Raw genomic sequence first — 144,179 nt, 5'->3', positions numbered from 1 at the left:
ACATGCATCAACAAAGGAGCAGTGCCAAGTGTGCGCCTGCGTCCCATAAGTAAAGGGCCGGCTGGCTTGTCCTCCATTAAAGGGTGCTGTAATCCCCAAAGTACACTCCAAACAAAATAAAAAAATATATTCTGTGTTTGTGAATTGTGTGCACTGTGGCTGCACGTGCATCAACAAAGGAGCAGCGCCAAGTGTGCGCCTGTGTCCCATAGGGAAAGGGCAAGCTGGCTTGTCCGTTAAAGGGTGCTGTAACCCCCAAAGTACACTCCAAACATAAAAAATGTATATTTTCTGTGTTTGTGAATTGTGTGCACTGTGGCTGCACGTGCATCAACAAAGGAGCAGTGCCAAGCATGCGCCTGTGTCCCATAAGTAAAAGGCCAGCTGGCTTGTCCATTAAAGGGTGCTGTAACCCCCAAAGTACACTCCAAACAAAATAAAAAAATATTTTCTGTGTTTGTGAATTGTGTGCACTGTGGCTGCACATGCATCAACAAAGGAGCAGTGCCAAGCATGCGCCTGTGTCCCATAAGTAAAGGGCCGGCTGGCTTGTCCTCCATTAAAGGGTGCTGTAATCCCCAAAGTACACTCCAAACAAAATAAAAAAATATATTCTGTGTTTGTGAATTGTGTGCACTGTGGCTGCACGTGCATCAACAAAGGAGCAGCGCCAAGTGTGCGCCTGTGTCCCATAAGTAAAGGGCAAGCTGGCTTGTCTGTTAAAGGGTGCTGTAACCCCCAAAGTACACTCCAAACAAAAAAAATATATATTTTCTGTGTTTGTGAATTGTGTGCACTGTGGCTGCACGTGCATCAACAAAGGAGCAGTGCCAAGCATGCGCCTGTGTCCAATAAGTAAAAGGCCAGCTGGCTTGTCCGTTAAAGGGTGCTGTAACCCCCAAAGTACACTGCAAACAAAATAAAAAAATATTTTCTGTGTTTGTGAATTGTGTGCACTGTGGCTGCACGTGCATCAACAAAGGAGCAGCGCCAAGTGTGCGCCTGTGTCCCATAAGTAAAGGGCCGGCTGGCTTGTCCGTTAAAGGTTGCTGTAACCCCCAAAGGGCACTCCAAACAAAAAAAATATATATTTTCTGTGTTTGTGAATTGTGTGCACTGTGGCTGCATGTGCATCAACATAGGAGCAGCGCCAAGCGTGCGCCTGTGTTCCATAAGTAAAGGGCCGGCTGGCTCATTTCTTAAAGGGTGGTGTAACCCCCAAAGTGCACTAGTCTGCAACAAATATAAAAAATTATTTTCTGTGTTTGTGTGCGCCTTAGCCACACGTATATATCAATATAACATAAATGGAGGACCAAACTTTCTCCGATAAAAATAAAATAGGGAAAGATCAAGAACCACTTCCTCCTAGTGCTGTTGCTGCTCCTGGGAGTTGTTCATCATCCCAGAGAGGAAGTAGGAACACCACTACTTTTACTAAACAATTGACCCGCCAACAGTCCTTAGCGAGTAGGATGAAGTACGACAGCAGTCATCCTGAAGCAAAACATATAACTGAGGCCTTGACTGCTATGTTGGTGTTAGACGTGCGTCCGGTGTCCGCCATTAGTGCAGTGGGATTTAGACAATTGATGGAGGTAGTGTGTCCCCGGTTCCAAATCCCATCTAGATTCCACCTGCATCCTCAAAGCAGCAGCAACAAGCGTGCATCTGTCTGTCAAAGGGTGGTGTAACCCTCAAAGTGCGCTCCACAAACAATAAATAAATTCTTCTTTTTTTTTCTGTCTTTGTGAATTGTGTGGGCTGTAGCCGCACCTGCATCCTCAAAGCAGCAGCGACAAGCGTGCATCTGTCTGTTAAAGGGTGGTGTAACCCTCAAAGTGCGCTCCACAAACAATAAAAAAATTATTCTTTTTTTTCTGTCTTTGTGAGTTGTGTGGGCTGTAGCCGCACCTGCATCCTCAAAGCAGCAGCGACAAGCGTGCGTCTGTCTGTTAAAGAGTGGTGTAACCCTCAAAGTGCGCTCCACAAAGAATAAAAAATTCTTTTTTTTCTGTCTTTGTGAATTGTGTGCACTGTAGCTGCACGTGCATCTACAAAGGAGCAGCGCCAAGCGTGCGCCTGTGTCATAAGTCAAGGGCCAGTTTGGACATCTGGTCCGGACTGAAGGACGTGCCAACAATTTCTGAGAAGTCTACTGTCACTGCATATAATACTGTCCTCAAAGCAGCAGCGACAAGCGTGCGTCTGTCTGTTAAAGTGTGGTGTTACCCCCAAAGTGCGCTCCAACAAAATAATCTTCTTTTTTTCTGTGTTTCTGTGTGAAATGTATGCGCAGTAGCCGCACCTGCATCCACAAAGCAGCAGCGACAAGCGTGCATCTGTTTGTTAAAGGGTAGTGTAACCCTCAAAGTGCGCTCAACAAAAAATAAAAAAAATCTTCTTTTTTTTTCTGTCTTTGTGAATTGTATGGGCTGTAGCCGCACCTGCATCCTCAAAGCAGCAGCGACAAGCATGCATCTGTCTGTTAAAGGATTACATCGGTGACAGCATCCAAGTAGGCATGTCAGACAGTCCGTACCTGTACTGGCAGGAAAAAGAGGCAATTTGGAGGCCCCTGTACAAACTGGCTCTATTTTACCTGAGTTGCCCCCCCCCCCTCCAGTGTGTACTCCGAAAGAGTGTTTAGTGCAGCCGGGAACCTTGTCAGCGAAAGGCGTAGGAGGTTGCTTCCACAAAATGTGGAGAAGATGATGTTCATAAATTGAATTATCAACTCTTCCAGGGAGACCAGCCTCCAGAACGTACAGAGGGACCTGTGGTTGTGGATTCCAGCGGGGACGAATTAATACTCTGTGAGGATAAGGATGTACACAACACTGAAGAGGGTGAGGAATCGGTGGATGAGGAGGATGAGAACGACATCTTGCCTCCGTAGAGCCAGTTTGTGCAGGGACAGATTAATTGCCAGCTTATTTTGTGGGGGCCCAAACGAACCAATCATTTCAGCCACAGTCGTGTGGCAGACCCTGGCTCTGAAATGATTGGTTTGTTAAAGTGTGCATGTCCTGTTTATACAACATAAGGGTGGGTGGGAGGGCCCAAGGACAATTCCATCTTGCACCTCTAATTTTTCTTTGCATTATGTACTGTTTGGGGCCTAGTTTTTCAAACTGCCATCCTGTCTGCCACTGCAGTGTCACTCCTAGATGGACCATGTGTTTGTGCCGCCCACTCGTGTCGCTTAGCATAGTCATCCAGCTACCTCGGTGCAACCTTTTGGACATAAAAACACTATTGTGAGGTGTGAGGTGTTCAGAATAGACTGGAAATGAGTGGAAATTAAGGTTATTGAGGTTAATAATAGCATAGGAGCAGAAAAACCCACAAATTCTGTGATTTTAGCTGTTTTTATGCTTTTAAAAAAAAAAATACAGATCCAAAACACAAAACCCAGAACCCAAAACAAGGAAGGGTGGTTTTGGCAAAACCAATCCAGATATAAAACATGAAGAAAGATCCAGATCCAAAACCAAAACACGAAAAGTGGCCGGTGCACACCCCTATTTATAATAAATAATCAGTATTGAATGTTTGACTCCTGGCATTTCTCATATGTACCACAGCAGATCACTGCCAGTGCTGTTTGATCTTTGCCTTATTCTCAGACCAAGATACTGTAGAAGCAAATTTATATGGGTGAAATTGCTTTAGACATGTCTATTAGATTCCAAGATTTCTGTATTAGCAGTGGTAACAAGGCGCACATTATGGTTAAAATCATGGAATGCGGATTCTGAAACAGACATTTTTGAAAGTCTTCCCTTTTGAAAGGAAGCATTTATTTGGTTTAGAATTGTATAAGGCAATTTTAGAGGCCACTGGTGGTAACATTTATTTTTTTTACCCATTGGTAATTCTTCTAAACCTAAATTTTGTTACTTTCATTCACCCTTTAAACATGGCCAGTCATCCACAGCTTTCTGGACCAAGGGACAGAGAGGGATAGAGGACAACAGATTGTGATGAGTAGGAAAAAGCCCAGGAAATGTTAGGCATCTAGTTTCCAGGCTAAGAAGGGCATTCACCCAGAGATGTCTTTGGTGGGTGCCCATCTTCTGTCATTCAGGGACCAGTAGAGAAGGCATTATTCCAACCACTGGTTGACAGGTATTATAGACAGAGGTTATATCCTTAGTTTTTTGGGTCCTCCATTAAAATCATATTTTTTCACAAAATTACCAAGAGAAGAAAATGAAATGTGTCTGGTCATAAGCTGGATACACATAAGGAAGTCCTATCTGACTATTGGTATGTGCATACACACTTTTGTTGGCCTGATGTGTTGTGCCTGACATCACAACTGGGCTGGCATTTACATGTGCCCACCCAATTGTGATGTCAGTCACTGGCGGCCTGTGCAGCAAATATATGGGCGATCGTCTGACCACCTGTACACACAGCACTATGTGCAGATATATCTGTCATTGGCTGTGCTGCACAGCCGACATGATATGTATGTGAATAATGTCTTTCAGAGACATATCAACTGCACACACGATATATCAGCCGTTCAATTCAACAGCCAATATGTTGGCCAGTGTGTACCCAGCATAAGACTAGTCAAAAGGCCAAATGTAATAGGGTGAGAGTTTAGAAAATGTGAGAGTATAGCAGTAAACTCTCACACTGTTTAAGCTCACCCAATGTAATAGAGTCAGAGAACATGCAAACTTGCATGTTTTTAGACTCAAAAAACTCTCACAATCTAAACACTCATCCAGATATTTTTCCATTTTGAAGATAAAACTCAACCAATTTGAGAGTTTACTGCTAAACCCTAAAATGTTCTAAACTCTCACCCTATTACATTTGGCCCAATAACTGTCCTTCTGGTTTCAGGAGTAATTGTTCTGGTACACACTTTTGAAAGACTACTTCAGTCGATACACGTTAAGTGTGGAGGATTTACACATTACCTTAACTTGGAGGAGGAACCTGTGGATTAGTGGATTAGTGGTGAGATACAGACTAAAGAACTTCTACTACTGTACATACTTTCTTCTTTCATTTTCTGGTAGGCATGTTTGGAAGTTATTGTTCAAGCTAGAACATGCTGAATCTTTGTTTATCCATTGTGAGAGCATTTTTTAAGTGTATAAAATTTTTGTTGTTTTGATTACTTTTTACTTCCATTTCCCAAGTATTGATAAGGTAAAAAGAGCCATTCCTTTGAAGTGAATGAAGGAACTTATACATTCATTACAAGAACCAATACTGGGCTCATTTGTTCATGATTTCTATTAAGGGCAATTGATTTTGGGTGTCTGGTGGTGACATCTTTCATCCTCTATTATATGATTATATGTATCTTTACAGAGATTATGGCAGTCATGGCAGGTCTTCTAAGATCTTTTGGAGTAGAATTGCTCCTTATTTGGATGATCTGCTTTTCAAAGTAGTTTCAGAACAGTCTCTTCAATGTTTTCTAAGGGCTGTGGAATTGGCAGAAGTCCATCATGATTCCCAGTCAATGCATTGTTTATAGGCCTTGTTTTTAATACTCAATAAGGAAGAGTCTTTTTGTCGATAGAACAGATCAGAGATATTCAAAGATTAGTTCAAAAGATCCTCAATGTCAAATTACATCGGTTCTCAAGTGTGTGACGCTACTTGGAAAGATTATGTTCTCATTCAAAGCAGTCCTGTATGCAAAAATGCATTCTCAATAATTCAGTTAAACATTCCAAGAAGTTGGTCTCCTTCCAACAATTGAGTCTCAGCACAATATTTAGTTTGTGTTGGAATTCTACATTTCTGCACCTATTTTTGGATTATAGTGTATTTGGTTCTGACCTGGAGCTTTAAATGACTTGGAGCTGTAATTCTCTTGCCTCAGATTTATAGTATGGTTCTCTGAAGTTTAAGACTGGCTGCACTTAATGTAACCTTGCACAGTCTGGAACAGCTCATAGGGTAATGCTTGATGACGTCTCCAGTTATTTGACTTGCACCCTTAATTGACTGCCTCTACTTTCATTGAAAAGATTATATAAAAGCAGTTGTAGCTGCAGAGTGCTGAGAGGTTTTACAACCTGTCTGTTTATTTGATCTGCTTTCAAGTTCCCCTGATCTCTCCTCTCTTGGTGATACCGGGCAGAGCAGCCCAACACCAGAGATGCTGCGCTAATTCTGCTCTCTCCCTCTATCATATATTTCTGCAATGCAACTCCATGGTCTTCTCCCCCAACTGCAGTGCTGCCTGTGGGGTCGGACTTAGGCTCTGACAGTCCTCCTCTAGCTGGTGTCGGATACTGCACTGAGCCGCTCCCTGGACCTGTCGGGTATATATGGATGGGCACCGCCATCCTCCTCAATGACTGACAGAGATTCTGTCAGTCTAATGTGGCAGCTGAATAGCATCAGCAATGCAGCACATACAAGTCACACGGACAAGTCTCTATTCATCAGGTACCTGACTCTCCTCCTCTATCAGCCATTACCTCAGGCCAACTTCCAACTTTCCTTGCCTCAGTTATATTTATATCTCCTCCTCTTCCATGGAAACCTTCAAATCACCTCAAAGCTAGTTGCTTAATGGACACTCCCACATTAACCTCCTCACTGCCATCTAAATCCTACTGTGTGGGGCTACTGGTAAAATGTAGAAGGCTGACGACTGCTGTCAGTTACACTTATAGTGCCCTTATTAGTTATTAATACTGCTTTAACACTAAAATACATATATTCATAAATAATTAGTTACAACATTTGTTTTACACATAAAAATCACCACCACCAAAAGAGGGTTACAATATAATCGGCTGGAAGGTTTTTGGAATTAGGGGCTTCATCTTGCAAGCCTCCATCTTTAGAGATACATGAAGATAGGGCAGTATTACGCACAGAAACATCTTTTCAACCTAAGGTGGTGCTAGCTTTTCATCTTGATCAGGAAATTATAATACTAGATTTAGAAAAGGCAGATTTAGAAAGTAAGAGAATAGATCAAGGTCAGTTGTCTATTAGCTATGGTGAGGACAGTTAGTATAGGTTAGACTGACAGTTTCCATTGAGATGTTAAGAAAAGAGTCTGGCCAGCATCTAAGCAGACAAAAGCAACAGTAGATGTATTAGAACCACGATTCAGCAAACATATCAAGGAGCTGAACGGCCAGTTCCAGTCCAGATTTTGTCTCATTCTACTCCCTTGGTTGGGAATTCATGGCTGGCACAGCGCATAGTTTATACAAAGCAGTTATGTAGAGAAGCTACATGGTGCTCAGTTAATATATTCACCAAATTTTACATATTTCATTATTTTGATTCCATGGATGCTTCATTTGGATATAATGTATTACATTCTGCTAAGGCTGAACCTAGCCTTCCCTAGGGGTATCTTTGGAACATCCCTATGGTCAGTAGTGACCCTTAGATGGATGATAGAGAAAATAATATTTTTGGTAGCTACCATTAAATCTCTTTCTCCAAGTCCATCTATGGTTCACTGCGATCTCTCCCTATTGTTGTTTGTAGGTGTGGTTGGTATGGCTTGTGTCCTTACCTATCTGCAGATGTATGCTGTGTTGCTTTAATGTGGATGGTGGAAGTTGTATCACTGCCATCCACTTGTTATTTAGGTAGTGCCTCTGCAGCCATTGTTCATCATGACTGCAGCAAGTAAAGTCACACTGTAGCTATCCAGTGGTCATTTGCAAACACACCACTTTATTTGATGTTAGATATCTTGCTGTGATGGCACAAGGTCTCCAACACATAGAGCCACTGGTTTACAATGATACCATCACAGGTACATGGTTTAAGTTCAAGATTGAATGGTATATAAATAAAAAATGGTACAGTTATAAACCGTGCTCAGTCTAGATCACAGGTTCTCAAACTCGGTACTCAGGACCCCAAACAGTGCATGTTTTCCATGTGTACTCACAGAATCGCAAATGACATAATTAGCTCCACCTGTGGATCTTTTAAAATGTGTCAGTGAGTAAACATTACACATGTACACTTGCTGGGTGACCTGGAAAACGTGAACTGTGTGGAGTTCTGAGGACTGAGCTTGAGAACCAATGATCTAGATGGTGCTGAAGCTGTAGGCAAAACAGAAACATTTGTCTATTTGGAGGAGGAGGTTCAAGATGATCCAGATACTCTAATAATATGTTTGAGGAGACACCATCATTGGGGTGTTTTAAGTTTAATCTGGGGAAGGGGTTGGAGATGAGTAGCTTTATACTAGAAAAATGTAACCACCTAAGTGCTAGCTCCTAAGCCCTTATTATACTTTATGCTCAGCAGTGTCCCCCAGATACTGTAGACTCGGTGAAAGAAATGTAATGGTACAGTAGGTGCCAAAAATCTTATTATTTTCCCTTTGAACACGAGACCAGCTTTTCCTCACATACAATATTGGGAAAGTCCCCAATCATTATACCCACAGCACCTCATAGGACGTTTTTCACTTCTGAAAAATAAATCTACTGTATTTAGTGAGGTTCATGTGATTGCAGAAACAGGGAAATGACTGAGAGTGCAACTAATTATAATCAAGGTTGGCACAATATTATATTTACACTACAATGTTTTTAAAAAACAATTGTCACTGTACAAAAGTTTTTCCAGATCTGTTGCATTTCAGATTTTGCTACTACTTTCAGGAAAAAAGAAAACAGCCATTTATTTGGGGACTTTCCAGCTACAGAATTAGGAAGTGATCTGCAGTGCATAGTATCTTGCGCAATTCCAAACAGAGTATTTGTTCATATGTTTATGGAAATAAACACAGAATGGAAAAGTGGTAAAGTTTATTCAGTTTTTTTTTCAAGCACGTATATATTTTTTAAAAACAATCAGCACCTTCTCTGACATTTTCACAAAAAAACTGTCTATTGTTTCATAGTGCAATGGATTTTCAAGAGAGAGAGAGAGAGAGAGAGAGAGAGATCACATAGCAGAATAATTTGACAGTAGCAATCCCAGCTTTAATTTCTGCATAATGCGTATTTGGAATTACAGTGCAAAATAATATTCCATTAATTGTGGAAATAAAGAAAACAAACATTTAATATTGTACCTCAGGAATGCATATCGTACCTCCCAGCATTCTTAAGTTCAATATCAGAACACACGTGCACACGAAAAGGGGGCATGGCCTCGTGGTGAAAGGGGCTTAGCTTTGTGGTGAAGGGGGCATGGCCTCATGACCAGGGGCACCGGGAGGGGGGAGAGCGGATGCTAATTACCAATGCCGCCCCCCCACGTTACTGTGTGCTGTGCTGCAGTGGGAGACTGATCGCTGCTGCTGAGAAGTAGCACAGCAGTCTCCTCTGCCTGAGGGGGGGTGATCACACTGATCACTCCCCCCTGGATTTGCGCCGGGCTGAGGGGCTCACAGCGATCCCCTCCCCAGCGAACAGCTCCGCTTCCACGCCCCCTTCCCCCGGGCCTGGGCTGGCTCTCTATGCCCCTGCTCATGGTGAAGGCTGAATGGCTTTGTGGTATGTCCCCATTTTTATCATGAGCTCTGCACTCCCAGAGATGCTGGGCTGACCCCAGGCTCTCCCCTCACAGTGAAGAGATGCTGTACGCAAGTACCCGGCATCTATTCACCCGCTGCTCTGCTATGCAACTCCCCAACTCCCCCCCACAGCAGAATAATGCGACCCTGAATATTGGAACTGTCCCACCTGAAGTGGAACAATTGGTAGGTATAGGAATTTCTACGAGAGAGTCTGTTCTGCCATACAACTTGATTTTCGGAGCAATTTTGCTGACATGACTTCAAGAAATGAAATATATAGACTCAGAACCAGGTGCGCTGACAAATCAAACTGATATCCTCTTGAAAAAAACAGCAGCTCACAAAGCAGGTTCTGCACCTGCTAAAATAAGACAATATAAAAAAAATGGGAGCGCTAGTGAGATCACTGTGATCTATATTAAACATTTACTACAAGACAATGAATTAACCACAAATCTATAATGCACACAACTGATGGATATAACAGGGACAAAAAGAGATGCAACAAAAGGACTACTTGACGGCATTTTCCTGTAAATGTCCTCAATCTACATAACAGATAGTTCTACTGTATAATCTTCTATTTATAATATGTATTTGTTGTGGCAGCGGCAATGAGATATGTAGGTAGCAAACAAATAATGGAGTGTAAAAAGTCACCTCTGTAATACTGCCGGTATTCACATTTGTATTTGGTCAGACTGATACCTGATTTCAAGCCGGGATCCATTCCAGATGGGGACCGAGCATGGCACTGGTGTGGCTGATTCCTAGAAGGGCAGAGAGAGCCGTAACCATGCGGCTGACGGTGAACTTTTCTCTGACTGTGCAGGCTGGAGGTCTCCGTGTGTGGCTTTATCTTTTATGGCAGGGCTGTGTTTAGCGTTCTCTGTCTGCTGGTGCTCCGAGGAGGTGAAACACAGTGTCTATATGCGACAGCCGTGTCTAGTGTGCTCTATCTGCTAATGCTCCCCAAATGCTACAAACTTCCAAAGAATGGAATTAAAGTGTCCGTGTTCTGAAGAATGAGCTTTCAGAGGCACCAGTGATTATTTTCAAAAAAGCAGATAATTTAAGACGGAAATTAGTGGCCAGTCATTTTAAAACTGGAGTTGATAAGAACAAAACTGATACTTTGTCCTGGGCTTCCAAACCTTTAGGATGCTATAGATGTAATCATGGAAGATGCACTACATGTAAACATATAGTGAATCCAAAGGATAGTTTCTGTTCAGATAAATCTGGGGACATTTTAAAATTAGTTCCTTTGTCAACTGTGAATCTGATTTTGTTATTTATGTGTTATCCTGTCCCTGTTCATCCAATACGTGGGACGCACCACCTGCAAATTTTAGTTGATGTTTTTAGAATATTGACAAAATATTACGGGTGTGCACCGGCCACTGTTCGTGTTTTGTGTTTTGGTTTTGGATCTGGATCTTTCTTCGTGTTTTGGATCTGGATTGGTTTTGCCAAAACCACCCTTCCTTGTTTTGGGTTCTGGGTTTTGTGTTTTGGATCTGTATTTTTTTTTTTAAAAAAGCATAAAAACAGCTGAAATTACAGAATTTGTGGGTTTTTCTGCTCCTATGCTATTATTAACCTCAATAACCTTAATTTCCACTCATTTCCAGTCTATTCTGAACACCTCACACCTCACAATAGTGTTTTTATGTCCAAAAGGTTGCACCGAGGTAGCTGGATGACTATGCTAAGCGATACGAGTGGGTGGCACAAACACGTGGCCCATCTAGGAGTGGCACTGCAGTGGCAGACAGGATGGCAGTTTGAAAAACTAGGCCCCAAACTGTACATAATGCAAATGCAAAGAAAAAAAAGAGGTGCAAGATGGAATTGTCCTTGGGCCCTCCCACCCACCCTTATGTTGTATAAACGGGACATGCACACTTTAACAAACCAATCATTTCAGTGCCAGGGTCTGCCACATGACTGTGGCTGAAATGATTGGTTCGTTTGGGCCCCCACAAAACAAGCTGGCAATTAATCAGTCCCTGCACAAACTGGCTCTACAGAGGCAAGATGTCGTCCTCATCCTCCTCATCCACCGATTCCTCACCCTCTTCAGTGTTGTGTACATCCTCATCCTCACAGAGAATTAACTCGTCCCCGCTGGAATCCACCACCACAGGTCTCTCTGTACGTTGTGGAGGCTGGTCTCCCTGGAAGAGTTGATAATTATTTTTTATGAACATCATCTTCTCCACATTTTGTGGAAGCAACCTCCTACGCCTTTCGCTGACAAGGTTCCTGGTTGCACTAAACACTCTTTCGGAGTACACACTGGAGGGGGGGCAACTCAGGTAAGATAGAGCCAGTTTGTACAGGGGCCTCCAAATTGCCTCTTTTTCCTGCCAGTACAGGTATGGACTGTCTGACATGCCTTCTTGGATGCTGTCACCAATGTAATCCTCCACCATTCTGTCAATGGTGACAGTATCATATGCAGTGACAGTAGACATGCCAGAAATTGTTGCCAGGTCCTTCAGTCCAGACCAGATGTCCAAACTTGGTCCTGCCTGCCCTGCATCACCACCAGCGGGTTGCTTAGGATACCTAAGTTTTTTCCTGGCAGCCCCAAGTTGCTGGAGAAAATGAAGAAGGAGCTGTTGACGTGTCACGTTCTGCTTCAGCTGAAAGTGTTTTCACCAGCAGGTCTTTGCACCTCTGCAGGCTTGTGTCGGCCGGAAAGAGAGACACCACATAGGCTTTAAACCTAGGATCGAGCACGGCGGCCAAAATGTAGTGGTCTGATTTCAACAGATTGACCACCCTGGAATCCTGGCAAAGCGAATGAAGGGCTTCATCCACAAGTCCCACATGCCAAGCGGAATCGCTCTGTCTTAGCTCCTCCTTCACTTTCTCCAGCTGCTTCTGCAAAAGCCTGATGAGGGGAATGACCTGACTCAAGCTGGCAGTGTCTGAACTGACTTCATGTGTGGCAAGTTCGAAGGGCTGGAGAACCTTGCACAACACGGAAATCATTCTCCACTGTGCTTGAGTCAGGTGCGATGTATAGGCTTGAATGGCCTTTTGCTGCTCCTCCATCCTCTGAAGCATATAGAGGGTTGAGTTCCACCGCATCACAACCTCTTGCTTCAGGTGATGGCGGGCAGGTTCAAGAGTGTTTGCTGGCGCTCCAGTCTTCGGCACGTAGTCGCTGAATGGCGACAGTGGCCAGAAATTTTTCGGTCTCCTGCATGCCCCTGTCGCTTTTCAGAAAATTCTGCACCACCAAGTTTATTGTGTGAGCAAAACATGGGAAATGCTGGAATTTGCCCAGATGTAATGCCCGCATAATATTGGTGGCGTTGTCAGATATCACAAATCCCCAGGAGAGTCTAAGTGGGGTAAGCCACTGGGCGTTGATTTCCCTCAGTTTCTCTAAGAGGTTGTTGGCGGTGTGCCTCTTACTGAAACCAGTGATACACAGCGTAGCCTGCCTTGGAACAAGTTGGCGTTTCTGAGATGCTGCTACTGGTGACGCTGCTGCTGTTGCTGCGTAAGGTGATACATCTACCCAGTGGGCTGTCACAGTCATATAGTCCTTAATCTGCCCTGTTCCACTTGTCCACATGTCCGTGGTTAAGTGGACATTGGGTACAACGGCATTTTTCAGGACACTGAGGACACTTTTTCTGACGTTTCTGTACAGTCTCGGTATCGCCTGCCTAGTGAAGTGAAATCTAGACGGGATTTGTAACCGGGGACACACTACCTCCATCAATTGTCTAAATCCCACTGCACTAATGGCGGATACCGGACGCACATCTAACACCAACATAGCAGTCAAGGCATCAGGTTTACGTTTTGCTTCAGGATGACTGCTGTCTAACTTCATCCTCCTCGCTAAGGACTGTTGGAGGGTCAGTTGTTTAGTAAAAGTAGTGGTGTTCCTACTTCCTCTCTGGGATGATGAACGACTCCCAGCAGCAGCAACAGCAGCAGCGGCAGCAGGAGGCGTAGCAATGCGGGATCCTCCGGAGGAATCCCGGATAGGAGAGTCAGTCATGCCAGTGACATTGCCTGCAGGACTACTTCCGATCCTGACTAAGGAGGAAATTGACGAGGAGGGAGTTGACGGTGTGGTTTGCAGGCGCTTGGATACAACAGGACAACGGGATTTAGGTGTCCCTGGACTGCTTACGGTCTTAGCCAAAGTTTCTGAACTTGACAGTAACTTTTTATAAACGCGCTGCAGGTGCCGTATAAGGGAGGATGTTCCTAGGTGGTTAACGTCCCTACCCCTACTTATTTCACCTTTGCATATGGTACATATGGCAAGACAGTTGTTGTCCGGATTTGGATAGAAATATTGCCAGACCAAAGAGGTGGAATGTTTGGTCTTCTGCCCAGGCATGACCGTGATGGGCTTTTTCATCCCACAGACAACAACTGTCTCCCCCGGAGCCTGATTTAAACAAACCACATTACCATCAGAATCCTCCTCGCCAACTTCCTCCTCAGCGCCAGCTACACCGGTATCCTCATCCTGTTGTACTTCAACAGTGACATCTTCAATTTGCATATCAGCAAGTGGACTGTGGGTGCTCCTTTCAGCACTTGCAGGGGGCGTGCAAATGGTGGAAAGAGCCACCTCTTCCCATCCAGTGCTGGAAAGGTCAGGTATCACAACCACCACCACACTTGGACTCTCCTTGGGGATTTGTGATATCTTCTTAGAAAGCACAGTTCTTCACTGTGCTTTTGCCAGCTTAACTCGTATGATTTTTTTAGTGGGAGGAGGGCTTCCATCATCATGTGAAGCTGAACCACTAGTCATGAACATTGGGAAAGACCTTAGCCATTCCTTGCCACTCTGTGTCGTAAATGGCATATTGGCAAGTTTAGGATTCTCTTCAGATGATTTAAATGTTTTTTTCAAGGTCATTTTCCTGAACTTTGTCATTTGGGATTGTATGTGCCCTCTATTATGACATTGGGCATCGGCCTTGGCAGACGACGTTGATGGCATGTTATCGTCTATGTCATGACTAGTGTCAGCAGCTTCAGCACTAGGAGGAAGTGGTTCTTGATCTTTCCCTATTTTATTTTTATTGGAGAAAGTTTGGTCCTCCATTTATGTTATATTGATATATACGTGCGGCTAAGGCGCACACAAACACAGAAAATAATTTTTTATTTTTGTTGGAGACTAGTGCACTTTGTGGGTTACACCACCCTTTAAGAAATGAGCCAGCCGACCTTTTACTTATGGGACTCAGGCGCACGCTTGGCGCTGCTCCTTTGTTGATGCACGTGCAGCCACAGTGCACACAATTCACAAACACAGAAAATATTTTTTTATTTTGTTTGGAGTGCCCTTTGGGGGTTACAGCACCATTTAACGGACAAGCCAGCCGGCCTTTTACTTATGGGACACAGGTGCACGCTTGGCGCTGCTCCTTTGTTGATGCACGTGCAGCCACAGTGCACACAATTCACAAACACAGAAATTTTTTTTTAATTTTGTTTGGAGTGCCCTTTGGGAGTTACAGCACCCTTTAGCGGTCAATCCAGCCGGCCCTTTATTTATGGGACACAGGCGCACGCTTGGCAATACTTTGTTGATGCACGTGCAGCTACTGCGCACACAATTCACAAACAAAAAAATATATTTTTTTATTTTGTTTGGAGTGTACTTTGGGGGTTACAGCACCCTGTAACGGACAAGCCAGCTGGCCTTTTAATTATGGGACACAGGCGCACGCTTGGCGCTGCTCTTTTGTTGATGCACGTGCAGCCACAGTGTACACAATTCACAAACACAGAATATATTTTTTTTTTTTGGGGGGGGGAGCACCCCTGATGGACAGAGCACCCCCTGGACAACACTACAGCACCCCTTTAGTACTGGGACAGTGCACAGGACTTTGGAGTGGACACAGCCCCTTTGGACAACTGACTGCACAACACTGTCCAGCCAGCCCCTATGGACTTTGAAGGAGTGGACACAGCCCCTATGGATAACAGCAGCACAGCGCAGCACAGCACAGCACAACACTACACTGCACTACACTACACTACACAGCCCAGCCAGCCCTAACTCCCACACTCCCTCTTCACTGTCCACAGCCGAGTGAGAAAATGGCGCCGACGCGGGTACCTTATATAGGATCCAAAACCCGCGAGACCCGGAAGGCGGGATGATGAAGTTTTGCCTCGATTTCAGATCCGAGTCAGGTGGGAAAAGTCGAGCCTGACTCGGATCGGCCTCTGATCGGGGGGGCTCGGGGGGTTCGGATTTCAGAAATCCGAACCCGCTCACCCCTACAAAATATTGTCAATTGTTTCACAAAACACAGTGTATCACGTCACTTTGTACAAACCCATGGAGCCAATCCAGATGTTTTGAGATCGACTATTATAGAACGAATTCCCATCTCGCCCCCGGGGGGGGGGGCATAGGTTCATATAATTATGCATCAGGGAATCCTATTGGATTCATGTTTTACATACACTATTCCCTGATGGTTTAAATGAAACAATAGAGCTTGATTTCTAAACATCTTATTATATAATCTGTTAAAGAAAAGTGTTACTTCTTTTATTTGACAGTATGTCCGATTTATTACTATATGGTAAAGATCTAAAAAGATGTTTATCAACTTGGAAAAAAAAATAGATCTTTTTTTCCTTTACATATACATTTTTGGGCTTCTCCTTAATTATAGTGGCATTAATGTTTTAGTATTTTTTAGTATATGTTTCTTTATCACCATGCTGATAATGATTTATAATCCTATGCTACTTGTGTATGGTTTAAATTTACCCACTGCACATTGTCACGATTATGAATTATAATTTATATATGTATGTTTTATAGAACCTTTATTGATTTATTATGGATCTTCATAGTGATTATATTAGCAAGATATCAATTTAAAAATACAAACGGTTAAATTCATGAACTTAATTTGTTAATTATGAGGGTTATACTGTATAACCCACACTAACCACAATGAAGATTAGTCACCTACTGATGAAACTGTGAACACCACAACTCCGAAGAAATGCGTCAAGGCTTCTATATTTTGCACATGGACACTTTATTTCCATTCTTTGGAAGTTTCTAGCATTTGGGGAGCATTAGCAGTTAGAGCACACTAGATGCGGCTCTCGCATATGGACACTCTGTATCACCTCCTCGGAGCACCAGCAGACAGAGCACGCTAAACACAGCCCTGCCATAAAAGATAAAGCCACACACGGAGACAGGGCCACACATAGGGGGCCCCCACACACTGTCCCCGGCACCCGGCCACATACCCAGATGAACATTTTTTTTCTTTTGATGGAGCAGACTTCCACGGCCCGTGATTAAGCCCCGCCCCCTGCAATTGGCTCCATCCTTTTTCAATGATCCGCGAATAGCGATGATTTCTGCTGCTGCTTCCTCTGAAACCAGGAGAGGTAAGCAGCACTGTATATGTGTGTGTGTGTGCATGTATACATGTATATGTATGTATGCATGTATATATATATATATATATATATATATCTCCATCCAAACCCAGCATGGAATGCTGCTGTATGCTCTCTCTATATATATATATATATATATTAGGGGTGAGCGGGTTCGGATTTCTGAAATCCGAACCCCCCCGAGCCCCCCCGATCCGAGTCCGATCCGAGTCAGGCTCGACTTTTCCCGCCTGACTCGGATCTGAAATCGAGGCAAAACGTCATCATCCCGCCTTCCGAGTCTCGCGGGTTTTGGATCCTATATAAGGTACCCGCGTCGGCGCCATTTTCTCACTCGGCTGTGGACAGTGAAGAGGGAGGGTGGGAGTTAGGGCTGTGTAGTGTAGTGTAGTGTAGTGCTGCTGTTGTCCACTACTTCAAAGTCCATAGGGGCTGGCTGTGTTGTGCTGCTGTTGTTAATAGGGGCTGTGTCCACTACTTCAAAGTCCATAGGGGCTGGCTGGACTGTGTTGTGCAGTCAGTTCTCCATAGGGGCTGTGTCCACTCCAAAGTCCTGTGCAGTGTCCCAGTCCTAAAGGAGTGCTGTAGTGTTGTCCAGGGGGTGCTCTGTCCATCAGGGGTGCTCCCCCCAAGTGCTAAAAAAATAATATATTTTCTGTGTTTGTGAATTGTGTGCGCAGTAGCCGCACGTGCATCAACAAAGTAGTGCCAAGCGTGCGCCTGTGTCATAAGTAAAGGGCCGGCTGGCTTGACCGTTAAAGGGTGCTGTAACCCCCGAAAGTACACTCCAGTCCAAACCAAAAAAAAATTATTTTCTGTGTTTGTGAATTGTGTGCGCAGTAGCCGCACGTGCATCAACAAAGTAGTGCCAAGCGTGCGCCTGTGTCATAAGTAAAGGGCCGGCTGGCTTGACTGTTAAGGGTGCTGTAACCCCCGAAAGTACACTCCAGTCCAAACCAAAAAAAAAATTATTTTCTGTGTTTGTGAATTGTGTGCGCAGTAGCCGCACGTGCATCAACAAAGTAGTGCCAAGCGTGCGCCTGTGTCATAAGTAAAGGGCCGGCTGGCTTGACCGTTAAGGGTGCTGTAACCCCCGAAAGTACACTCCAGTCCAAACCCAAAAAAAAATTATTTTCTGTGTTTGTGAATTGTGTGCGCAGTAGCCGCACGTGCATCAACAAAGTAGTGCCAAGCGTGCGCCTGTGTCATAAGTAAAGGGCCGGCTGGCTTGACCGTTAAGGGTGCTGTAACCCCCGAAAGTACACTCCAGTCCAAACCAAAAAAAAATTATTTTCTGTGTTTGTGAATTGTGTGCGCAGTAGCCGCACGTGCATCAACAAAGTAGTGCCAAGCGTGCGCCTGTGTCATAAGTAAAGGGCCGGCTGGCTTGACCGTTAAAGGGTGCTGTAACCCCCGAAAGTACACTCCAGTCCAAACCCCAAAAAAATTATTTTCTGTGTTTGTGAATTGTGTGCGCAGTAGCCGCACGTGCATCAACAAAGTAGTGCCAAGCGTGCGCCTGTGTCATAAGTAAAGGGCCGGCTGGCTTGACCGTTAAAGGGTGCTGTAACCCCCGAAAGTACACTCCAGTCCAAACCAAAAAAAAATTATTTTCTGTGTTTGTGAATTGTGTGCGCAGTAGCCGCACGTGCATCAACAAAGTAGTGCCAAGCGTGCGCCTGTGTCATAAGTAAAGGGCCGGCTGGCTTGACCGTTAAGGGTGCTGTAACCCCCGAAAGTACACTCCAGTCCAAACCAAAAAAAAATTATTTTCTGTGTTTGTGAATTGTGTGCGCAGTAGCCGCACGTGCATCAACAAAGTAGTGCCAAGCGTGCGCCTGTGTCATAAGTAAAGGGCCGGCTGGCTTGACCGTTAAGGGTGCTGTAACCCCCGAAAGTACACTCCAGTCCAAACCAAAAAAAAATTATTTTCTGTGTTTGTGAATTGTGTGCGCAGTAGCCGCACGTGCATCAAAAAAAGTAGTGCCAAGAGTGCGCCTGTGTCATAAGTAAAGGGCCGGCTGGCTTGACCGTTAAAGGGTGCTGTAACCCCCGAAAGTACACTCCAGTCCAAACCCCAAAAAAATTATTTTCTGTGTTTGTGAATTGTGTGCGCAGTAGCCGCACGTGCATCAACAAAGTAGTGCCAAGCGTGCGCCTGTGTCATAAGTAAAGGGCCGGCTGGCTTGACCGTTAAAGGGTGCTGTAACCCCCTAAGTACACTCCAGTCCAAACCAAAAAAAAAATTATTTTCTGTGTTTGTGAATTGTGTGCGCAGTAGCCGCACGTGCATCAACAAAGTAGTGCCAAGCGTGCGCCTGTGTCATAAGTAAAGGGCCGGCTGGCTTGACCGTTAAAGGGTGCTGTAACCCCCGAAAGTACACTCCAGTCCAAACCAAAAAAAAATTATTTTCTGTGTTTGTGAATTGTGTGCGCAGTAGCCGCACGTGCATCAACAAAGTAGTGCCAAGCGTGCGCCTGTGTCATAAGTAAAGGGCCGGCTGGCTTGACCGTTAAAGGGTGCTGTAACCCCCGAAAGTACACTCCAGTCCAAACCAAAAAAAAATAATTTTCTGTGTTTGTGAATTGTGTGCGCAGTAGCCGCACGTGCATCAACAAAGTAGTGCCAAGCGTGCGCCCGTGTCATAAGTAAAGGGCCGGCTGGCTTGACCGTTAAAGGGTGCTGTAACCCCCGAAAGTACACTCCAGTCCAAACCAAAAAAAAATTATTTTCTGTGTTTGTGAATTGTGTGCGCAGTAGCCGCACGTGCATCAACAAAGTAGTGCCAAGCGTGCGCCTGTGTCATAAGTAAAGGGCCGGCTGGCTTGACCGTTAAAGGGTGCTGTAACCCCCGAAAGTACACTCCAGTCCAAACCAAAAAAAAATTATTTTCTGTGTTTGTGAATTGTGTGCGCAGTAGCCGCACGTGCATCAACAAAGTAGTGCCAAGCGTGCGCCTGTGTCATAAGTAAAGGGCCGGCTGGCTTGACCGTTAAGGGTGCTGTAACCCCCGAAAGTACACTCCAGTCCAAACCAAAAAAAAATTATTTTCTGTGTTTGTGAATTGTGTGCGCAGTAGCCGCACGTGCATCAACAAAGTAGTGCCAAGAGTGCGCCTGTGTCATAAGTAAAGGGCCGGCTGGCTTGACCATTAAAGGGTGCTGTAACCCACAAAGTACACTCCAGTCCAAACCAAAAAAAAAATTATTTTCTGTGTTTAGCCGCACGTATATATCAAATCGATATAACATAAATGGAGGACCAAACTTTCTCCGATAAAAATAAAATAGAGAAAGATCAAGAACCACTTCCTCCTAGTGCTGAAGCTGCTGCCACTAGTCATGACATAGACGATAACATGCCATCAACGTCGTCTGCCAAGGCCGATGCCCAATGTCATAGTAGAGGGCACATACAATCCCAAATGGCAAAGTTCAGGAAAATGACCTTGAAAAAGACATTTAAATCAGCTGAAGAGAAACGTAAACTTGCCAATATGCCATTTACGACACGGAGTGGCAAGGAACGGCTAAGGTCGATCCCTAGTATGTTCATGACTAGTGGTTCAGCTTCACATGACGATGGAAGCCCTCCTCCCACTAAAAAAATCAAAAGAGTTAAGCTGGCAAAAGCACAGCGAAGAACTGTGCTTTCTAAGAAGATATCACAAATCCCCAAGGAGAGTCCAAGTGTGGTGGTGGTTGCGATGCCTGACCTTCCCAGCACTGGACGGGAAGAGGTGGCTCTTTCCACCATTTGCACGCCCCCTGCAAGTGCTGAAAGGAGCACCCACAGTCCACTTGCTGATATGCAAATTGAAGATGTCACTGTTGAAGTACAACAGGATGAGGATACTGGTGTAGCTGGCGCTGAGGAGGAAGTTGGCGAGGAGGATTCTGATGGTGATGTGGTTTGTTTAAATCAGGCTCCGGGGGAGACAGTTGTTGTCCGTGGGATGAAAAAGCCCATCACGGTCATGCCTGGGCAGAAGACCAAACATTCCACCTCTTTGGTCTGGCAATATTTCTATCCAAATCCGGACAACAACTGTCTTGCCATATGTACCATATGTAAAGGTGAAATAAGTAGGGGTAGGGACGTCAACCACCTAGGAACATCCTCCCTTATACGGCACCTGCAGCGCGTTCATAAAAAGTTACTGTCAAGTTCAGAAACTTTGGCTAAGACCGTAAGCAGTCCAGGGACACCTAAATCCCGTTGTCCTGTTGTATCCAAGCGCCTGCAAACCACACCATCAACTCCCTCCTCGTCAATTTCCTCCTTAGTCAGGATCGGAAGTAGTCCTGCAGGCCATGTCACTGGCATGACTGACTCTCCTATCCGGGATTCCTCTGGAGGATCCTGCATTGCTACGCCTACTGCTGCCGCTGCTGCTGTTGCTGCTGCTGGGAGTCGTTCATCATCCCAGAGAGGAAGTAGGAACACCACTACTTTTACTAAACAATTGACCCTCCAACAGTCCTTAGCGAGGAGGATGAAGTACGACAGCAGTCATCCTGAAGCAAAACGTATAACTGAGGCCTTGACTGCTATGTTGGTGTTAGACGTGCGTCCGGTATCCGCCATTAGTGCAGTGGGATTTAGACAATTGATGGAGGTAGTGTGTCCCCGGTTCCAAATCCCGTCTAGATTCCACTTCACTAGGCAGGCGATACCGAGACTGTACAGAAACGTCAGAAAAAGTGTCCTCAGTGTCCTGAAAAATGCCGTTGTACACAATGTCCACTTAACCACGGACATGTGGACAAGTGGAACAGGGCAGACTAAGGACTATATGACTGTGACAGCCCACTGGGTAGATGTATCACCTTACGCAGCAACAGCAGCAGCGTCACCAGTAGCAGCATCTCAGAAACGCCAGCTCGTTACAAGGCAGGCTACGCTGTGTATCACCGGTTTCAGTAAGAGGCACACCGCCGACAACCTCTTAGAGAAACTGAGGGAAATCATCGCCCAGTGGCTTACCCCACTTAGACTCTCCTGGGGATTTGTGATATCTGACAACGCCACCAATATTGTGCGGGCATTACATCTGGGCAAATTCCAGCACGTCCCATGTTTTGCTCACACAATAAACTTGGTGGTGCAGAATTTTCTGAAAAGCGACAGGGGCGTGCAGGAGACGCTTTGGGTGGCCCGAAAAATTTCTGGCCACTTTCGCCATTCAGCGACTGCGTGCCGAAGACTGGAGCGCCAGCAAACACTCTTGAACCTGCCCCGCCATCACCTGAAGCAAGAGGTTGTGACGCGGTGGAACTCAACCCTCTATATGCTTCAGAGGATGGAGGAGCAGCAAAAGGCCATACAAGCCTATACATCCACCTATGACATAGGCAAAGGAGGGGGTATGCACCTGACTCAAGCGCAGTGGAGAATGATTTCCGTGTTGTGCAAGGTTCTCCAGCCCTTCGAACTTGCCACACGTGAAGTCAGTTCAGACACAGCCAGCTTGAGTCAGGTCATTCCCCTCATCAGGCTTTTGCAGAAGCAGCTGGAGAAAGTGAAGGAGGAGCTAAGACGGAGCGATTCCGCTCGGCATGTGGGACTTGTGGATGAAGCCCTTCATTCGCTTTGCCAGGATTCCAGGGTGGTCAATCTGTTGAAATCAGACCACTACATTTTGGCCACCGTGCTTGATCCTAGGTTTAAAGCCTATGTGGTGTCTCTCTTTCCGGCCGACACAAGCCTGCAGAGGTGCAAAGACCTGCTGGTGAACACACTGTCAGCTGAAGCGGAACGTGACACGTCAACGGCTCCTTCTTCATTTTCTCCCGCAACTGGGGCTGCCAGGAAAAAACTTAGGTATCCTAAGCAACCCGCTGGCGGTGATGCAGGGCAGGCAGGACCAAGTTTGGACATCTGGTCTGGACTGAAGGACCTGGCAACAATTTCTGACATGTCTACTGTCACTGCATATGATACTGTCACCATTGACAGAATGGTGGAGGATTACATCGGTGACAGCATCCAAGTAGGCATGTCAGACAGTCCATACCTGTACTGGCAGGAAAAAGAGGCAATTTGGAGGCCCCTGTACAAGCTGGCTCTATTTTACCTGAGTTGCCCCCCCTCCAGTGTGTACTCCGAAAGAGTGTTTAGTGCAGCCGGGAACCTTGTCAGCGAAAGGCGTAGGAGGTTGCTTCCACAGAATGTGGAGAAGATGATGTTCATCAAAATGAATTATCAGCTCTTCCAGGGAGACCAGCCTCCAGAAGGTACAGAGGGACCTGTGGTGGTGGATTCAAGTGGGGACGAGTTAATACTTTGTGAGGATGAGGATGTACACACTGAAGAGGGTGAGGAATCGGTGGATGAGGAGGATGAGGATGACATCTTGCCTCCGTAGAGCCAGTTTGTGCAGGGACACATTAATTTCCAGCTTGTTTTGTGGGGGCCCAAACGAACCAATCATTTCAGCCACAGTTGTGTGGCAGACCCTGGCGCTGAAATGATTGATTTGTTAAAGTGTGCATGTCCTGTTTATACAACATAAGGGTGGGTGGGAGGGCCCAAGGACAATTCCATCTTGCACTTCTTTTTTTTCTTTGCATTATGTACAGTTTGGGGCCTAGTTTTTCTAACTGCCATCCAGTCTGCCACTGCAGTGTCACTCCTAGATGGGTCACGTGTTTGTGCCGCCCACTCGTGTCGCTTAGCATAGTCATCCAGCTACCTCGGTGCAACCTTTTGGACATGAAAACACTATTGTGAGGTGTGAGGTGTTCAGAATAGACTGGAAATGAGTGGAAATTAAGGTTATTGAGGTTAATAATAGCATAGGAGCAGAGAAACCAACAAATTCTGTGATTTTAGCTGTTTTTATGCTTTTTAAAAAAAAAATACAGATCCAAAACACAAAACCCAGAACCCAAAACACGGAAGGGTGGTTTTGGCAAAACCAATCCAGATCCAAAACACGAAGAAAGATCCAGATCCAAAACCAAAACACAAAACACGAAAAGTGGCCGGTGCACACCCCTAATATATATATACACACATACAGTATACACACACAAACAGCTGGTAGCCCGGTGTATGTGTGTGTACATATGTCAAAGTATATGGATATTGTGACACAGTTAGGTTAGGGGGTCCCTCTCCTGGGTAGAGGACTCCTTCCTTGCACACACACACAGCAGCAGGGAAGCAGCACACCAGTCTGGATGCAAGTACAAGCTGGTCGGCGCCAGTCTTTATTGTACAATGTCAGAAATAACACAAAGAAAACATAAACGTAAATCCTAGCCCTGTCGGGGCACTAACTTCACAGGTAGTTCCCTCACTACCAGAACCTGGCAGGGCCTAATGCCCTCGCCAGCAACAAAGCACAGCACAGTACTCACAGATAGGTTTTCCAAGTGTCTCTGAGCAAACTCCCTGTCTGCTCTCCCAGGTGAGACAATCAGCCCTCAACACACTAGGCTTATATTGGCCACTCTCAGGTGGGAACCCAATCAAGCCTGTTACCAGGCTAAGAGAACCAAAACCTGGAGTGGCCGTGGGTGGAGCCCTCCCTCTCCTCTCACCCACAACCCCCAGGTCCCAAACCGGCTTTTCAAAAAACCGAAACTCAAGCCTGCTATACTGCAGACTTTCTCCTGGGGGTTTAAAACACAAAAGACAGGAATCTGGGACAAATGTACCTGCCACAGACCACTTTACCAGTGATCCTATCACATATCCCCCCCCTTTGTTTCGACCTGTGGGGCGGAACAACTGAAGCCCCCAAACAATGAACGCGTGACAACGCGTCAGCATTGGCCAGCTGGCTTCCTGGCCTGTGTTCCACTGAAAATTTAAAAGTTTGTAATGCCAAGAACCATCTTGTAATTCTCACATTACTGTCCTTATTTTCAGACATCCACTTCAGAGGGGCATGGTCAGTGATCAATTTGAACTTTCTTCCGACCAAGTAGTACCTGAGAGCCTCTAACGCCCACTTTATGGCCAACGCCTCCTCCTCCACTGTGGCATAGTTTCTCTCATGTACATTCAACTTTCTGCTAAGATAGAAAATAGGGTGTTCCTCACCCTCCTTGTTCTGGGACAGGACCGCTCTTATACCTACTTCTGATGCATCGGTTTGTACTATGAACTCCCTTTCAAAATTAGGAGTCATCAGGACTGGTTGGGAACACAACGCTACTTTCAACGCCTGAAAAGCTTTCTCTGCCTCAGGACTCCATTCTACCATGACTTTTTGTTTGCCTTTGGTCAGGTCAGTCAGTGGGACTGCCATGGTGGCAAAGTTGGGTATAAACCTCCTGTAATACCCCGTAATTCCCAAGAAGGCTCTCACCTGCTTCTTATTCAGAGGCCGTGGACAGTTTTGTATGGCATCAACTTTATTGAGCTGAGGCTTTATCAGGCCTCTGCCAATGGTGTATCCCAGATATTTTACTTCCTCCATGCCTAGACAACACTTTTTGGGGTTGGCTGTCAAACCTGCCTTATAGATGGAGTCCAACACTGCTTGTACCCTGGGTAAGTGAGACTGCCAATCAGGACTATGAACGACCACGTCATCCAGATAAGCAGCCGCATACCGTCTATGGGGCCTTAGAATCCTGTCCATCATTCTTTGGAAGGTAGCAGGTGCCCCATGTAGCCCAAAGGGCAACATCTTGTACTGAAACAAGCCCTCTGGCGCTGAAAAAGCTGTCTTTTGTTTGGCGCTCTCGGTTAACGGTACTTGCCAATACCCTTTGGTTAGGTCAAGAGTGGTTAAATACCTTGCCGTCCCTAGTCTCTCAATCAGTTCATCCACTCTTGGCATCGGGTAGGCATCGAATTTTGAAACACTGTTCAACTTTCGGAAGTCATTGCAGAAACGCACACTCCCGTTGGGCTTTGGAATCAACACAAAGGGACTTGACCATTCACTATGTGATTCTTCAATAACCCCTAACTCTAGCATATTTTTAATTTCTTTCGACACCGATTCTCTTTGCGCTTCTGGTAACCAATAGGGATTTAGATTAACTTTAACCCCTGGGTCAGTGATGATGTCATGTTTAATGACCAAGGTTTTCCCAGGTACGTCAGAGAACAGCACCCTATTTCTAATCAGAAACTCCTTGACCTCTTGTTGTTGAATTGCCGACAGGGTTTTTGCCACTGTCACTTCGGGAACTAAGGGCCCTGGACTTACTGGAGGGTCTCGGACGGCCGACAGTACCGTTCTATCTTTCCAGGGCTTTAACAGATTTATATGGTATATCTGTTCCGGCTTTCTTTTCCCCGGCTGGTAAACTTTGTAATTGACCTGCCCCACTCTTTCTAAGATAGCAAAGGGCCCTTGCCATTTAGCCAAAAGTTTATTTTCCACAGTGGGAAACAATACTAACACTCTGTCCCCAGGAGCAAAGCTGCGTAACTGAGCATTGCGGTTGTATACCCTCTGCTGTGCCTGTTGAGCCTGTTCCAGGTGCTCTCTCACTATCAGCACTTCCGCAGCAATTCTCTCCTGCATTTGAGAAACATACTCAATCACGGTTTTGTAAGGACTAGACTGCCCCTCCCATGTCCCTTTGGCAATGTCTAGTAACCCCCTTGGGTGTCTCCCATACAACAAGTCGAAGGGTGAAAACCCGGTGGAGGACTGGGGAACTTCTCTTATGGCCAACAATAAATACGGCAATAAGTAGTCCCAATCCCTACCATCCTTGTCGACCACTTTCCTAAGCATGTGTTTTAACGTCTTGTTAAACCTCTCGACCAGCCCATCGGTTTGGGGGTGATAAACCGAAGTTCTTAACTGTTCGATTTTGAACAGGCGGCATAACTCTTTCAAGACTTTGGACATAAACGGTGTACCCTGGTCAGTTAGTATCTCCTTAGGTATACCCAGCCTGCTAAAGACATGAACTAGCTCTCTGGCAATGGTCTTGGTTGACGTATTGTGCAACGGGATCGCTTCCGGGTACCTGGTAGCGTAATCCATTATGACCAGAATATACTGGTGTCCCCTGGCAGACTTCATTAAGGGTCCAACCAAATCCATTGCTATTCTTTCAAACGGCACCTCTATGATAGGCAATGGAACTAGTGGACCCTTAAAATGTGGCCTGGGAGCATGATACTGACACTCAGGGCAGGATGTGCAAAAGTCAGATACCTCTTTAGGAAGCCCGGGCCAGAAAAACCTCTGCATTATTCGCTCAGTGGTTTTCTCTACCCCTAGATGGCCTGCCGTTATATGACCATGGGCCAGATCCAACACTGTTCTTCTGTAGGCTTTGGGAACTATTAGTTGTTCCACAACATCTTCCCCCTTCTTAGTCACCTGATATGACAAATCCTGACACATTGCCATGTGGGGATAGGACAAAGGACTATCAGGGTCTACGGGTTTACCATCAACTATTTTTACATTCTCCCTGGCTTTTACCAAAGTAGGGTCATTCAACTGCTCCACGGCAAAGACCTCTCTTCTGACCTCTAAATCAGGCAGATGATCACCTGGCCCAACAAAACTTCCCACCTCAATGGGAGGCACATCAGTTGGTGGGCCACCGTCACATTCCGCATTCTCTAGTTCGCCAACCATAGTAGAAAAAGGGAATAACTCTGACTCAGAAGAAACTCCCTCCTCCACTACATCGACAACCTTCTCAAATGGATCGGGGTTGTTCACCTCTGGAACAAAACGACTTTCCCACAACTTCCAGAAGTGAGCAAAGTCTCTCCCCAATATTGCATCGTACACCAGACCATGCACCAAACCCACAGAAACTATAGCAGAGCCACATGGTGTCTCGATGTTCACCTCGGCCGTAACATAATATCGAGTATCCCCATGTATGCAGGTCACACCAACAGTTTTCCCTGTATGCCTCAAGGGGTTCACCAGCTCAGCTTTTATAAGTGTCACCAAGCTACCAGAGTCTAACAGTGTCTCTACTCGGTTGCCATCTACAGTGAGTACACACATGTGCTTATCTGTCTCAGCCTGCCGGTCAGCCGTACAGGCTATCTGTGCAAAGAAAGACCCCCTGCGGTAGATATGAGCAGTATCACATTGCATAGGTTCAGTTGTAAGTGCACAATTAGCGGCAATATGGCCGAAGCCACCACATCGGAAACACTGAGTCATATTAATGTCTAGTCATTTACGGGGCAAGAACCTTCCCAGCCTGACAGGCCTGTCTCCAGGTTCTACACCCTCCGTCTTAGGTACATTCCACCGCCCAGCACCCTTCTCCCTTGGAACAGTCTTACCAGTTTCTCTGGGAGTTCGCCGGTGCGCCATCGGGGCTCAGTGGGGCATACTCATCAGCTCCTCAGCCACCACATACCTCTCCACCAGCTCGAGCTGAGCATTGGCTGACGCCTCCTCTATGGGACTCCAAGGACACAGTGTTATTTCCACACTCACAAATTGGGTGTCTGTCCCTTTAATTTTTAAATGGAAAGTTTTCCTCTTGCTGCAACTTCAGTGTGTGTGGGTGCCCGCATTCTCCACCATATTGTGACACAGTTAGGTTAGGGGGTCCCTCTCCTGGGTAGAGGACTCCTTCCTTACACACACACACACAGCAGCAGGGAAGCAGCACACCAGTCTGGATGCAAGTACAAGCTGGTCGACGCCAGTCTTTATTGTACAATGTCAGAAATAACACAAAGAAAACATAAACGTAAATCCTAGCCCTGTCGGGGCACTAACTTCACAGGTAGTTCCCTCACTACCAGAACCTGGCAGGGCCTAATGCCCTCGCCAGCAACAAAGCACAGCACAGTACTCACAGATAGGTTTTCCAAGTGTCTCTGAGCAAACTCCCTGTCTGCTCTCCAAGGTGAGACAATCAGCCCTCAACACACTAGGCTTATATTGGCCACTCTCAGGTGGGAACCCAATCAAGCCTGTTACCAGGCTAAGAGAACCAAAACCTGGAGTGGCCGTGGGTGGAGCCCTCCCTCTCCTCTCACCCACAACCCCCAGGTCCCAAACCGGCTTTTCAAAAAACCGAAACTCAAGCCTGCTATACTGCAGACTTTCTCCTGGGGGTTTAAAACACAAAAGACAGGAATCTGGGACAAATGTACCTGCCACAGACCACTTTACCAGTGATCCTATCACAATATATATATATGCACAAATTTGTGCATATATATATATGCGTGTGTGTATATATATATATATATATATATATATATAATACACACACACAAACAACTTTTAGTGATAGGGGCCCCCACATATATGTTGCCCAGGGACCCCCAAGGACCTTAATCCGGCTCTGCACGGAGACCTCCAGCCTGCACAGTCAGAGAAAAGTTCACTATCAGCCACATGGTTACGGCTCCCTCTGCCCTGCTAGGAATCAGCCACACCAGTGCCACGCTCGGTCCCCATCTGTAATGGATCCCGACTTGAAATCAGGTATCAGTCTGACTGAATACAAACGTGAATACCGGCAGTATTACACAGGTGACTTTTTACACTCTATTATTTAAGGCCAAAAAAGCAAGTCCTTTTGCACTTGGATAAGCCATGTTGCAATGCAAGGGGTGTACACACATTTAGTGGTGTCAGAAGGGGGTGTGTGGGCCGCACCTGGGTGTCACCCGCAGAGGAGTGACACCAAAATGCCGACTCCCCCTCAGTGACAAGAGCCAAGTGCTGCACTGTTGCATTACATTCAGCACTTGGCTCCTGATACATTGAGGAAGCAGGCACTGCAAAAAGACTGGTCCCCGAGGGGCAGTCCGCATCTCCTGGACCCCCGGGAGAGACTAAAATGGGGGGTTCAGGCCGTGTGGCCACACCCCTACCCACAGGACCACGCCCCCTTACTGCAAGACCATCACCACTTTTTTCAGGCATGCGGCTTCGCTGCGCACACTACTCTGCTTACCGCAGTGGATGTCACCCAGTGGAGGGATGCCACTGCACACGTTTTTATTTCACACTTGGCAAACACTGGCTGCTTCTGGTGTAGCTCACAAATGCTGGACAGCTTTATTTTTACGCTGTAAATTATATTTCGGTTTGGACATGCCCCTCTCAAATCTAAATCTCTCTGTACATTCTAAATCTGCCCCACCTGTAATACAACATGTTTTTACCAACGTTCAAAGTTATTTGTATTTGTTTTGCTCTCAACTTAGAAACAACCCGATAAACGCCTCATAAATGTATCATCCTAACATTTTTGTTCCCACATGTGACACATTTCCTTTTTGTGTACTTCCTTGTCTTGTGTGAGATTTCAGTTTGAATTGCTCAAGACAGTATTGAGGAACTAATGATTTGTGATTTGAGTATAAGTAGCCACGCACATCTCACATATACAATATCAATCCAGACATTTATCATGGAATACTAAACAAACAAGCCATTTCTGAAGTGTCATTTTAGTTACAGATCTGTATGCTGGATATTGTATGCTTAGGCTACTGGGATGCACGGGAGAGCATCTGTGAAAATAGAAGGTTAGTAGATGATATTGTGTGTTCTGTTGTATAACTTATTGTGATACATATAAAGATTAGGGGGTCTATTTACTAAGCAGTGTTAGGAGACAGAGTGAAAAGTGATAAGAAAGTGATAAGGTGCCAGCCAATCAGCTCCCAACTGTCATTTTTCAAACACAGCCTGTGAGATGACAGTTGGGAGCTGATTGGCTGGCACCTTATCACTTTCTTATCACTTTTCACTCTGTCTCCTAACACCGCTTAGTAACTAGACCCCTGTGATATAAGTTGCAAAAAGGACAGAAATAAATTCTGACACTGTGCCTGAAACTTGATTTTTAAAGCATTCACCACACTGCAGGAACCAGGAATTGTCAGTTCTAAAATGAAATGTACTTGTTGTTGAATTAAATGTCATTTGATATATTTAATATACTGTATATGAAATCAATTAATAATCTTTGTACATTTCTGTTAAAATAGTTATTTTAATATTTAGAAGTCTAAACTTTCATCTCGAATAATTCAAACAGTTGTTAGATTACAAAATATTACATTAAGGAAGTTTAACCAGCCCACAGCTGTGAGCCTAGACACATGAGCTTAAAGCTTTCCTTCATAAGTGATTTAATGTGCGGGTTGTGCTCCATGTGCCAGTGCTTTTATAGTTTTATAAGAGTTTCTAATTGGTATAAAGTTTTTCTTGGAGCTATGAAAGCACAGTGCTGTTAAATACCACAACCCTTGTTGGGCACTTCAATGCTCCTGTATGTCAGAGTAAGATCAACGTTAATGTGTGCATTTGCATCAATTTCATTCTACACTTGTCACAAGAGCAAATTAACGTGTTTATATGGTTTATCTGTGAGTGATTAGACACTGCACTTTAAACGGAAAGTGAAGATTGCCTGTAATATGTCACCCAGGACAGCAGAAATGAGCTGCAAGTTTAAAAAATGTCAGCTGTAGTATTTTGCTTTTCATTCTATGGGCTCTATTTATCAACATTATTTTTACTAAAATAATGTGAAAAAGGGTGTTTTCACACCCTTTTCACATTATTTTAGTATCACCTATAGTTATTACAGGGCAATTGGAGTAGAATTCGTAAAATTCTACTCCAAGCCCTAAGTATCACTTATTTTTAGTAAAGCAGATCGCATTTCCCATAACTGTAATGGGAAATGTGATCCGACCAAAGTTACTAAAAATAAATGTGAAAAAAATATCGGGGAAAGCCCTGTGATAATAACGCCACCTGGAGGTGGCATTATCCAGGGTCTCCCCCAGTTACCGGACTCCTGGCCTGCTCTAATGGGGAGAGCAGAGCCGGGAGTCGGTCCCTGTAATCAGCTGTGTGGTCTAAACAGACCGCAAGCTGATTACTGCAAAAAAAAAGAAAAAAAAAATAGTAAAAAAAAAAAAATTACTTACCTGACTCCAGGGACCGGTGATCAGGCCTCCGGTGATGACTCCCCTCCGGCCAGCTGGTCTCCCACAGTGCACTGCGGCCCAGTCATCAGGTGATCAAGCCCCAGTGCAGTATGGGAGATCACCTGACCGGAGGAATGGAGAACATCACCGGAGGCCTGGAGCATGCAGGTAAGTGTAAGTAAGGGAGAGGGGGGTCACGGGGGTCGGGGCTTAGTAACGGGGGCGGGGCTTAGCACCGGAGGGGGGGGTAGCAGCGGCGACCGGTCGGCGCCTGCGCGGGCACTTAATCACGGTATTTTTTGCTAAAATACTGTGATAAGGCTCCGAAGGGGATTTGCAGGGACAGAACTTTATCGCAAGCTCTGTGCCTGCGAGGGATTTGTAGCAAATCCCTGTGATATTGCCTGAATTCGCAATGCGAGTTCACTCGGTAATATCACACTACAATCTGCATTCAATATGCGGATTGCATTAAATAGAGCCCTAAATAATATATTTTAACATCCCTAATTTAATTTAGAATCTTTAATAATTAAATAGTATGATTTATTAGCAGAATTGTAGTAATATTGAACTTTTAATTCTTAAAAATAGAGAGAATAAAAATATTTCTACATTTCCGTTTTGTTTTTTATATAAAGCACATTTATGTATAACTGCACATTCTGTTGTTTTATGGTCCAGAACAAATGTTATGTGAATTGTATAGATAAGCAAATTAATATGCTGCCAAATGGGAGTCTGCCATAGAGTCTGCCAGTGCTCGAGGGGACCAAGTACAAACCTGGAAATCATTTCTTTTCTCCTGGTGCAACACCAATTACACCTCATCAATCAGGCTTTGACCCTCCAACATCACTTCCACCTTCCTATGATACCAAATCCAAGAGGTCAAAATTTGCATAAAACAGCCGAGATCACCAGTCTGTGACTTATGCTTTCTTAAAATCAGCAGCATAAATTTAAGACAAACACCTTTTTGCACTCTAATTTTGTATATTTCCATTGAGGCATGTGTACCTATGATATCTATTCATGAATCTATTAATGTAGTGAAACCACTACACTTCTTGGCGCTAATGGTGTATAAGATAGTATAATTAAATAACACCAGCTGCAAGTAAAGGGTCTAGTTAGGACCCTAAAAGGATATGGAAAAGCTACATTTCTTTAATTACTGCACATAGTGGTATAAACTAATCCCATTCAATTCTCAAGAGATATATCTGTGTTTGCTTTCTATTTAGACACAGGAGACTTGTATATATTTGCACAAAAAAGATTTAATCACAGAACATCTAGACCATATTTAGAATTTTTTTTTTAAATTAGACCACCATCAGTATAACAGCATACTACATAGGAAACAATGTTAACCCTAGTATATCAAAATAACCATATCAAATTTTAATTGGATATGGACCATTGCGTACAGGGCTATTAGATCACCATTTCTGTGTGAAAATAGTCAGTGTCCACAACTCATTACCTGCTTAGTTGCTACAAATAAATCTTTTAGACGTATAGTTGGAAGCAAGTAACAATTTGGTGCAATTCCAATGTTCTCATATATGAACCACAGAACAAGCTTGTAAATACAATCCGCAGCTGTTAGTGATTGAACTGGCATCCCAGTGACTATCCCACTGATCCTGCAGCTAGAATATTAAGTTTTATGTTACCTCAGTCCAAATGGGCAGATATATTTTCCACCTTTTGATAGCCCCAGCTCACTGTATTCACATGGCCACGCAGAAAGGTCCAAGACCAGATACTTTCCTCCATCTGAGGTAATAGATATCTAGTGGTGAGTAGGTGTAAAGCTGCTGTATGCGGTATAAAGTGGCTGCTTTTGTTACCATTCCTATGGACCGGATAGTAGTGTCCGTATATATATATCATACAATCTCGTCACTCACTCAGTTTTCAAACTGTAATTCCTTTGAATACAGAGAATGTTGGTTCCAAAATATTGAAATAATTTGTCAAGCTGACCAACCACTTCACAGTCATTCCCATCTGGCCAGTCCGTACACTGTCTCTTATATATATGATCTTGGACCTTCCACATTTGGCTCAAGCTTGCACACATTTTAAACATGAATATGGGTCCTGGCTTAAAGAGACAGGACCACACCCAAGGATATCAGTTAATAAGCACCTGGGGAAAAACTGTCAAAGTTTATCCTGCATTTGAAAAGCAGGGTGCCCTAGCAAGTGTGACCACAAAATTTAAATAAATAGGCTTAATCCACGGCACTCAACCATCTGGGGTACCCTTGGTATGTGACTACACCATCTACATAATATCATACAATCTCGGCATTCACTTACTTTTTAAACTGTAATTCCTTTGAATACAGGGAATGTTAGTTCCAAAATATTGTAATAATTTGTCAAGTGGTTGGTCAGCTTGACAAATGATTGCAATATTTTGGAACTAATATTCTCTGTATTTGAAAAGTAAACATGAATATGAGTCCTGGCTTAAAGAGACAGGATCACACCCAGGAATATCAGTTAATAACCACCTGGGGCTAAACTGACAAAGTGTATCTTACATTTGAAAAGCAGGGTGTCCTAGCAAGTGTGACCACAAAATTTAAATAAATCCACGGCACTCAACCATCTGGGGTGCCCTTGATATTTGATCACACAATCTACATAAAAATATCATACAAACTCAGCACTCACTTACTTTTCAAATACAGGGAATATTAGTTCCAAAATATTGCAATCATTTGTCAAGCTGACCAACCACTTGACAAATTATTACAACATTTTGGAACTAACATTCCCTGTATTCAAAGGAATTACAGTTTAAAAAGTAAGTGAATGCCGAGATTGTATGATATTATTATGTAGATGGTGTAGTCACATACCAAGGGTACCCCAGATGGTTGAGTGCCGTGGATTAAGCCTGTCATTTATTTAAATTTTGTGGTCACACTTGCTAGGGCACCCTGCTTTTCAAATGCAGGATAAACTTTGACAGTTTATCCCCAGGTGCTTATTAACTGATATCCCTGGGTGTGGTCCTGTCTCTTTAAGCCAGGACCCATATTCATGTTTAAAATGTGTACAAGCTTGAGCCAAATGTGGAAGGTCAAAGATCATATATATAAGAGACAGTGTAGGGACTGACCAGATGGGAATGACTGTGAAGTGGTTGGTCAGATGGACAAATTATTGCAATATTTTGGAACTAATATTCCCTGTATTCAAAGGAATTACAGTTTGAAAACTAAGTGAGTGGCACCTGGGCGAGTAATTATATTTAGAAGGTATGGTCACATACAAAGATCAGCCCAGATGGTTGAGTTCCATGGAGTAAGCCTGTTTTATATATATATATATATATATATATATATATACTGTATACACATACTACAAAGAAAAGCCAGCACTCCACATAAAAACACTAATACTCGCCCAGGTGCCCTCTGTAGGGTATGCAATCGGGAAGCCGACTGCCTAAATACCGGCAGCCGGCTTCCCGACTGTCATATCCCGGCAAGGGTGAAATGCCAGGCGTCTAGATGTAGACGCCCGGCATTTCCCAGACGCCGGGAGGCCGGCGCCCGGATCCCGATTGTAGTGATGCCGGGCGCCGTGAGCGGACAGCCGTGGGGGGGAGGGTTAGGTTTAGGGCTCCCGGGGGGGACTTAGGGTTAGGCACCCCCCCGGGAGGGTTAGGGTTAGGCTAGGGGGAGGGAGGGTTAGGGTTAGGCACCCCTGGGGGGGACTTAGGTTTAGACACCCCCCCGGGGGACTTAGGTTTAGGCAGCGGGGATGGGGGTGTTTAGGGTTAGGCACTTGGGGGGTAAGTTAGGGTTAGGCACCCCTAATGAGGGTTAGGGTTAGGGGGGTTAGGTTAGGTTAGTAGATACTCAGCTATTCACGATCGGGATTTCCAGCGCTGTCGGGCTTCTGCTGCTCGGAACTCTGCTGATGTCGGGCTGCCGCTGCAGTATTTCATACCAATTCCCTCTGTAGTATTGTGAATACTGAAGACATTTGCATGTGGTGACAGTGGCGCTCACAGGACTTCTACTGGAAAGAATAATACCGCAACAGGGATATTCCGTTTAACGTTTCAATCGTTAGACTTTTATCAAGAACACAGGTGAAAAAACAAAAGTACATACCTTTATAGAACCATACTGATAGTGTAGTGCACGGGAGTCCACCCCTCACTCCTGCCGCTGGGCAATTGACGTCATTGGCGTGTGGCCAGAGCATCCTGACATCTGGAGTATGACGGTCCTGAGTGAACTCATTACCCAGGAGAGACACAGGGGAGGGTATCGGCAATGTGCAGGAAGTATCCTATAATGTTGAATAACAACATAGATACAGGGCATAATTTACGTGAAAATAAACCAAATGGCCAAATAGGCGGGGACAGTGTTAACAAGAATGGGATAACCCAAAGAAAGCCTGTATGCAATAATCACAATGGTGACTTGTGAAATACTAGTGCACCAAGTGAAAAATGAAGACATCTAGGACAATAGAGCAAACTTAATGTAAGATTATATACATGTAATCAAAAATGCAGAAACATATATATGAAAAGAAAGATAAAAATACAAAAGCCAATTAATGATGTATCCCATATTGGAAATATGAAAAAATTTATGAAAAAACAGTACAATTATTTGTCACTACAAGAGGAATGAAAAAGTACCAAAGGTACGTGTATTAATAAGGAAGCACAAAAAATTAATATATAAATACATGTAAATGAATAAATATATCTCCTAAGTAACCCGTGGCAAAAATAATGGAAGAAGAGAGGTATATAGGTATAAGGTATTGGATACATGAAAAGCAAAAAGTACTAATGAGACCTCATGAAAATGTCAAAAATTGACAATAATTAGCGGAAAGTACATAAAAAATAATAATTAATAATGATGCACAAGCCAAAATACTATGGGGCAACATAAGGTGGCAAGGATGATAACCCTTATCTCAACACCCGGAGTTGTAGTCGCTATGGTTTATACACTGCATTAGTCCTACATTTATATCTGATTTGACCAGGTATTGGTGCAAATTTTCCCTGCTTAACTATTGATATATAATAAAAGTAAAATTTTATCACATATATAATTGTTCAACAAGAGTGCCCCAGCAATTAGCCCTACTTTCCTTCTTTTTGTTGTTTAACATATGTACTACAGGTTGAGCCTCCCATATCCAAATACTCCGAAATACGGAACATTCCGAAATACAGATTTGTTTTGGCATGACTGAGATAATGAAACCTTTGATTTTTGCTGGTTCAATGTACACAAACTTTGTCTAAGGCAGAAATTATTAATAATAATGTGTATAAGGTGTATATGAAACATAAATTAATTTAATTTCTGTACACAACTTTGTTTTAGCCACAAAATTATTGAAAATATTGTATAAAATTACCTGCAGGATGTCTATATAAGGTGTATATAACAAATAAATACATTCTGTGTGTATACAGTATTTGCGTCCTATTGCCAAGATATTTCATTATGGTATGCAATTATTCTAAAATTCGGAATATTCCATTATCCAAAATAGCCCTGGTCCCAAGCATTTTGGATATGGGAGACTCAACCTGTATTGGGCTTCGGGAGCACCACCAACAATAATTGATGATATAATTAGTTTATTAATGCTATATGGTTGGTTTATATTAATGAGTCTCATGTTCTGTGCAGAATCTCCCTTTTCCTCTCTTGATGCAGTAATTTATTTATAAGGGGATACTTGTTGTACTGATTTATGCGTAGGGGGTACTTTCTGTACTGATTTATATATAGGGGGGTACTTGCTGTACTGATTTATGTATAGAATTGTACATACTCGGTCTGACTGCAAGATCAGGATCAGGAAATGCAGGAATTATTGCTTTTCTGCAACTGGGGATTAGATATTGGTATTACAAATAGTTTAGGCAGATTTTGATATCTTCATTGATTGATAATATAAGTACCATGATCTATAGCAGTGCACTGTAGTTGCTCTCTGTAAGCAGATGTTGGTTGTGCAATTGGCTCATTTACTGTATTGTAGCCTTTGCTTTGGTCATGATACCTTTAGTAGCACACTTGTAAGGCTATCAATGATCAATATTGTCCTTTTATATATGGACTACACGTGTGTGCTTTAGCAATATACTGCCACTGCATCATCAATATTGTAGTGACATAGTGGCTAAAATTGCTGTCTTATATCACTGGAGTCACTGGTTTCGGTCCATCTAGGGTTCTACCTGTGTGGAGTTTGTATGTTCTCCCCATTTTTGCATGGGCTTCCTCTGGGAAAGGCCAAGCCCTCTCATCTCTGTATCATCTTTAACTTCTCTACCTATCCTTCTTACTCTCTGACCACAACCTCCTCTCCTACCACATTTTCCATCCTCCTCTCACATCCAGGGGTGAATTGGCTGTATAATTTACCCTCCCACCCCCAGTAACTCATCACCTGTATGACAGGCAGCCTTCTGGTGCCTGTCAGCAGCCCGGCCTCTCCAGGTCCACTCTTTCCTAAGGAACTTCTTGAGTTGAATATTGGCAGGAGCTGCGCACCTGTAGACGGGGCCTGTGAGCAGGGTCCGGTGGTCTCCCAGAACACAGCAACAGCAGCTGAATCAGGAGCAGAGATGGAGGCCAGCATGCCCATTAGCTCCCAGAGTGGTGGGCATGCCCTCAGCATGCCAAAAATGGGGGGAGTGGCTTGTGAGCATGGCATTTCACAAGAGGCCATGCCCCTTGCCACAAGGCCACACCCACTGTGGCCGCTTTGCACATTTTTTTCATGGGCACTAGAAATTCCAAATCCGCCCCTGCTTATAATACCCTAACTTATGATTGACACACAAACAAAATAACTGAATGTTAACCAACCTATACTTAAAATCAATTTTGACATGTGACTCATGATACATACAAATGTGCCTCACATTGTATTTCTCTCCCCAGTCAAATTACTCAAACCTGTAGAATCCAGGTGAATTAATCAATGTAGGCTGTTTATCTTCCTGATTAACTGTAAAGATGTATAAAATATTTAATCTGGTGATGATGGCCATTTCCAGTTAGAGCCAGCTTGCTCCATTGTGCTGACTAAGGCCCTGATTCAGACCCACTCGTGAGCGGCTGTCCGCTCGCAAGTGGGTCGATGTTCTGCACTGAGCATGCGCACGACGGAGGGAGCTCCGTTGTGCGCATGCACCAGACGCGACGAGCGAAGGACTTTCCTTCGCTCGTTGTGTCTGATCAAAGGGGGCGTGCTGTCGATGTTGATTGACAGCACGCCCCCTTTGGTGGGCGTGCCGGGGGGGGGCCTCCCTGCCGGGGGCGTTCCTAAGGGAACGCCTCCCGTCAGAAGCTGGCCCACTGACATCACTAGTGATGTCAGTGGGAGTGATTTTGGCTCTGATAGAGCCAAAATCACTCCGGGCCTTGCGGTTGAAAACCTCAACCGCAGGCTCCGGCTCGCAGTTTCGATGGTCGCGATGGTCAAGACCATCGCGGCCATCAAACTGCATGCTTGCATAGGCTGTGGGTGGTGACCCACAGCTATACGAGCGTCCAGGAGGACGCTCCATAGTTATGGAGGCCGGCCCTCTTTCAGAGCGTGCGCTCTGCTCAGAGCGTACGGCTCTGAATGAGGGCCTAAGTATTTACCATCTCGGATGTCCTTGATCTCACCTGGGTAACTCTTTCCATCATTTTCAACATGGAACCAGTCACCAACATTAACTACATCATTTGAAGTCACTATGACAGTTACATTAAGTTAATTAGTAGAAAGAAATTAAGTTGAAAATGTCTTGTCATCTGCTGTGATACACTTTAATTTTCATGTATTGTGTTCTATATTTCATGGAATGATAAGGATTGTTTTTCATTATTTTCTAAAAGCCAAACCTTCTACACTATGCCATCAGACTGTTCACTAAAATACAATTAAAGTTATTATTATTATTATTATTATTATTATTATTATTATTATTATTATTATTATTATTTATGGAAAGTTATTTTTCTTTTCAAATGTGGTAAAGGGGCTAGAATAGTTTAATGCTCACAGAGCCCTGAACCTCGATTTCAAAATCGCCCACTTTATACCATATTGTGGCTACAATCTGCATTTTTTGGTGTCCAGGACATCTGCTCCGCAGCATATTCCTCCCATATGAACTGAATCTACAGCTCAGCACCCCAGCCTTCTTTCCTGCTGTCTGGGGGACTACTGAACAGTGACTCTTTATTCCTCTGTCCCCCATTACCACCCAATCACTCAGACCCAAAGAATCCATTCTTCTGCTGTGGCTCTTTGGCACACAATTAAGGATGCAACACGGTTCTTGATCCTTCTTTCCAAACTCTGCTTATACTATCATCCAATATCTCCAAGTGAACCCACTGCCTGGCCAACATCTCCTACATTAAAAGTCTGCAAAATTAAAGCTTGAAGTTGTGCCTTCTCCCAGGAGCTTCCATACCACAAACCAGGCCCACAGCGGATATCATCATCCTGCGACCTATGAAGAAGCTCTCACAAATTCTCAACTGGCAGACAACCTGCTGCAGAATGAAGAGAATCCAAGCATCTCAGCAAGCCAAAAATATGGCTCCTGCTGCTGTTCCATATGAGACCACAGATTGGCATGCTGCAGCCTTAAGCTGGAAACACAGCCCCTGATGTCACCAGCCTATCCTACAAAACAGGAGGATAGCCCACTGGAGACTACACCAGGTATGTTCAGCAATAACAGCAGCCTGGTTACTGCTCTATGCTGGAATGAGCCCAAAGCCATTCCCAGCTACTGTGTCTAAGGCTGCAGCACATGACCATCCATAACCAAAGTACTAGATTTGGCCTAAATTTATGTTTGCTCCTCTAGCCACACTCCTGAATGCCCACCCAGCTCATATGACTTACTCTCCTTTTCTCATTTACTCACCAACACATGGTCATCTTCCTTCCAAGTATGGCATACATACATCATTATCCAGGACTTCATGTTACCCCCTTCTTCTCCATGAATACTTTTTTGCTAGGTCTGTGGACATCTGATAGCCAGTTGGTGTAGCAGACTTTAACACTAGCAAGGCCCCTGCTCCATACAGGCCTACACACCTAATTGGTCAGTAAAGTCAATACTCCATACCAGCCAAGTCCTTGCTCCTTACACAAGCATGGCCAGCAAGGTCCATGCCCCATACAATCCTGTATTTACACAACTTCTTATTTAACTGTCTCTTTTGTTGTACAACTCTCTCATACATGTACTGTATTACTGCATATTACTGTATCACTGCAAAAAAGCTGTCCCATCCCACCCTGGCCTTTTATTTCACTGGCTCATATTGTCTATTTTTACCCAATTTCTCTAGAATGTAAGCTCTAATGGGCAGGTTTCACATATGTCCACTCTTCATTACCTATCCCTGTCTTGTCTTATGTTAATTTGGTTCTATATGCATTTTATTCATGCTGCATCCTTTCATTTTATTCTGCATAACTGTTTTATTACTGTCTGTCATGCCTGTCTTCTATCTCTTAGGCCTAATTATTCTGTCTGCCATGCAATTTGGTTGAACTCACATCCATTCGCTTTTATCCTGCCTACCTGCAATTGAACAATATAATAATGACATTGACTGACAGAGCTGGAGTCCTTGGTTCAAATCCATCAAATTCAAAAGTCTGCTTCTTGTGAATTTAGGCAAATCTTTTTTCTCCCTTTGTCATGGGCACCCAAAGAAAATTGTAACTCCCAATTAGGCAAGGAGCTAATTTGGAGTTAGACAAGGCTAGTAAAAGCATTGCCCTTGTAAATATCAGGCATATTCACAACCAGAAGCTCCAGGTATTACAACCCATGCTTCGTAAGAAGACCCCCACACTCAGTGGCCACACTTAGTATGCAGATGGATTGCAAACAGAATGCTAATGTGACTATATATACAGTACGTCTTAATGCATACTTATCACACCTCCCTGCTTTTTCCATATACAAGAAGAGCCGTCATCATTGCCATCTGCACTTACACATACCCCATGCTAGGTGCAGAAGATACAACTGAAATAGGCATCCCCATGGCATACACGAGAATCAGAATATGGTACAATGCTGGCTACATGCCCATACTCCCACAGATGGTTTTGTCCTGTGCAAATCTCCAGTTTCCACCCAGCTGACACCCCGAAACTCCAATTTCATGAATGGAGATAAACTTCTGAAACCCATCTGACTAAGAATCACCAGGAGATATGCAAAGATGTGTATGTTTACTACAGGTGTGAAAAATACCTTAAAATGAGATTTTCTACCTGTCATGTTCTTTAATTCAGCAGTCCTATACAAGCTACATACTCACCTTGCTGCTTCTTGCTATGTGAATATCATTCAAAGCAAATTAAATAAAATTAAATTAAATTAGGTTTATTCAAACTGTATATAGGTTTTTGCAGAGCTGGATGGTTTGTGGTTCTCCCTATTGGCATTTCAACCATCATTTATTTAGTAATGTTTTTTTTTATATATCTAGCAATCCTACTATAGCAGTCTTGTAACTGTAGGTAAATTACAAAGCCTTATTTTATGATGATGGATGAGGTTAAAAATAATAATACAAAAGTACATATCATTAATGCTCTATTTTTAGATATTGAACAAAATGATAAACATGTTATAAATATTTACCAAAAATAATAGCATTTATGGTAAAGTACTAAGGCCAGGGCCACAATCAGGGAGACTAACAGGACTGGAGTAATGGCTCAGAGACAGAGGGAGGCCTAGGTATCAGCACTGCAGATTTACACCAGCTGGCAAGCAGCACTGACAGCCAGGCAGGGAGGCGAAACATTACCAGCGGCATTTTGAATATATGGCATTGCCACACGCCAATCAGAGCTTGCGGAATAGCAGCCAATCAGGAGATGTCACAGTGGCTGGCCACTTCTGATTGGCTGCCATTCTGACTTCCTCTATGCCTGTCTGGCTGCCAGTGCACCAGCTGCAGTGCAAGTTACAACCTGGTACATAGATCCAGAGCCAACCCTGTACCCCCCCTCTAGCCCAGCAGCCGCTCCAGTCCTGTGCCCCCCATCCTGCCTTCCCTGTCATTCTGAGCCCTGTGCCTTACCAGGTTCAGCACCCCAGCTCTGTGTCACCTTCCCACCATGTCTAGTCATCCCTGTGCCCCGAATTGATCCAGTCCTACCTGTCCTTCACTTGCTATTAGGCTAGCCCAGGTCCAGTCCTACCTGTCCTTCACTTGCTATTAGGCTAGCCCTGTCCCCCCCAAGTCCAGCCCCCCTGTCCTGTGCCCACTATTAAGGTCTAGCTTTCCCTGCCCTGTGCCCCCCAATAAGGTCCAGAATTTCCTGTTTTATGCACCAATTGACCCCCCCACTGTAATTCCACCCACATTATCCACAACTCCACCCAATTCTGCATGGTCCCATCCCCCCAGGGGGGCCTGACTATTTATGTCAGTACCGGGCCCCACCATTTCTTATGGCAGCTCTGACTGGGGTAGTAGGGATGATGTAATGATTAGCATTACTGCCACACAGCACTGAGGTCCTGGATATGATTCCCACCATGGACCTAACTGTGTGGAGTTTGTATATCTCCCTGCGCTTGCATGGCTTTCTTCCAGGTACCTCCCACAATCCAAAAACAATATATACTAGTAGGGTACTTGGCTCCTAGCAATAATTAACTCTAGTGTGTGTATATGTGTTTGTGTGTGTACATGTGGTAGGAAATACAGATTGTAAGCTCCACTGGGGCAGGAGCTGCTGTGAATGGGCAAATATTCTCTTTAAAGCGCTGTGGAATTTGTGTGCATTATTTTAATTACTGATAATAAGTATATAATAAATATAAATTGTATGTTTATTCAATTATTTATTTATATTATTTAAGGAACCAATTGAACAATGGCTTATAAAGGCAATGGATGGTTATTGATGATATTCCTGGCATTCGTGGATGTTAATTACCTGTCTCATGCAGCAGATAACAGTTCAAACAGTATGTATATGATAAATGGTTCTTATTTTTTTCTTCAGTCAGACATTTGTTCCCAACACTGTACAGAGACTGTACTAACTAAAGTGGTCAATGATTAAATAATTTTTTATCAAAAGGCCCTTACTGTAATTCTCCTGGACCGCTCTACTGCATTTGAAACTGTTAACCATTCTCTTGTCATACAAACAGTACATTCTCTTGGTCTTCAAGACACTGTCCTATATAAATTTGAAAAACAGAAATAACATTAAACATAAGAGCTCTATCCAATTAGGTAGGGATTATCCCAAGGTTACACATAAAGTTACATTCAATCACAATCAAGGGACAGCCACAAACACCTCTATGGCCCCCAAAATAACTGATTCTAAATTGGGAGCACGTCCCACAGCTATTAAATCCATCTCATATTAGGTCACATATTTTTAGAACACTGTCGACACCATCAATTAAAAGAGTATTATCGTCAAAACAAATTTCAAGCACTGTCACCCAATTACGCGAAAAGAGGAAGGGCAAGTATATAGGAAAAAGAGGAGAAAAGAGAACACATGAGAAGAGCAAAATATCAGTAAGCACCAAGGGTATTATTAATTTGTGACTTAAAAAACTTACAGAAGCACAATTATTATCTAAAGGCACACAGCCACTTGCCGATTTCTATGAGCGATTGAACGATAATGATATCGTTATCATTCAATCGCTCACGAATCAGCAACATTAATGTTGGACACCACCAGAGATGCGCGCTTCCACTGTCTGGCTGCACTGAATGACTGCTCGTTCAGTGTAGGCACAGCACAGACTGTGAAACGACTGCACGATTACAATGTCGTAATCGTGCAGTCATTTTTAGGTCTGCTAGTGGATGTGTGCCTTAAGGGTCTAAATTTTACTCCAACAACTAGACCTAATATGTATTATTTATTAATAGAACTAAATAGATTTATAGGAACGGTATGAAGGAAAAAATATTTACTTAATAATACTCTAAATAGATCTAAAACAAATGGAAACCTAGTTCTTCCTGTTATTTTGGATATAGAAGAAAAGGAGGCTCTACAATCTCAGGAAACTTTATGCAAAGAGAACCATTCTCCCAACAAAGATACAGTTAAATTCTTTGATGTAAATCAAACCCATAATTATAAATTAAATAGATTAAAGTTCAAATCAAACTTTTACCCAGTACACATGAAAGGTCCTTTTGTGGAATGTTTTTACCATCTCACTCTTGATAAATTTTGTAAGGTGTGCAACAATTCTGATCAAAGAAAACATATAAATTTGAACCTTCATGAAAAACAGGCCCTAAAGCCACTCATGGAGGATGACTCTATTGTCATCAAGCTGGCTAATAAGGGGGGCGAGGTTGTCATCCAGGATAAAATGACTTACTTAGCTGAAGCCTATTATCAACTTAAGGACACAAGGTTATATAAGGTTCTGGATGGCAACCCCACAACTATTTATCAAGCATTACTAAAATCATTCTTGGATAGAGTTGTCAAAGATGGAGTCATCACAAGACAATCATTTTTCATTCAAATTCTATAGCCCCTATTTATTATCACTGACCCAAATTCACAAAAATGTTTTGTCACCTCCAAGGCATCCCATAATTTTGGGTATTGGGTCCCTCACCTCCTCACTTTCTCAATATGTTGACTCCATACTTCTAACTAAAGATTTTGGTTTAAACTTGTATATTAGAGAATCCTCCTGTATGCTAAATTTACTCTCTTCCATTGAAAGGAAAAAAAATGATGCTTTCCTATCAATGGATGTTGAAGCATTATGGGAAGCCGGCGGTCAAAATGCCAAACGCCGGCTTCCCTACTGTGAAATCTTGGCATAGGACTAATGATAGGCATCTAAATACCAACGCCAGGCCAAAATCCTAATGCCCGACATACCAAACATAGGTAAGCCGGGCGTCGGGATGTGATAGCCGGTGGGGTTGAGGGTAAGGTTTAGGGATTCCCGGGGGGTCTTAGGGTTAGGCACCCCCCAGGAGAGTTAGGGCTAGGCTAGGGGAAGTGGGGGTTAGTGTCAGTCACCCCCGGGGGGAGGTTAGGTTTAGGCACCCCCCAACAGGGTTAGGTTTAGGGTGTGGGGAGGGGGGGTTAGGTTTAGGCACCCGTGGTGGGAGGTTAGGGCTAGGCACTAGGGGGGGAGGTTAGGGTTAGGCAGCCCTAAGGGAGGGTTAGGGGGAGAGAGGGGAGGTTTAGGGGATTTACTTACCTGTGTCCGGATCTTTATGTGCTGACTTCCAGCATCGGTATTTCATCCGCTGTGCTTAGGTCTGGCAGTAATTCATACCGATTCCAAGCATTATATACGAAAATTAAAAAGGATTAACTATGAATGACTCAGTTCTGAGTCGAGATGGTTACATGACTTCCAGCGAGAAATTATGTGTTCTTGATTCTAGCCGGTTTGTTCACGCTCACAACTTTTTTCTGTTTGATTCCAAATATTATTTACAGGTGTGGGGTACGACCATGTGAACTAGGTTAAAATATTGAAAAGATAACCAATCTGGGCACATCCAAAAATGCTGCAAGTATGACCCCAACACAAATCACCCAAACCTGATATATATAACAATGAATACAATAAAAAGGTCACAAAAGGCCTGTGCCAATCCTGTTTCAAGTGTCAATTATTCTATTTGCTTATTTCATAGGAACTTCTTTAACGAAGCAACTAATTCACATATTGTCCTCAAAGAAATGTCATATGCAAAGGAAAAAATAAATGTATAGATTAGCAGAATGGTGATCTAAGATCTATAGCCATAAATGAATGGAGTGCAACTCCCAATTAAGGTGTAAGTGATAAGACAGAGGTGCTCACATTTGTGCTTACATGAGACAGGTAGGATATTTTCTAATCAAGGTATCTTTAGAAATCCCCCATTGTCGCTAGCAACACCTCAGTGTATAGGAAAACATATAATGCTTACACTGCAGCTTACATGAAAATAGCATTTTGTAGGCACATCAAGGTTTCTTTAGCTCCATAGATATAGAGATAAAAACAGACAAACTCCTCATGGTGCAGTAAGATAAACACATTAATAAAAACACAGATATAAAATAAAAGGATAATGATTGCCTCTGTACCAGATGACAAACAATGACAAACAATGATCCAGATGTACCAGCAAAGCAGATGGAACCTGGGTGTTAGCTTGTTTTGGTGACGTTCTGGTTGTAACTATGGCTGATCAGACTCTTTTTTTCACTCCTCCAACACGTTTCGACACCATAGGGTGTCTTTCTCAAGGTGGAGTGTAACTAAGGCAGAGGTGGGTTTAAATCCCCATGGACTGGAAGTGGCCCGCCGAAAGTGTAAACGCCGCACTTTTCTGGCAAAGTATGAACTATATCCTTATGTAAGCAAATGGTAACAGAGCCATCTGATTTGCCTGCCTCTCTATGCACCCGCAAGAGACCAAGAGGGGTGTTCAATATGAAACGTAAACTTTGCTGTCGAAGTTTACGTTTCATATCGGAGATTTTACCTGGGATAAAGAATCGGGCGCGCGCCCGCTTATCCCCGTATTCAATATAAAAGTAACGAAAACGGGACCTGGCGAAATGGGATTTGCGTAAAGTTACGAAATTTTCCTTTAAATAATTGTAGGACCCCCCTAAAGTTGTAAAAACATGGGGGATCACTATGGGTACCCACGTTTTAGCCTGTAAATGAAAGTCGGGGATTTAAATAGCCGCAGCAGGTGTTTTTTTTCCCGACATTTAAGAAGTGTTGCAGAAGAGCACTTAGGTTATTTTTTTCATTTTTTTAAGTGGTCCCATCAAATTTGGGGTACATGAAAATGGGTACTAGCATATTTTGATGTCCCTAAAGTAGGTTTTTAAAAATTCTGCATTTGTGCACCTGCCGCTATAAATCTATTCTAGAAAACACCTGCCGCATCCTTGCAGAATTACCCTGAACCTATTTCCCTATTGTTAAACAATTTTTTCTAATTTTTTTTTTCATCCCAATTTTTTAAATAATGTTTTGGGGTGTCCCTATTTTTTTTTAACTTTTTTTGACACAGTTATCTTTTAAATGTCATTCCTAGGGGTACAGGCTATTTTTTTAAGCCTGCACCCCTAAACCCCAATTCTGCACTTTTTTTCGCCACCTATTCAGTGGTGAAAAGTTATCCCCATTTTTTTTCAAAGACTTTTCGAACCTGCGAAAAGTCTTTGAAATTGAATACAGTGTAAAACTAAAACCTGCGATAATGACGTCATAGGTGCGATATTAACGCAAAAATGATGTTTTCGCTCCATATTGAATACCCCTACAAGTGTAGTTGGAAAGGCGGATAGCAGCACTACTGATACTGTGTCGATGTTACTATGTTAGCAATCAATAAAGTTGTACATACCATGTGACCCGCCTACATCACACACAGCGGTCACTTGATCAGCTGTCAACTACATGCTGTGCTGAATCAGGAAGTTATACAGACGTTGTCATGGCAACTCTGTTAAAACCCGGATTCCATTTACAGATCTTAAACACAGCATACAAATAGTACACAAATATGAATACAAAGGTCATAGAACATTAATATACATATTATAACAACAATAAAAATTAAAAAAGGTTTCTTATGAAACCATGATAAAATGCTTTGAATACACACATAAGAATTATGTTGTCAGATTAAAAACCACTTCACCTCAAAATCATGATTTTAACCATGAAGTTTCAGTATGTTCAGCTCATATATACACCTCATTTGTTTCTGAGCAAGGCGAATATCTATATTATTTCTCCTCCAATTATCTTTAATTACAGCTATACAGCAAAACCTTTTAATGGTCTTCATATTTTTCATAATGGGCAGAAAAAGAATGGCAATCTAAGACTTTCACTATGTTTTTGGCATGCTCTGCCCACCTCACTTGGCTCTTAGATTTACCTAAATAAACCATATTACAAGTGCATTCTATAGCGTAAATGGCATACCTGGTATTACATGTGATAAAATCACAAATTTATGATGTCTATCTTTAGTAACACATTCTTTAATTTTAGAACCTTTGCTTTGACATGTCTTACAAAGTTAAAATGTTCTGCATCTATAAAAACCTTTATTGCGGGTTAAGAATCTATTTCTGTCCATAGGTAAAGCACTGGACACCAATGCATCTTTGAGAGTAGGTGCATGCCTATAGATAAACTTAGGTTTTGTTGATAACACTTTCACTAATCTTTCATCTTTTAGAAGAATATCCCAAGTTTTATGGAATATGGTTTCCAGCTTTTTATATTGTTTGCTGAACTTAGTACAGAGAGCCATATTAAAGCTGGTCTTACTAACCTTTTTATTCTTCTCTTTAAGTAATACCTTTCTATCCATTGTTACCACTTCGGCCTCAAACTGTTTTAATAAGTCTCGATTGTACCCCTTTTGGACAAATTTATTTACTATCACATCTGCTGGATTTTGAAATATAGAAGTGTCAGTGCAATTGCGATGTAGTCGTAAAAATTGGCCCTTAGGGACACCTTCCAACCATTGTGGTAAATGATTGCTGTCTCTGCTGATATACGTGTTCGACTCAGTGGGCTATTTATAAGTGATGATGGCATCATTGTTAACTTTTATAATAAGATCAAATAAAAATAACAGTAACAGGACTAATGGTGAAATTAAGATGTACTGTATGCTGAGACTGTTATTATAGAGATAGTCCCAAAAGTTTTCCAATAACTATCTCCCTTTCAAATAAAAAACACATTGTCTATATACTGTACCTCCACCAATGCACCATGTTCATGCTCCAGTCATGTTCAACCCAAACTGGTGTCTCCTCCCACCTTTGCATGTTTAGGTTGGCATAACTGGGTGCAAACCTGGTGCCCATCTCCGTGCCAACTTCTTGTTCAAAGAAATGTCCCTCAAAATTAAAATAATTATTTATAACCCCCTTTACCCTCTAAAGGGACACCAGGTTACTAACTCCTATGTAATCTCTTTTTCCGACCATTAAACTCATTGTTAAGTGGTGTACCTCCTATTACTATTAAATCAGTGCCTCCACCCAAGTATTGGTAGTAGACTGGGCCTACTTGGGAAAACCCATATGAGGATAAACTCACACTTAAACTATATCACTGCATGTTTATAATTTTACTTAAGCTCACAACTGACACTCGCAAATAATAACATCTTGTATAGACATTATGTAATCACATAACCGAATTACAATATGAGTGGTAAAATTTAACTGAACAGAGTAACACTCAATCCTTGTATATAAATTAATAACTTAGATGTATATAGTGGTAATACAAGTCATATTTTACTGTAACACCTGTGGTCATAAAGTAGTTGATACATTGCAAGTCCTCAACTTGTTTAATACGGGGTAAGTACTTTACACCACTGTAAGTTTGTAGTCCCTTTGACACTTGTCGATAATATGCTGTTCCTACTTTTAGTTTATAAAAGTTCTGTTGTCGGAATATACTTTGACGGTAAATTTTCCTGTATGCTGCTGTCTATATCCACTGAAGGATAAATAAAGTTGATACCTCTGTTGCAAATGTTTCTAAGAGAATAGCATTTAGTTATAATCCACCTCCTGAGTTTTGAAATATTTCCTGAGTTGGTAGTTTGCCTTATACCTTCAAATGTATTCTTATCCACATACTGTGTATATATATATATATATATATATATGCATTTCCCCCTCCCAGAGCTATTTGCTATGACTAGTATTTTAGGGAAGTCTATCCAGCTCATTGGCTGGTAGTGCAAATGTCAGCCATCAATACTAGTGTTATTTTTCCACTTGCACTCCTGTGCTACTAATGTACAGTAGCTATGTATGTGCATAGCTTGGAGTCTACTCTCTGATCAGCATTAGTATTCATACCACCGCCTTTATGGAACTGAGGATTTCTCTGCCGGGGCTCTGCTGCCATCACTACCTCAGCTGCCGATTAAAAAGCATATGGTGAGGCTTCAATACACTAACAGATTAACCCCAGCCTTGTCCGACAGTAGCCTGCCTCCTTCCTATAGCTGCCACCTCTCATGTCTGGTTCCACACCTCCGCTGGCTGCTACTGCTGCTATTCTGCCTCTGCCTCAATTTTATGAGCATACGTGCCCACCTTCTGGAATGCAGCCACTCAGCTGCAGTAATGGGACATGACTCCGGCCCCTCACAGCCTCAGCTCACCGCCGATCCCACCGTGCAGCTCCCCCATTGGGACCACTGCTGCTGCTCCATTCCCATGACCTTGGCCTCTGACCCGGTTCCTGGGACCAACACTACCGGTCACTCCAAAAAGTGCCGCACGGTGAGCTGCTTACTAGGATGTCGCTGTCAACCTGCTTCCCCAGCTCTGGCTGGGCTCCCTCTCCAAATCCACCCCCCTGTGCCCAGGAGCCTATCTACCACTCAGCTGCCACCTGGGACACAGGGGGGTGAGAACTCCAGCCCTCTCAGTCTGCTGGCAGCTCCTCCTCCCTGTCTCTGTCACTGCCCTTCTTTTTCTGACAGAAACCAAACCACACCCATCTAAATCACTCCGCCCTTCTTCTAGTGTGTGTGTATCCCATACAATGAGACACATCCCCACCAAAGCAAGAAGTACCATATAAATTTACATGTAACTACATCAAATAGATATACTGTACCTGTATACATAAATTATAGAAGGGCCATGTACATGAATACAATAAATACATCTATATACATATACTTTACCTCACAAATTGTACATTTATAAATATTGCAATCATTTATGAGTACAGTACTTATTTTAACCCTTAACCAGGGTTACATAATCATTAGAATGAAAGATATACATTCTATTAAAAATTGGCAAAAAACAACATCTACAGTACTATATATCAGCATTCACCAAGGAGTCGGTAACAGTTTTAATTCCATCTTCATGGGAAATAATAGTGTAGAGGGATGTAACATCCGTCTTTATAAGGTACATACCAGATTTCCATATTACTGACTCTAATTTAATTAGGATATATTTAGGGTCTTAATGGAACTTTTCTTTGCACACTAAGGGCTGTAAAAATGATCAATATAGGCGAAAAGATTCATTGTGATGGAATTAGTTTCAGCGACTATGGGGCATCCAGGTAGATTTAAAATACTTTTGTGTACTTTTGGTAAAAAGTACTTTTGGTAAAAAGTTCAAAAGTGGAATAGAAAATTCCTCATTAATAAGGAACTCAGATACTTCTTTAGATATTACCGAAAGGTCCAAATATATTTGCACTAAGCCTTTTATAGCCTGGAATATATTCAAAGAATGGTCAGACTTCAACCTCTTATAAGTACTGCCTTCATTGAGTTGTCTATATGCCTCCATTACATAATCTTTTTTTATTTAAGACTACTACACCACCACCCTTATCAGCCTGCTTAATAATGAGATCCTTATTATCCTGCAAGACCCTAGTAGGGGTATTCAATAAGGAGCGAAAACACAGTTTCTGCAATATTTTCGCTCGGGTGACGTCACTTTCGCAGCTTTTACTTTTACACCATATTCAATTTGAAAACTTTTCGCCGGTGCGAAAAGTATATTGCATTCGACCCTGCAAAAAAGTATCACCAAGGAATGGGTGGTGAAAAAAAGTGCAGAATTGGGGTATTGGGGTGCAACATTTCAGAAACCACCCAGCCACCTTCAGACAGTCCCCCAAAGGTAAACTGTGTCAAACATTTTGTAAAAAACCCCTCAGAAGACCCCAAAAAAAGCACTTTCATTTTGGGGGCGAAAAAAAAAATTTGGGGTACAAAGTTATAAACTAGCGAACTACAATCTAGGGGGGTCCCCAAATATGCCCCAAGTGTTTTTTCATTGCAGGTGTTTGCGGCAGGTGGATTTTTCACATGTTTTAAAACTTCACATTAGCAACTTTTAAACATGCTCACCCCCATTTTCAAGTACCCCAAATTTTCTGGGACTACTTATTTCAGCACAAAAAACTTCTAAATACTATTCTTCACCACCTTCCCAAATCCCGTTAATAGCAGCTATTGATCCCGTTTAAAGACCCCAAAAATCTTCAGCAGGGCTAATCGGGGGTATCCAGAGTGATCCCCCATGTCAGAGCAACTTTTTGGGGGTGTTAGGGTGATTTTCCCAAAAATCACCGGGTGCCGTTTTTCACGATTTCATATTGAATACGAGTATAATCGGGGGCGCGTGCTATACTTTTTCGCCGGCAAAAGCTCCGATGTGCGGCGAAAACTTTGACGCGCATAGACGGTGAAGTTTACGTTTCATATTGAATACCCCTCTAAGGGCTTTATTTTCCACCAATGATAAGTTATTTTTGTATCTCTTTATATCATTCTTGAGGTCCTCTATATCTTTAATGACACTTCTATAAAAAGTTTCCACAAAACAACCCTTAGCGTAAGAGGGTTTGAAAGTCGATTTTTTCTTAAAGTCACTAATTTCACCATTATATGTGTCATCATCCCTCTTATCTCCAATGAACTTCTTTAAAGATAGCTTCCATATAAATTTTTGGATGTCTATGAAAAAGTCAAAATACATGTAGTTAATATTATTAGTGGGGCCAAATTTGAGTCAAAACAGTTTTTTCAATATCATTGAAGACAATTTCTCAAATTAAAAATCTTAACCATACCTTTTGCTTTCATGAGATATATTGTTATTATTTGAAGTGACAGTTATAGTCATATCTGGCCCACTGGTATTGTCAATACTGCACTATTTCATATGATGTTCTGTCATTACATAAAGAGCCTTTCTCGTTGGATTTAGATTGACCTCTTTTCTGTCTTATTCTTAGGTTATTTCTCTTGCCCACCCTTTTTCCCCTTTTAGTCTTAATATCATATGGCTCTTCCTGGGGTATCATGGGCTTCTCCCTTGGAGTGTTCTTTCCTCTATAAACAATGTTCTAGTTGTTCAAACAGATTATGGGTGGGAATATCCCATCCTTCATTAAGGTCTCTTCGCCTCCAAAGTGGCCTCATTTGTACAAGGGAAATTGGTGTTTTTTTGTAATTGCTCCTAGATCTCCTTCTGGGTCTTAGATCATACCTAGCTGGTTGATAATATTGTGAGTAAAACGGGATGGAATTCTTTGAAAATTGAGGGATTCTTCATTATTTTTTTGGTTGGGTCTAATAAACTCTTTCCTATATTTAAAATCAGTATTAATGCTATTCTTATCATCATCATCATCATCCTTCCTGTTGGAAAACAATCTCCATTTTCTATTACTTTGTGGTTTCCTCTGATTATCAGTTTTTGGGGGGAGGGGCAAAGCTCACAAATGGTTGTTGGTTAGTATTTGTATCAATTCTCGTACTGGGAACATGTGTTAGTATAGATAAGAGATCCAGGAATAGATTTTTATCTCTCTGGAACTTTTTATTTTTCTTAAAACTTATTTCCTTTTCATTCTTTTTAATCCTATAAATGATATGCTCTTGAATTCTCTTATAATCTTCCATGTCAACAAAAGGGCTCACTAGAAGATCTAAATGGGTAATCTGTTCCTCCAGTTCTTTTAATTCCTCTCTTCTCTCTTGGATTATTAAATCCTTAAGGGCCATGGAACAATTGTCAATAATATGTTCCCATCTTTTCTTACAATCCTCTGATGATGATTCAAAAGATGCTCTTTTTTCCAATTTAAGCCCTTTAGGGATAAATGTATCTGCTATATAATATTCAAGGGAGACAATCTCCCACCATGTTCTATTCTCTTTAAAATAGTTTCCAATTTATTCATTATACATATACTTATACATTTATTTGAGGACTATATGTGGATTCATTGCTCCATTAAAGAAGTTCTTATGAAACAAGCAAACAGAATAATTGACACTTGAAACAGGATTGGCACAGGACTTTTATGACCTTTTTATTGTATTATTATGGGAACTAGGTTTGCCCCCAGCTATGCTAACCTGTACATGGGCATGTTTGAAGAGTCCCATGTATGCAGGGTAGAGGAGGGTAAAATAAGTTACAGTATGTGACCTACTGTAAACCAGTGGACACCAATCAATATATAAACTATGAGAGTGTTCACCATAGAAAATGGAAGGACAATGTCCCTAAAGGACTACTAATCAGATTAAGATGTAACTGTGCATATCTTCTGTATTTTGAAAAACAGGCTACTGAAATGATTACTAGCTTCCTAGAGAGGGACTATCAATAACCTCTAGTAAAGAAAGCCTATCTAGAAGTTCTGTAACCATCCTAGATAGAGAAAGTTTATTAAGACCCAAACAAAACAAATGCAAAATTACCCAAACAAGTCAGAACACCTTTGAAACTGCTTTTATTTAGATTACACCACATGGCAATTATAGATGTAATAAAACAAATTGAATTACCTGTGGACATATTATGCAAAAGTCTTTACAAATAAAAGCTATGAGAAGTGAAAGGATATTTTCAGTTAGAGATCATAATACGTGTAACACAGATTTTGTTTTCTATCTTATTAGATGTAGCAGTGATCTCTATTATGTGGGAAGAACAACTAGCCTTTTGAAATGTAGATTTAATGTATACAGCTGAAATGCTTGCAAAGGTCTACTTACACATAGCCTTTTGAGACATTATACATTGGTTCATGACCGTAATCAAAAATGTATGAAAATGAAGGGTTTAGAACACATCAAAAAAACTCATAGGTTTAACTTTAATGAGTCTGTTGATATAAATAGTGTTATTTAACAGGGGTGTCCTAATTTTTATATAGATTTTTTTTAATTCCTTAAAACTATTCTAAGGACTTATACATTATTCATTTTATGTAGGTTGTTTCCATCTAAGTCCACCTTTAGGGCGTTTATACCCTGCTTTACTAAACTAACTTTTTTTTATCATGGAACTCGTGTGTGTCTACTGATGGAGAATAGGTTCCTATTCACATCAGTGTACATTCATGGGTGTCCTGGGTTCCATTTTTTGGGATTAGATGGGGTTTTGTTGAGGAGTAGTCATATGTATGCATCATATGCCCAATCTTCCATTCATAAACAGGTTGTTTCTATGTTTTTGGTCCATATAAACAGTATTACATATACATACAGTATATGTAAAATCATGTTGCTTGTACATTAGTTCTATATTATATGGTACAATATGTAGACTATTTCTATGTCTGCTCTTTGTGATTTTCTATTATATTTATACTTTATTTCTACTCTAAAATGTCCCTATATTTTCTATCATCTCCTCTTCTTTAGATGTGTAGTTTAATTTCAGATTTATTTGCATTATTAATTTATTCATTTTTGTTATATTCATATTAAAATTTACATTTATAATATAAGGGTATGCTTATTCTTTGAATCTTCTTTATTGGGTATCAGTGCTTATATGCTAGAGTCTCTCATCATAACTCTTTTTAATAAGAATTTTTTTTTTTTTGCTTTATTCTTTTTTGCTATACATGTATATATAACTTTGGTTAAACTATATATTTAAGGGCTAATTATTTCCCTTCATACAAAGAAACGGTAAATGTTCAGCTTGTGGTATAATTCAGGTGTGGTTTACTATTGACATACTTATGTTAAGATAGTCAGGTGATGGATGTGATTAACAGTGAACCAATTATGGGATCATATGTATAAAAAGAGATTGTGGCCACACCAGAAACCACTACCAAATAACTGAAGAAACCGCCATGGCAGATAAATGTGTCAGAGGTAGTGTGCAGCGACACTCATCTAATAGGCTCTATATTGCCTCCACATCTAACTGAAGACGGATACGTAATTCTAACTCCACCACATGGGGGCAACTAATCAGAACTACGGTTGGCATGGATCCTGCCCCTCCTACTGCTGTACCTCGGGGCATACAAGCGGCGGGAGTGACTGACAACTACTACATATTATATCCCGTTTGACTTGTCTTCGTCTATGGTATGGCTGCCAATGGCTACACTTGCTGAATTTGGCACTTGCCGCTGTTCTATGTATCTACTCATCAACCGTGAGGGCTCGGGAGATTATCTCACAAATTTTATTGCCACATATTCAAACTGCAGCCTTTTGCATAACTTAAACTGCCCACCCACAAATCTATTTCCATTTAAAAAGCATTACAAAGCTATATCTCTTAGAGCTAATCATCACCTCATTGGAGTCCAACACTTAGGGGTAAATTTACTAAGAATCGCGTCTGATCAAGTTTGTTTTTTTTTAACTCGATTTGCATTGCCAAAATTTGGGCGATTTGATGCTTCTGAAACTCTCAAATTTAATAAGAAGTGAATTTAGCTGTGATCTAGTCGGGCGATGGTGAAGCAGATCGAGATTTCTCCCCCGAGTAGCAGGTTTAGATAAAGATTTCTCACCCGAGTTTGCAGTGTTTTCTCTGCTCAACTCTCCCAAACAAGCAGCCTTCACATATCAGTGAGATATGTGAAGGCTGCTTGTGTGTTCTACCTGCAAAAAAAGGGTTAACATTAAACAAATCACATTGTGTCCCCCCCAAAAAAAGCATAACCAGCCCCGGGCTTCTGAGCCTTTCATGATTCCGAAAAATGGGGTAAAAAAATTAATAGGGTTACCCTGTGTTTTAGGAACCAGCACTTGACTGCTGACCAGTCCTGGTTTTAAAAATAGGGGAGGAAAAACTTGTGTATGGGTCACTGTATTTGTAAACTAGCACCGGACTGAAATCCGGCCAGGGTGCAATGCCACAGCCAGGGGACCCTATCACTGGGTCTCCCCGGCAAAAACATTATCACCCCAAGCCAGTCAACCAAAGCCAGGGATCTCATGGGAGGTAGCCAATCAACTGCTGCTAACTGTGGCCGCTTCTTGGCTCTGGCTCCTGACAGTTCCCACATGGATATGCGTTTATGAAGCCGGCGGATGGAATGCCAACCACTGGCTTCCAGACTACTTAATCCTGGTGAGGGTTAAATGACAGGCATCTAAATCTAGACACCTGTCATTTTACTGATGCCGGGAGACCGGCGCCCGGCATCCAGATCGACGGGATGCCGGACGCAGTCCGCCAGTGGGGGGAGGGCTAGGTTTAGGGCTCTTGGGGGACTTAGGGTTAGGCACCCCCCGGGAGGTTAGGGTTCAGCTAGGGGGAGGGAGGGTTAGGGTTAGGCACCCACAGGGGGATGGTAGGGTTAGGCACCCGGGGGACTTAGGTTTAGGCAGCAGGGAAGGGGGTCTTAGGTTTAGGCACTTAGAGGGGGGATTAGGGTTAGGCACAGGGGGGAGGTTAGGGTTATGGTTTGGGGGTAAAATTAGGTTACTTTATACTTACCTGGGGACGATCAGGATTTCCTCCTCTGTCGGGCTGCCGCTGCCGGGATTTGAACCATGTGGACGGCGGTGAATCATACCAATTCCTCCACATGGGCTGGTCAGTCAGCAGCCAGGTAGAGATTTATGTGGTCACACACATACATCGCTAATGTGTGTTTATGGTCCAGGTGTCGGTTTGTTTTTTTGCAAACACTTGGGGATGCTATGGAGATCAGCACAAGGACTTCTGGCAGCAAGTACGTATGTGTGGGTGTGGTCGGTGTATGTAATAAACTTGTACTTACTATGGTGTGTGTATGTAGTGGTATTTTTAACTATTTTTTTTACAGCGGGGTATGGGTGCCGGCCACCTGCTGGCACTTGTAGTTCCACAAGTGCCAAAGCGCAGGCACACTGGCATCTGTAGTTCCAATAGTTTCTATTATTTACACCACTATTACACCCACACCCACTACTCTAGAGGTGCGGGGAAGAGCTTCAGCCTAAGCCTGGGGTGCTCGGGAGAAGTTTGTTTATTATACCTGCATCTTAAACAGCGCTGACCTATTTTACTGAATATCTTTCTGCTATTTCCTGTTGCTTGTCCTCTCATCAGCTCAAATCCAATCTTTCAAAAGTCGAGCTAATAATATACCTACTGGCCAATAGATGTTACCTACATAACATCTCTATCTCTGTTGGCAACAGGATGTAGTTAATTTGCCACGGGATGCCGGCAGTCAAAATCTTGGCGCTGGAATACCGACCCAAAGCCAGAACACCGGCACTGGAATCCCGACATCAGTTGCTGGAATCCCAACAGCTGGCATCCTGAAGGTAAGTATAATTGGCCGGGTTAGCTTAGCGCTGTGAGGGGGAGGGTTAGGTTTATCCACCACTGGGGGAAGGGGGGGTTATGGTTAGACACTAAGGGGGAGAGTTAGGTTTAGGTACTGACGGGGAGGGTTAGGATGTGGTTGGGGAGGGATCGGATGCAGGAAGAGAGGGTAAGGGTTACGTGGTGAAGGGGGGAGGGTTAGAATACTTACAGAGCCCCTGTCAGGATTCTTAGCATCGGGATGCTGCTGTAGGTGTTTTGATGGCCGACATCCTAACTGCCGGCCTCCCATACCCAACCACTTGGCAACATACTGTCACAACATTGACTGGTTATAATCCCTGACTATGACCAGTCCTTTTCTCCCTACATTTAATATTGTTACATACATTGAAGTACTGTATATATTTTAAATATTCACATATCTCACACAAGACACTGCAAAAATGTTAATTCATGAACTTATTATCTACTGCATTGAGTATTGCAATAACCTCCTTACTGGTCTTCCTCATTACAGACTTTCACCCCTAAATCTATTCTGAATAAAGCTTGTAGAGTGATTCTTCTAGCAAAATGTTCCTCTACTGCTGCTCTGTTCTCTCATTCCCTACATTGATTGCCTGTATTTTACTGAATTCAATGTACAGGAAAGTACATCTACTAACCTAAAAGGTCATAAACAGCATTATACTAACATATATCTCTTGAAGATACCTATTTTTCCGCACCACGATGATATCTGCACAATATGTTGTTGTTTCCAGGCAAATTGTAACAATATATTGTATGGACCACACAGTGTGTGTACGCTCCCGCAGGTCCTATACGATATCTTCTGGATGGGCGTGTTACACGGTCAACCAAAAGTTAACGTGTGCAATGTGGCGCAGTTGAATGAATGACGGAATGAGATATCATTCCGTCGTTCATAGGATTGCACGGTCTGAACGGGCAATCTAGCTTGGTCCAGGATGAAGGGAATTTGTCCTGACAATTGTGCCGATTGCCCATTATCCTAGTGTGTACAGGGCCTTATTATCTGCCTATATTGCTTTTCTCCTCCCTCTACACCATCCTTCATATTTTTACCTCCTCCCTCTTTTCATACCTCATTCCCTTGCCAGTCTAAGACCTGACTACTTTTCCCCTCCATTCCTCTCACCCCTCTTCTTTACCTCCCTTATTCTTTTTGCCTAATTCCATTATTCCCTCTCTTTAACAGCCTCAGTAGTTTTATCTTCCCCCATGTACCTGCTTCATTTCCTTAATTTATTTTACCTCTCCCTCTTGCCTGCCCCCTCCAACATTACCCCATCCTCTGCCTACTCTATTCCCCAGACACAGCCTTCCCCTCTCAGTCACTGTCAGTGTAAACACACATTTACTTACCTCTAGGTGCATCCCAGCAATACACACACCCAAAAAACAAGCAACCATCCAAAAAAACAGCAACTTGAAAAAAAACAAGCACAATAAGTAGAATTGCCAACTACAGATGTATCCTCTAGTATCTTTGACACTCACGCTGCAAATGAGCGCACGCATCGTGCCATGTGATTTGCAGTGGCTGTGTGTACCACGGTACGCCATTCCATGTGCTGCATACGCATCACGTAATTCTATGGGTTCACGGGTGCGAACGCACCACACATACCCATTTGCAGGCGCGCAAAGATACAACTGGACATATCTGTATGATCTCTTCACTTGTCTCAAAATATCTCCCAACTCAACTCCTCTGTACTGTGCTTCTTATCCACACTCATTACCTGCTTCCATTCCCGATGAAGACATTCCTCCTGCTTCTGAACCTTCACAGAAAAAAGTTGAATATTTTATCTCTAGAAATTGCATCTCTTAAACCTGCTCTGTTCCGCCATGAACTTAGATTTGTGCAGTATTCCGATGTAATTTTGCTCATCTCTGTTTAGCAGCCATTCTGACATTTTGAGCAGCTTTGCATACTGCACTCAAAGAATGTTGGCGGGTGTAAGTGTACTTCTTTGGAAGGCCTTTGTGCTTTATATGCATCCCGATGGTAAGTATTGGGGTTAGGGGGATGGTTAGGGTTAGACACTAGGGGGATGGTTAGGGGGGGAGAGGTTAGGTTTAGGCTGCGGGTAGGGATAGGTTTAGGGATAGGGTTATGGTACTTACCAGTAGCTGTCGGCATTTTATACAGGTCAGGATGCCAGCATCGGGATTCTGAACACTGGGATCCTGAGCGCTGGGATCCTGAGCGCTGGGATCCTGAGCGCTTGTATCTGTACCCAACATTGTTTTGTAACAGCTCAGTGAAACCCAGCTTTAGGCTTCATATCTCTAGGGATACAGTAGGTCTATGAAAGATGAGAGACCACTCCTAATACAGCCGTCTTTTAAGTATGTAGGCTCCCTTACATTAACTAATTTTGCATCAGGAGCTCATCATGAACAATAAATGTTCGTCTATGAAGTTTTTTTTTATCCTTCTCCATCTTAACAACATCAGATTAGAAAAAGAGGAAGAGTGAATGTAAGTATTTAATAAGATCACAACACACCAGAAACATTTTGGAGTCAATTAATACCTTATGTATTCATTAATTCAGCTTGGATACTATGTATTAATTATTCAATAGAGGTACTAGGTTTTATTGTTTTACTATTGAGTAAACATTTTGACAGTTTTAACTATTTCATTGGTACCCACTGCAAAGCGGTACAAGAAGGGAACCTTTGCTACTTGGTATTGGAATATCTATGTGCGTGTGCCTTTCCTAGAGGACAGACCTGAGGTGGAGTAGCACAGGGCTGTTAAAAGAATGTAAGATAAAACTGCATGCTTCCAATGTGGTTTTACTAGACGTGTTGCCCTAAATTGATTTAGCATAAACTGCATGTGATTTAGGAGTTTTGAAACTGCCAGACATCACATGTAGCTTTAGCTCTGGCCCTCCAAACTGCTGTATAGTCAGTCCTATTTCTTTGTGGTGAAAGCTGCAGTCAATGTGCAGTGGTTTAAAAAAAATGAAATAACTAAACATAAAAGCACAACTTTGTACATTTCCACCAGAGTAGTTCTAAAAAAAATATTATTTATGGCAACTGTTAATCATAATAAAAAAGCTAATCAATTTAATAATTCTCATGTCCACCAAATGTGGATCACAAGCTTTCCTTCCTTTTGAACATTGATATGTTTTCATAACAGGCAACTTGCTTATAAAAAAACATCTGAAAAGTCCAATTAGAGATGTACCAAGGCAACTCTGAGATAGTGATCTAAGGTCTACAAAGTACTGTAACCTACAGTAGCTATACAGAGATTACTTTTGGAAACAATGTTTTAAATAGCTAAATGCTAAATGCTTCTAGAAATAGTTAACGCTAATTTTATCATGTGATTACTAACTAAAATTATAAAAAATTAAAAAATCACCTTCCCAGCTACTTGTTGTATAGGCTAACCTATTCATTTAACTTCATTAAAATGATTAATGCATTATTATTATTATTATTAATAATAATAATTACGTTTTCGTAATTTGTTTACAGTTTTTCTTAAACATCCTGATGTTAAGATATCTGTTTATGGCTTGAATTCTGTCAATCTTGCATGGGGTCCAGAGGTGACTGCTGAAATAGCGAACTTTGATGTCTGCTATAATTTTTCTTATCAATTTCTGGATAAAGCAACATGGATAACGGTAAACAAAATTTTACATTTACCTGTTATTCATTAAAATATTATTTTGTACTTTAAACTGTATTTAGAGTTTGACACTGTAGAATTTAGGGGGAGAAGTATCAAACCTTGGAGATAGATAAAGTGGAGAAAAATAAAGTACCATCCAATCAGCTTCTAACTGCCGTTTTACAGGCTATGGTTGAATCTCATTGGTTGGTACTTTATCCCTCTCCACTTTATCTCTCTCCAAGGTTTGATACATCAGAATCAGTATGGAATCCCTAAGGTAAGTATAAACTAACCTAACCTAACCCCCTAACCCTCCTTAGGGGTGCCTAACCCTTACCTCCCCCCAAGTGCCTAACCCTAATCCCCTCTCTAATTGCCTAACCCTAACCCCCCCTTCCCTGCTACCTAAACCTAAGTCCCCCGGGGGGGTGCCTAACCCTAACCTCCCCCCGGGGGTGCCTAACCCTAACCCCCCCTTCCCCTAGCCTAACCCTAACCCTCCCGGGGGGTGCCTAACCCTAAGTCCACCCCGGGTGCCCTAAATCTAACCCCCCCGTGGCTGTCCGCTCACGGCGCTCGGCATCCCTTCGATGGGGATGCCGGGCGCCGGTCTCTCGGCGTCGGGGAAAAGATAGGCATCTAAATATAGACGCCGGTTATTTATACCACACCGGGATAAAGCAGCCGGGAAGCCCGACTGCATACCAATACATCTCCCCCCTTGATTTTTTATAGAGTTCAGTAATAATGAGATAACATTTTAACGGCGCAATATATAACATTTCTTATTACTATGATAATCTTAATTATCTCATCTCATCACAGTATTATTCAACATTTTTTCTTAAATAATGATCAGTTAGTGAATAACTGTGAGATAAATGCTGATGATTATTCATTTAAAACATGAGGACAGAATTCTTTATGTCACTTTCTGTAATGTGTGGAAAATAGGGACTGTGATTCAGAAAGCAGCCCACATAAGGGTAGAAAAATACATGTGTGGGGAAATTCTACATTAGAGGCAAATATTTCACATTCTACTGTATTAATTAGACATGCAGTATTAAGACAGAATCTGAGGTGATTATATGAAATGTCATGTGTGTATATTTATACACTGTCTATGTTCCTGTCCTAAAGGTGGTATATAGATACCGAAAGTATACATTTAAATATTTATTTGGACATTTCACAAATTATTATGATTCTTATGATTCAAACTTATAGTTTATTCAGTTTTGAGGGTTTGGCATATGGAATCTGATGAATCAGCTAAAAAAATGTCCACCTACTGTAGACTGCTGTTCTGCCATGAAGGAAGTGGAAAAACGGTGCCTTTAAAAATGTATAATTAATACTGATAATAGTATTTTAAGGTTTGCCCTGTCCCATTTGCTATGAAAAGCCTAAAATATTACTATGTTTTAAGTTTTATTTTATGCAATCATGGTAATTTTAGTGTCTTTGATGATTAAGATTTCCCATATTTGTTGTGTCATATTTTAGGAAATACTAATGGAAAACTATAGGATTATTAATCTTCGCCTGCATCCTGGGTTCACAGCATCAGTATCAAATGCACTTTGTGATGATAACACAATCATCTTAGAAAGCAAGCAGACAGAAATTGTTTACTTGGCTCCATATGGTGAGTGTAAATAATAATATAAATATGAAATGAAAGTAGTAATTGTTCATTTATGTATATATCATGATGCAATGATGAGCAAGTATACCTTTAAAGGAGTTCAGTACAGTGAATCCATAAAAATATACAGAAAAGTAATACATGATTAATCAGAGTAGGTGAGTAGTAAATATTATTATTATTATTATTATTATTAGTATTATTATTATATTTTGGCTGGAACATACTGTACAATATATATTTTTTTTCCCCAAAACCAGCCAGAAATTGTATTTTTTTATAAAGTTTACAAAGTATCTTAAAAAATATCACGCTCCACTGATGGTGAAATAGAAAGTCAATTTGTTAAAAAATTGGGAATCCACATTACCCTTATTCTTCTGTGATATCCCAAAATGTCAATCTTCATATACTTGTGTTTTCCCCACGAATATACAGTACATATGCAAAACACAAAAAAATTACCGTATAGTGTAATAAAGTTTTAAACAAATATTTGATGTTAGAAACAGGATAGTTGTAGATCCAGAATCCAAGACTATTCAAAATTCCCACTGTGTATATAAAAACTTAGCCAGGGAACACCCAAAATGTGTAGTCTCGCCAAATGCGTATGGTATGATGCTCACTTCAAAGCTTACATCAAATCATGTCATCCTTGCTCATAAAGGTATATTTACATCCCATATTCATATCGTAAGAGAAACTTTCCGTATCAATCCTTCACAATCAAAGATAAACTCACAGGTATGCTTACATGTATCAAACAATGCAGATTCCCAAAGAAGTTTCTTTGGGATCCTCTTGAAAGAGCAGTGCAAAAAGGACACCTGTATGAGTAATCCCAGTCTATCACAGGAGAAAGGACATTTTTACCTGCAAATTAGCAGTTAACAAACTCTCAACTGTCTACTGACACAGGTTCTCAAACTCTCATAAGACTTTTGATACAGGGAAAATAGATTTTGAAATGAAGATTGCAAAATTAAGATATGAATTTAAATATTTGAAAGATTTTCATTTTTTTAAAGAAAGGGACAAACTATTTAACCCATGGGTAGAAGTTTTTGAATAATATGGGTGAATATTAATACAATAAATATAAAAGGGACAAGGGTGACAGAATAAGGTACAATTGGAGGAATTATAGAACTCAACAGAAAATCATACAGTATAAAAACTGTAGATCTGAGGGAGGGAGAATAATAATGATTTTGATGCTAGAGCTAAAATATATTAAGGATATTCCATGAATATGGAATCTTTTTTAGGAAATTATATGCCATAAAAAGAAACAAATATTACATCTTCAAACTCCTTCCTGCCCCCGTCTCCAAAAACAGGATAGGCTTGATGCAGATATACTTAATATACTTGAAGAATGACACGTAGAAAGCAACATTAAACATTATGAGGCAATGCATATAATATAGAAGGATAGAAGGAGAGTCAGTTCATGCCAAGATGCAGTTTTTTTCCAATCATTTCCTATCATTCCTATCAATTTTTTTCCTATCATTATAAAAAGTCCCAATATTTAGTATTTTTAAAAGTCACCAAGGAAGAGTTCAAATGTTAGCACTCTAAACCCCAAAATATTCTAATCTGTCAAAAGCAGAGAAACAGGTCCTTAAATAGCTCAAATCGAATACTTCTTTTATTATCAAGGTAAAAGACAAAAGGTGCAGTTGTTATTCAGAAATTGGAGGACAACAGAACACAAGCATACAGTATAGATAATTAAGTGAGAATACATATAACACCAAGATAAAGCAAGATCCATGCTCCATTTATAAGCTCAAATTTAAGTCTCTTTTAGATACAGTTCTGTCCAATGTGGTTATTTCCGGAGATTAATTAAATTTTTTGTATATTTCTTTTTTGGTCACTCCTATATATTATAATTTACCAAAAATTAGAGATGTGCACCGACCCCTGTGTTTTGGTTTTGGATCTGTCTCTCCTCTTGTTTTGGATCTGGATTGGTTTTGCCAAAACCGACGTTGCACTATTGGTTTTTTGTTTTAGGTTATGGATCTGTATTTTAATTTTTTTTAAATCATAAAAACAGCTAAAATCACATAATTTGGGCCTATTTTTTTCCTACTGTATTATTAACCTCAATAACATTTATTTCCAGTAATTTCCAATCAATTTTGACCACCTCACAATATTTATATTTACATCTAGTTTAGAGCCAAAAGGTTGCATCCAGCTAGCTGGCTGACTAAGCTAAGCGACAGTAGTGGGTGGCACTAACATGTGGAAGTTCAGCTTCCAACATGGATACAATGTGTTATACAGTGTGGGTTGCATACAACAATAGTGCACTTACTGTGACAGAAGTGTCGGCAGTGCGGGGTGCTGATGGCGTCCTCAATGCGAGAGTGCCAGTGGTGTATTCAATGCGGAAGTGCCGGCGGTGTTGGCAGTGTGGCGGTGTTGGCAGAGTGGGGGTCCTGGCAGTGTCCTGAGTGCAAAGTGCCGGCAGTGTCGGCAGAGCGAGGGTCCCAGTGGTATCCTCAGTGTAGGAGCGCTGACAGTGTTGGCTGTGCGGAGATGCCCTCGGTGTGGGAGTAGCGGCAGTGCGGGGTTGATGACGGCATACTCATAACATGGGGCAGTAGTGCGGGGGTGCTAGCAGTGTCCTTAGTACAGGGTGTTGGTGGTGTCAGCAAAGTGGGGGTGCCAGCTGTGTCCTCAGAGCATGTGTGCTGACAGTGTTCAGTGCAGTGGTGCCGGTGGTGTCCTCAGTGTGGGAGTGCTGGCAGCGTGAGGTTGCTGGCAGTATCCTCAGTATGTGGACAGTGCGGGGGTGCTGGCTGTGTCCTCAGTGCAGGGTGTTGGCAAAGCGGGGATGCCAGAGGTGTCCTCAGTGCATATATGCTGACATTGTTGGCAGTGTAGGAGTGCCGGTGGTGTCCTCAGTGTGGGAGTGCCGGCAGTGGTGGGGTTGCTGACGGTGTCCTCAGTACGTAGGGCAGCAGTGCAGTGGTGCTGGAAGTGTCCTCAGTGCAGGGTGTCGGCAAAGTGGGGGTGCCAGCGGTGTTCTCAATGCACGTGTGCTGACAGTGTCAGCAGTGCAGGGGTGCCAGCGGTGTCCTCAGTGTGGAAGTGTTGGCAGTGTCAGCAGTGTGGGGTTGCTGATGGTGTCCTCACATGGGGCAGCAGTGCATGGGGGCTGGCAGTTCTCAGTGCAGGGTGTCGGCAGAGCAGGGGTGCCAGCAGTGTCCTCAGTGTGGGGGTCCTGATGATGTCGGCAGTGCATTGGTGACGGTGGTGTCCTGAATGCAGAGTGCCAGTAGAGTCAGCAGCAGGGGATGCTGCCAGTGGCGGTTGACAGCAGGGGGTGCCGGCGGTGTCTGCAGTGGGGGGTGCCGGCGGTGTCAGGAAAGGGTGATGGTCGACATCTTCCTACCTTCCTGTGCCCATTTTTAATGGGCTTAACGCTGATTGGCTGAGAGCAGTGACAGACGGCTCTCTCAGTCAATAAGTGTTAAGCCGACTCGATGCAAAACCTCACGATCCGACAGCGGGATCGCAACGTTTTGCCTCCATTAGGGATTCGGGGCAGGCAGGGAGATCTGAGCTGTGTCTCGGATCCCCTCAGATCCCTGAAATTTGGGTGGGTCCAGTTTCCGTGGATCCTGACTCACTTAGTTCTACCAAAAATTCACACATCTTTATGTGCAGCCCCTTCTCCCTGCCTCCATGTCTTGTTATTTTGAGTCTGGGGACATTCATCCTATCTTTTTATGTTGATTTCAACTGGTGGTGGTCTATTGTTTTGTTTGAAAATATATTTTTCTTTAGGTAATGGGAATTACCATGGTTACCCGACTGCCCCTAATTTATGCAAGCCTGCATAGATAGCTTTTTAATCCCAATATGTATGGTGTGGAGGATATGGGGCAAACCCAGACCTCAATGGCCATTATATAGATTATCTATTTAATATTTTGGATGGTGATGAGGACCAGTCACTGACAATTATTTTGTTTTATGTACACTAATTACTATTATTTGAAATTTTCTAACATTTTAACCAAAAGTTATTTTTCTATTCAGGATTTGAGCCTGTTTGTCAAAGTTAATGTAAATTTCACATCTACTTTCAACAAAAAGCTAATGTAAATAATGAAGTTAATTCTAATAGTTCTTACCATATACCTTGGATAAAAAAACATTTTGAAAGGCCAGTTCATGCATCTTAAGTGCAACTGCTCACCATTGTGCTCAGTTGAACTGCAAGTAGAAGATATTATTAATAACATTATAGAGAGAATATGTCAATAAGATCTTCTAAATACAGTTTATAAAGTTGTGGAATCAATATAGAGAGAGTCTTTCTTAGCTGTGGATATATCAAACCTTTGAGACAAATAAAGTGAAAAAGTTGCCCATAGCAAACAATCAGCTACTATTTTTTTAAACTTTGCTAGATAAATGATTACTAAAAGCAGATTGGTTGCTATGGGCAACCTCCACTTTATCTCTCTTGTAGGTTTTATACATCTCCCCTTTCAAGGTATAATATACAAAGAGTTTTGAATTTATAACAGAGATTAAAAATTGCCTTTGTTTCCAAATTCAACAAGTCATTTCATAAGATTAAAGAAAGCTAAGCTGTGCAAACATCAGGGATGAGAGTGGGCATTCCTGTCTTATTCCATTGGTACTACGGAAAGGGTTAGCTGCTATCCCATTCAAAGAAACTCTGGCTGAAGAAGTGGAGGGCTCTAATCCCTGTGAAAAAAACCTCCCTGACTCCAAAGTGGTGGAGGAGCTCAAGCATGAATGTCCAACTGATCCTGTCAAATGTCTTCTCTGCATCCACAGAAAAGCAAAAGGGCAATACTCTTGTTTGAATTAGTAGAGTGAACGAGATTGACAGCACATTTTGTATTATCTCAGGACAGCCTACCTAGGATGACACCCACTTGGTAGTAATGGATTAGATGGGGTAACACTGAATTAAATTAAATTTCTAGAATCTTGGCATAAAATGTTATATCTGTACTCAACAGGGGGTTTGCAGTCGGGAAGCTGGCGGACCTAATGCCGACACCCGGCTTCCCGACTGCTTAATCCCTGTGAGGGTTAAATGACAGGCGTCTAAATATAGACACCTGTCATTTTACCGAAGCCGGGAGGTCGGCGCCCGGCATCCCGATCGAAGTGATGCCGCGCGCGGACAGCCACGGGGGGGAGGGTTAGATTTAGGGCTCCCGGGGCAGACTTAGGGTTAGGCACCCCCCCGGGAGGTTAGGGTTAGGCTAGGGTGGGGGAGGGTTAGGGTTAGGCACAACCGGGGGGGATTTAGGGTTAGGCATCCCCCTGGGGACTTAGGTTTAGGCGGCAGGGAAGGGGGGGTTAGGTTTAGGCACTTAGAGGGGGGATTAGGGTTAGGCACTGGGGGAAAGGTTAGGGTTAGGCACCCCTAAGGGAGGGTTAGGGTTAGGGGGTAGAATTAGGTTAGTGAATAGTTACCTAGGGACGATCGGGATTTTCATCCTTGTCAGGCAGCCGCTGTCAGGATTTGAACTGACGGCCAGGGGTCCGGCGGTAAATCATACCGATTCCCAACAGGGATATTGGCATGTAAATGGCATAGTTGGTTGGGTGGTTCATTGTTTAGGATCACTATGATCCTGGCCTCAATCTCTAGAATTTGTAACAAAAAGAAAGCCCCTTTTAGAATGCTAATGAATAGATCAGAGAGTGGGGGATAAATTGGTTTCAGATGTTTTTATAATACAGTAGATGGCAGTAAATTAAACGGGTATTGCCTAATCTTATACCTTCTCAGTACCTTTTGAACAATGTAATGATTGATCAAATCACACATGCTTTCTTAATTTATATATTAGTCATTTTAACCTCTAGCTTTTCATGGTTAGAAGCTCTAATGTGTCATTACTTTACATATTATTTTACTTTATACCACAGATATGATCTCCATTTAGATCTGTTGCTCTCGGATGTTGTTTTTTCCTGTAATTAAGTATTACTATTGATGATGCTGCTAATGCCCTAGCTGATTCAACTATGTATGTCTCAACATAGTATTTTATGTCTCAGGTTAAAATATTTAGTCTTAATTACTCTGTATATGCACTCTGGGTGTAGTTTTGTATACAAATGGGTATATAATGTTGTGATTTAGCTATATCATTAGTCATATAGTACTGAACATTTGCTCTTAGATAGTCACATTGAAGAAGCACCTATACTGTACCTCATTATTAATGAATGTTACAGTATACAGTATATCAGAGATTATGCTTTTTTGTATTATAAATCTTAAAGTTTATTGTGTGATTATAGAGGTCTAATTATAGTAGGGGTTTAAGTACTGTTAATTACTTTGTACCTAAAGTCTTTGTTTGTGATCTCCACTAAACCAACCATATTGTTATTTTATTTAATTTTTATTATCCTATTACTATTCTGTTAAGTTGGCTTCCATTTTATTATCCTGTTATTACCTTGTTATATTTGTCTCCATTTCTACTGCTATAGCCTTGCAGCTCTCTGGCGTTCATAAACTATGTTATACAATTATATTATAATCAGTATGAAGTTTATCTTACAGTGATGCCTCTTAGTAAATCCCATTAATGTAGAACTTATATTATCCCTCAAACTCAGGGATATTATTATTTAGAGGTTATATCACTTGAAAAGTATTCCAGTTCAAAATTAAAGTTGTATAGTTGTAATATCAATAATTATTGAAATTCTGATATTCCTGATTATCACTGTAATATAATTCATGAACATTCAATTATACAGCATGTGAGTTATGGTTTCAAATGCAGTATAGAGTAACTTGTTAGAGCAGCACTCTGCTCAGCCTCTATGCACTTTATCACTGCAGCCACTGGGCACTAGGACCCAGTAGCTCTCTGCAGAGGCCTGACCCCCAACATGCATCTTCTGCACATGCATGGCTACACCGCACATCTTTTCTCCTTGGCCACCTTTATGATCAGACATGTCCCTGAGTTACTTTCTCCATGGCGAGCCCTACAAAATCCCACAGAGACCCCATTGTCCTATGCTTCCACTGCGCAGTACAGTAAACCTCCTACTGTCAGCCTACAGTGTGTGCATGCATATAATACTTGGCACACTACATTGCCTAGCATATCCTACACTCTCCAGTCTGCATGTGGTTTACCATCTTCAGCCTGTACCTGTATTATCTCAGTGCCCTATGCTACTGGTTTCTACCTGGTTAATAAACCAACACCTGGTTAAGTTGTCTGCTGTATGGACTAACCTTCATTTGCACACCACTGTGCGCCCAGCACCACCTTATACTCTGCCAATATTACTATAGTGTCACAGTTTTATGTCACCACACTGCATATTGTTAGTTCTAATTCATTCTCTAAACTCGTCCAATTCTTACTAGAGTTGTGCATGGACCTCCATGTTTTGGTTTTGGCAAAACCACCCTCAAATGTTTTGGTATTGGTAATACCTCCGTCAAGTGTTTTGGTTTGGTTTTGGTTTTGGATTTCTTTAAAAATTTAGAAAAATAATGTTTTTGTTCCTAGAGTATTATTAACATCAATACCATTCATTTTCAGTCATTCCAGTTAATTTTGACCGCCTCACAGCATCTGAAATCACGAGGGAGGGACTTAAATGCAATTTAAAACACGTGAGATCTGGTTTTTAGATCAGAGTTCTGAACTTGGCACAAGAGCTGAATCAGTACTACTCGGAACACCAATGTGATCCTAGTTGGGACTCAGGGCCTGATTCAGAGCCGGACGCTATTTGCGGACAGTCGTCCCAAAAAAGGGGCTGGCTATTTAAATTGAGCACTCGCTCTTTGCGGTTTGTTGACGCCTCTATGTCTGAGCGAGCGAACGAAAAATGCGCTCGCTATTTTGTAAAGATGCCCCTTTGCCGTTTGCAACACACGTCATCTCCGGTATTTATTAGATTAATCGGGTACATCGAAAGGCATCTGAACTGCTCACAGTGCTTGTGGTAAGGTTTGTCCTACCGCAATCACTGTGAGCAGTTCAGGCTAAAAGACAACCAAGTGACGTGGCCGATGACGCTCCTTTACTAATTATGCACTCCCATTAAACGCCATTTGTGGGGATGATGGAGAATACAAGTTCGTTTTATTGACATATCTTGAAGCATATTCTGCCTCTCCTCAAATGGCAAACCACATCTAAAATCTTGCCAGGTTAAAGCTAAAAAGCAAAATGTGTGTTTATGTACTAGAGTACATTACCAACACATAAAATATGTAAGAATTAGAGACGAGCAGTTCGGTAAAAAACCGAACGTACCCGAACTGAGGGCTTAATTCAGAGCCGCTCATAAGCGGCCGCTCGCTTGCTCCGAGTGATGTTCGCACATCTGCGCATGCATATGGGTCGTAATGCGCATGCATCAACCAGTCATTGTGGTCGGAAATCGTGCGCTCGCAAAACAGCGAGGGCCTGCTAATTTCAGTGACAGAATGAGGCATTTGTGGGTGGTAACAGGGGAAGGTGCTTGAAAAAGGGGAGTGGAGATCCGAACGCAGGCGTGCCAAATGGTCAAAACGGGCGTTTAATGGGAGTGCATAATTAGTAAGGGAGTGTCATCGACCACGTCACTTGGTTGTCTTTTAGCCTGAACTGCTCGCAGTAATTGTGGGAAGTAAAACCTACCACAAGCACTGCGAGCAGTTCAGATGCCTTTCGATGTACTCGATTAATCTAATAAATAGCGGAGATGACGTATGATGCGAACGGCCAGGGGGCGTCTTTACAAAATAGCGAGCGCATGTTTCATTCGCTCGCTCAGACATAGAGGCGTCAACAGACCGCAAAGAGCGAGCGCTCAATTTAAATAGCTGGCCCCTTTTTCTGAACGACTGTTCGCAAATTGCGTCCAGCTCTGAATCAGGCCCTTATTCTATATTGGAACAACACCATTTCAATAAGTGCCCTGTCACAGCTCATTGAACTTTTTTTGGATTACATTAAAGTCTCTTTTTGGAAGTCTAAGTATGGGTGATCTAAATGATGACACTGGTTTTGGTTCTTCTGTCAGGGCATAGAAAACATTTCTGTATGCTGATTCAGCAATGTCTGCAATGGAAGCAAATTGATTTCTTCCCTCACAAAGAAAACACACAAACATTTCTCTCAGGATTAATGCTTAAAGCTTGTACAACAAACCACTAATTATGTTCGTTGAAGTGCACGGCATATCGTCTTTTAAGGCTAATGGACACTTTTTCTGAATACTGAGATGCGGTAGGTGTAACAGTTCCTGGCACCTGAATATCAAGTTCATCACATTTTTTCATGTGAATTTGCACTCCAGGATCTTGAGAAATAAGACTATGGATAATAACATCTTTACTCACACTGCAAACACAATGGACCTTATGAAGGTCTGGAATGGGAAGCAAGTCCTTCCACATGACATCTAAATATGTATTTCTGCATCAATCAACTGTTGTGGGCAGTACATAATGTGTTTCTATGTTGTTTGAGAAATGTTTGATTTCACATACTTAACAAAGCACTCTGCATCACTTACAAAGCATTGCCTTGCATTAATCTTTTCATGCACCATTTGTTTCAATGTGCCCCCGATGCCATCAACAGTTCCTTTCCCATGTAATGTGGCAAGGAAGTGCCGCTCAACAGGAATATCAAGATGAGTAATGGCATTCAGACTGTATCGCTGCTTGCTATGCTGACCCGCACCATCAGAAAGTATTTTAATTTTGCTGATTTTTTCAAGCCTATGTTCTGCAGTGCAGATCTTTAAATCTTCAATAATGTGTTTATTGAAAGCATATGTGGCATATTTATCATGTGTTAAACAATCTGAAGCTACCACATATGACTCAACTCTTTTCTCTCCTTTGACCCAAAACCAGACACATGCTGTATAAAGTGTAATCTGTTTATGACCCTAGTGAGCACTCTGGATCTCATCTTGGTGAACTATTGAAAAGTTCTCACTGTAGTCCACTTGCAGAAGTACAACCCCTTCCTCTTCTGTTGCCAGTAGAGCCTGGAAAGGCTTCCCTGTTTCTTCTTCACAAAACAGTGGAGAATTAATGATGGAAGCTGCTGCTCTAGCATTGTGACTGCATCTGCAACCGTTTCGTCTAACTGAACACACAGTTTTACCTTTACAGTGTCTTCTCCGTTGGAAGTAGGTTATACTTCCTCCTCCTCATTGGCTAGAAATCCCTGTACTTTTGTCCTACAATCATTACTGTTTTGTAATATGCACTCCATTACATCACCTTCCTGGCACATAAAGTATTCATATATCTTTTGTGGGAAGATCAGAAAAAATGGCAGCAAAGCTTTTTGCAGAAGATCCATGTTTGCATGGAGTCTGCGATATTGGCAGGCAGAACTTTAGGCGTAGCTCAAAAAACTTTGATTTTCCAATTTTCCAATTTATCAATGTTGGATGTTGCTTCTTAAAAAGTTCATAACACTCCATGACAGTCATCACAAGATATTGACGCTGTATTTTGTCCTTTCCATTTGTTGTTTCCATCTTAATGTATTATTTTCTGCCTGGGCACAGCGGCTAATATCATCTTGTAAAAATAAATTATTGACTGCCTCCATTATTTTAAAATCAAAATAAATATCAGTTCTTTCATGTTTTTTCTCAGGTGAGGCATAAAAATTAATATTTTCTGCCAAGTGCTTAATAATCGCACTACCCTTCCTAGGACTTGTTGGCAGAGATCGTTTTACTCAAGTAACAGCTCTCCCAAGTGATTGTACACTACTAAATACTGGAGCACTTCTAGGAGTCTCAGGAATTACTTTGTTCTCTGCTGCTTTCCTCGAAGTTCGGAGGCTTTGCATGGAAAGTCGACATTTTTCTTGTTCTCTTATTCTGGCTGCTGGTGACTGACTTGCCCGTGCTGCAGCCTTCCTAAGTCTGTCCTTTTCTCTGATTGAAGCCTATTTTTCTTCATTTATTTTGGCACGATAGGCATGACTCTTGTCAGCTGAGGTTTGTCCCATGTTGTAAAATATTCCCTAGAAAAAAAAATCAATGCTAATAAAACTCTCAAATCTTCATAAACATCTGAAATCTTATAGGTTATGCTAAATTCATAAAAACCTACCTTAAAATTAATACAATTGTGTAATAATACTTATGTTAGTCCACAACCATGTGTTAGTGTGAGACCATGTGCTAGTCTGCAACCATCAATTTTACTGAAAGTGCTAATGTTTGAGTTGTTTCAAATATACCTGATTATTGACCCATCTAAGTAGTAAGAACATTCTGAGTTCCAAGTTCCAAATCATACTAACTTTTATAAAATAAAATAAAAAGAATGAACATGGTCGCGGACCAAGGGTTGTTATAAAAGGAAATATACATACCTATTTCAACTCCAAAAGTCTTAAAACAACATCCTAGCCTTTTTTACATTGGTAGCCATCTTTGAAATTGCAAAGCATCATGGGTATGCATCTTGTGAGGAAAATGTGAATGTTTGAACATTCATGATGTTTATTGCATTGAAACAGTCCAAGCTCATGACATGAATAAACTGCTTATAACATTCATGCAATTCATATTTGAGGAAAAAAAGATACCAGTTTAGGAAACTAGAATTCATTGCTTTTCAAAAAATTTATGATACTTCTATATTCAATAAAAATTTTCATATTGCATCTTTGTCCACTTTAGTGAGGAATTGCCCTGTTGTCAGTATGGTATATAATTAATTAGGATTATTTCTATATTGTTTAGTGGTCATTGGAATGATAGGTGTAATGTATTGAGGCTTAGGAGTCTATGTACTAAGTCTTTGATACAAATAAAGTGGATTGAGATAAAGTACCAACCAATCAGCTGCTGTCATTTTTTAAACACCCCCTGTAGCATGACATTTAGGAGCTGATTGGCTGGTACTTTATCTCCATCCACTTTATCTTTCTCCAAGACCCCATAGTGTGATATGACACACATACAGTATTTCTTAACTTCTTTTATAGAGGTACAACCACTAAATAAAAGCAAATTTTATTTTATTGTGCAGAAAAGAAGCCAAGTGAATTCTATTTGTGCAGTGCATTGGGAAACCATTACTTATTTTTTAAAAATGTTCAATCTACTTAATATTTTCATCTATTACAACATATTTATCCTTGTGGGATTCTACAACTAATGATATATTGTTAAAACTAAAAATAATGGGCCTGATTCTGAGTGGCACGCAGAATTAGCCACTTTATCGTCTTTTTCCGTAGTAGCGTCTGTGGCTTCATGCTATTGCTTCTACAGAGCCCTTTCCTGGCATACATGCATGCATATGAATGTGCAAAGACTGATACAACCACTTGCAGCATCTATAGATGCTGTTTTACATCTAGCGTGTAAAGACACAAACATCGGTAGCACCATTAAAACTTGCAGTTTCTCTGTCTAAGTATGGCCTCCTATGTGAGTGGTAAAGTATCTCTGTAAGCAATGCTTTCTCAGACATGCCCACAGACACTACCATAACACACCCATCATACGCTCTCTGCATGCACCTGTTATGCCACCTCCCCATTGTCTCCCATTCACTGCCCATTAATGTCCCATATCTTGTCTATACAGTTCTTCCACTTTGTGCCTGGATCACTACTGTGACTTTGTAAGAACACAATTGGGGTTTTCATGCCTGAGCATTAGCTAAAATCACTCAACTCCATGAACATTGACATTACATGTGACTCAGGATCAGGTCCAAGAAGGAAGAATAAGATGAGTGATTATAAATATAAAATTATGTTTGAAACCTTGATAAATGTGTCATAGTGAAACACATGCCAGCATTTCCAATGCTACTGACAATATGAACTTGACTACAGTTCCATAAATTTACTTGCTAAACTTATACAGTATAATATGGGTTAACATACAGGGGGATATTGCTGAGCTAGAACGCTGTGATTGCAATAGTGTTAATATGCCTATAGATCTGCAACTGATTGCGCAATTTCCCATTCTACCGATGGCTGGCCCAGGAGTCTGCTAGATATTGATACATCAACTAAGATTAACAGGCTACAGTGAGACACCTGAAGGGAAAATAACCTGTGATTAAATGCTCAGTGGAGACAATTTTCAGTAACAACCAAGTATTAATTACTACACACTAATAAGAGATGAAATAGTAGACATGTCATTAAAGCAACAGTGGTAATAATATCTCTTTAGGGAATACTACCCAACAAATAGTGAATTTAATCCATATAAAGTAGTGAATATAGGGCCTGATTCAGAAAGGATTGCTATTGGTTACGCATGCAGTCTCACTTGCTAATGATTGCAATCGTAATGCTACGCAGCCTAACATAAGGACGCCCACCTTACCTTACACACATCCATAATACTTAGCAAGACTGCAAAACCATCGGGTACCATCGCACCCTCACGCACACTTGCACAAGGTCTGACCTTACTCTGAAATGACTAACCTCATCGCATGCAGTGAAAGCCCAAGCTGCGTATGGCATCGCAGTGGCTAAATTATCCACACCACTGCAACGTGGTTCAAACGTATTGGCATGCCTGTGTTTCGCCAATCAGCCCCCCATCACCACCCCCTAACGGTACTTCCTGTCAATCACTCTGCAACGGGTCTGCGTAGTCACTGTGATCGCAATCCTGATCGCAGTGGAGCCTTCGCACACGCGTACTACGATGGATAAGCATGTGCAGAACGCAACAATCCAATGATTGCGTGCTTAATCGCAATAGTGACTTTGCTGAATCCGGCTCATAATCTGTACAAAGCCATGGATATATCAGAACCAAATGTAAATGCAAAAAAGAAATAAGAATAAATCTGTGTAAGAACATTGTCATTTACACACTGTAATTCATAAAAACTAAAGGGATCTAGTACTTGAAATAATTTAAAAGTAAGGATGTGCAGGCTCGGATAGGTTCGAGTTTGCACACTGAGTTCGGATTTTTTCCTCCAAAAAAACGGAACTCAGAGGCAAAACGTCTTCTTGCATGGACAAACATCATCATTCCTAAAGTCCAGGAATGATGATGTTTGTCCATGCAAGATGACGTTTTGCCTCTTTCTGAATTCCGTTTTTTTGGAGGGAAAAATCCGAACTCGGCGTGCAAACTCGAACCTATACGAGTCTGCACATCCCTATTTAAAAGTATCAAAAAGATAATTCCTGTTACATTGCATTATTTTGCATACAACATTACAATTCATTAATGCAATATACTCATTTGGAGAATAACCAACCACTAAAGCACAATGCACTTAAATGGTAATAACAACCAATATGATTCTGATTACAGCACATAACAATCAAGTATTTTCCCCAAATGATATAATATTTATGGAAGAATATATAAAAAAAAATTTACACATTAGCAATTCCTTTGTTCGGACATCATATCTAGGGTCCAAGTGAAGCAATATAACAGTGTGAAGATATATATGGGACACACTGCGGTTTGACAACAGTTTTCACACCAAATTGCTAGCAATTTACTAAAGTTTTTCTGTCATTTTGGATTAAAAAAGACCACCCGCCATGGTATTTTCTATATTGTGATGGTTTCTATTGAAACCACCGTGGATTAGAAGCTATTCTATTCTAGTTAATTTAAATGTGTTTATAGAAATACCATTGAATGGACATCATAGAAACAGACAACTGACTACATTCACTTTGTGGGGTTGGAGAAGGAGAAAGTTGTAGGAAAGTAGAACGAGAAAGCTGCAAAGTGATTGCTAATTGTGTTTTTTTCTACAGTTGTCCTGTTTCTTTTTCTGTATGTTGTCTATTTGAAGTGTTTTTTCCATATAGTCTGTTTTTCATAATGTGTTTTCTTGTGTGTGAATGTGGTGTGATTGTGTGTTTGCATTTTATTTTTGTTTTATATTTGTTTGATCATCTGTGTATAGCTGTTCAAGCCTAGTCATGTCTGGTGAGAGGCATAATCTTAAATAGACCATTTTGATGATTTTGTATCTAATATAATATAATAAGTTAGCACATATATCCTGTTATTGCTGAATAATAATATATGTATACCCTGAAAACATCTACAGTAGTTATCGTTAAGCCATGTAAAAAAAAACCTTCAGAATAATTAATGTAAAAAATATATATGGTAAGTGGCAGTGGAAAATCTTTTGCATTCACCATTCATTTTCTTTGCACTTATCATCTGTATTTTGAACAATATTCCACTAGTTAAAGAATCCCACAAGGATAAAAATATGTTTTATTGATGCTAAATATAGATTGAAAATGTAAAAAATAAAGTTATTGGTTCCCAGTGCACTGCACAAATAGAACTCACTTGGTTTGTTTTATGTTATATAAAACACATCAAATAATATGTAAGTTTCACCACTTAACTGATGATTTTTTTGGTTACTAAAAGACCCTTAAATATGAATTAAAATATTTTATTGAATAAATATGCCTAATGTGTGCCTCGCACCTCCATGTCCATATGCCCATTTGCACTTTCCCAGTGCAATAGACCCCCACCATGACAATAGATCCCTAGTAGCATTATCCCCCCAGTGGTAATAAGAGCTGGAGCCATGGTACTCAGAGCAAGTGCATGCTACGGTCCCCCCACTCTCCATTTTAGTAGTCACCCTTGGTGGTGTCACATATGAGATAGGCTTAGCTACAGCACTATATATCATACTATAGATTTTATTTTACTAAGCATTTAAAGTAATGCCTAACCATACAAACAATTTTCAAGTTGATACATATTACAAAATGGCCCCATTCTTTACCCACTGTATTACCAATCACTCACTCACCACCACTTCCAGACAGCATACCTCACCCACAGAAATGCCCCTCACTCACCATCACTCCATACCCCCTTACCTGCCCCACTGTAATTATCCTCACACTACCCCCCTGCACGTCAATGTCCCTGGACACCAACATGATCCCCACTGCACAACTACATGCTCCCCCTTACACATCAACATACTCTCTGCACATCAACATGCTCCCCTTGAAAACTAACATATTTCTTTTGCACACCAACATGACCGCCCTGCACACCAGCATATTCCCCTTGCAAGCCAACATTTCCGTCCTGCACACCATTATGCCCCCAGCTCATCAATATAGCTCATTTGTGCACACCAACATGTTTTCCAAGCACATCAATATCCCCCTTGCACATTAATATGGCCCCCTTGCACACCAGCATGGCCCTCATGCACACCATGTCCTCATACACACCAATATGCCCCTCCAAGCACACCAACATGCTCCCTTTACAACATGCCCACCTGCACATCAACATTCCCACCACAACAGGTTAGCTCCCGTATTACACTTTTTTACCTTATTTATGAAAGTGCTTGTCTGCCACAGGACATGGAACAGCAACAGCCTCTGTGCATTGTGTGTACCATGTGACTGGATCAGTCACATGACAAAATGCAGGAAGTGGCATAACCTCCTCATACTCCCTGTGCAAGTAAATCCCATTGTGACATTAACCACCCCCAGTTCCCTATGTAACCATTTTACAGCTCCCCATTGCCCAGGGCCTAAAGACTTAATAGTAATTAGCTTCCATGCCCAGTGCCAAATGCTAAAACAGCCACCCAAGGGGTATTACCACCAATCCTTGTGGCATCCACCCCCACCATCAGAAGTGCTGATGGGAGGGTACTAATTACCCAGGCACATGCTTGTTGGAGGAGCCCAGTGGGGACCCTGATACACCACCACCCACCTTCCCTTCTTACCTGTCAGTGGCTGCAGTCTCTCTTCTCAACCCATACTGTCCTGGGCTGCAGTGAGTCCAAGGGAGGTTGCTGTCACTGAGCAGCCACAGTCTCCACTGTCTACATGATGTGTGTGGGGGAGCAATCAAACTGATCGCCCCCTCCTGGATTTGCCCCTTGCTGAGAGGTGCCAGAGACACCCTGTGCAGTGTGTTGTGCCATGGTGAATACTGTTTAGCATATTTTTTGTAGGAGACATGGCCATGCATCCATTATTAGGCCACACACCCTACAGTACCCAAGTCAGGCCATACTCTCTACTGCTGCCAACCATAAATAAGAGCATGGATCAGGGGGACATATCAGCCTGCACCCATTCTGAATATAATCTCTGCACTTGCAAAGATCAGCCTAACAGTGTTCTGGTTTAAACTAAAGTTCCTCTCCTTGCACTTTTGGTAATGAGACATGCACCGTCCACATGGCATTCTGTAGTGAGATTTTGGCAGTGATTTTGGCAGTTTCTCAGGATGCTATATCACTGCTGGAATTTGCATTTTTGGAATAATAATTAAGAAACTAATTGGTTGCTTGATTCACAAAAGTGTGTGGAATTATTTTATTGAGCTTATGCCTGTATGGTACAGCACAATCAATAGACTTCATGAAGTATTTCTGTATGTCATGTACCTTAGATTATTATGTGCTTATATGAAGCAGCTATGCTCCGGACACAACCAAACCTCATAATGGTGGGTGCAGGGCCACCATCAGAAGGGGACTGCTGGTTCTGACTAGAGAGACAAAATTGATGCTGGCTGGGGAGACTATGGGTGCTGGCTGGAGAAACAGAAGGGGTGCTGGCTGGGAAGGCAGAAAGGGTGCTGGCTAGAGAGAAAGAAGAGATGCTGCTTGGAGAGATAGAAGGGAGCTGGCTGGAGCTGGAGAGACACTGCAGGGCTGCAGTTGCAGAAACATACTCACTATTTTTTCAGTCCCAGGCCCCATAGTTTTTGATGGCAACCCTGGGTGGGTGTGAGAAGGGGAGGGGTGGCCCAGGAGATGGAGGAGGCAGGCCAGGAGATGAAAAGGCAGTGCAGCTAGAGCAGTGGTTCCCAAACTTTTTTGAATCACGGCACCCTAGTGCATCAGCATTGTTTTCACGGCACCCCTAATCCAAAAGTTTGTTATCGAGAAATTAAGAAAAAAATGTAGTGAAGTTGTACAGTACAGTGAAGTAAATTGTACTTACCTGTCATCCTTAGGTCTGGTTATATAGTGGTGGACAGGTTTGTGCTTTTGTTTGTGCACATATTTACATTACATTGACCATAAAGAATTTGATTTGGTACTAGCCCACCAACCTGAGACACCCCTGCAAGTGTCCCGAGGCACCACAGAGTGCCGCGGTGCACACTTGGGAACCACTGAGCTAGAGGATCAGGAGAAGAAGTGATGTACCAGAAAAGGGAACAGTTTTACACTGATACAGTATGTGACTATACTTTTTATATTTATATATACGAGTTAAGAAGTCCTTTAGTTGGGAGGTATGATTGATGCTATTATTAAAACAATATTACATTAATTGAAAATTCAATATTCTAAAACAATGACATCTTTAAAAGAGTGTGGACAAAGGACCTGATTCAGACCCGCTCGCTAAGGCGCGATCGCTCGCTACCGGGCGATTATTGTTCAGTACGCATGCGTATAATTCGCAATGCACGTGCGCAAGCCAACTTCAGTGATGGTGAATAGTGCGCTCGTAGTACACAGACTTGCCGCTACTTTGAGTGACAGATAGTGCCATTTGTGGGTGGTAACAGGTGAAGGCGCTTGTGAACGGGGGAGTGGTGCTGTGGACGCAGGCGTGTCTGACCTTCAAAATGGAGTTTTAATGGCGTGAATAATTTAAAGACCGCATCATTGTACACATCAGTTCGCATCCATTACGGTGGAACTACTCGTAGTGCTTGTGGTAGCAGGCCCATCATATGGAACTAAACAAAATCAAGATATTCCTTGTGGGCCTTCCAGGGGCACTAACCAGATTACATTTTTGGACATACATTTTGAAAGTTCTGGGAAAAATAAATTAAAGATCATCAACTGGATTTCTTCTTCTTTGCAGCCGACTCCGGTAAGCTGAATTTATGGATCCGGGTGGACTGTCATGGACCCTGCTGGGTGCTCGGTCCAGCCACAGCAGAACACTGGTCCACCTCACCTTCTATTGGACCAGTCAGATGTTCTTTGATCTCCCTGACATCTTGGCATATGGACCTTAGAAAGGAGTTTTGCTCCAACATGCTGGCCTGGACAGCTTCCATGGCTGCTGATTGCCTTAACACTGCCACCCTAAGCCCATCCAGGACTTGAGAAAGGGTGGCAGTGGAGGATGGGGGAGGCACAATTGATGGAGGTTGTGCCATCACCCCATCCATCTGTAGGCTTTCAGCCATGTCACTTCCTAAAAAATGGTAGAAAAAAAAATAATTATTATAAAGTAATACAAAAATAGACAGATACAGAGACAAGTGTATGCAAATAATTACCAGACTTACCATGTGGGTCATCTTGTGGAGGCTCCTGATGGTCTAGTTTTGCCTCCACCGCTATCCTCCAATCTAAGGCCCCCAAAAGTAGATGTTGCCTTTTGGTCAAAGCCAAGTTGTCAGGGAGGGGAGCCCCTGGCCCATTAAGTGTTTTCTCTGCAAATTCAGCTTCGTCTTGAGTCGACTGCAAAGGTCACTCCACCTTTTGATAAATTTAGCTTCAATTAGGTTTATGCAAAAACATTTTGTTATGAGTGATATAGATATATTGACCATTTGGCTCACATTTTTTATTTTAACTAAGTTTTGGTTTTGTAAACAAGAGTAAAATAAAACATTTTGTCGACAGTATCCCCCAAAAAGTTATTTATGATAAAACTTATTTTTTACGAAGAAAAGATGCCTCAAAATGAGTGGAGTGCTTCCAATTGATGATCTTTGCAAATTTCACCCAGATTTTTTTCCTTACAGAAAAAGGAATCTTATGTCGAATAGTGAATCTGGTTAGTGCCACCTGGATGAGGGTATCTAACCCGACCAGGTTTGATTTGACCTTGTATCATTCCATCTGATGGGCCAGCCACATTTGGAGGTGATGTGTTTGTAGGTGCTGGAGGAGGATCATCTGGTGTGGGCTCAGGCACACTTTTCTCTGCTACATCTGGAAGTTTGTCCACAACTTCAATTTCTGAAGCAATTCCAAACCAAATTCATCCAGAAACTCATGTATATCAATCATGCAGTCCTCTACACTGGCCTCCTCAGAATCCATGACTGCAAATGTAAAAAAATCTGGCATTGCTATTTATAGCAATATACGTATGCACCTGCTACGGTGCGCCACTCCCATATGACATAATATTTGTCATTGTCATCATGAGATCCTCCAGTCTTAGTAGATGGGAGCTGCACGTCCTGAGAGACATTTTGGACCGGCACCTGCATGTGCCCAATCGCATAAAAATGCGGGCATATGAGGAGGCGAGGAGGAGGCTCCAGTGCATGGGCTTCAACAGTACTGTTGTGCTGCTGGAGAGGAGAAGGTAGGATCTCCGGAGGCGGACACCGGCCCTCCTCGATCAATTGCGGGCGGATAACCGCCAAAGTAAGTAATGCGTTTTATATGCATTGTGTGGTGTATGCTTTGTGTAGTGTATGCCTTTCTGCGTGTGTGTGTGTGTGTGTTTGTTTATGATATATTTACTGTTTTTGATTACCTGTTTGTTAGCTTCATTTTAAGGTCTGCAGACATTTAAGATTTTTTAGAAACTGGCTGCCAACAAGTTTTAAGCCCTAATTTCAATAATGTTTGAAAAATAAGCACAACTGTTGTAGTCATTAGGTGTGTGTTTTGGTGTGTGTGAGTTTGTGTGTGTGTGTGGGATTATTTGTAAATCAACATGGTTTCTGACATATGTGTTTAAATTAGGGGTGTGCACCGGCCACTTTTCGTGTTTTGTGTTTTGGTTTTGGATCTGGATCTTTCTTCGTGTTTTGGATCTGGATTGGTTTTGCCAAAACCACCCTTCCGTGTTTTGGGTTCTGGGTTTTGTGTTTTGGATCTGTATTTTTTTGAAAAAAAGCATAAAAACAGCTAAAATCACAGAATTTGTAGGTTTTTCTGCTCCTATGCTATTATTAACCTCAATAACCTTAATTTCCACTCATTTCCAGTCTATTCTGAACACCTCACACCTCACAATAGTGTTTTTATGTCCAAAAGGTTGCACCGAGGTAGCTGGATGACTATGCTAAGCGACACGAGTGGGCGGCACAAACACGTGACCCATCTAGGAGTGACACTGCAGTGGCAGGCAGGATGGCAGTTAGAAAAACTAGGCCCCAAACTGTACATAATGCAAAGAAAAAAAGAGGTGCAAGATGGAATTGTCCTTGGGCCCTCCCACCCACCCTTATGTTGTATAAACAGGACATGCACACTTTAACAAATCAATCATTTCAGCGCCAGGGTCTGCCACACAACTGTGGCTGAAATGATTGGTTCGTTTGGGCCCCCACAAAACAAGCTGGCAATTAATGTGTCCCTGCACAAACTGGCTCTACGGAGGCAAGATGTCATCCTCATCCTCCTCATCCACCGATTCCTCACCCTCTTCAGTGTGTACATCCTCATCCTCACAAAGTATTAACTCGTCCCCACTTGAATCCACCACCACAGGTCCCTCTGTACCTTCTGGAGGCTGGTCTCCCTGGAAGAGCTGATAATTCATTTTGATGAACATCATCTTCTCCACATTCTGTGGAAGCAACCTCCTACGCCTTTCGCTGACAAGGTTCCCGGCTGCACTAAACACTCTTTCGGAGTACACACTGGAGGGGGGGCAACTCAGGTAAAATAGAGCCAGTTTGTACAGGGGCCTCCAAATTGCCTCTTTTTCCTGCCAGTACAGGTATGGACTGTCTGACATGCCTACTTGGATGCTGTCACCGATGTAATCCTCCACCATTCTGTCAATGGTGACAGTATCATATGCAGTGACAGTAGACATGCCAGAAATTGTTGCCAGGTCCTTCAGTCCGGACCAGATGTCCAAACTTGGTCCTGCCTGCCCTGCATCACCGCCAGCGGGTTGCTTAGGATACCTAAGTTTTTTCCTGGCAGCCCCAGTTGCGGGAGAAAATGAAGAAGGAGCCGTTGACGTGTCACGTTCCGCTTCAGCTGACAGTGTGTTCACCAGCAGGTCTTTGCACCTCTGCAGGCTTGTGTCGGCCGGAAAGAGAGACACCACATAGGCTTTAAACCTAGGATCGAGCACGGTGGCCAAAATGTAGTGGTCTGATTTCAACAGATTGACCACCCTGGAATCCTGGCAAAGCGAATGAAGGGCTTCATCCACAAGTCCCACATGCCGAGCGGAATCGCTCCGTCTTAGCTCCTCCTTCACTTTCTCCAGCTGCTTCTGCAAAAGCCTGATGAGGGGAATGACCTGACTCAAGCTGGCAGTGTCTGAACTGACTTCACGTGTGGCAAGTTCGAAGGGCTGAAGAACCTTGCACAACACGGAAATCATTCTCCACTGCGCTTGAGTCAGGTGCATACCCCCTCCTTTGCCTATGTCATAGGTGGATGTATAGGCTTGTATGGCCTTTTGCTGCTCCTCCATCCTCTGAAGCATATAGAGGGTTGAGTTCCACCGCGTCACAACCTCTTGCTTCAGGTGATGGCGGGGCAGGTTCAAGAGTGTTTGCTGGCGCTCCAGTCTTCGGCACGCAGTCGCTGAATGGCGAAAGTGGCCAGAAATTTTTCGGGCCACCCAAAGCGTCTCCTGCACGCCCCTGTCGCTTTTCAGAAAATTCTGCACCACCAAGTTTATTGTGTGAGCAAAACATGGGACGTGCTGGAATTTGCCCAGATGTAATGCCCGCACAATATTGGTGGCGTTGTCAGATATCACAAATCCCCAGGAGAGTCTAAGTGGGGTAAGCCACTGGGCGATGATTTCCCTCAGTTTCTCTAAGAGGTTGTCGGCGGTGTGCCTCTTACTGAAACCGGTGATACACAGCGTAGCCTGCCTTGTAACGAGCTGGCGTTTCTGAGATGCTGCTACTGGTGACGCTGCTGCTGTTGCTGCGTAAGGTGATACATCTACCCAGTGGGCTGTCACAGTCATATAGTCCTTAGTCTGCCCTGTTCCACTTGTCCACATGTCCGTGGTTAAGTGGACATTGTGTACAACGGCATTTTTCAGGACACTGAGGACACTTTTTCTGACGTTTCTGTACAGTCTCGGTATCGCCTGCCTAGTGAAGTGGAATCTAGACGGGATTTGGAACCGGGGACACACTACCTCCATCAATTGTCTAAATCCCACTGCACTAATGGCGGATACCAGACGCACGTCTAACACCAACATAGCAGTCAAGGCCTCAGTTATACGTTTTGCTTCAGGATGACTGCTGTCGTACTTCATCCTCCTCGCTAAGGACTGTTGGAGGGTCAATTGTTTAGTAAAAGTAGTGGTGTTCCTACTTCCTCTCTGGGATGATGAACGACTCCCAGCAGCAGCAGCAACAGCAGCAGCGGCAGCAGTAGGCGTAGCAATGCAGGATCCTCCAGAGGAATCCCGGATAGGAGAGTCAGTCATGCCAGTGATATGGCCTGCAGGACTACTTCCGATCCTGACTAAGGAGGAAATTGACGAGGAGGGAGTTGACGGTGTGGTTTGCAGGCGCTTGGATACAACAGGACAACGGGATTTAGGTGTCCCTGGACTGCTTACGGTCTGAGCCAAAGTTTCTGAACTTGACAGTAACTTTTTATGAACGCGCTGCAGGTGCCGTATAAGGGAGGATGTTCCTAGGTGGTTGACGTCCCTACCCCTACTTATTTCACCTTTACATATGGTACATATGGCAAGACAGTTGTTGTCCGGATTTGGATAGAAATATTGCCAGACCAAAGAGGTGGAATGTTTGGTCTTCTGCCCAGGCATGACCGTGATGGGCTTTTTCATCCCACGGACAACAACTGTCTCCCCCGGAGCCTGATTTAAACAAACCACATCACCATCAGAATCCTCCTCGCCAACTTCCTCCTCAGCGCCAGCTACACCAGTATCCTCATCCTGTTGTACTTCAACAGTGACATCTTCAATTTGCATATCAGCAAGTGGACTGTGGGTGCTCCTTTCAGCACTTGCAGGGGGCGTGCAAATGGTGGAAAGAGCCACCTCTTCCCGTCCAGTGCTGGGAAGGTCAGGCATCGCAACCACCACCACACTTGGACTCTCTTTGGGGATTTGTGATATCTTCTTAGAAAGCACAGTTCTTCGCTGTGCTTTTGCCAGCTTAACTCTTTTGATTTTTTTAGTGGGAGGAGTGCTTCCATCGTCATGTGAAGCTGAACCACTAGTCATGAACATACTAGGGATCGACCTTAGCCGTTCCTTGCCACTCCGTGTCGTAAATGGCATATTGGCAAGTTTACGTTTCTCTTCAGCTGATTTAAATGTCTTTTTCAAGGTCATTTTCCTGAACTTTGCCATTTGGGATTGTATGTGCCCTCTACTATGACATTGGGCATCGGCCTTGGCAGACGACGTTGATGGCATGTTATCGTCTATGTCATGACTAGTGGCAGCAGCTTCAGCACTAGGAGGAAGTGGTTCTTGATCTTTCTCTATTTTATTTTTATCGGAGAAAGTTTGGTCCTCCATTTATGTTATATCGATTTGATATATACGTGCGGCTAAACACAGAAAATAAATTTTTTTTTGGTTCGGACTGGAGTGTACTTTGTGGGTTACAGCACCCTTTAACGGTCAAGCCAGCCGGCCCTTTACTTATGACACAGGCGCACTCTTGGCACTACTTTGTTGATGCACGTGCGGCTACTGCGCACACAATTCACAAACACAGAAAATAATTTTTTTTTGGTTTGGACTGGAGTGTACTTTGGGGGTTACAGCACCCTTTAACGGTCAAGCCAGCCGGCCCTTTACTTATGACACAGGCGCACGCTTGGCACTACTTTGTTGATGCACGTGCGGCTACTGCGCACACAATTCACAAACACAGAAAATAATTTTTTTTTGGTTTGGACTGGAGTGTACTTTCGGGGGTTACAGCACCCTTTAACGGTCAAGCCAGCCGGCCCTTTACTTATGACACAGGCGCACGCTTGGCACTACTTTGTTGATGCACGTGCGGCTACTGCGCACACAATTCACAAACACAGAAAATTATTTTTTTTTAGGTTTGGACTGGAGTGTACTTTCGGGGGTTACAGCACCCTTAACGGTCAAGCCAGCCGGCCCTTTACTTATGACACAGGCGCACGCTTGGCACTACTTTGTTGATGCACGTGCGGCTACTGCGCACACAATTCACAAACACAGAAAATAATTTTTTTTTTGGTTTGGACTGGAGTGTACTTTCGGGGGTTACAGCACCCTTAACGGTCAAGCCAGCCGGCCCATTACTTATGACACAGGCGCACGCTTGGCACTACTTTGTTGATGCACGTGCGGCTACTGCGCACACAATTCACAAACACAGAAAATAATTTTTTTTTTGGTTTGGACTGGAGTGTACTTTCGGGAGTTACAGCACCCTTAACGGTCAAGCCAGCCGGCCCTTTACTTATGACACAGGCGCACGCTTGGCACTACTTTGTTGATGCACGTGCGGCTACTGCGCACACAATTCACAAACACAGAAATAATTTTTTTTTGGTTTGGACTGGAGTGTACTTTCAGGGGTTACAGCACCCTTTAACGGTCAAGCCAGCCGGCCCTTTACTTATGACACAGGCGCACGCTTGGCACTACTTTGTTGATGCACGTGCGGCTACTGCGCACACAATTCACAAACACAGAAAATAATTTTTTTTTGGTTTGGACTGGAGTGTACTTTCGGGGGTTACAGCACCCTTTAACGGTCAAGCCAGCCGGCCCTTTACTTATGACACAGGCGCACGCTTGGCACTACTTTGTTGATGCACGTGCGGCTACTGCGCACACAATTCACAAACACAGAAAATAATTTTTTTTTAGGTTTGGACTGGAGTGTACTTTCGGGGGTTACAGCACCCTTAACGGTCAAGCCAGCCGGCCCTTTACTTATGACACAGGCGCACGCTTGGCACTACTTTGTTGATGCACGTGCGGCTACTGCGCACACAATTCACAACCACAGAAAATAATTTTTTTTTGGTTTGGACTGGAGTGTACTTTCGGGGGTTACAGCACCCTTTAACGGTCAAGCCAGCTGGCCCTTTACTTATGACACAGGCGCACGCTTGGCACTACTTTGTTGATGCACGTGCGGCTACTGCGCACACAATTCACAAACACAGAAAATAATTTTTTTTTAGGTTTGGACTGGAGTGTACTTTCGGGGGTTACAGCACCCTTAACGGTCAAGCCAGCCGGCCCTTTACTTATGACACAGGCGCACGCTTGGCACTACTTTGTTGATGCACGTGCGGCTACTGCGCACACAATTCACAAACACAGAAAATAATTTTTTTTTGGTTTGGACTGGAGTGTACTTTCGGGGGTTACAGCACCCTTTAACGGTCAAGCCAGCCGGCCCTTTACTTATGACACAGGCGCACGCTTGGCACTACTTTGTTGATGCACGTGCGGCTACTGCGCACACAATTCACAAACACAGAAAATTATTTTTTTTTAGGTTTGGACTGGAGTGTACTTTCGGGGGTTACAGCACCCTTAACGGTCAAGCCAGCCGGCCCTTTACTTATGACACAGGCGCACGCTTGGCACTACTTTGTTGATGCACGTGCGGCTACTGCGCACACAATTCACAAACACAGAAAATAATTTTTTTTTTGGTTTGGACTGGAGTGTACTTTCGGGGGTTACAGCACCCTTAACGGTCAAGCCAGCCGGCCCATTACTTATGACACAGGCGCACGCTTGGCACTACTTTGTTGATGCACGTGCGGCTACTGCGCACACAATTCACAAACACAGAAAATAATTTTTTTTTTGGTTTGGACTGGAGTGTACTTTCGGGAGTTACAGCACCCTTAACGGTCAAGCCAGCCGGCCCTTTACTTATGACACAGGCGCACGCTTGGCACTACTTTGTTGATGCACGTGCGGCTACTGCGCACACAATTCACAAACACAGAAATAATTTTTTTTTGGTTTGGACTGGAGTGTACTTTCAGGGGTTACAGCACCCTTTAACGGTCAAGCCAGCCGGCCCTTTACTTATGACACAGGCGCACGCTTGGCACTACTTTGTTGATGCACGTGCGGCTACTGCGCACACAATTCACAAACACAGAAAATAATTTTTTTTTGGTTTGGACTGGAGTGTACTTTCGGGGGTTACAGCACCCTTTAACGGTCAAGCCAGCCGGCCCTTTACTTATGACACAGGCGCACGCTTGGCACTACTTTGTTGATGCACGTGCGGCTACTGCGCACACAATTCACAAACACAGAAAATAATTTTTTTTTAGGTTTGGACTGGAGTGTACTTTCGGGGGTTACAGCACCCTTAACGGTCAAGCCAGCCGGCCCTTTACTTATGACACAGGCGCACGCTTGGCACTACTTTGTTGATGCACGTGCGGCTACTGCGCACACAATTCACAACCACAGAAAATAATTTTTTTTTGGTTTGGACTGGAGTGTACTTTCGGGGGTTACAGCACCCTTTAACGGTCAAGCCAGCTGGCCCTTTACTTATGACACAGGCGCACGCTTGGCACTACTTTGTTGATGCACGTGCGGCTACTGCGCACACAATTCACAAACACAGAAAATAATTTTTTTTTAGGTTTGGACTGGAGTGTACTTTCGGGGGTTACAGCACCCTTAACGGTCAAGCCAGCCGGCCCTTTACTTATGACACAGGCGCACGCTTGGCACTACTTTGTTGATGCACGTGCGGCTACTGCGCACACAATTCACAAACACAGAAAATAATTTTTTTTTTGGTTTGGACTGGAGTGTACTTTCGGGGGTTACAGCACCCTTAACGGTCAAGCCAGCCGGCCCTTTACTTATGACACAGGCGCACGCTTGGCACTACTTTGTTGATGCACGTGCGGCTACTGCGCACACAATTCACAAACACAGAAAATAATTTTTTTTTTGGTTTGGACTGGAGTGTACTTTCGGGGGTTACAGCACCCTTAACGGTCAAGCCAGCCGGCCCTTTACTTATGACACAGGCGAACGCTTGACACTACTTTGTTGATGCACGTGCGGCTACTGCGCACACAATTAACAAACACAGAAAATAATTTTTTTTTGGTTTGGACTGGAGTGTACTTTCAGGGGTTACAGCACCCTTTAACGGTCAAGCCAGCCGGCTCTTTACTTATGACACAGGCGCACGCTTGGCACTACTTTGTTGATGCACGTGCGGCTACTGCGCACACAATTCACAAACACAGAAAATAATTTTTTTTTAGGTTTGGACTGGAGTGTACTTTCGGGGGTTACAGCACCCTTAACGGTCAAGCCAGCCGGCCCTTTACTTATGACACAGGCGCACGCTTGGCACTACTTTGTTGATGCACGTGCGGCTACTGCGCACACAATTCACAAACACAGAAAATAATTTTTTTTTTGGTTTGGACTGGAGTGTACTTTCGGGGGTTACAGCACCCTTAACGGTCAAGCCAGCCGGCCCTTTACTTATGACACAGGCGCACGCTTGGCACTACTTTGTTGATGCACGTGCGGCTACTGCGCACACAATTCACAAACACAGAAAATATATTATTTTTTTAGCACTTGGGGGGAGCACCCCTGATGGACAGAGCACCCCCTGGACAACACTACAGCACCCCTTTAGGACTGGGACACTGCACAGGACTTTGGAACTGACTGCACAACACAGTCCAGCCAGCCCCTATGGACTTTGAAGTAGTGGACACAGCCCCTATTAACAACAGCAGCACAGCACAACACAGCCAGCCCCTATGGACTTTGAAGTAGTGGACAACAGCAGCACTACACTACACTACACTACACAGCACTAACTCCCACCCTCCCTCTTCACTGTCCACAGCCGAGTGAGAAAATGGCGCCGACGCGGGTACCTTATATAGGATCCAAAACCCGCGAGACTCGGAAGGCGGGATGATGACGTTTTGCCTCGATGTCAGATCCGAGTCAGGCGGGAAAAGTCGAGCCTGACTCGGATCGGACTCGGATCGGGGGGGCTCGGGGGGGTCGGATTTCAGAAATCCGAACCCGCTCACCCCTAGTTTAAATGTAGAAGATGGCTGACAATTTGAGTGTCAGGCAACATTTTACACAGTGTATCTGGATTATTGTCACCTGGGTGACACAGGTGTCTGTATGTAATCCTCGGTTTTTTGTTTTTTTTTCTCTTTAAAAAAAAACCTTGCTCATGCCTTTGCTCTGCTAAACCAGGAAGATCTGTATATGATTGTTTTTTGGACATTGCATTTACATTTTTTAATTCTTAGGATTACATCAAAGAAGAGAAAAGGCTCGGCAAGCCGAAACACCACCCACCCCTGAAGATGCCTCCCCCACCCACTCCTCCCCACCCATCCCTGAACCTTCCTCCCCCTACCCACTCCTCCCCACCCATCCCTGAATCTGCCTCCCCCACCCACTCATCCTCACCCATCCCTGAACCTGTGTCCCCACCCACTCCTCTCCAACCACCCCTGAAGATGCCTCCCCCACCCTCTCCTCCTCACCCATCCCTGAACTTGCCTCCCCCACCCACACCTCAGGAAGCTCTAATTGGGCTGCCTCGGCCCAAGAAGTGCTGGACCAAGGTCATGAAGGTACATTTGTCACAGATGCCATTATGCAATGTATATCTAATGTAGGAATCAGAATAGAATGCAATGTGAAAGCAGCATTAACCTCAGTAGCAAATGTGAAACACTGTGCAGTACTATCTAGTGAAGGGATACACACCAATTATTCATGGCTATGGTGGGTGGTTTTTATGTCAAACTGTGTGGCTTTAATAACAAATACTTATTAAATAATATTTCTTTTCCTTTTCATTTCAGTTGAACAAGAGGAGCGACTTTGGGAGGTTCTAAGGAGGGAGGTAGCCACAATAGCCAAATGTGTACAACAAATTTTTGAGGCCATTAGACGCATACAAAATGTGCTTTATATTTTCTGTTGTCAAAAAAATAAAAAATAATAATTTTTACCAAAAAAATGTGTGGTGTTTTTATTAAAAGGCCAAATATTCTATAAGTAACATCTTAATAAAGTTGAACTATCTGCTTCAATGTTTGCGTAGATATGTGTACATATATATACAGTATATATATATATATATTTTTTTTTTATTAAAAACAAATATATATATATATATATATATGTATATATATATATATATGTATATATATATATATATATGTGCAGATATTATATAGATCCACATCTACAGCAGATATATGTACATACAAATATGTATATATCAAAATTTATATATATTTGTCTGGATATCTCTCTCTCTTTATATATATATATATATATACATATATATATATATATATATATATATATATATATGAGACTGTAGCGCCAGAGAGAGTTTAAAAAGTCCCTTTACAGTTTCACAATATCCCTTTATTCAAGTAATTAGTATTCCGAAATACAATATGTTAAAACACAACACTCCCCAATGTAGTGGGTGTCAGCTTATCAGTAAGATAATAACAATGGTGATTTGTTAAAATTAAAATGTGTAGATAGCAAAACTGATATAAAGCGCACAATGTGCTGTGTAGGTGCAAAAATTGCAAATAATAAAAAATTTGTATTTATATCTATATATAGATAATTACACATATATACACACATATATATAGACAGGTACCAATGTGCATCCGTTGAAATATAAAGTGTAACCATGAATGTGCAAAAATACAAATAAATATTTAAATATTATAATCACAATAGAATAGATAGTAATATAAATTATATAGTTTTAATAATACAAAGATGCCTGACACATAAGGCGACCAACATACAATAAAAATTATGTCACTGATAGGTGTTAAAAACAGTTAGCATAAAAACAAATATAAAAAAAGGGGAAGTAGTAAAACAGGAATGGCTTATCTGGAAATGGAAAGGTAAGTTCATGGAAGGTGGAGTCAGGAGTTTCCAATGCATTTCGTCCGATTGCTGGACTTCTTCAAGGGATGTGTTTCTCCTGTAAGGTATCTGATATAAATACCAATTTACTGGGACAAACTTGGCAGGAAGTGACATAATTTCCGGTTTCGTGGATAAAACATTTATTCTATTACAAAAAAGTAAATAATGCAATGTCCATATATTGTTTTAAATGTTAACTAGTGGAATCGCTGCTAGTTAGATCGAGTCGCGATCATAACTTTAATGTTACTTTATCGATTCGGGTTATCATGTGATATTCCTGGAGGTCACATGGTTAAAGTGTCCTCCGTTACTTCCGTCCATTCAAGCGCTGTTTACAGAGTCTGGTGAGTAGCTTCTGCCCTTAGTTAGTGATCATGTGACTGATATCGGCCATCTTGGTACTCGTGCTTTGAAGCTACGGTAGTTGTCTCATTGCTCTCACTCGGCATCGGCGGTGGCCATCTTTGTTTACATACATATGGTCATCAGTGTCCATCTTGGTAATCCCAGTCCAAGGGTTGACGGCAGCCACTTTAAGTCATAGACGAGGGACGACTTTAGTGCGGTGGCCATCTTGGTACTCTCTTCTTTATATTGATTGAAGCCATCTTAGTACACCTTAATTTAGAGTCAATCATTATGGGATGAGTGTTGGATGTCTCAATATAAAAGGAATTGTTAGTTTTTCACAGAAGTAATTCCTATATATATAAATAAAATATATTATTAGTATTCATAGATAATAGATTAAAGGTTCCTTTTGTTATATGTGTATTATAAGTATAATGGTTCAATTTGTTATATGTGCATTATAAATATAACGGGGAATAGGGCCCAATCTAAAGAATGTGGGCCAGATATATTTAGTAACAAATATAATTATTTAGAACAACCAAAAAAATTAGTAATGAAAAAGAAACAAAAAAAAAAATATAAATATAATAAAAAATAGCTAAAAAGTCTGTTCATGGACTGTCTCTTTTTTGAGTCAGGGGTGAAGTATATATTCCAATACTTAAAACAGTTTACTCCAAAAAACTTGAAAATCTCTTCATGGAATTTGTCTCTTTTTCAGGCAGGGGCGGAGTGTAATCCAATTTTGAAAAGTTTAGTCCAGAGAGGCTGATGTTTCTTCTTATGATGTATTCAGTCTTTTATTAACTGCTCTCAGGTAACTACAGGCTGATGATATAAAAAAATGAGTCTCGTATATTACTACAGTTCCTAGTCTTCCCTGGTGGTCTCTCATCCAAGTACTAGCCAGGTTCATCACTACTTAGCTTCCAAAATCTGATGGGATTGGGCGCTTAGAGTGAGGTATGACTGTAGAAATGAGATTCACAAAAATATCATCAGATGATGCCTACAGGAACGGGGATATTCTTTGTCTAGGAATCTGTTACTATATAGCTGTATTTGTTCTTCACAAATGGTCGCCTCACTGCAATTCCTTTTTATTCTGTGGAAAGTTGAATGTGGTATATTTTCTTTCCACCTTTTCAAGTGGCCACTTTTGTAGTGAAGGTAGCTGTTGGTATCAACCGTTTTAGTATAATTTTTTTGTAGAGATCTTTTTTTCTTCCCCAATTAGGATTAAGTCCAAAAACTCGATAGCAGTTTTATTGGTGTTAGATGTAAATTTCAAGTTAAAACTGGTCTAAAAATTTTAAATAATTATGATTTAAAATGAAGGCCATTATATTACATATAAAATCCAGATGTGTATCAGTTATTGTTAGATCTGTTTCAAGGAAATCCCTGCATGCGTCGATCCCTTTCTGATGTTCAATACATGTGTATAAAGATTGTACATCCACTCTGGCCCATAAAAATGAGTCCTTCCATTCCAGATTATCTACAATTTGTAGTACACTAGTGGTGCCTTTCAGATAGGATTGCAACTTGATGACATGTTTATGCAAAAAGACATCCACGTATTTGGATAAATGTGAGGTCAGTGAGTCTATACTGTACCTGCAATGATTGGTCTTCCTGGTTCCTGATCCCAAAGAGAAAGGAATATTTAACATCTCTAAACATGTGTTAACAAAACCCGAAATTTCTTTACAAAATAAGGGATTAATGTTTGCACCCTCAAACAATATGAATAAATTTGAAACTTTCATCGATCTCAATAAATTTGTAAGGAATCTTACCCTAAAAAGACACTTTCTGAGAAAAGAAGATGCTGTGATAGGAATTTTAAAATGAACGAATCAAAATCAGGACTTAAAGGGAAATCCAAGTACTAGCCAGTGGAATCTAAGGGGACTCATCTAAATGTCTTCTATGAATTGGTTAAAAGGATTTATGTGAAGGAGAGATGAAACCTACCACCAGGCAGAACTTAAAGAATAGAGAAGAAGAAGCAATTTAGAACCTTCAAAAGACTAATGATATTTTCATCTAGCAGGCTGACAAGGGGGGGGGGTTAGTGGTTATGGATCCGTCTTACTATGTAAAAGAATCATATAGACTTCTGGGAGATTTGATCTCCTACATCCCATTAGAAAGTTATCCTATGGTTGATTTAATTGATGAACTGAGAATTCTCCAGGAGTACAGACTTCATAAAAATATCATCACCAAGGAAGAATTTCAATACCTTTTAATCACTAATCCCATCATCCCCATCTTTTATTTTCTCACCAAAATTCATAAATCCATATTAAACCCACCAGGAAGACCAATCATTGCAGGTATAGACTCACTGACCTCACATTTATCCAAATACGTGGATGTCTTTTTGCATAAAGATGTCATCAAGTTACAAACCTATCTGAAAGACACCACTAGTGTACTAAAAATTGTAGACAATCTGGAATGGAAGGACTCATTTATGGGCCACAGTGGATGTACAATCTTTATACACATGTATTGAACATCAGAAAGGGATCGACGCATGCAGGGATTTCCTTGAAACAGATCTAACAATAACTGATACGCATCTGGATTTTATATGTAATGTGATGGCCTTCATTTTAAATCATAATTATTTTACATTTTTAGACTAGTTTTACAAACAGATCTGTGGAACAGCGATGGGGACTATTTTTGTGAACCTTTTTATGGGATACTGGGAAAAGAAGTATATTTATAATAACAATCCATTTGAAAGGAATATCATCTTGTAGAAACGTTATATAGATGATATTTTAATAATATGGGATGGTTCGAAAGAGGATTATAACCTGTTTTTAGATTACCTGACAAACAACAGTCTGAACTTGATATTTACATCTAACACCAATAAAAAGATCTCTACAAAAAATAATATTAAAACGGTTGATACCAACAGCTACCTTCACTGAAAAGGTGGAAAGAAAATATACTATATTCAACTTTCCACAGAATAAAAAGGAATTGCAGTGAGGAGACCATTTGTGAAGAAAAAATACAGCTATATAGTAACAGATTCCTAGAAAAAGAATATCCAGAAAAAGTCTTGATCAAAGCAGCAGAAAAAACTAAATCTGTTAATAGGTGTGAACTACTCAAGTATAAGGACCCATCCAGAAAGGATGACAATACCATTATTCCATTTAATACCACTTATAATGCACAAGAAAGAAAAATTAAGAATGTTTTTAACAAACACTGAAATATTTTATTAATGGACCCAGTTTTAAAAGAGGTTCTCCCGAAAAAAGCTCCAATCATTATTAGAAAAGCAAAAAAATTCAAAGACACACTAGCACCCAGTATGCTAAGAAAATCCCAGCATCCTAAAACCAACAGCCTTTCATAACTGCCCAGGCTGCTATAAATGCGGCAAATGCAATATTTGCAAATATCTACACAGAGAAAGAAGGATCGTTCATAACTCCAGAAACAGCAAGGAATATAAAATCAAAACTCATTTGAATTGCAACTCCACATCAGTCATATACCTGCTAGAATGTACCTGTGGGACAAAATATGTGGGTAAAACTAAATGTCCAATTAAATTAAGGATACAAGAACACATCCGGAATATAAAGAATAAAGTAGGACATTTGGTATCCCAACATTTCACCCAGTACCATAATTCCAATCCAGAAGATTTGACCTTTAAGTCAATTGAACATGTACAACTAGGAGAAAGGGGTGGAGACCTGGCAAATAAATTATCAAAAAGAGAGATGTACTGGATCTTTGAACCTGACACCATGACACCGTTTCTGTAGGCATCATCTGATGATATTTTTGTGAATCTCATTTCTACAGTCATACCTCACTCTAAGCACCCAATCCTGTCAGATCTTGGAAGCTAAGTAGTGATGGGCCAGGCTAGTACTTGGTTGAGAGACCACCAGGGAAGACTAGGAACTGTAGTAATATATGAGACTCATTTTTTTATATCATCAGCCTGTAGTTACCTGAGAGCAGATAATAAAAGACTGAATACATCGTAAGAAGAAATATCAGCCTCTCTGGACTAAACTTTTCAAAATTGGATTACACTCTGCCCCTGCCTGAAAAAGAGACAAATTCCATGAAGATATTTTTATGTTTTTTGGAGTATATATACTCCACCCCTGACTCAAAAAAGAGACATTCCATGAAGAGACTTTTTAGCTATTTTTTATTATATTTATATATATTTTTTTGTTTCTTTTTTACTACTCATTTTTTTGGTTGTTCTAAATAATTATATTTGTTACTAAATATATCTGGCCCACATTCTTTAGATTGGGCCCTATTCCCTGTTATATTTATAATGCACATATAAAAAAGGGATCCGTTATACTTATAATACACAGATAACAAAGGGAACCTATAATCTATAATCTATGAATACTAATACTATCTTTTATTTACAAATAGGAATTACTTCTGTGAAAAACAAACAATTCCTTTTATATTGAGACATCCAACACTCATCCCATAATGATTGACCCTAAATTAAGGTGTTCTAAGATGGCTACAATCAATATAAAAAAAGAGAGTACCAAGATGGCCACCACACTAAAGTCATCCCTCGTCTATGACTTAAAGTGGCTGCTGTCAACCCTTGGACTGGGAGTACCAAGATGGACACTGATGACCATATGTATGAGAACAAAAATGGCCACCGCCGATCCCGGATGAGAGCAATGAGACAACTACCGTAGCTTCAAAGCACGAGTACCAAGATGGCCGATATCAGTCACATGATCACTAACTAAGGGCGGAAGCTACTCACCAGACTCTGTAAACAGTGCTCGAATGGACGGAAGTAACGGAGGACACTTTAACCACGTGACCTCCGGGAATATCACATGATAATCGATCGATAAAGTAACATTAAAGTTATGATCGCGACTCGATCTAACTAGCAGTGGTTCCACTAGTTAACAATTAAAACAATATATGGACATTGCATTATTTACTTTTTTGTAATAGAATAAATGTTTTATCCGCGAAACCGGAAATTATGTCACTTCCTGCCAAGTTTGTCCCAGTAAATTGGTATTTATATCAGATACCTTACAGGAGAAACACATCCCTTGAAGAAGTCCAGCAATCAGACGAAATGCATTGGAAACTCCTGACTCCACCTTCCATGAACTTACCTTTCCATTTCCAGATAAGCCATTCCTGTTTTACTACTTCCCCTTTTTTATATTTGTTTTTATGCTAACTGTTTTTAACACCTATCAGTGACATAATTTTTATTGTATGTTGGTCGCCTTATGTGTCAGGCATCTTTGTGTTATTAAAACTATATAATTTATATCACTATCTATTCTATTGTGATTATAATATTTAAATATTTATTTGTATTTTTGCACATGCATGGTTACACTTTATATTGCAACATATGCACATTGGTACCTGTCTATATATATGTGTGTAATTATATATATATATTTATATATATATATACATACACATATTTTTTATTATTTGCAATTTTTGCACCTACACAGCACATTGTGCGCTTTATATCAGTTTTGCTATCTATCTATCTATCTATCTATCTATCTATCTCTCTATATATATATATATATATATATATATTGAGAGCGACAATATATAATTTGACAAACAAAGTTGGGGGAAGTCCAATTTGCTAACTCCAGCCTATATAAATTAGAAGTAAAAAAAAACCACAGCAAGTGCTAATTTATACTGATTGCAAACACATCAGAAGCAATTAAAGGGTCCATCGAAAGTGCAGATGAGTAAACTTGACTCTGCCAAGTAATCGCGATGGCCGCGTAGGGTGACGGCTTCGTCCGTCAGACTACTATGAGTGTAGTCATCACTCATTCTGTTACATGGTGCGTTAGTGTGCTTTCATTGTGATGGGTATTTACCTGCTTTCACTGTGCATTGCGAGCGATCGCTCGCTTTGCATTTTGTCGCTTGCCACAGCTGTGAGCGATCGCGCCTCGCGAGCGGGTCTGAATCAGGTCCAAAGTCTACACTTATTCCATTTTACTTTAAGAACTGAAAATGAAATACACAATTACATATTTCTTGTAAACCATTCACCCCTGACAAAGTCTAAAATTCTTCCAGGCTCCTGACAGAAATAAAAAGAGAAAAAGATTAAGCGCACAATTCCAAATACAATTTCGTAAACAATTAGCAATAAATAAATCAATATATTCCTAATCTATAGCAGCTGTCAAAGATAGGTATATGCTCTGGAACCTATAAAAAGACAAAGTTAAACAAAAACTAGACAGCGCTAACAGATTAGTAATTTAATAGAGGCATAAATGCTGTAAATATAATAAATACATATATATTACATAAAAAAATAAAAAACAATTCATATAGGAAAAACCAACAACCGGCCGGTGTTAAAAAATATATAAAAGTCCCAAGGAAAACAAATTAATAGAGCTCAATGTAGATATCTGTAGTGTAATTCAGCAGGGAGTGCAAAATTATTAAATGTCCTTTGCATACGTATATTATTTATATCCCTTTCGTTTTTAGAGATATAATAAAACAGAACTGCAACAGCAATATTTATAATGCTTTGAGATGTAAGTCAAGCAGAAAAAAAGGGGAAAGTCATTTGGCTTGATTAGAGAATGCTTATGTTAGTGGTGAGATAAGCAAGCAGTTAAGTCAGGCAAAAGCAGCAGTCTTGTTACATACAAACAGGGATCCAGCAGAAAGATATGCAGCTCAAATTATCAGCTGAAGACAAATGCAGTCATAAGCTCATCATTTGTTTGTTTGTGCCCACATGGTTTAATAGAAAGATTTTTAGCCACATGCAGCAAGAACCTGGATCCACACAAGTGGATATATGAGCGCCAACAGAAATTGATCCACTGTATGTTAAAGCCTGTACTCACTTCAATTCTCCCGGGAGATTAAATAAACAAATTCCAGCCAGTTGGTTGACTTGTTTGTATAGTCTATTAACGCGTTTCTCCACCTTCTTATCCCTCAGCGGCTTCCTTAGAAGTAGACTATAAACTATTTTCAAAACTTCAAAGACTAAATTTGTTCCTATGGTTGTTACTGGTTGCTATTTTCTTTAAATATGTGCCAATATCATATTGTTGTACTGAGGTTGGTTGGTTGTGAACTGTATATCTTACATTTTATAAACATTTTTTAAACTCACTTGTATATTCTTCTCCTTTCAGTTTACATCGATAGTGTGTCTTGTGTAATATACAATCTATCCAATCTGAATTGTACGTGGGACTTGAAAAAAGATGCTCCAGAAGACACCAACTACTCTTTTGCATTGAGGTGCTTTTTCCATAATTTCATTTATTTATTTCTCTGAATTGCTGCAACCAGTTGTTGAAATAATAATTATATAATTTGATTTGTATAGGTTAAGCTCTAAATATTTGGCTTGCAAGCAATATTTCACTAAGCAAGGAAAAAATACTGGTTGTCTTATGAAAGATCTGCTTTCCACATGTGAAGAAGGTCTGCACTATAAAATAAGGATTCAGTTATCCAATAATGTATGCAATTTCACAAAAACCTTTTCAACAAAAAGGATAGGTGAGTTTAATTTTCTCTCTCTCTCTCTTTCTTTCTCTTTATCTCTCTCTCTTTCTCTCTCACTCTTTTTCTCTCTCTTTTCCTCTCTCTTCCTCACTTTCCTTTAGAACAGAGAATATATGTGCATTTAATTAGCTCCCTATCTATCCATTCATGAGTCCAGTATTTTCCATTAATGTAATGTAACTATAAATAGATGTACAGGAAGGACCATGCATTGATTTGTGCATCAATATAGTGACTTGATTATGAAAACCTGCTAGACGGACACAAGCCGGTGGATAAATTAGATTTTTTTTAGAAAATAAGACATGGTAAAGAGGAGACAGAATATATTTTGAGTTATGAAATGCTCCAGAGTAGAGCTTTTTAGATCCACATGCAGGGCAAAGAAATATTTTCCCACCACAATTGGGCTCTAGACATCACCTTTATTAGCTCGTCTGACTCCAATTAGAGTCTCCATCTGGGGGTTAAGTCTACATGCAGGTGACATAGGGCCTGATTCAGAGGTGGAGGATATCAGTGCATCTTTATAATGGGTGCAAGGTGTGCAGTGCACCCTGCAACAAGCATACTAACCTTTCCGCAGAATCTGGTCTGGCACTGCAGAGCAGCAAAAAAATCACAGGGATAATGATGGTGGCCAGTTTCCCGGTGACTCGCACATGCGCAGAAACAATGTCCCCGGGCAAAAGGCGCGGGTGCCACTTTCCTGGAGACCCGCGCATGCACAGTAGATTCTGGCATGAAGCCAGAATCTACTGCACAGACATAGAGGAGGGGGCCCAAATGGAGGCTGCACACGGGCCCCCTTCTCTCTTAAAATGCCCCTGGATGCTATGTTGATGTTTGCACAGTTTAGCAATGTTTTTTATAATGAACATAATGAACATGTGACCAAGTTGCACTGTGCATGCATTGCGATAAAGCTCTGTTCCTGCAAATCTCCTCCCACACTCTTCTCACTGTATTTTTTGCACAAAATACAGTGAGAGTGCCTCACTCCACACCGCAATCAACCCCCTTGACCCCCCCTTCATAGTATTATGATGTGAATTGCGTCATCCTGTCCCTGCCACGCAATATACTGAAGTAGCTGGGGCTTAATATGAACTCCAACCAGCTTGTCTTTCCATGCCATTAAATGTAGCCAGATGAAGCAAGTGTCTTGTTGGGTATCCTAGATGAGGAGGACTGTGCCAGTGCATAGTTTTATAGAGACCATATTTTATTGTACGGAAATAAATTTACATGGCCCTACTCTACATTTAAGCTTTATTGCTCATCATTATAGCTTTATTACATATACAGCAAATTGTATTAAGTTACACGGACAACTTTTTTAAAGGTTGGAGGGGCAATTGTTTTTTAACATGAAGAAACAGGTATAATACGGATGTTGTGCCAGTTGTAAAGCTTTTAAATTTTTAGATGTGAGTTTTATAAACTTGATGTTTTAATTGTAATTTATACTATTTTATTGATTATAGAAATCCTGAATCCTCCAATCAATATTTCAGTATCATCTGTCAATGGAAATACAAAAATTAATTGGTATACTCCACCAAGTATGGAGTCTTTACCTAAATACTGTTTTCAATATCAAATAGAAGTTATAGAGACCCAGACAAATTTACTATTCAAGGTAAATATAAAATATTAATTATTTCAAAATATGGACTTCAATGAAAACACAAATGAAAGTATAAATGTAAAATAAACACATTGCTAAATTGTATAGATTTGATTGACAGTGTTAATGATGGTTCATGAGAGAGCAGCCCTTACATATCCCACATTAACTATAATATAAGTAAAATGTATATGTATATAAATTAACCTTGCAACCTGTACACATTTTAGTAATCCTTTGCCTGCAAGATATACCCATAGCAGCTATTTCACTAGGAAGTGGGAGGGATTTGGGATGGTCATATCCTTCCATAGGAATTTGGGGGACTCCCAAAAGTGTAGGAGTTTCCCAGACATTCCTTAGAGTAGGTAAGTAAGGAAAGCTAGTGACATATCGACCTAAATGTATATTTTTTCCCATTCCCTTCCGAGACTGGGAGGGGAGCAATGTCCAGTGGGCATGAGGGGGTATGATGCTGCAGTCTTGTCATCCCCACTATTCAAAACAGCAAATGGCAGCATTTTACAGTGAGGGTGGGGCTACAATAATGTAATGTAATGTGAATTGCCTTATCCAAACCCAGGGCTACTCATTTCAAATGAGAAGTGGACAACAATAGAAGACTAGCCAACTCTGCTGGAAAGCTGGAAGAGCTCCCCTAAATTTATGACTCCCAAGGATTTTCTGGGTGATTTGGCAAATATATCTAACTGTATAAGGGTCTTTAGATGTTTAGTAGGGGATGAGTATGAGATTCCGGTTCTCAGGATCCTGGTAGTCAAAATTCCAACACCGACATCTCGACAGGGTTAGGATATCGACACTTGTCGGCAAGTATCCTAACCTTCCCCTTCTTCCTAACCTAACCCTCCTTTTCCGGTGCCTGAACCTAACCTCTGCCCTAGTGCCTAAACCTAACCTCCCCCCTCCCCGCACCCTAAACCTAACCCTCCCCCCTAGTGCCTAACCCTAACCCTCCCCCTAGTGCCTAACCTTAACCGCTAACCCTAACCACCAACCCCGCTACTTACCTTTGAGATGCCGGCAATCTGGTTGCCGGTGCCAGGATTCTGACAGATGTTGGGATTCTGGCACTGGTATTCTAAGTGCCATCATCCCTTGTGTCGAGATACTGAACATATACCATTTAGTAGAGATATGCAGTTTGGTTTGCCTGAAATACGAACACACCAAAATTTAGGGGTTCTGAGCCTAATCGAGTCCTGGTTTGGAATCACTTAGGGGATCCAATTAAGACCAAGTCCCAGCACAGATCTGCTGCCAGAACAGAAACAGAAAAAGGATTTAAAAACTGAACTCGGGTTTGGTATTACATGTAAACAGATCCAAGTTACACGATTTTAGTAGCTTTTATAAAGTTTTTTAAATAGATTTTTATGGAATCCAAAGAACCAAACCGAAACAGAGCCAAAACATTTCAGGATGGTTTTGCCAAAACCAATGCCAAAACAAGATGATGAATTAGTACCAAAACCAAAACATGAGGTTCTGCGAATATATCTCATGGGAATACGTATGATGCGGGCGGTCAGAAGACCGAAAGCAGCATCCCAATGTTCAGGATACAGACAGGGGCTGGTATGTAGCCTAACCCTCCCCCTCCATTAACCCTCCCTCGGTGGTGCCTAACCCTAACCTCCCCCTGTTGGTGCCTAAACCTAACCACCCCTTCCTGCACCCTAAACCTAACCCACCCCAGGTGGTGCCTAACCATAACCTCCCCCTGGTGGTGCCTAACCCTAAACCTCCCCTCCCTGCAGCCAATTCTAACTCTACCCAGTCGGAGCCTAACCGTAACACACCCCGGGAAGTCCCTACACCTAACCCCTCCTTCCCAAGCCTAACCCGCATACTCACCATCGGGATGCCAAAGTTGGTATCTCGATCTCTTCGGGATGGTGGCATTGGCATTTTGACGGGCGTTGGGATACCGACGTCGGTACATTGACATCCGGCATCCCATCCACCGCCATACTGATAGCAGGGTGTAAAATTGCCTGCTATGTGAAGAAAATAAATCCTAATGATGGATTCTTATTGTATATCATGGCTGTTTTCAGAACATATTTTGTGTGTTTTCATATTGTACTTGCTCCCAAAACAAGTGCACGTAAGTATGGGCAATGAATCCCTCACTGAGCATTGCTTGTGTGAGAACACTGGATATTTGACTGAAATGCATGCAGCTCTTTATCATCCATATTTGAGTAATCAGCATGCTCAGTTCACAAACTGGCATACATTCAACTCAGTATGATGCCCAATATAGCTTCACTGCAGAAGAGTTTTACAACAAAAAAGAGTTATAATCATTAAAGAAAAAAGCATAAACACAAAAAGTTGCAATAATTACATAAAAGCATAAACAGATAGCATACAGAGGTAGCTATAAAATTATACCTTAGCAAAAATGCAACACTAACACCAAAGATTGCACTACAAGAACGTTTAATATACTTTTCTCCAGTTCATCAGTTGTGCTACCACTGCTCACAGATATGCTACCTCTACACTAGGTAAGACCTACAGTATACTATTTCACGTACAGTTAGCAGTCACCTTATCTGCACTGTTGCACCAGGGAAACACTTCTATCCAAAAAAATGAATTCTATGAATTTCTGGTTCTCTGATAAGTAAATACATGTTAATTTGCCTTTATATTATTTAATTTGACAATTTATAAACTATGGACCTCATTCAGAGTCTCTCGCTAGATGCGATCGCTCGCCCCCAGCATATGCAAATTTGTCAAAGTGACGCCACGAGAAGTGATCGCTCGCCAATGCATAAGCACGCCCACCATGTCTTAGCGAGCGGTCAGCGTACGCCCAATCGCACAGGCAGAGCCGCCCACCAGCACACATCATCTTCAGGAAGTGTATTAAAACATTGGTACATCGAGAACAATTGGAAGCGATCACAGCGCTTGTGGTTGCCTTACCCTACCGCAAGCACTGCGAGGACTTCAGTGTAAGAAACAGGCATGAGACGTGTACTATGACACTGCGTGTTAATTATGCATGCCTCTAAAATGGCGTTGAAACACTCAGGCACGCCTGCGTTTGTACCTCCACTCCCCGTTATTAGCGTCCTGCTCCTGTTACCACCCACAAACGTCCTCTCCTGTCACTCATTTCACTGGGCTGTCTTTGCTGGGCGAGTGAGCAGGCTGCGATCACACAGAGTAGTTTGCGCACGTGCAGAACGAAGCATGCACATGAGCATACGCAAACCATTGGGCTGCTTGCGAGCACACAGCGCTAGCGAGAGACTCTGAATGAGGTCCTATGTGTGTAACAGTTTATGAACTTTCTAAAACTATTTACTACATTAGTGGACATACAGGATAAAATATACATATTAACATGTGGTAGAAGATTAAGAAACGCCATTAGGTTTATTCATGGGATCCCTGGCCTTTATGATAACATTTAGAGATGCATTCCTACCGAACGCACCCCTTAATTAACTCACTGACTCGCCACGGAATCAGCTGTCCCAGTGAGCGGCTTCACTGCTCCTTTCAGAGCAGTAAATATTTACACTGCTTGCGATAGCAGTGCGCATGCGTGACCTGCAGGTCACACATGTGCACAAGAGCCCCAGCTTCAGGTGGAAGTAGCCGGACAGGGGTGGAGGGATCCCTCTTCGTGACCCGGGACTCCTTCCAATAGAGAAGGAGCGGGTAGCAGTAGCAAATGTCATATGAAGGTGGTGAATGCTACCGCAATCAAGCTCCGAATAAATTATATTTTTGGAGCTTGATGAATTCCATCCCCATACTAGTGTATGGGAACAGCGGGCCATTCCGCAAGAGGAAGGTAAGTAGGAGATATCTGTGATACTAGTGTATGGGGACAGCAGGCCATTCCGGGAGAGGAAGGTAAGTAGGAGATAACTGTGATACTAGTGTATGGGAACAATGGGCCATTCTGCAAGAGGAAGGTAAGCAGGAGATATCTGTGATACTAGTGTATGGGAACAGCGGGCCATTCTGCAAGAGGAAGGTAAGCAGGAGATATCTGTGATATCTCCTGCTTTACATTCTTGATGAATGGCCCAAACACTTAATTTTACAATTGCAGGTGAAAATGTGCATTTTCACCTGCTTATGTAAAACTTAAGTGATGATGAATAGGCCCCTTAGAACCTATTTCCTCCTTAGCCCTCAACAAGTCATCTGCATTCCACCAAAACTTTCCTTACCAAAATGTCTGTTTACCTTCTCCTACAAATCCTCTAGTCACATAGTAATCATCATACTTATCCATGCACTTCTTCCTCCACATCTCTACCCTTGGTGAGCTCATCAGTTCCTTTAGTGTCCAATATCACCTGTATGCCGATGACACCCAAATTTACCTCTCTTCTCCTCTTGTTCTCTCCTATATCACCTGGTCTTGTCCTCTCTGCTTGGATGTCTCATCAGTGACTAAAACTCAACTTTTCTAAAATTTAAATTATCTTTCCCCCACCAGGGTCCATTCTCCTTTCCCCCTTTTCCTCTTTGTTGACAATACATCTCTTTTCTATGTTCCGAAAGCTGAATTATCATCCTTCTATCTCTGCAATATTTCCAGGATCTAGCTCTTGTAAACCCTAGAAGCCACTAAAAATCACATCCACACCCTACTCATCTCTGACCTTGATTACTTTAATCTTCTTATCTATCTTCTTGCCCCCCTTCAGTCTATTATAAGACTAATTTTCCTCTCTTGTCAATTCACCTTTGCTGCCCCCTCTGCTAATCGCTCTAGTAGCTCCCATTCAAATCAAAACTGTTCTCATTCACTTTCTAAGCCTGCAACAACTCTTCACCTCTCTACATCTACATCTCTAGCCTCATTCCCACACACAAACTACTTCTCTCACACTTCACTACAAAAGTCTAGCAACTGTTTTCCTCTCTGATCACATTCTCCCAATCTGATTCCAGGATTTTTTCAGGGCTGCTCCTTTCCTGTGGGATGACTTCTCTCACCCAATCAGATACTCAGCCTTCCAGGCTTCAAACACATTCACAAACTCATCTATCCACCCAAGCCTACCACCCCTTCTCTTAACTATCCAGCCTCTATAATACCCAACTGAATTCCACTCTCCCTTTATGTGACCACAGATACTGTAGTACTCTAACCCTAAACATATGGCCATCTTTCCCTCTGTGGGCTCTACTAATTATGTCATCCATTGAATATAATTATGGGTTTTTGTAAAGTTGTAACTTATCTGTAATTATTCTGACTTATCACCCATGCACGATTTGTGTTTCATCTACTATGGGAGATGCTACAGAATCTTTGTAGTGATGATGATAATAATAATAATAATAATAATAATAATAATAATAATAATAATAACAGCAACAACAACCTCAATTTGTATACTCTATCCCTAAGTATTGTCTGCTACAATCAGTAGTAACTAGAGAGATGATTCTGATTACCATTTTTTCTTAGAAGCGGTTTTTAGAAAGGACAGGTGCACAGTGATTAGTTTTGCTGCATAACAGCACTGAGTTAATGGGTTTGATTTCAACCTGAACCTTATCTGTGTGGAGTTTTTATGATCTCTGTGTGTTTTGTGGGTTTCCTCTAGGTACTTAGGTTTCAACCCACAATCCAAAACCATATTGGTGAGTTAATTATCTTTTGACAATATGGACCTTAGGTAGAGAATATATATTTTAAGTTCCACTAAGGAAAAGACTGATGTGAAGTACTAAATATTCTCTGTAAGGAACTGTAATATGTGCTTTTTCGTCTATATACTGCTTGCTAGTTTGATGTGAAATTAGGTCTCTCGGTTTGCTAGCTCTCTCATCCTTGAGTTGATGAGTTACAGTAGTTGATTATCTGGAAAGCAGTAGTTACTTAACCAGCCTTGACCTTCCAGAAGGTTACTGGCAGATCACACTTACTCTTTCGGCTAGAGCGAAGACCACCTTCTTTTCCCCAAACAGACTTTGGGCCTGATTCAGATCAGCACACAAATGTCAATGTTTATGCAGATTGAGCAATTGTTAGCATTTGCACATGTACAAAAGCCACAATGCACATGCACATGCAACATGAGTAGTCCAAAATAAGAGCTGCCTCTTGAATAAAATATAACAATATTCTCTAATTATGGTGTCACATTTGATGGAAATTCCTCACCTCCAGGAAACAAGAAGAGAGATGTTCTGTTATTTCCAAGCACAATACACATCTGTAAACTGATGTTATGGTTTCCTAAACTTACCCGACTGAGGTGAGATGCATATATTTAAACATATATTTTATACTTCAAATACATCAATATCACATCAGGAATGGCTCAGAAAACAAATGGCTCCTCTTTAGATTTCAACTCACCTGGCTACAGGTATAGTCATTCATATAAAGGTTTCATATAAGCCTGTTAGTTCCTCCACATTTGATGTGGTATTTCCGAGGTAAGTATAGAGAAATGGTGACACCATTTTGGATGTCTCTTTATCTGGATCATCACTTTGCAACACAGTATCTTCAAAAGAGTTATCCTCCATCATTTTACTGTATCACACTTTGCTTTCAAAAGTATTATCAACAGAGCAAACCACTTTACTTGACACTGCAAGTGTGGCACTACAATTACCAGCATCTATAACAGTAACTGTCCCTTTAATTGTATTTGCAAAAGGTATCTTCTTCTGCACCACACCCAACTCTGATAAGGCAGATTAAAATAGTTGTTTTCTTCAACACTTGAGTTAAAAACACTTTTCTGACTGCAGACTGCTGCATCATTCACAAATACGTGCTATTATTTGCAGCAACAACTGAACAACTTTGTAGATACCTTTTAGTTTTCTTCTTCTCTTAAAGAAAAAGTGTCCACTTCACGTTTGTGATTTAACACACTTGCTTTCAAGAAAATTTTGCATCACTTTTTTGCATCTTCACATATCCAGACAATTTTCTGTTAAAACACAGGCTTTTTACCTTATGTAGGTGAGTCCCTTTGTCTCTCTTAACTGCTGTTGTGCAGAAAGCATCCATGTTTCCCATTAAGCTGCTGCTGCAATCCACATATAGTATTTCTGCATAAATCTCAATTACTTGCATTCTCCACCATAATGTGGCATTCTGGGGTATTTTGCACGGAATCGGTATGAATTTCCGCCGGGTTCAAATCCCGACAGCGGCTGGCCGACATGGCTGAAAATCCCGATCGTCCCTAGGTAAGTATCAACTAACCTAACCTAAGCCCCAACCCTAACCCTCCTTAGGGGTGCCTTACCCTAACCTTTGCCCCAGTGCCTAACCCTAATCCCCCCTCTAAGTGCCTAAACCTAACCCCCCATCCCTGCCGCCTAAACCTAAGTCCCCCAGGGGGGTGCCTGTCATTTAACCCTCGCCGGGATAAAGCAGTCGGGAATCCGACTGTCATTTAGATGCCTGTCATTTAACCCTCGCCGGGATAAAGCAGTCGGGAAGCCGACTGTCGGGCATATGTCCGCCGGCTTCCCGACTGCATACCTTTTGCTCAGTAGAGTGGCCAGTGGTGCAATATTTCTCCCTAACTTTAATATTCTTTCTTATGTTATATTTGTATTGACATACAGAATGCTTTAGTAGAGGAGAGAGGCAATATTTGAAAATATTTATAGAAGATAAATTAGGTTAAATATTTCATTATTAAAATATTTTAACTGTGTATTTCAGGATAATATAACATGCATTGCAATGGAGGAATATAAACTTTCTGATATGGACAAAGACAAACAATATTCAGTGAAAATAAGGGCAAGAAAAAAATACTGTGCAAAAAGCAAGTATTGGGGTGAATGGAGTAAACCAGTATACATAGGCAAAGGTAAGTTGTAAACAAAGGGCCTGATTCAGTGTTGCCGCAAAGTGGCTGCATTGGTGATTGTTTGCACAGCATTAGCTCATGAGAGCATAAATGGCACATTTTACATATCTCTCTGAATCTGCATGCAGATTGGCCCAGGAGTCAGCTACATCTCCACTTGCTTCTAAATGGGTGTATCTAGGCCACAACGAGGTATTTGCACTTAGCATACTGTATGTTTGCTGTAGGTGCATTGTAGGCATGTAGATGGATGTGTGGTCTATTCAGAGCATAAGCAGAGATCTGTCAACTTCAGACAGGTCTTTTGCACTCAGGATAGGGCTGGTGATATCTGCTCTTACAATTCAATGTGTGCAGACATTGACAAGCTGTTTCCAAGCAAGCAATGCGGCCACTTGTCGTGTGACTCTGAATCAGGCCGAAAATACGTATTCTGACAATAATATAATACATAATGGTGACTGCCAAAATAAAAAACAAACACCAAAATAAATATCAGTTCTAATGTCCTTTATTAGTAGGACTTTAGGCAACCACTACCTATAATTAGATATGGGTAGAATCATTCTGACAATCCTAAATGTTAGCTGAATTTAGTGATTAGCACATCATAATATGATCAACATTCACTCACAATTTGCTAAATGATTTATACTAATGGTTTAGATTTAGTTGAACTGCACTCTTCTGTGTAGGCAGGCGGGTGGTATGGTATAATGGTGGTGGTAGTGTGGGAAGTTGTGAGGTGTGGGAAGTGCTGCGCCTTCATGCAGGAGTACCGGGTCCTGTTATTGGTAAATGAAAAGAAAGGAGAATAGTGCGCTCTTCCTGTAATTGTGGGGGTGTGGTTTGTTGTGGGATAGAGAATGTGGTGGGTAATTGTGGTTGGTGATGTGGGTAAATGAAGAACCAGACAAAATGAAGGGGGCCAAATCTTTTATTGAAGCAGTCACAATGCTGCCCCAATTGACATCTCGGGGTTGAAAGGGGTGGTGTGGGGGGAGAGATGTGGGGTGTGGGTGAGACTCTTGGTGGGGAAGTGAGTGGGCCCTTTCAGGGGCCTCCTTGCTGTGAGGTTCAATGACCGGCACATCTCCCCTTGCTGGACCTTTGGTCGACAGTCTTCAGAGTTTCTGGTGGTGTACTTGGGGAAATGAAAGTCAGATGTGAGTACCCAAGAGGCATGGTGATTAGTCCCAAAGTACTTACCTACCGGTAGGATTTGTATGTTCATATACAATCAATGTGGTCATGTTGTAGAGATGGGTGTTGTGCGGTGGATGCTTTGGTTTGCTTTGGTTTGCTTCGGTGGAGGGTCGTCAGACCGTGGGAGGCACTGTGTGCACTGTGGGAGGTTGCCAGACCGGTGGGTCATGGTGATGTTCAGCAGGTGTGTGATGCCCGCGTCATGTGCTGGGTTCTTGGTCCCCTAGACCTGCTGTTGGCTGCAGTCCAGAGCGCTAGGCCGGCAGTGGGGATGGGTTCCTTCCTCCGAAGGCACATTGGTGTAACGTGTGGATCTCGGCACCCTTGGGGGGAGCACACTGATGAGCCCTCTGCTGTCGGTGCCCCTATGTGATGGCTGGTCCGGGACCTGGGACCGATCTTTCAGGTTTGTTTGACTGGTAGTTGCAGCCGGTGCATGCCTCTGGGTACGGTGGGAGGTGGGTCTGGCACAGGACACCAGTAGCTGGTGGTGCCATGGCAGTTCTGGCTAAGGCTTGGCTAGTGTTGTCGCAACCAGGGGCTTCAGCTGCGGGGAGGTTGTGAGGTGGTGTCACGATCCTATGGTGTGGGACCGGGCACCGAGGGGTAGGCAAGGAGAGTGTGAGAGAGCTGGGGTATCTCCGGGGTGTCTCCAATGCGTTTCAGCAGTTGTCTGCTTCTTCAAGGAGGTAGTGGGTGAACAATGCTGGTGTAGGTGTTTTTTACTCATTTCCGGGTAAATCCGGCAGTCACGTGACCCGGATGGCCAATGATGGGAGGGTACAAATGGAATTTAAAGTAAATTACATGGAACATAAAGAAGCCCACATCCAAAAATATTATGTATCTAAAGCAGTGGTTTCCAAACTTTCTTGAATCACGGCGCCCTAGAGTATCAACATTTATTTCACAGCACCTCTAAGCCAAAAGTTTTCAGAAAAAAATGATTGTTTAAGTAAATTTTGCTTACCCGTCATCCTAAGCTTCAGTTGTGTGATGGTGGACAGGGTTGTGCTTCTGTTTGACCACATATTTTATGGCTTTGCTTATTACATTGACCCTAAATAGTTTGATTTTGTGCTGTGCCATCAACCTGAGGCACACCCCAGCAAGTGTCCCGAGGCACCCCAGGGTGCTACAAAACCCAGTTTGTGAACCACTGATCTAAAGCGTTATATAATATAATCACTAGAGTTACCTACAGTAGGTGGGAAGGCGGAGTAGGGATGATTACGAATTATCTGGACTTGGGCTTCAGCACATGCACCTTCTGCACATTACCACACTCATCCACATCAGATCTAGTACCAGAGCCCAGAAAATCTCTTTTAGGCCCTGACATTCATTCTTTCTGGATTCTTCTTCATTTTAGGTTAAAGTTTATGTGAAAGCTACAGTCTATAATTGTGAAGTGATCTCTGACTTGAAGCCTATTTTTATTTTTATCATGCATTTTATCCTAAGCATACTTGGTACAGTACATAGAAGCATTTCCTGTTTATTTTCTTTTCTTGTTGTATTATTATTATACATCTTACTACATTATCCCCATAGTGGCTCACAATCTATTTGAGTCTCTTTGTGTGAGTTTGTTTTTCCATTGTACACCTACATCTTACCCAAACAGGCAATAGCTTGCATGCTAATGTAGCTCAACTGGTATATATTTTTTTAAATTCACTTCCAAGTGCAAACCTATTTCTCCACTTAATATTAGCCCATAACAGCTAGTTCTATGGGTTTGATTCCTACCTATGTGCAGCCTGTATGTTGTCCCTATGATTGTGTGGATCTCCTCTTACTGACCAAAACATACAGTAAAGATTGTTTTATAATATTCTCTATGCAGTGCTACATGTGCTATACAAAGATTATATATATCTCAAAGAAAAGCAGAAAGTGCGCACCAAAGTGAATTATGAATCCAAAGATTTTTAAATGCAGCACACATAAAAACTTAAATCAGAGTTAAATAAAATAGCATCAAAACGGGAATCAGACTCCACTTTTAGTGGCATTAATCCGGAGTAGTCTAGCAGCGCTGCTTGGGTGCTGTATCTTTGCGGCGCCCGCCTCTCTGCTCCAGTCCTCACTTCCTCAAAGGGTGACATCACAGGATCGTGATGTCTACAGCCCCACGCCCCAAAAATGCTGCATTGTTTAGACTAGTGTGGCTACACTGCACCAGGCACCCCTCTTATAGTGGAATCTTATTTTCATTAACCAATCAGAGTGGTTTGGCACAATATAATTGGCTTATGCAATAATAGCATTCAATTTTACATATTAACAGCAACACAACACAGCAACATATTAAAATGGTAAACATTTAAGCACAATAACACATTCCACATCGGGTCTTTTGTATTAAACATTGTTTTCTGGATTTAAAATCTTCCCTTTATACTGTCCACAACTAGGACAACACCATTTTGTTATATCTTTAAGCCATAGAAATATCCGTAGCTGTGCTCCGGTGGCGATTTTCATGTGGCATTTGTTCCTACAAAAGGAACAAACCATTTTAAAAAGCCAATTTAGTTGAGAAGCAAAGATGATTGCTACATTTAGTTCTAGATTGTTTGTATCTATATTATTTTTCAAATAGCGGACAGCATAATGGGAATACTTACAGTATTCCAAAAAAAAATCATAGCACTTAACATTAGAAAAATAGTGACTAAAAAAATTTAAAGAATGTAAAACTAAAGAGACTAAAAAACTAAAAGAGCTGCAGAAGCTATATATTACAAGGCTTTAAGATCGGTTTGAGAGCACTATTTTCGCATTAGATCTTCGCTGTAGCTGAATTGGCTCCAGTTTTCAAATGAATGAAAAATTATAAAATTTAATTTTTTCTCCATTTCAAGTACAGTACCTTACTAGTCTAAAGGGAGCTTAAAATGCTGCACAATGGGAATAAATTTGTGTCGATTGCTATCGGTCATTCAACAAGACTTAAAAAACAGTATGAAAATATGAAGTTATGGAGCATACACACGGTCAGATTTTGCTTTTGAACGATTTTTTTTTCAAACGATTTGAACGATTTTTGTAACGATTTACTCAACGATTTGAACGATTTTTATGAACGATGGATGATTTAAACGATATTGGACAAATCTGACAGTAAAAAAGGGTGGAAATTCAAATGACAAAGATTGGTCCAAAGATAATGATTGACAGGGAAATGGTGGGTGTGGCTACCATGAGGGAATAAAAAGCTGCGGGCCATTTTAAAACTTTGCATTTCTTGCTCTGTGGCTGGTTTGGTTCGGTTTATACCAGCTAAACGTCGTTGCATTGCTAATTTGCTCCACTTTGTTTTTGGCTTGCCTTTTACAAAGTGTGTTTATTGTGCTATTGTGACATGGATCCCATTCGTCAGCGAATGATGGTGGCCTACGCAGGAGTCACAATTTTGTCTGAGAGGGAGAGGGCTGAGAGGAGGAGGAGGCCTCGCTCTTGCTAGACAAAGGAGTGGCTTTTGCGGAGGGATACCATGTCCCATAAGCCTTTGCTCATGGAAATCTGTGAGAATAATCCGGATGACTACCAGAATTTCTTGCGGATGGATGACGTCGTCTTTCAGGAGTTGCTGCAGCTTGTGACTCCTGTTATTCAGCGACAAGATACGAATATGAGGAGGGCCATATTGACTGTGGAGAGGCTGGTAGTTACCTTACGATATTTGGCTACCGGAAGATCCTTGGCTGACCTGAAATTTGGTTCCCTAATTTCACCTCAGGCATTGGGCATCATCATACAGGAGACGTGCAAGGCCATATACCAAGCCCTCCAGCCCCAGTACTTAAAGGTATTTTAAATTATTTTTTTTTTTTGCATGTAATGACACACTGTGTTTTTTTTAACCAACTGACAGGGGTAATACATTTGGAGGGAAAAGGTCGGAATCGGCTCAAAATTATCGCCGATGACTTTATATGTTTGCCGATTTTCATTATCCCCGTATTCAATTAAATTTAAGGTGTTTTAATTAAATTTTTTTTGCCGGTGAAAAGTCAATCTAAAATACGGGGATACATTTTTGCCTGCCTTTAGCAAGGTAAAAAAATGCAGAATTGGGGTTTATTGGTTCAGCCAGGGGTGGTTTCTAAAAATAAGGTGAACAAAATGTGTAGGGTTCAACCGTATTTTAGAAACCAACCCAAGGCTTCAGGGACTAATAGGCTATGGGGGTAATAGGGGGCCAAAGAATGTAAAACTTTTGTACTTTACAGTGGGACTACAGGTGCCAGAATGTCTGCCCTTTGGCATTTGTGGAACTACAAGTGCCAGCAGACTTGCGGCACTTGTACCCCCACTGTAAAATAAATAGTTAAAGAAAGACAAAACATACACACCGTGACAAGTATAACTTTATTTCATACCCCTACCCACTCACACAAACTTACCTATACCAGCAGCTCTGTCCTCTTCTCCAGTAGAATCCTTTAATGATTGCCCCTGCAAGTGAAAGAAAACATACTCACCTATATCCTGGCGCTGGTCTGCGCACGATCCCCATGAACTTTGACAACCAAAACAAGGAATGCAGTCCAGACGGACTCACTATCTGTATGTGTGTTGCCACACATACTGATAGCTCGGGAATGCCAGCTGATGGGCCAAGCACATAGCTGGCACATTCCACCAGCCAATCAGCGGCCGCACTGACTGTAGAACGGACACTGTTTGTGTACTGCTACTGACATTTCCCACATGGGTGATGTCAGATGGGCACTGTCATGTGGGAAATGTCAATTTGTAATATGACAATGTCAATTGTCAATATGCAATGCCCACTGTAATGGTGGCCCTTATACAGTGCACCCAGTAGTAATAATGCCCCCTGTATTAGTGCCCCCCCGTAGTAATGCCCCCTGCAGTGGCCCCAGTAGTAAAGGCCCCTGTAGTGATCCCAGTTCTAATGCCCTTGTAGTGCCCTATGTAGTAATGCTGTTGCTGGGGCCAGCACGGGGGGCAGGGGGGGAGAGGAGGAGCCAGGTGCCCGATGGTAACACAATGTCAGTGGGCACCCGTCAATTTGGGGGAGTGGGTGATCCGAGGGCTGGGCACCCTCTACTTGGGGCCGCCCCTAGGAAGATGCCTAAGCTTGCCTAGTGGAAGCACCGGCCCTGCATGGTTGAAAACTAATAAGTTTTGTCGTCTTTATTAGTACACCCTATGCAGTTCCCCCATGAAGTGGCCCCCCCATATGGTTCTCCCTATAGTGGCCACCGTATACTGTAATGCCTGTTTTTGCACCACCCTAATGCATTGACAGTGCCCCCTATCACACACATCAAAAATACTGTTCAGAAAAATACCTTAATTCACCCACCTGACAAAAACGTAATTTTCCCTGCGCCGAGACTCAACTCTTCTACTGCACTACAGTATAAGTCATGACATCTTTCTTCATTTGCCATTCCCTTGAGAAAATGGATTGTGGGGCAGCCGGTGGCTGGATGTATGTAATTATTTTTTTTCATCCTGCTCTCCCTGCAGTCTACACGACGTAAGCAGAGGGCACACTAGCGGCAGGTTCAGACATGGGCCAGTAGTTTTGGTAAACCCATGTGATTGTGGACCATTGTACAAACACTCCTCTTAACCCTCCCTCCCCACTAAACCGGCCTTGCTAAGTGGTTTTTTTAGGATGTATTATTTTGGACACCAAGTTTTATTTTATATAAGGATGGCATTTCAACAGTTTCACACTGTCTTTTCACAAACACCCCAATTGCCTGTCACCTTTATTGTTGTTTCACTCTGTGTCTGAAAACACTGCGTAGTAAATTGACCCTTGTAAATACTGTTATTTTTTGAAAATCAATTTAAGAATTAAATGTGCTGAAACATATTTTATGTTTTTAATTTCAGTTCCCTGCTACAGTTGCCGATTGGCAGAACATTGCTGCGGAATTTGAAAGGAGATGGGATTTTCCAAATTGCGGTGGTGCCATTGATGGCAAGCACATCAGGATTACCCAACCCAGCAATACTGGCTCCTTGTACTTTAATTACAAGGGCTACTTCAATATTGTGCTAATGGCAATAGTTTCTGACAAATATGAATTTATCTTCATTGATGTAGGAAAGAATGGTCGAGCCTCCGATGGCGGATCATTTAAAAACGCAACCTTTTATGAAAGGATGGAGTAGAACACGTTACAACTTCCTACTGCTAATGATTGTTCAGATAGGTTATCATTTGTTTTTGTGGGTGATGAGGCATTTGTCTTGAACAAACATGTCCTTAAGCCATTTGCCCAAAGAACATTGACGCCAGAAAGGCGAATTTTCAACTATCGGCTATCCAGAGCCAGGAGAACAGTGGAGAACGCCTTTGGGATTTTGAGTAATCGTTTTAGAGTTTTCCACACGGCTATAAATCTCCATGTGGATAAGATAAATTGGGTGGTTCTGGCAGCATGTGTATTACATAATCTTTTGCTGTGTAAAACCCAAGGACAACCCAGTTTGACAACAGGAGTTTCCACTGAACCTGCACTTCCAAACTGGTCCTCTGTCAATCCTCGCTTGCTTCCCCAAGGTGTCACAGCAGGGGCAAAGCAAATCTGGGACCGATACGTGTGTTATTTTAATGGTGAAGGTGCCGTTCCCTGGCAGGCAGACCGTGCCTAAAAGTTTGTAAAAAATTACCTGACATACAATTTGTACTTACAATGAAAAATAAATTGAACCCTTCTTTGTTATATGTTTTCCTGTGTAGGCCTTTTTAAGTTGTGTCTTTACTTATTTTGTTCTTGTACATTACAAAATTAAACAGACCTGGGAGTAACGCCAAAGCTTCAGAGACCCAAACTCCTGGCCTCTTGGTCCAAAGCATTACCACCCTAAATCACTTAGGTTACCCCCCTCCCCAGCATCCCCCGTCTTCCGCTGAAGCCTGGCACTCTTCTCCCTATCCCTTTCAGTGTTGTGTATGGGTGTAATGTGGTGGGCAAATGATCTAAATCATTTGTATCTTACAGTTGAACTACAAGTGCCAGCATGCCTGTCATTATGCTCTTGTGGAACTACAAGTGCTAGCAGCTATTCGGCACCTGTGAGTTCATTGTAAAATAAATAGTTAAATAAGTGTGGATTTCCCCCCTACTCCAAATATACGCAATTATTAAAATATCTAGGGCCCTTTTTCACCAAGCCACCCCCCCAGTGTCAATTTGGCTATTTTGTAAAATATGTCCAACAACATTGTTTTTAATCATCTACAAATGCTCGGAATCAGGGTGGAAAATTTGTTTATTAAAACCATCCTCCTGGCCTCTCGTTAACTTGTGGGTGACCACCCACAGCTTTGGCGAGCGTCCAGGATGATGGAACATCGACCCACTTGTAGGCATTGTGCGCATACAAGGGGGTCTAAATTGGGCCCACTGTCTGGTCACAGATTTAAAACAATTGGTATAATTTGCAAATACTAAATAAATTAATTATTTTGCTTAATAATATTTAATTAAAATAAGTTTTTAAATAAAGACAGACCAATTTTGAATTTTAAATTAAGTATACTTTTTAATTTTTATAAAACATAAATTAAATCGCCCAGGAATACTGGACAGGATATTCTGGGTAGTGCCAAGCTAATGAGTGTCTTGAAAATAAAGAATACTCAGATCGGGGCTACAAGGCTTCATCAGCTGCTGCTGAAGTATTGCATGGGCCAAAAAACACATGCAACCAAAACTGGGTAAAGCAGAAGATCAAATAATATTCTGAACAATGTCAGCGGAACTCAACACAAAATATGGAATGCCAAACATTCGAAAGGAAGGGCAAAGATAAGGTGTTATGAGCAAGTGTCCAACATCCAGAGGAAAGAGAAGGAGAAATCGGGCTAAAAAATAATTAACAAACATGCCATCAAAAAACTTGTCTACAAAAATTAGGTATCCAAAAAATCGTCATGGGCAAGAGTGGCCAATGCACTCCCAACAGCAGAGTGAAGGGCAATTGAGGACGGCCCAGAAAGGTTTGACGTTGACTTGGGATCCTGATGCAGAACGGGGAGACATTTGTGGAGGAGGAATTGGGGGAATCGGCGCACGGAGGTGACTGGTACTTTTTTCCGTGGGAAGACTTTGCTGGGGTATGGGCTTATCATCGTGGTTTCATCCACCTCATCTGCCATACCACGATAAATAAGCCCATATATAAGCCGCCGGCAAAGATGTTGGGTTCGGGGCTTCATTTTACTCAACTCATTGCCCATGTTGATACCAAAAACTGTTAAGTCATCTGAATTTGTCTGAAGAACCTCCTTAGCACGTGTTAAAAATCTTTCAGCCCGATCAGGTCTTGAACTTGAGGCTTGCGCCCCCTTGGTTGCCAACCTCCGCCTCTTCGCCGCTGGCTGGGGCTGCAGTGTTGGTGGTGGCACCTCCACACTGCTTGCCTCAAGTTCCGTTAGCTCACTGGTTTGAGGCTCAGGATCCACTTCCTCCGTAGGATGAAGCTAGGAAAGAAAATATGAATTAATATCGAATTATTAGTAAAAATACAAAAACATTACAAAAAAAAAATTTTTAAAAAGATTTTTGAAAAAAAAAAAAAGTAGTACCTACATCACAACATACCATCTGAAAACTATATTTAACAGGTTCTACAATTTCTTTAAAAAACAATATAGTCCATGAACTTACAGAATCCTGAGTCTCCGCTACTTCAATAGGAGGATTCACCTCCACGGCCGCCTCCAGTGAGCTAACTGACTGTGTCTCCGCCTCTTTCGTCAGGAGGAAGGACAGGATGTCATAATACCATAATGTTGATTTCTTCACCTCATCTGCCCCTGCTCCCGAACGTTTGGCACTCTCATATTTTGTCTGCTCCTGCATAAAGGTTGTTCGGAAATTATTGATCTTCTGCTTTACCCATTCAATGGTTACATCTTTTTTCAGGACCTTACATTACTCCTGCAGTTTGACATAGGCCTTGTGTTTCAAGCCCCGATCTGAGTATTCTTTCATTTGCATATTCCACAGATACTAATTGGCTTGGTATATTTCAAGAAATCCTGTCCAGTATTCCTTGTTACCAGGCATGTCTGAAATACAAAGATTCAAAGAGACATTCAAAAAATAGGTATATCAATTCCCTTAACATTAAAATAAAAAAGCCTTTAAAAAAAATAAATCTGGCCCATCAAAAATACTATATCCTATGTCGCTGAGATCCATTTATGCGCTAGCACATGCTGTGCCTCTCCCCGTGATACCTAGGAGGAGTTCTGTCACATAACCAACATGCCAGGTTTTGCAGCAGCATGGCAGGTTCTATATGACATGCCAGGTTTTCCCATAACATCGCAGATGATAAAATAACAACATGCCAGGTTTTGCATCAGCATAGCAGGTCCTATATGACATGCCAGGTTTTCCCATAACATCGCAGATGAAAAAATAACATGCCAGGTTTTGCAGCACCCCCGCCGCTCATGCCCCGCTGAATACATTGTCCACAAGTGGTGTCTCCTCCATTTCCCCACCTCCCCCGCCCAGCCCCCGCTGCTGACTTTAAATACATTGGACACAACTGTTGTCTATTCCATTTAACCCCCCCTCCCCCCCACCCAGGACCCTCTGCTGATGGGCCGTTGTTCATTTAAAAAACTATGTCCCCGTTTGTGTCTCCACCATTCCCCCCTCCGCCCAGCCCCCGCTGCTGATGGGCCGCTGTTCATTTAAAAAACTATGTCCCATAAGTCTTAGAAAAAAATTGCTTATTCTCAGCATCAGTGGTCTTTTTGTGTTGACTTAAAAATGGTAAACTTAATTCTTGGGTAGCAAAGTAGATATACTAAGTATCCTTGTCACATATGCTTATAGTTGTTCAAAACAAAAGCACTGGCAGCAAACCGTATGGCCTCCAAGATAAGTTGTAATTGTAGGAGAAGCTACAATTACAATCCTACCAGCGCTGGATGTAGGTGAGTATGAAATCTTCCTTGCAGGGCCAAGTTTTAAGGATCTCTACTGGAGAAGGGGACAGAAACTTCTGGTATAGGTAAGTATGTGTGATTAAGTAGGTGTATGTAATAAACTTATACTGGGCACGGTGTGTGTGTTTTGTCTTATTTTAACTATTTATTTTACAGTGAAATTACAGGTGCCGCATGTCTGCTGGCACTTGTAGTTCCACAAGTGCAAAATGACATGCATGCTCGCACTTTTAGTTACACTGTAAAGTACAACAGTGTTACATTATTTGGCCCCCTATTACCCCCATACCCACCACTCCAGGGGTATGGGGATGAGCCCCAGGCTTCAGCATAAGCCTGTGGTGCTCAGGAGAGGGGGGGACCCTTTTTTGGGGGGTCCCCAACTCCCCCGAGATCACCTGCTTGCGCTGACCGACTCGGGGTGTAATGCTTTGGACCTGGAGCCCCAGTGATTGGGTCTCCGGGCTGTGGCATTACACCCCGGTCAGTTGGTTCTGGTGCTGGTCTTAAATATAGGGGTACCCCACGTCGTTCTTGCCCCTATATTTAAAACCAGCACTAGTCCCTGCAGCCTGGTGTTGGTTTCTAAAATATGGTGGAACCCTACACATTTTGTTCCCCGTATTTTTAGAAACCACCACTGGCTGCAAGCCTGGGGCTGGTTTGGCTTTTGGGGGGGGGGACCTTATGTCATTTTTTTTGTAAATTTTTACAAATTTTTTTTACAGGATAACAAAAACGGGAATTTTTGGGAAATATTCTAGGGACCCCCCTAAAGATATTTACACATGGGGGATCACTATGGGTACCCCCATTTTTAACTCCTGTAGGAAGACAGGGTTTCTAATAGCCGCAGCAAGTGCATAAATGCGAATTTGAAGAAAGTGGTGCAGAAGAGCATTTAGATTTTTGTTGGGGAAAAAATAACTATGCCCAGCAAATTTGGGGTACTTGAAAATGGGGGTCAGCATATTTTAAAGTTGCTAAAGAAACTTGAAAAAATCGTGAAAAACCCACCTGCCGCAAGGAGCCGCAATGAAAAACATACTTGGGGACCCCCCCAGAGTCAAGTTTGCTATTTTTTAACTTTGTTCCCCAACATTTTTTTTTTGCACCTAAAATTAAAAAGTGCTTCTTTTGGGGTGTCCCGATTTTTTTTATTTTCTTTTTTGACACAGATCGTTTCAAGGGGTCATTCTGAAGGGTGCAGGCTATTTATTTTAAGCCTGCACCCCTAAACCCCAATTCTGCACTTTTTTTCGCCACCTATTCAGTGGTGAAAAGTTATCCCCGTTTTTTTTCAAAGACTTTTCGAACCTGCGAAAAGTCTTTGAAACTGAATACAGTGTAAAAGCAAAACCTGCGATAATGACGTCATAGGTGCGAAAACATCGCAAAAACTGAGTTTTCGCTCCCATATTGAATACCCCTATTAGTATTGAAAAATTAAAGGCAGGAATTTTTGATGGCCCACAGATACAGAAACTGGTGAAGGATCCAAATTTTACCACATCTATGATTGAAGCCAAATCTGAAGCATGGCTGAGTTGTGTGTCTGTCATTCAAAATTTTTAGGCAATTGGAATCTAGGAGATTTAAGCGAAGAACAGGGTGAACGGGTCCACCAGGATATTCAGTTAATGGAAGAAAGATATCAAGGAAGGTGGGATCGTCACATGATGGCCATTTACTGTTGAAGTCTGTAGAGGGACTGCCCACAACAAGAATACTAAAGAAAATCCTACAAAAAACTATTCTCATAGCTTCCTAACACTTATGTATGTAATTATGCTGTGTCTTTTTATAGCATTTTACAAAATCAAATTTAATCAGAATAAATAAAATATCTTTTAAAACTATTTTTAACATTGTTTAATTCAATTTTTCATAAATATCAAGACATATCTCAAAAACTAGAGCCAATTGAAAAGTAAGCTTGGTATATTCATGATCAGGAGCACAAAATTAATCGTAATCGACTCTTAAATCCCTGGCAACAGATTGCCTGTTCCCCAGTGTTATATATTATGTTGGGAGAACAGTTCAAGAACTGGTACACTTTTAATAGCTTATATTATTATTGATACATATATCATTCTAAATGAGATTCCCTAGCTCTCACATATGCCTAATCAAGCAGAAAGGGGACTGTATCACACCCTTCTTTCAATCCTTTCGGAATCAGGGTATTGAGAGAGTGTATCCAGAAGGTTTCCCTTCTTGCTATTTTATTTTTTTAAATATCCCTCTTTCTCATCTAAGGTTACATGTTCTATCCCTTTAAAGGACAAACCTTGCAGAGATGATTTTGACTTTAAAAAAAATATGGTTTAAAACCTTAGTTTTGATGTCTCTTGTTGTATGTTCTAAGATGGGCAACTTAAGATGTATTTTTGTCTTTCCTATGTATTTTTTACCACAACTGCACTCAATCATATAAATTACTGTAGTAAGGCAACTCATCCTACTTTTTACTCTGATTCTTATTGGCTGCTGGTGATAAACCTGACCACAGATGGTACATGTCAGCTGCGGCTTCAGCTGCGTCGGTCACTTCTGGATGAAACGCTGGTGGTCGCGTCAGTGGTCATTTACATCAGCAACGGTCACTCTGACTATTAGCTGTAAGAAGCACCCTTGTAACACCACCCTTAAGGTACATAGTGCCCACTACTCTATGCTGGATCCTGATCTCACTTTCAGGGCAATTTATCTTTCTGTGCTCTACTGCTTTAGGCATCAATAATAAGGATGTGCATCATTAATGAAGCAGATGTGTTTCAGCTAAAGACCATTACATTTCAGTACCAGCTGCTGCTTTGAATACATTTGTTATAAACGGGATGCAGTCAGGAAGCCGATGGTCGAAATGCCGACCGCCGGCTTCCCGACTGTCAAATCCAAGGAGGGTACTAATGACAGGGGACGAAATCCTGATGCCTATCATTATACCTACGCTGGGAGCCCGACGCCCGGCAACCAAATGAAGGTAAGCCGGGCGGCGTGTGCATACAGCCGCGGGGGGGAGGGTTAGGTTAGGGGCTCTTGGGGGGGACTTAGGGTTAAGGTTAGGCCAGCGGTAGAGAGGGTTAGGGTTAGGCACCCCCCTGGGGGGAGGATAGGGTTAGGCACCCTCCCAGAGACTTAGGTTTAGGCTGCGGGGATGGGGGGTTAGGTTTAGGCACTTAGGCGGGTTAGGGTTAGGCACTAGGGGGGGAGGTTAGGGTTAGGCAACCCTAAGGGAGGGTTAGGGGGGTAGGGTTAGTTATACTTACCTAAATCCCCTGTCGGGATCTTCACTACTGCCGGTCTGCCAGTGTCGGGGACTGATTCCATTATAAATATTGGAGTTATGTATTTGTCCCCTTTTTTGACTAAAAGGGAATGATCTGTGAATTGAATAAATCTTTAAGTTTGTCTTTATGTAATTATGCCTTTGTGGATTTGGGGAACTATCAGGGGGGAAATGTAATGTTATGCAAAATGTAGGGATCAGCTAGATTCTGCAGATTCTGACTGGTTTTGGTTTTGGATTTTTTTCCAAAAATTGCCAAATAAAGCTAAAATCACATAATTTGAGATTTATTTGTTCCTTGAGTATTATTAACCTCAATAACATTAATTTCCACTCATTTCCAGTCAATTTTGACCACCTCACAGCTCACAATATTGTATTCATCTAGTGTAGACCAAAAGGTTGTACCAAGGTAGCTGGCTGACCAAGCTAAGCAACAGCAGTGGGCAACACAAACACATGGCAGTTCAACTTCCAGCATGGCACATCAGGAAACAATTATTTGTATTCATCAAGAGGCCTTCGAGGTGGAGTATGTATGTAGTTGAAAAGGAAGGGTTGATTCATAGTAAATTTAATTTAAGTATTGGATTCCGAAGCAATTTTGAGGAGGGGAGGCATTTACATTTTTGTTTCTGAATGCACAGTTTGTTCTACTGCCTTAGTGGTTTTCATCTTTTTTTACACGTCTTCTACACTCTGAGTGATAAGGTCTTACATCATCATGAGAGGCAGAGGAAGATGTCTCACTGACACTTGCAGAGCCAAGGCCTCAGTCTTGCCACTACGTGTGTAGAATGGCATGGTGGCAATTTTATGTTTATCTGCACCACACTTTCCCTTTATTAGATGTTTTTTTTTCTTTAGCATTGTATAGTGTTTTTTATTTTAGATGCCATAACTTAGACCTTCTATGCCCTTGAGCATCAATTTAGTCTATGACATTGAAGGACTATCAACATCATGAATGGTGGAAGCAGCTGCAGCAACAGTATTTGGATGCTCTTCTCTAAACTGAAAATGATCCATTTTTCAATTTGCAGATAACTGCATGGCTTATATATGCACGGGAATAAAGCACAAACAGTACAAACAATAGAATTATTTTTCTTTCCTGTGTCAAAGCTCTATTTCAGCATGGACTGGAGCCACAGGGCTTATCTATGCAAGAGAAAAAATTGCACCAAACAATGCAAATAATACAATTATTTAATTTATTTTATTGATGTTGCAGCTCTATTCCTGCATGGACTGTAGCCACAGAGCGTATATATGCAAGTGAACAAAGCACACCAAACAGTAAATTATTTAATTTATTTTTTTATGTCAGAGCTCTATTCCTGCGCGGACTTGAGTCACAGGGCTTGCCTTATATATGCACGTGAACAATTATTTCATTTATTTTTTTGATGGCACAGTTATATTCATGTGTTGACTGGAGCCACAGGGCTTATATATGCAGATGTATAAAGCTCACCAAAAAGAACAAAACAATTATTTCATTGAATTTTTGGATTATTTGATGTTGCAGGCACACTCTATTAAAACTGTGTAGTGGAGGCACAGGGCTTATATATGCATGTGAATGTCTTACTGATGGACACAGCACAGCCTATACAGCAGAGTACAGCACAGCATACAGCAGCATGCACCGCCTATACACAATGACTAAGCAGCACAGATACTTGTGACTTGTAAGTCTGGACACAGCCTATACAGCAGAGTACAGCACAGCATAAAGAAGCATGCACCCCTTATACACATTGACTATGCAGCATAGCCACTTGTGACTCTGAATTCTGGACACAGCCTATACAGCAGGGTACAGCACATAATGCAGAATCGTGCTTCACTAAGCAGCACAGCCACTTGTGAGTCTGAGCACAGCACAGCCTATACAGCAGAGTTAAGCACAGCATACATCTTCATGCCTGACAAGGAAATGGTGCTGAGTCCCACCTTTCTGCTGGTGTGAGTCATGCTGTGTGGGAATATATGGATAAGCTGTGCACTAACAACATGTTTTATAGAGGAGCAAAGTGAGAGCTGCTGGTACAGTGAACACACATGGGAGCAATACTACATACATGTGATGCAGCATAGCAGGCAATTTACAGACAGTCTTTACACTGCAGCTGAAATACAAGCCCTTTTCATACAGGGATCAATCAGAGCTCAAGCTTATAGCCTAGCCCCCATGCTAGTGACCAATAGGAATTGGATTCTGGTGAGTGAGTCTCCCCCAGTTATATGAGTGCTGACTGCTATCATGTAAGATAGGAGCTGTGGCAGTGCCACGCTTGTGTAATATGGGGGGATCGAACTGTTCAAGCCCTGAGCTGCTGTCATTGTCATCAGGCAAATTTCCAGTAACGCCGACTATCTAGGTGTATATGTCTGCTGTGCTGCTTCCACTCTGCAAAGTTTACTTGAGTAAGGAAAGATGATGTTTTAACATTTTGCATAGAACAAGCATGTAGCGCCCACACTCACCCAGAATCATAGCTGTGTGTGTACAATGGGCACACATACTAATGCACGTTTGTGTGTGATATACACATCTGGGTGCCAGTATGGACAAACAGCAAGTTTAAAGAATTAGTAGTGACACTTAAAATAATTCAAGTCACATTTTAATGTTGCCGGCATACTATTGCAGGGAAGCTATCAACATAATGGTTATCACATTACCCATTGTATTCCCTCTGTTTACTTTAATAGGGAGCCCCAAACTTGTATCTTGCCTAGAGCCCTGTGGGGTCTTAATACGGCTCTGGCTGGTATTCGTCAGATACATAATAAGCATAACAATTGTCCGGAAATCCACACTGGACTAAACGTGGCCATCACCAGTTATTACATCTTCAGCACCATTACCAACATAATCCACCTTATCAAGGGACTGCATGATTTAACTCTGCTAAAGGGAGCCTCCATCTTTGGACTCAATGGTGGCAACTATACATGGCTATTTTGATGTGTGCTTTCTCATAGACTAGGTGTGACATTTTCATATGTTTAAGTCATTCCAGGAGGCTGAAATAGGAACAGGTTTTGCCATTTGCACCATTGCACATTAGGGATTTAAGGACCTGATTCAGACCCGCTCGTTAAGATGCATTCGCTCGTAGCTGCCGATGGTTCGCATTGTGTACATGCGTACGCATTGCAGTGCGCAAACCGCTGCGAGAGATTGGGAAGCACTCACTCACTGCGCATAGACAGCCCGGCTGAATGAGTGACAGAAGAAGCCATTTGTGGGTGGTGGCAGGGGCTGGCCATTAAAAACAGGAGAGTGGAGATACGAACGCAGGTGTGCCTGAGCATCTTAGCGCCGTTTCAGTGGCGTGTATAATTAAGAGGCAGTGTCATAGAACACGTCACCTGACTGGATTTTACACTGAAGTGCTCGCAGTGCTTGTGGCAGGGTATGGTCAAGCACAAGTGCTGCTATTGCATCTGATAATACTCGATGTTACCGATGGTTGCATACACTTCCTGGAGATGATGTGCGCAAGTGGGCATCTTAAGACTGGCTGGTGGGCGTCTGTATACACAAAGCGATTGTCTATAGCGCATACATGGATCTTGGATCCTGCTGCCACTCGCCAAATTTAGACATTGTTGAGCTCTATGGTATTATTAGGATTTTTTTTTCCTGTTCCCATTTTAACTGACTCTTTTTTCATTGTGAATTATTATTTACTGATTGAGATATTATTAACACATTTGTAATGGTATTTTTTATTTATTCATTTACATATTCAATATTTCTTTATATGTAAGATTTGTGATGTTAGACATTATGCATTTATACAATATGTTCTTATAAACCTGTCCATTTCATTATTTGAAAGATCTACTTTTACTAGGTCTAGTTAACGACTATATGTACATATATACGTATTATTCTAAGTGATTTTTCAGCTGAGTCCAACAGGTGCATCAAGTGGGTCTTAATTGTTTAGTATGATCCAATTAACATCTCCTATTTAAAGTCCTGGTTGAGAGAGAGGGGGTATACCTCTGAGGAAACAGCCGGTTACTGTTTGGCTGAGAAACGCGTTAGATTCTATTTCCCCCGCACATCGGTGCACTCAGGACTTGTATTGCATCCTCCGCTGAATTTATCCTCTGATTCTTTCACTGGCCTCGGCAAACATTGCATGACGTGATTGCAGTATTCTTCACTCAGACGGGGATCGTGCCAGCAGCTGACGGCTCATTCCACATCACATAATGAGCTTCTGTTTCATGTGTTAAGGTTTACGGCAGACATCCAGGATTTCTCTGCCACAGGACATAGGAGAGGTCTCTCCAGAGATCCATGCTGATCTATCAACAATCTAGTATCTATTTATTTTCCTTAACATGAAGCTTGTGTTTTAATGCGGATTGGCGGTTCCGGGCATACACTCTCAAGCACGCTGCCTTGATTACATCTTTGCTACTAAGTCTCAATTTTTAGTTTATTATATTATTGGACACTGTTACCTGCATTATCGTTGTCCACAGACTGAAAGATTTAGAAGCTTATGTAGTCCTACCTACAAATCTGGACTGAGCTTAAACAAGCATTTTTTATATTAATTTTTACTCATTCATTTTTATCTATTATTTTTACTTGCATGCATATTTATGTAGATTCTGTGGCCACAGTACATTTTTTTTATATATTGTTCATTATTGCTTATGAATATATCGTTTATTAAATATTTATGTGACATTTAGCATTACCAGTTCTTTTTGTTTTTCTCAATAAGCTGTATACATAGGGGGTAGCCACCCCTGTCTGGTGAGCAGCTTTAGACTCACACATTGGTTCAGTTGAAGCGCCCACTTTCTTTTCCTTTTCTACATTTATCCAGATGCCTGCACATGTGAAATAGACTAAGGCACAGTACCAGAGTTTACTCACTTGCACCACCAAGTAGAGAGAAGAGGGCCCGGATTGAGACTGCACAAGGGCCCCCTCATCTCTTATTACACCCCTGATTAAATGTATATATTAATTTTTAATATGGCCATTTTGTTTCCTTCACCCACCTATGTACAGATATAGCTGTGTACATAATTTCTGCAATGCATGCCCACAGTGGTAATGCCCCTTATGCAGTGCCCACAGTGGTAGTGCCCCTTATGTAGAGCCCACAGTTGTGGTGCCACTTATGCAGAGCCCCATTATGCAGTGCCCCCAGGAGTGGTGCCCCTTATGCAGTGCCCCCTATGCAATGCCCCCATTAGTAATCCTCCTGTAATAGTGCCCCCAATAGTAGTGCCCCTAGTAGTAATGCCCCCTGTAGTAGTGCCCCCAGTAGAAGTGCCACCTGAGTAACTCCCCCAATAGTAATGCCCCCAGTAGTAGTGCCCCTAGTTTTGCCCCCTGTGATGTCCCTCGAGTAATGCCCCAGTAGTAGTGCCCACTAAATAATGTCCCAGTAGTAGTGCCCCCTGAGTAATGCCCCCTGTAGTTGTGCCCCTGGGTAATGCCCCCAGTAGTAGTGCCCCCTAGTAATGTCCCCTGAGTAATGCCCCCAATAGTAATGTCCCTTGAGTAATGCCCCCAGTAGTAGTGCCCCCTGAGTAATGCCCCCTGTAGTAGTGCCCCCCGAGTAATGTCCCCAGTAGTAGTGCCCCCTGAATAATGCTCCCTGTAGTTTTGTCCCCAAGTAATGCCCCAAGTAGTAGTGCCTCCTGAGTAATGCCCCTGTAGTAATGTCCCCTATTGTGAAGCTGCTTACACACCAAAAAAAAAAATACTTACCTTAAGTCCCGCTCCCATGTCCGCTGCTGTCTGATCCCCTTGGTCCGCCTGGGTGCTCCTCAGTCTGAACTATCGGAGAAACGCCATGATGTCATGACACCTTTCCCATAGTGCACTGCACACAGCGGGACCCGGAAGCCAGAGCTCATGGGTGAGCTCCATCCTCCAGCTGCCACTGGCGCTGTGGGGAGGGAGCCGGACAACCGCTGGTAACAAAATCTCAGCGGGCGCCCGACAAATAGAGCCTCCCTGCGGCATCGGGGTTAGGTGGGTCGGTGGAGGCGGAACTGGTTCCGTCTCCAAATAGAAGTGACGGAATGTAGTTCCACCCTGTTCCGGCCCACTTTAAACCCTGATCCAGACATACATTATATATAGCAATTTTTCATTTCTAGTCAAGGCAGAAGTCAATCTACAGTATTATGGCTGTCAATTATAGATGTCAATGCAATCATTCATTATACATTGATTATTTTTGTTAACCAGGTAAAAACAAAGTAATGAAAGTCAGTATTAATTCTGGGTAAGGAATAGTAAGTAAATTAAGAATAACTGACTATAGGGAAAAAAATCTATGGAAGCAAACAGTTCATAACATAGACAGCAACAGAAAGTAGCCAATGAAGTATTTATTTTCCTGTTTTATACATTGTAACAGCTTAGAATATTATTCTCTTTTCAGACAAGAAAATATTTCCAACTTGGCTTATGATTTTGGCTATTGTAATTGTGTCAGTTTCATTAGTTATTCTTGTTGTATTCCTATTTAAAAGGTAAGCATTTCACTGCTTATTGATTCAAAATGACTTCTGAATATGTTTTTGTTGTACACATTACATGTTTTTCAGCAATTTTACAGCACAGCATAATAATACAACAAAGAATAAAAGGGTTTTCTTTGTGCTGGGGAAGTGGCCAGGTACTGTGAAATGCAGTTCAAATTTAAATGAGAGTTAGATTTTTCTTTTATTCTTTATTTGTATGCCTGATTTTGATACTATGTTTTTAAATTAATTGTAAATTATATGTATTTTTAATTATTCCTCTAATCATTGTCTACAATAGTGAAAATTATTTTATTATTTTTACATTTTGTTTATCCATGACAATAGTGAGATGTACTATGATGCCATTAATTTAACAAAGAAACATTTTGATTATATATTTTTTGTTGGGTCATCCCTTATTTGCCAATTGCAGCCCATATTTCAAGTCTGGGTAAGAGGGTGCTTGACCACTTATATATTAAGTGCTGACACTACCTTTAACTGTCCTATATTGCTTGGCTCCCATTTATGGAGAATAAGGGACTACTATTGCATAGTGGAAGTGTCACAATGATGTTTTGATCTATAAAGTACCCTTCTGAGCACTGAAGACACACTCCTTCTCAATTCTATTTCCTTTGGGTTAAGTTGAGAAACCCACTAGTTTGCCCTAGTTGGCAGAGTTTGGGCACCCATTGATGCTGCCCCTACATTCATTTTTACATAGTACCAAAGCCAAGCATATAGATTGGGGGTGGGTGCTGGCAAATATATGCAGATTTTTCAGTACATATGATCTCCATCCAGCTCATCGTCAGCCCACATATGTGCAAATGTGTATCGGCATGCAAATCTGAATAATAGACTAATAATTGAATTATTATTTAAATATTTACAGATATATGAAGATATTGCATATAACAGTAATACCAGATCCATCTAAAAAAATAAAACTTTGGCTGATATCAAAGGAAAATAGCTCAGAGGTATTTGTCATATTATGAACTATTTAATTATGCTATGTGTATACATGTATGTCTAGTGTATTTTATGTGTGTGTAAATAAAAAAAAATATATATATATACAGTACCAGTCAAAAGTTTGGACACACCTTCTCATTCAATGGTTTTTGTTTATTTTAATTATTTTCAACATAGTAGATTAATATTGAAGACATCAAAACTATGAAAGAACACATATGGAATTATGTTGTAAACAAGAAAGTGTTAAACAAATTAAAATATGTTTTATATTTATATTCCTCAAAGTAGCCCCCTTTCGCTTTTATGACAGCTTTGCACACTCTTGGCATTCTCTCAATCAGCTTCATTAGGTAGTCTCCTGGAATGGTTTTCCAGCAGTCTTGAAGGAGTTCCCAGAGGTGCTGAGCACTGGTTGGCTGCTTTTCCTTCACTCTGCGGTCTAACTAATCCCAAACCAGCTGAATTGGGTTTAGGTCGGGTGATTGTGGAGGCCAGGTCATCTGACGCAGCACTCCATCACTTTCCTTCTTGATCAAGTAGCCCTTACATAGCCTGGAGATGTGTTTGGGGTCATTGTCTTGTTGAAAAACAAATGATGGTCCCAGTAAGCGCAGACCAGATGGGATGGCATTGTGCTGCAGAATGCTGTGGTAGCCATGCTGGTTAAGTGTGACTTGAATTTTGAATAAATCACCAACAGTGTCACCAGCAAAGCACCCCCACACCATCACACCTCCTCCTCAATGCTTCACAGTGGGAATCACACATGCAGAAACCAATTGCTCACCTTCTCTGTGTCTCACAAAGACACGGCATTTGGAACCAAAAATCTCAAATTTGGACTCATCGGGCCAAAGTACAGATTTCGAAACAGACAAATCTCTGGTGCACAACTCCAAAATACTAATAATATATAAATGCAATTAATAGAGGTTTTTAACATAATCATGGCCAAGGTTATGAGCCTACCCACCATATCCAGGTAACCTCTTTAGGTAGCACCTCTCATTATATATATTTAGGATGTACAGTCTAGGAACCTTTCCTATATACTCCAAAGTACAGATTTCCACTGGTCTAATGTCCATTCATTGTGTTTCTTGGCCTAAACAATTCTTTTCTTCTAGTTGTTCATCCTCAGTAGTGGCATCAGCAATGTGACCATGAAGGCCTGATTCACGCAGTCTCCTCTGAACAGTTGATGCTGAGATTTGTCTGCTACTTGAACTCTGTGAAGACTTTATGTGGTCTCTTATCTGAGGTGCTGTTAAGTAGCAGTTTCTGAGGCAGATAACTCTAATGAACTTATCCTCTGCAGCAGAGGTAACTCTTGGTCTTCCTTTCCTGGGGCAGTCCTCATGAGAGCCAGTTTCATGATAGTGTTTGATGGTTTTTGCAACTGCACTTGAGGATACATTCAAAGTTCTTGAAATTTTCCATATAGACTGACCTTCATGTCTTAAAGTAATGATGGACTGTCATCTCTCTTTACTGTGTTGAGTGGTTGATGCCATAAAATGGGTTACAGCAGTAGTCAAAAAGTGGTGTCCACTGTGTACTAATCCTACCTCTGCACAACACAACTGATGGTCTCAAACACATTAAGAAGGCAAGTAATTCCACAGATTGACTCTTGACAAGGCACACCTGTTAATTCAAAACCATTCCAGGAGACTACCTCATGAAGCTGATTGAGAGAATGCCAAGAGTGTGCAAAGCTGTCATCAAAGCAAAAGGGGGCTACTTTGAGGAATCTAAAATATAAAACATATTTTGATTTGTTTAACACTTTTTTGTTCCATATGTGTAATTTCATAGTTTTGATGTCTTCAGTATTAATCTGCTATGTTGAAAATAATTTAAATAAACAAAAATGATTGAATGAGAAGATGTGTCCAAACCTTTGACTGGTAATGTATATATATATATATATATATATATATATATACATATATACATTACCAGTCAAAGGTTTGGACACACATATATATTAGGGGTGTGCACGGGCCACTTTTCGTGCTTTGTGTTTTGGATTAGGATCTTTCTTCGTGTTTTGGATCTGGATTGGTTTTGCCAAAACCACCCTTCCGTGTTTTGAGTTCTGGGTTTTGTGTTTTGGATCTGTATTTTTTTTTTAAAAAGCATAAAAACAGCTAAAATCACAGAATTTGTGGGATTTTCTGCTCCTATGCTATTATTAACCTCAATAACCTTAATTTCCACTCATTTCCAGTCTATTCTGAACACCTCACACCTCACAATAGTGTTTTTATGTCCAAAAGGTTGCACCGAGGTAGCTGGATGACTATGCTAAGCGACACGAGTTGGCGGCACAAACACGTGGTCCATCTAGGAGTGACACTGCAGTGGCAGACAGGATGGCAGTTTGAAAAACTAGGCCCAAACAGTACATAATGTAAAGAAAAAAAAGAGGTGCAAGATGGAATTGTCATTGGGCCCTCCCACCCACCCTTATGTTGTATAAACAGGAAATGCACACTTTAACAAACCAATCATTTCAGCGCCAATGTCTGCCACACGACTGTGGCTGAAATGATTGGTTAATTTGGGCCCCCACAAAACAAGCTGGCAATTAATCTGTCCCTGCACAAACTGGCTCTACAGAGGCAAGCTGTCGTCCTCATCCTCCTCATCCACCGATTCCTTACCCTCTTCAGTGTTGTGTACGTTCTGGAGACTGGTCTCCCTGGAAGAGTTGATAATTCATTTTTATGAACATCATCTTCTCCACATTTTGTGGAAGCAACCTCCTACACCGTTCGCAGACAAGGGTCCCGGCTGCACTAAACACTCTTTAGGAGTACACACTGGAGGGGGGGGCAACTCAGGTAAAATAGAGCCAGTTTGTACAGGTGCCTCCAAATTGCCTCTTTTTCCTGCCAGTACATGTACGAACCGTCTGACATGCCTACTTGGATGCTGTCACTGATGTAATCCTTTAACAGACAGACGCACGCTTGTCACTGCTGCTTTGGGGATGCAGGTGTGGCTACAGCCCACACATTTCACAAAGACAGAAAAAAAAGAAGAATTTTTTATTTTTTGTGGAGCACACATTGGGGGTTACACCACCCTTTAACAGACAGACGCACGCTTGTCACTGCTGCTTTGGGGATGCAGGTGTGGCTACAGCCCACACAATTCACATAGACAGAAAAAATAATAAGAAGAATTTTTCTATTTTTTGTGGAGCGCACTTTGGGGGTTACACCACCCTTTAACAGACAGACACACGCTTGTCGCTGCTGCTTTGGGGATGCAGGTGGAATCTAGATGGAATTTGGATCCGGGGACACACTACCTCCATCAATTGTCTAAATCCCACTGCACTAATGGCGGATACTGGACGCACGTCTAACACCAACATAGCAGTCAATGCCTCGGTTATACGTTTTGCTTCAGGATGACTGCTGTCTTACTTCATCCTCCTCGCTAAGGACTGTTGGAGGGTCAATTGTTTAGTAAAAGTAGTGGTGTTCCTACTTCCTCTCTGGGATGATGAACAACTCCCAGCAGCAGCAACAGCACTAGGAGGAAATGGTTCTTGATCTTTCCCTATTTTATTTTTATCTGAGAAAGTTTGGTCCTCCATTTATGTTATATTGATATATATGTGCAGCTAAGGCGCACACAAACACAGAAAATAATTTTTTATTTTTGTTGGAGACTAGTGCACTTTGTGGGTTACACCACCCTTTAAGAAATGAGCCAGCCGTCCCTTTACTTATGGGACACAGGCGCACGCTTGGCACTGCTCCTTTGTTGATGCACGTGCAGCCACAGTGCACACAATTCACAAACACAGAAAATATTTTTTTATTGTGTTTGGAGTGCCCTTTGTGGGTTACAGCACCCTTTAACAGACAAGCCAGCCGGCCCTTTACTTATGGGACACAGGCGCACGCTTGGCACTACTTTGTTGATGCACGTGTGGCTACAGTGCACACAATTCACAAACACAGAAAATATATATTTTTTGTTTGGAGTGTACTTCGGGGGTTACAGAACCCTTTAACGGACAAGCCAGCCGGCCCTTTACTAATGAGACACAGGCGCACGCTTGGCGCTGCTCCTTTGTTGATGCACGTGCGGCCACAGTGCACACAATTCACAAACACAGAAAATATTTTTTATTTTGTTTGGAGTGCACTTTGGGGGTTACAGCACCCTTTAACGGTCAAGCCAGCCGGCCCTTTACTTATGACACAGGCGCACGCTTGGCACTACTTTGTTGAAGCATGTGCGGCTACTGTGCACACAATTCACAAACACAGAAAAAATATTTTATTTTTTTGCACTTGGGGGGAGCACCCCTGATAGGCAGAGCACCCCCTGGACAACACTACCTTTAGGACTGGGACACTGCACAGGACTTTGGAGTGGACAACCCCTATGGACAACTGACTGCACAACACAGTCCAGCCAGCCCCTATGGACTTTGGAGGAGTGGACACAGCCCCTATGGACAACAGCAGCACAGCACAGCACAACACTACACTGCACTACACTACACTACACAGCCCAACCAGCCCTAACTCCCACCCTCCCTCTTCACTGTCCACAGCCGAGTGAGAAAATGGCGCCGTCGCAGGTACCTTATATAGGATCCAAAACCCGCGAGACCCGGAAGGCGGGATGATGACGTTTTCCCTCGATTTCAGATCCGAGTCAGGCGGGAAAAGTCGAGCCTGACTCGGATCGGCCTTGGATTGGGGGGGCTTGGGGGGGTTCGAATTTCAGAAATCCGAACCCGCTCACCCCTAATATATATATATATATATATATATATATATATATATTCAGTGTCAATTTATTTACGGTTTCCATTTCCATCTCACCAGTCCAGTTGAACATTAATCCATCACCTCTATTGTAAGACATTACCCTCCCTCATGTGTATACTAATACATTCCACTCCCTCACCTCTGTAGCAACATATTTCCCTCTCCACATTACCATCACTCACCCCTATAGTAACACATTATCCTTGCTCACCCATGTAGTAACACATTCACACCCTCACCTTTATAGTAACAAATTACCCCCACTCACCCCATGCAGTAATACATTCCCCTCCCTCACCCATGTTGTAACACATTCCCTTCCTTGATCCAGTAGTAACACATTTGACATTCCCCTCTCTCAACCGGAGTAGTAACACATTTCCCTTTCTCACCTGTATAGTAACATATTGACCCTGCCTAAACCTGTGTATTACCACAATCCCCCATATTGACCCTGCCTAAACCTGTGTATTACCACAATCCCCTCCCTTACCTGTGTATTAACACATTCACTTTCCTCACCTCTATAGAAACACATTCCTCTCCCTTAACTATGTAGTAACACATTCCCCCTCACCTCTATAGTAACACATCCCCCTCTCACTATGTAACACATGTTCCTCTCTCACCTATGCTTTAACACATTCCCTTCCCTCACTATTCAAATAGGAGAGCCACACCAACTGCCAATGATGTTTAGCAGCACTTGGGGTGACAGTTGGTGTTTGAATATTCAACTATACTGCAGCTATGATGTGTCAGTCAGTCAGGACATTGCACAGGGAGAGGAATCGTTTTAGCCATTTTGACCCCCTCAGGAGTCAAATTTAAAAAAAAGTCTACCTATGTCATGGAAGGCATAAACTCCCCGATTTTCATGTTTCTAGGTTCATTGGTTTGGGCTGGGCATTGATGAGTCAGTGAGTCAGTCAAGACATTTGATATATATATATATATATATATATATATATATATACAATACTATGCTAAAGTTTTAGACAGGTGTGGAATAAATGCTGCAAAGTGAGAATGCTTTCACAGATAGAAGTGTTAGTAGTTTATTTTTATCCATTAACAAAATGCAAAGTGAATGAACAGAGGAGAAATTTAAATCAAATCAATATTTGGTGTGACCACCCATTGCCTTCAAAACAGCATCAATTCTTTTCATATGTAGGTTGAAAAACAGTCATTAACTGAAACATAAACAGCTGTGTTGGAAGGTTAAAACTGGGTGAGGAACAGCCAAACTTTGCTACAAAGCTGAGGTTGTGGAAGACCGTTTCATGTCACAGGTCATACACCATTGCAAGACTGAACACAGCAACAGGCCACAAGGTAGTTATACTGCATCAGCAATGTCTCTCCCAGGCAAAGATTTCTAAGTAGACTGGGGTTTCAAGATGTGATGTTCAAGCTCTTTTGAAGGAGCACAAAGAAACAGGCAACATTGAGGACTGTAGACACAATGGTCTGCCAAGGAAACAGTGCATCAGAGGAAAGACACATCATGCTTACTTCCCTTTCAAATTGAAAGATGTCCAGCAGTGCCATCAGCTCAGAACTGGTAGAAACCAGTGGGAACCAGGTACACCCATCTACTGTTTGGAGGAGTGTGGCCAGAAGTGATCTCCCTGGAAGAAGTGCGGCCAAAAAGCCATACCTTCTATATGGAAACAAGACAAAGTGACTCAACTATGCATTAAAACATAGGAACTGGGGTGCAGAAAAATTGCAGCAGGTGCTCTGGCCTGATGAGTTAAAATGTTAAATATTTGGCTGTAGCAGAAAGCAGTTTGTTTGCCAAAGGGCTGGAGAGCGGTACAATAATGAATATCTGCAGGCAGCAGTGAAGCATGGTGGAGGTTCCTTGCAAGTTAGGGGCTGCATTTCGGCAAATGGAGTTTGGGATTCGGTCAGGACTAATGTTGTCCTAAATGCTGGGAAATCTAGGCAAGTACTTATCCATCATGCTATACCATCAGGGGGGCAAGTGATTGCTCAAAATTTATTGTGCAGCAGGACAACGACCCCAAACATACAGTCAATGTTATTAAGAACTATCTTCAGCGTAAAGAAGAACAAGGAGTCCTGGAAGTGATGATTTGGCCCCCACAGAGCCCTTGTCTCAACATCATTGAGTCTGTCTGGGATTACATGAAAAAAACAAAAGGATTTAAGCAAGCCTACATCCACAGATGATCTGTGGTTAGTTCTCCAATATGTTTGAAACAACCTCCCTGCCGAGTTCCTTCAAAAACTGTGTGAAAGTGTATCTAGAAGAATTTATGCTGTTTTGAAGGCAAAGGGTGGTCACCTCAAATATTAATTTGATTTAGATTTCTCTTCTGTTCATTAACTTTTCATTTTGTTAATTGATAAAATTAAACTATTAACTATTGTTTTTGAAAGCTTTCTTACTTTGCAGCATTTTTTCCACACCTGCCTATATATATATACTGTATATATATATATAGTTTTGCTGGAGTTTTTAATACAGTACTATGACAAATGTGTGTTTATTTTCAATTTTCTAGGGGCATATTGCTATACACAACGAACAATCTGTACCCATCACAGAAATAGAGATTGTGACTACAATTAGAGATGCAGAAGGCTAACATCTATGTACATAATGTAAATCAGAAACTATGTCATTACTATTGAGATTCCAGAGGCAAAAGACAACTATATAGTAAAGATAAATTGTAAAAGCCAAAATTGCTTGAATTTATTGTATGCTTGAATTCATATAAATTAAATTTGAAGGCAGTATTATATAAAAGGTTTCTATACATAATTGTGTACATGATAATACATATTCTAGATAAACAGTTCTATGTTCCATTTCCCTCTTCTAGCTTGTCCATTATAATTTTAAGCATTGACCACACCATAGTGGTAACTATGCTCTGATCAGTCCCACCTTATTCATTATACTATACTTGTAAGATACTGCACTGTAACTTGTAAGATAATGCACATGCAGTTTGACAGGAGAACAATGGCTGGAATAATGGAATAATGTGACAGAGCTCAGTTCACCATTGTAAATGCTAATTTCTGTAATATGAACATTATTATATGTTTGTTTCTTTATATTAACATAAAATTGACCCAAAAGTAATGCTGTTGTATATTATGTTTAAATCTCTTCATTGTACACTGGAACATTAACACAATAAAATTGCATTAAGGAAAAAGGAATTGAACAGAATTTTAATATTTTTCATTCATATATGTCAAAAAACAGAAAAAGATAGGAATAACTAAACAAAGTATGACATAGTCAGCAACATATGGCAGGCATCAGAGTCTAGAATAAACAATGTTTAAGAGTTCAAAATGCTGTATAATGTAACTGTAATAGAGGAAAAAAATAAGCAAAGTAACTGAAAGAAATCCAAAGTAAACTTCCAAAACGTACTCTGAGATTGGTGAGACCATCCCAACCAAATATGATGAGGGTTTATAGTGTGGTTAACTATGAGAAGGCAATGCTCATGTGAGGTGTTTAACTAATACCTCTTGTCTACCAAAAACTTGGGTGCGACCTGATATTTTGTACATGGTTCCAACTCAGGTCAGACACAGGTCAGACCCAATTTACACTGCACCTTCGATCTGGGTTACTCCCAGGTCAGCCATGTTCACACTGAACCCAGGTCTGCCCTGCTAAACCTGTAAGGTCATAAAAAGTGGGAGGTGACAGCTCCACAAGCACCAATCAGCTTTTTAGGCATGACCCTAGTCGGATAACCCGGGTCACGCTGTTTACACTGCACCATTACTTGGTTCCATTCTGGGTCCAGTTACGGAACCTGGAGAGGGGGGGGAGATCAGTGCAGTCACCCTTGGTAACACAGAAAAAAAACTAATTCCCTCCAGCACTCTGCAGCAATACCAACAAAAATACTTGAACCCTACATGGCAATTCAGAAGTATTGGTTACATACATTTGCAAGTATATGAATACGTGCCGGGCCAGCATAAAGGCTCCTCTATATTGGCATCCCTAACATTAAGGGGTCCGAGGTGCAAGGTACCCCAAAATAATCCAGCCAAGGACCATCCCCAGGGCATCACACGAAAAAGGGAAAAAAGGTGATAGTGAAGTGTAAAGTATAGATGTGTACAGATAATCAATAAGTGTTAATATAATGAGAAACAATTAAAATGACATAAATAAACAAACATATAGAAAGATGATGAAAAAGTATCTATGTGAATTAAATGGTGATGCCCTGAAAAAGGCCCAGCCAGAGCAACTCTGGGGGCCCCACACGCAATCGCTCACCCCAAAATAATTATCGCTACCTAATAGTAGCACCCACTCTGGGTCATATAATTACAAATTAATGTACTGCATAATAACAGCACATGTATAAGCCGAGAGCTGACTCACCTAGGAGGTACCCCAGAAACCTCCAAATGGCACTATATGGACCAGCACATCCTCCCAATGCTGGCTCCCTTCATGCCTCTCAGAACTGCAAACAAAAAGTATGGTGGTCACTCACATCCGCTTAATGACATTGCACAGGTGCTTGTAAAGGGCGGGGTTTACACTGAACCACAGAAAAAAAGCAAATTCCCTCCAGCACACTGCAGCAACACCAACAAAAATACTTGAATCCTACATGATAATAGAAATTCAGAATATTGGTTACATACA

The 144,179-nt window shown here is 41.8% G+C and overlaps 1 protein-coding gene and 2 pseudogenes across 1 annotated transcript; 2 read left to right on the top strand and 1 right to left on the bottom strand.

Annotated features, from left to right (window-relative positions):
- Positions 1-30,238: 30,238 nt before the first annotated feature.
- On the top strand, positions 30,239-142,696 carry LOC148539246 (interleukin-5 receptor subunit alpha-like). The gene is made up of 11 exons (XM_088451518.1): positions 30,239-30,398; positions 43,756-43,863; positions 62,535-62,686; positions 64,186-64,327; positions 102,843-102,951; positions 103,040-103,215; positions 104,709-104,863; positions 112,563-112,713; positions 133,631-133,721; positions 134,614-134,701; positions 142,042-142,696. Exons 2-11 carry the CDS (start codon positions 43,770-43,772, stop codon positions 142,123-142,125), a joined length of 1,242 nt encoding a protein of 413 aa, XP_088307644.1. The 5' UTR covers positions 30,239-30,398; positions 43,756-43,769; the 3' UTR covers positions 142,126-142,696.
- Positions 96,478-96,596, bottom strand: LOC148539248 (5S ribosomal RNA; annotated as a pseudogene).
- Positions 99,464-99,582, top strand: LOC148539247 (5S ribosomal RNA; annotated as a pseudogene).
- Positions 142,697-144,179: the final 1,483 nt, after the last annotated feature.

This window comes from Taudactylus pleione, unplaced genomic scaffold (assembly GCF_031769625.1).
Source record: "Taudactylus pleione unplaced genomic scaffold, aTauple2 ptg000026l, whole genome shotgun sequence".
Classification (NCBI taxonomy): domain Eukaryota; kingdom Metazoa; phylum Chordata; class Amphibia; order Anura; family Myobatrachidae; genus Taudactylus; species Taudactylus pleione.
This window is presented reverse-complemented; position numbering and strand designations above follow the sequence as displayed.

What these genes read in the sequence shown, in the direction of transcription:
- LOC148539246 (XM_088451518.1), top strand. Translation starts at nt 43,770, where the DNA reads ATGGCTTATAAAGGCAATGGATGGTTATTGATGATATTCCTGGCATTC. An exon ending in TGTTTACTTGGCTCCATATG is followed by an intron (nt 64,328 to 102,842) that starts GTGAGTGTAAAT and finishes TTCTCCTTTCAG; the next exon opens with TTTACATCGATAGTGTGTCT. An exon ending in GTTGTATTCCTATTTAAAAG is followed by an intron (nt 133,722 to 134,613) that starts GTAAGCATTTCA and finishes AAATATTTACAG; the next exon opens with ATATATGAAGATATTGCATA.